General features: G+C 54.5%; 1 protein-coding gene across 2 annotated transcripts; it reads right to left on the reverse strand.

The window, feature by feature from the left end:
• Positions 1-19725: 19725 nt before the first annotated feature.
• NKD1 (NKD inhibitor of WNT signaling pathway 1) lies at positions 19726-100739 on the reverse strand. 2 transcript variants are annotated; one of them, XM_027044529.2, is made up of 10 exons: positions 100526-100739; positions 100365-100397; positions 99512-99645; positions 46074-46140; positions 32137-32243; positions 28913-29008; positions 23613-23760; positions 22993-23077; positions 21484-21611; positions 19726-20757 (listed from the first exon to the last, which is right to left on the reverse strand). In XM_027044529.2, the coding sequence occupies exons 1-10, from the start codon at positions 100548-100550 to the stop codon at positions 20168-20170; spliced, it is 1413 nt and encodes a 470-aa protein (XP_026900330.1). In that variant the 5' UTR covers positions 100551-100739; the 3' UTR covers positions 19726-20167. The 2 variants fall into 2 exon arrangements, with proteins under 2 accessions (XP_026900330.1, XP_026900331.1); XM_027044530.2 differs by lacking the exons at positions 100365-100397; positions 100526-100739 and adding an exon at positions 97084-97203 and having other exon boundaries at positions 99512-99636.
• Between the last annotated feature and the right edge of the window lie 1494 nt (positions 100740-102233).

Raw genomic sequence — 102233 nt, forward strand, 5'->3', positions numbered from 1 at the left:
TTAAAGACCCAGGCTGCGGGCGAATCCTCCTTAGCAATCCTCAGACAAGCAAGTCTGGAGGCTGGAAATCATGTTTCTGCTTTGAAAACTGCCACTGACTGCCTTTCCCACCTTCTGCTCAGCAAATCTTCACAGGCCGTGTTTTAAATACTCTTTCTCCTTTTGCTGTGATCAAAGGACTTGCTTGTTCCCCTGATAGGTGACAAAAGATGTCAGAAAGACTAATGAGAGAATGTGGTTGCCGCCCCCTTCCTTCCTCCGGGAAGAAGGAGGATCACAGGGCAGAGCGTCTTGGGCTGGGTGGCTTTAGGATTTAAGCAGGGGAGAGATAAGGGTAGTGGCTGGGGCAGGGGTGAAGGAGGGGGTCTCAGGCAGGCTGATAATTTGGCGCCTGTGGTTGACATCAGTTGAGTGGGCCTCCCAGCATGCATTTCCCCTTCTGCTGGGCAGAGCATCCCAATTTTGCTTTCGAATAATCACCTTTTCCTCCACCATCATCTGGTTTACTAGGTGTAGCTCTGGGCCCAGCTATGGGCTGTGCATGTGACTCAGACCTGGCCCGGTGGAATCTTATATTCTTTTGGCCATGGTGATTGGTTTTGAGATCGGTACGTGAGCCAATCAGAACCACAGAGAAGGAATCTTGGGGGCCTCCAAATGGACCCAGTGCTAGAAGAGAGGACAGCACTTCTGACTAATCCAGGCTCATTGCACACCAGAATGGAAGAGTCCCTGTTGGAGGGCACAGGTTCAGATGGGGAAACGGAGGCTCACTCCAATGGGGTACCACACAGAGAGTTCCTAGGATAAGTCGCACCTCTGGGGTTGTCTCTGCCTGGGTATCTTCCCACCCAAGAGACAGCCTAGAAATGGATCAAAAGCCCTCATAGCCCTGTGACTCCTGCAACCGATATCACTCTCCCTGAACTTAACAGTCCCATTTTATAGGCTCAGGGACTGAGGCAGAAGGGACAAGGAACACGTGATATTCCTACTCCCATCTCCTTATTTTGACACACTTCACCTTGCAGCCAGGAGAGAGGGAGACTGAGCACTGACAACATTGATTGTGCTCCTGGATCCAGCCATGCCTGGCCCTAGAGCTAGCTCTTGGATCTTTCGAGAGCCAATATCTTCCTTCAAGATTTCTTTCAGGATTTTTCACTTGAAACCAAAAGAATGCTGATTATATAGCTGCATTCGAGTTTCTGAGGGGCCACGTGTCATGGGACAAAGCAAACAACCATACCCAGTCATCCCCCAGAGGTCAGGAAGATCCGTCATAGAAAGCGCAAGCATTCCATGGACCTCCTCAGTTATCTAGGTGGGTGAGAGCTCCTGGAAGCCATGGGAGTGAAGGTTGGCAATGTGGAAACAGGGTAGAAACCAGCATGCATAGAACGGACACAAATGCCAGGGCAAAATGCCCCTGGGAGAGGGCCTGGTCTTCCAGGAACAGGGCCATAGATGCCCCAGACCAATGGTTCTCAAAGTGTGGTCTCTGGACCAGCAGCTTCAGGGGCACGTGGGAACTTGTCAGAAATGCATATTCTCAGGCTCTGCCTCAGACTTACTGCATCAGAACCTGGATGGAGGGCCAGCGATCTGTGATTTCACAAGCCTTCCAGGTGATTCTGATGCTGAATAAAATTTGAACACCACTGGTTTAGACATTTAAGTAAGTTAAGTATACTCGGTGAGGAGAGTACAGTATTTACTCTTAAGCGATGTGAGGAGCCCAGAGCCTGGATAGATATCAATCATTATCTATTGATATTTTCTGTTCACAAGTGTCTCGGGGACTTCAGGAGCTACAGAGGCTGGTACAGTGATCTCCATGCCTCTTCCATGGGCCCACACCAGGCAAGAGAGCCAGGCAAGAGGCGGGCAGAGGTTGACCAGGTGACCTTTACCCTGACAAGCGAGGTTCCCATGCCGGCCAGATCCCTGACTGCAGCCCTGCCCTGGACTCAAGTTCAGTAACTCTGCCCCAAGGTAGTCAGTATAAGGCTGTGTTATGCGGCAGTAATAAACTTATCTGACATCTCCGTGGCTTCCCGGCTGTCACGAAGTCCAGAGCAAGTCGGGTGACTTTCCAGGACAACACGATGTCTCAGCAGACCAGGCCGCTTTGCTCTTGTGGCTCTGCTGTCTCAGTACAAGCCTTCAGGGGCAGAAAGAACTGGAAAGACAAGCAAAGGCTCTTAACACTTCCACCCAAGTCGCTCCCATGTGTAGTCCATTGGCCAAAACTAATCTTGTGGCCCCAAGAAACTTCGAGGGGGCTGGGACCCAGGGGAAGCACGTAGAGTGTTGGTGATCGATGGAAGTCTCTCCTGCCTACCTGCCAAATACCCATGGCAGATGTCCACTCTGCCCCCTCCAGTGGGATCCCTTGTTTCCTCCAAACACCGACTAAGGATTGACAGAGGTAGACACTGTGCCTGGAGTGGGCAGACATGAGCAGGACAGACATGGTCCCAGTCCTTCGGGGGCTCATGGACGGAGGGTGGCATGGTGGAAGAACAGGCAGATCCTCCTGAATGTTCTCCAGAACCCCCTCCTTCCTGACTCACCAACTAAGTTTTGTCAGCTTTCAACCCTTGATTGAGGCTCAGTTTTGCCATCTATGCAATGGGGATAATAAGAAACAGAAATCATCCAACAGCAGTGAGAAGAGTGAGTCTGAGATTGGTGGGTGCTCACAGCTCTGGGCAGGGGGGCCAGGATTCGGATGCCATCCATCTGATTCTCGTCTTCGAGTCCCCTAAGTGGTTCTTCCTCTTCCTCCCGGGGTCAGCAGCCCCTACAGTTTCTCTCAACGTTTTAAGCTTTCTATAAGAATGAGGGGATCTGACAGCCCACCTCCCTGCCACAGCCAAGGGTAATCGGGCCCGGCCTCCAGCCAACCCGGTCCCCTGAAGACAGCTTGAGCCAGCCCAGCCTGATCTCTGAGGCATCCGTGGAACTGGCTCCCAGCTCAGGTCATTCCAGGAGGGCCCAAGCGACTGTCCTGCCACCCAGGACGAGGACAGGGCCAGCTCCACGCCCCCCCCCCCCACCCCTCCACCGCCCTTTCTCCAGACGTAGATGTAGTTGAAAAGCGTACCACGGGACCAGCAAGGCCACCACGGCCACCATTAGAAACCTGAACCCGAGTCGCTGATTAAAACCAGGAGGGGGTTTTAATCAGCTGGGGCCATATGCTATTTAACTGAAGATGAAAGTACCAATGATAAGCATCATCTCGGAAAGGATGTCGTTAAAGGAAGAGCAGAACAGCGAGTGGCATCTTTTATCATTATAGCAGCCCCTCGCAAAGCTCTCGTTAGGGGCTTTGAGGACCATCTGGGCCCTGTCTTTATTATGCAGCACCTACGGCGTCATTGTGTTTGACGATGGCTCCCCAAGCCCACGCCACGTTAAACTTCTAAATATACAATTAATGCCTATTAATTATAGTTTTCAAACCAGCAAAATGATCCTTCATTAACTTAATCGCCTCTTCTATTTTATCAGGAAATTGTATTCTCGCTTTCCATAATCCTTGCATCTGAAGCGCGCCCCCCACCCCCCCAACGTTGGCGGGTTGGCACAGGATACTTGGCCGTTTATGGGAAGGCCTGCCTGTCTTCTGGCCGTCTGGACAGCCCCCACCCCCTCCCCACCACCCACCCCACCTTCCGCCATGATATAGGAAGCCACTGCGGGCTTCCAGAGAATTCCACTGGGTTGTCTGAGGACACCAAGAACAGTGGTGGAAGTGAGCCCGGGACGGCTGGTCAAGCTGGACCCAGGGTCTGGACTGGATTTAAATCAGTGGGGGCTGGGGGGAGGGGGCGGAGGCGGGGGAGAGAGAGCTTCGGCTTCCTCATCTGTAAAATGGACATGATAGAACATCTGCCCCCCAAAGTTGTCATGAGGATTAAATGAGCAGCGCTTGGCCTCCAGGGGGATTTTGGCACCGCGGCATCTCAGAAGGCCCAGAGCAAGGAGCAGGCTGCTTTCTCACCCCAGCTCCGTGGCCTCCCAAGCTCATCTAGACTCTGCTGAAACCCTATCCCAGCTTTCTATAAATTTGAAGCGTCTTTACACTTGTCCCTCTCTGCTCAGCTTTATTTCCACAGCATTATTTTGAGCTCTGGCGCCTCCTCTCACTTGTGCCTTGAAGTAGTTTGCAGCCAAGCAGGGAGGACAAGTAGCTGTGATATGATGTGCGGGGAGCCTAGGAGGGGCATCTGTTCCAGCCTTGGGGAGGTCTTCCTGGAGGAGCTGGTCTTCTTGAAGGGCAGAGGCAGCGCAGAGCCACGGCCACCTGCTATTTCAGCCCGGCTGCCAGCACGGACCCACCTGGCCCCAGCACAATTGCATCCCATGCTGTGCTTTGTCGTCCTGCAAGTTCCCCGGGGCCTTCTCCAGGCCCACAGGGGCCTGCCTGTGAGCACACAGCCTGCAAGGGGGGGAGGCGTCAGCACCCCCCCGAGAAGCAGCCCCAAGACGCGGGCCTGGGGGCTGGGAGTGGTGAACCCGTGCTCCGACCTTTCATCCTGTAGGTGGATGCTCTGGGCGTGCTCTCGACGCATCCTCATGTCGGCTTGTCACCTCCCAGCTCATTCTCCTGCCTCCTCACGCCTCTTGCTGCCATCATTCTGCCCAAACAGCAATTTGCCCTCAAGCCTGTGTCTCGGGTTCCTCGGGGAACGCAGGCTAAGAACCAGGGCGAGTACAGGCTCAACAGGGTGAGTAGCAGCCGCTTCGGGGAGCGGAGGGGTCGGTCGTTCGAGGACCACCATGCAGTGGGGCATGGTGGAGAGGGGAGTCAGGGTGTGAGGGAAAGTGAGGCAGGAAGTGGGCAGGGGCACCTCGCTGAGGCCTGGTCTGCTGGGCCGGGAGTTAGTTGGACCCTTGTCCAACCTTCACCTGGGTGGGTGAAGCTGGAAGTGGCCTGGTCAGACTCCACTGGAAGAAGCACTTTCCGTCCGCATTTTGGGGACGAACAGGAGAAGGCTGTAAGAGGAGCTGACCAGGCCAGGGGACAGCTGACAGGGCTCTCCGTCCGGCTCAGTGGCTCCGGGATGGAGGCACTTGGGTAGAGGTGACCTCTCTTTAGGATGCAGAACCGGGTTAGGGGTGAGGGAGAAGGAGTTGAGCAGGCCCAGGCTGCTGGCTTGGGTCACTTGATGGATTGCATTGCCCTTTACTAAGCTTGAAACTCAAGTTTTGGGGTAGGATGGTGAGTTCGTTTGGGGGCGTGTAGTCGGAGGCCCTTCTTAACAGTCTAGAGATGGTCAATCAAGGCCATGGCAGTGGATGAGATCGCAGGAAGTGAGGCCATGCAGAAGAAGTGGGACGAGGACCAAGTCCAGCTCAATGCCGTCTTTTAAAAAAACTTTTTATTTTGGGAGTGGTGGGAATCCAGGCCAGGGGCTACTGTAGAGCAAGCAGGAAGTGGAGACAGAACACTGGTGTGTTGGGAACAACCAAACGGGGCTGTGGGAAGGACAGGCGTAGGACAGAAGGAGGTGGCAGTTTTTGTGGCTTCTGAGGCCGAACCCTTCTGGGTCCACAACGAGGCCCGGGGAAAGCAGAGAGAAAAACGAGGTCTTTGGGAAGACGGTGGGGGGGTTACAAAATGTTGGGAGGGGTCCGGGAGAGTGCTGAACCCGCCCCCCCCCCCCCCCCCAGGATGCTGGTAGAGTCAGACATCTCTTGGAGCAAACCCAGGTGCCTCCGAAACCACCCCAACTCTTTCACATTCTCGCGGCCATTGTGACACCTGTCCCAAACTTCCAACGTTTGCCCATGGGTCCCCAGGAGAGTGTCCAACCCCCTTCTTTCTTCCTTGGAGACCCTCTGCGATCACCTGGCGTGGATTAGGGAACCCCAAGGAACAGACGATGCCAGCGCTGGCCCTGAGTCCCCCGTGGGAAGCATTTCTGTGGCTGCCAGTCCATTTCCCAACTGCAGGCACCAGGGAGTCTCTGAGGAGGGTCTCCCTGGACGCCAGAGCTTGCTGGGCCTGTGGGCGGGAGCAGCTGGCTAATGGCTGACAGCAACGGGGGCATAAATGCCCCGGCTCCCTTGCCGTGCGGGTGCATCACCCTGAGGGTGTTCTACGTGGGCTCCTGGGCTTCCAGGCAGGAGTAAGCCCCGACCCGCCATGCTGCATGACTTCCCCAGTCTCACTTCCGCACTGCCCTACTGGCATTTCCCAGGATTCCCTCAGAATAAACGACTTGATCTCAGGATTTTCTTCTGCGAAAAGCCAAGCAACTGGAGTGCCCATGCTGAGCAGCTGCCAGGTACTGTATGGCTGGTACTCGGTGACATCCTCCGGGACCCAGGCCTGCCTCTCTAGGTGCTCTGCGGTCCTCCCGTGCCAAACAAGATGGCTGCCGCCATGACGTCTCACAAGCCCGTCCACAGACTTCTTTTCAGGTCCCATTGGCCAGCACAGGGTCACATGACGTTTCCTGACCAATCCCTGGCACAGGGGACGGCTTTGCCAAGATGGCCTAGACAAATGATAAAATTAACACAGAAAGCCCGCCACTTCTATGAAAATGCAGAAAAAGAAGGAGAAAGAAAGAAGAGGCAGCAAGAGGGAGAAGAAAAGAAGAAGAAAAGAACAAAAAGAAGCAAAATTTGTAATGCCCAAAGAACAATTGTATAAGCTCAGATCTTCGTATTTGGTTATGTTATAAATATTAAAATATGGAAGAGTGAAAAGACGGAGTGGATTCTTCTTTTGGTTGATCCTGCCTGTCATTCATTCATTGATTCATTCAATCATTCACTCCTACAACAAGCGTGTATTGAGTGTTTACTCTGCCCCTACCCTCACGGAGCTCACGGGCTACTTGCTGGGCGTGGAGGTGGGAAGACAGGAGACGCACAGAGGACGGACTGTGTCAAGGACTGGGTGGCAGAGGCATGACCTGGGATCCCCTGATTCAGCTGTTTCCTCACCTAGTGTGCACCTGCTCCCATCCCAGCCGCCCAGGATCATGCCTGCCCTACACAGCCACTCTCCTCCAGGAAGCCTTTCCGGATAGTCCCAGGCCTCCAGGATCTACCCTGTCCCTGAGCCCCCTTGGACCTTGGATGGACCAGGCGCTGGGCTGACACTGCCTTGGCCGTCTCTGAAGGGTCCTTATGTCCGTTTGTCCTGTCCTCCCCATTAAGGGTGAGGGCTCCAAGAGGGAGGGGGCCGTGCCCCCAGAGCTGACCCACAGCCTAGGGTAACTCGCCCTGCCCAGGCCTAGCCCCCACACCTGCTTCTGGGCTCCGCCTCTCCCTGTCTCTCCCATCAATTTCTTATTTCATAAAAATCAATTTCTGTCCCGTTTTTGCCATGTACGTAAAAGACTGTGGCATCAATTAGCCTTCGTTCTCTCTCTCTTTCCCCCTCTCTTTTTCTTCCCCGTCTTTTTTGGAAACCTCTTTGTAGGGAAAATCTCATATTTCAGCAATTTGCATTATCCACACACTCAGCTTTGAAGTTCTAAGTTATGGTAAGAAAAGGACCCACTTATCTGCCCATAAAAAATGTTCAAAGCTTATAAATTCCCTGAAACAGATGTACATTATCATTGGATTTGCCTTTCTTTTTGCTAGAGCATGCCTAATAGAGTTTCGGCCGCCCCCTGGCCCCCTTCCCCCGCCCCCGTTAGCATCTTGTCTCCACAGAAGCCCGCTCCCCACTGGGCCAGACTGACTTCAAAGGTCCCAGGCTGTCTGTTAGAAGCAAAGCACAAAGTGGGAACATAGGGGCTTTTTAAATCCCCCGCGTTTAAGTCAATATCATGCCTCCGTTCTTCCCCCTCTTCTGGCGGAGGGACATGAGTCAGTCGTTCCTTTTCTGCCTTCAGGAGCGCCAATTCAGCAATTACCAGAGAGAGGAAACGGAGGCCTCTTTCTCTCTCGGCCCCTGTCTTTGCCCTCTTGTTCTTTCCAACTTCACTTTCTGTTCCTTCCCCTACTTAAGAAGATGTTCAACAGCAGAGAAGGTACCACTGACCCCCGGTGTGGGCAAACAAGTGGAGCCTTAGCACTTTTGTGGGTAAGAGCGACACAAGCGACGTCTATCTGGCAGGCTGCCGTTGTGTCCTATGAGGAAAGCCTCCTCTCCTGCCTACTGTTCACAGTCTCCACCAAGTGGCCAGAGGGTCACACACCCTAACCGCCTTTCCCACCTCCGACCTTCTAACTTCTTAATGTGTCCTCATAGTAATGAGGAAGCTCTCCACCAGGACTCCCAGGTCATGCCCATCCTGGGCCTCCTCTTTACAATCTGTGTTCAGCCTCCCTGGCTTCCATCAGTTCATCCAATGGCCCACCCTCTCTCCTGCCCCAGGGCCTTTGCACAAGCTTTCCTCGAACTTTTCACCTGGCTATATCCTTCCTATCTTTGAGGTCTCCACCTGAATGTGGCTTCCTGGAGAGGCCCTCTCCAACCCTGGTCTCAATCGTGTCCCCTCTGTTATTTCTTCACACGTCCCCCCAGAAATTATCACAGTTGATAACAGTGTCATTTTTATGACTGTTATTCCCTTTCTAAAATGAAAGCTCTGTGAAGGTAGGGAGAGGGGATGTCTATTTTATTTGGTGCTGAGCAAAGCTCCTGGCACATAGTAGTTGATCAGTAAATATTTGAGAGTACAGATGGAGAGGAATTTGGGACAGGTGTGGTCCAGGCCAGGTGGGTCTGAGAGAAACCTCTCGGAACAGTGAGTACCCAGTGTGGATCACCCTTTCCTCTGACCAGGCTCGATTCGAGCAGCTCCCTGTCATCAGGGAGTAGTCAGCCCTCAGAGACAGACTGGCAGCAAGTAAACCACACAGCACGACCGACCGACCGAGGGAGGTACTTGAATGCCAAATTCTCCACAATGAAGGAAGGAAGGAAAGAAGGATGGAGGGAGGGAAAAAAAGGTCACAGGGACCACATTGGAATGTTCCAGCTAGGAATTTCTGAACAAATAACAATCAGATGCTGCTTTTAGAGGATACAGTCAGAGGAAATGAAATCAGGTGACGGTGGCCACCTGGGGAGGATCTGGCCAGGGGACAGAGCCACTCAAAGTCACCCGGGTGCCGCATGCCTGGGCTATACTGGGAGCCCACAGGCCAAGCCCAGTGGTGTTACCTCTCTCTTCCCAGTCACCCAGAGCATCCTCAGTACATTCCAGGTTTTCAGCCTGTCCAAACGCTGCTACCCCTCCCTGAGGGCAGGACCAACAAGTTAAAGAACCCAAGCACAACTTTGTGGGAGGGGAGGCTCCTTGCCCACCAGTCTTTATAAATGAATGGATCCACAGAGACCCGTGGGACACCAGAGCAGGCCCTGTGCTATCGCCCAGGCTGGGTGGGGAGGCCAGGAAGGCACTGTCTTCCAGTTGCTCGGCAGAGATTTAACAAGCACCTATCTTTGCGGGGCCTTGGGATTACAAAACAATCTTCGGGGAGCAAGAGAGCGCTTTGGTGAAAACATGTTAGCTGAATAATCGGAGGCACAAACAAGCCTCATACAGCCAATTCTGATGATTCCGAGTCTTTACTTATGAATTTGCCTACCCTCTAAACTTACTTGTAACCTCCAAATCAATACTCACGGTGCTTTCACAGTCAATCAGAGTCATGTGCCAAGCGGTAAAAAATTTCAGCTGCTTAGATGTGCATGTTTCCAGCTGACGTCAAACAAGGCCATGCTCTGCCTTCGCGTTTCCCGCTCTTATACTACCAACAAGCGTCCTTTTTGCAGTCGATTTAGTGTCACACTTTTGTACTCTTGCGCCTTGTATTGGTGACTTAGCCGTTTAAAATGATCCTCAATCATGATCTCAATGGTTCATGCGTTCGAACCCCGCATCAGGCTCCATGCTGACAGTGCAGAGCCTGCTTGGGATTCCCTCTCTCTCCCTCTATTTCAGAGTAAATAACAAATAAAGTTTTAAAAAATAATTAAAAAAACAAAAATAAAATACCACATGTGGTACTGACGTGCTGTCCCGTGTGTCCGGGCACCAGAAGGCTCTTATGTGCCTTATAGAGAAAATGCACGTTAGATTACCTTCGTTCAGGCATGAGTTACACTGCCATTGGCCTTGAGTTCAAATGATAATGACCCAACATTATATAGAGAATCAGGTGTCTTTCAACGGACACACACACAAAACAAGGTTATGTATTGATTGCTGGACAAACGTATTGCAAGCCCGGGCTCACAGGAACCTAACCCTGTATTTCACCTAGGAGCAATGGTTTGGTATCTGCTGATTCGGGGTCAGCGATGACTTTCCAGAACATAACAAGACTCAAGTGGGCGGTCAGGGCGCCGTCTTGCCGCAGCTGGGGCCTCAGGCTTGTCCCACCTGCTAAAGCTTGCCTTCACTCACATTCGCCCAGACTTGGCTGAGGATGACGGTAGAGGAGAGGGTAGGACTGGTCTTTGCTCATCTTTGCCAGAGTCCGAAGGCTCCTGGAAAGGGAGAGTCAAGTGACTAACAGCTGGCCCCCCGCTCAGGTGTCACTCTGTGTTTAACCCTGCCACACATCAACTGTGACCTTGGTAAGTCATTTCACTCAACACACAGTTGCCTTGTTAGTTTCCTCACAAGGCTGGCCTAAGGATGCCAGCAAATGCAGACTGAGCATACAGCAGGTGCTCCATAAATGACCGAGATGGTGATTTAGACTCCCCAGTGATCCTGCAGCTCAGGGCCTGAGTCCAGGGGCTGAACGAGATGTCCCTCAGGACTACACCCCCTTTCCCATAAGCCCTGCAGGACCAGATCTCATAACAGCAGCTGTCATTTCTTAAAGGCCTACTCTGTGCCGGGCTCTGAGCTGAGCCCTTCACATCCACTGGATCATTTACTCTGATCCTTACAATGCCCCCAGTGAAGCAGGTCCTCTGATTGGCCCCATTTTACAGAGAAGGAAACTGAGGCCCGGATAAGTTGGACCGCTGGTCCCACAATGGTCTCGCTGGTCACACAGCTCAGAAGTAGCAGACCCAGGTCTCAGTTAGGGTTTGCCTGACCTCAAAGTCCCTACCAGCTGAGCTGAGCCCCCACGCCCTCATTTGGGGGCCTGGCTACTGGACCTCCTCACCACTTCAAACTTCACCCACCAAACCAGATGTCATACACAGAGGCTCTGGAGCCACATCCTCCCAGATCTGCAGATGGGAGAGGGCCAGACTCCCAACCTGAACAGTGAGAAGCAGCCCAGGGAGGCGGGAGTCACGGCCGATGCCAGGCCTGGACAGGGCCGGGCTGGGCTTCCCTATGTGTCCACCCTGAGAACCCTTCCTCCTCGGCAGCCTTTCTGCTGTCCTTCCAAGAAAGCTGGGGCGTGTGGGGATTTGTTCACGGAATTTAAGGTGTAAGAATCTCCTCTTGTATTTCTCAGCTTGCTTACATCTCCGAAGACCTTGGAGCTAAAGTAAAGCAGATCTCATCAGGCCCCCTCGGCAGAAAGGCAAACTGAGCCTCTGAGAGGTGAAGTCACTGACCCATGGTCAGCTCAAAGGAGCCCAGCTAGATGGAATCAACCAGAGTCTTTTGAGTTGGGGCTCTTTCCACCCACTTTGCCTCTTTAAGCAGTGACGGGCAGGGTCTCACATGGGCTGGCACCGTCTGCTAAGGGCCCCCAGCCAACCCTGCCTCACTTAAAGAAGGAATGGGGCCATGTGCTGAGGGAGGACTTCTAGAACTGGCCCCAAAGATCTCCCCCGTGAAAATCCTCCCATGCCTGAAATACCCCCATTAGCATCTGAAACGCTGCCTGAGCAGACCCAGGTTTTACTGGCATAGCTGACTCCCCCCAAAGGAGCTTGAGCATCTTCGGGGTCATGGACTGGGATTCCACGGCGGCAAGCCGAGGAAGGCACACGTGCCCCAGGTTGACAGGGCACCAGGACGACCAGAGAGCATGCGTGCCAGACGTCCCCATCTGAAGGGGCGTCCCCATAGTTCCTGGGGATTGCTGCCCCGTTGGGAATGTGGGCCTGGTGGAATCCCATTTTTTGATCTTTACGAGAAAAGCTAAAAATCCAGATATTCAGGTGAAACCTTCGGATTTGGGAAATTAATTCAAAATCTGTGAAAGCCCAGGTGGGTCAAACATGACATCCTGGTGGGCCACCGTGGGTATAGCCTGAGGGATCAGACGGTAGAGGAGGAGGACCCAGGAGGCTCCGAGGAGGCAGGGTATGGGAAGGGTGGGAGAGGCCCTCACCACCCCTCCAACATACACCCGGAGGCACAGCGGATGGCTGACTGCTGGACAGGCAGTGACAGGCCTCAAACAGTCTGGCTGTGGCTGAGCTGGGCCAGCCCAAGCAGGATCACCACAACGGCCCCTGCAGAGTCACTGGCCCGCGACTGAGGCCTTGGAAACCCTCTCCCCAGATATCACAGATGCCAGCCTAGCCCCATGCCCCCCAGCAGGCAGTGCAGGCCGAAGACCGGAAAGGGGGCCTCGGAGCCGGTCTGGACTCAGCTTTGGGAACAAGTGGCAATTTGGCCTGCACACGCCTCCTCCGGACTCAGTTCTCTTACCTTTAAACTGGGGGCAGTCTCCCACCCAACAACAGCTGGTTGTTCACGAACCCCACGAACCTTCAGCCAAATCTGCACCGGTTTCCGATGGGGAGGGGGGGATACCAATGCAGTGAGGGGGTTTTCGTTTCAAATAAGGCTAAATTTTGTCCTTTCTTTTTAAAAACTGTTTCTTTGAACAGTAAAAGACCGCGGCTTTCTTTTCTGTTTGGTTTGGTTTTGTTTTACGGTCGTATTTAGCGAAATGAGAAGTTGGTGACGCTGTGTTGCTTTCCCAGACTTTTATTCGAACTGTTACGGCTTTGTAAAACTCCACAGTCGAGCACTCACCGGCAGGAGAATGCCGTGAACCCTCCGGTCAATAAAGGCCGTGAAATCCCCAGTCCCCTCCTTCCGCCTTCCGTTTCCTTTTCCTGCTATCTTTTCCTTTTAGTGACCACCTACTTTGTGCCTGCTCCAGGAACCGGCAGTACAGAGGTCCCCGCCTGGAGAGATGTCCCAGCCTAGGAGGATGCCAGTAAACCCAGCAAAATGCTGACACACACTGCTGCCCGCCCCTTTGTCTGGGCACCAGCTAAGCTGGCGACAAGAAGCGAGGCCTTGCTGTTGTAGAAAAAAAAGTCAGCTTCGACGGACTCATCCAGAATTTTGCGATGAGAAATATCTAGAAAAGTGTTACTTCAGTGGAGCAGGAAGTCAAAGCTCCGGATGAGGGCAGGGAGTTGGCGATGGTAATCCTTTTGTAGCGCCCACAGTCCCCAAAGGCCTTCATCTGGCTCAGCCTGTCCCTCTGAGATCTGAGCGGTGGCCCAGGGGGTCCGGGACTGCTCTCCTCCTCCAGTGCATCCTCAGACATTGGCAGTTACTTCGTGGCTGGATAAGCCTCCCTGGTCCTTCTTCTAGATCTCTGATGCCCCTCTGTGCATGCCTCTTCCGTCCAGACTTGGGGGATCAGGAAGGGTCCGAGGGGCCAGCGCGCAGTGGCCCCCAGTGTAGACCCGAGTAGGGGCGGGGCGGGGCACCATAAGCTTGCCGGTAACCAAGCCTGGGTCTATAGTACTGCAAAGACCGTCAGCCGGGGGTTGCACCACGCCTCTATTCCCCAAGGCTGGCTTTGACCAAGGACACGAGTGCCTCCCCCAGGGAGCAAGGGCCCCCAAACAAAGTGGGAGGATTGAGAAAAGGCCATTTGCATCTCTATATAAAGAGCCAAGAGAGGAAGGAGAACGTGTGGTCCACACGCCAGGGGGCTCTGTGGACCCATCCTGGTTGAAAGACACACCTGGGAATCTCACTACATCTGGCTGCTTTGGGTGCCTGTGGTTTAACCGAGGGAGGGGCGGTGGGTTACTGAGGGCCCAGGCGGCTGGGCAGCTGGGAAAAGAACTCGGTCTGCATCCAGAGGGCCGTGACTGAATTATCCGGTTTTGTCCTCTGGTGCGGTCATGGCCACCTGCTCCAACATCATGAGGCTTTCTGGAGGCTCTTCATGGTAAAGGCGTCTGGGGAGCTGTCTCTGCCTCATTTACACCTTAGCGCACAAACTCCTTAAGGTAGGCCCACCACGGTTCCACCCCGCTTGTGCCAAGGCACAGGCCGCTGGGCTTCTCACACTGTGGCCTGTGGGCCCACCTGTAACACCACTCCCTGGGGTAGGAGCTCGTTAACAGCACCGATGATGTCTGCCACCCCCGACCCACATAATCTCACTCTCCAGGGGTATCTGCGTTTAACATGCTCCCTGGGAGATTCTTATGACCCCTGACGTTAGGTATTTCCTTCGAAGGGGCCTTCTGAGGTCATCTGGGGAAAATGCAAGGCTCAGAGCCCTCGCCCTGGCTGCACTGGAAGTCACCTGAGAGCTCCAAACACCTTGATGCCTGGCCACACCCCCATCCGGGCGAATCAGCACCATCAGAGGTGGGCCCAGGAAGTGGCATTTTAAAAAAATCTCCCCGGGTGATTCTGAAGCACTCGGGGTGAGACTTACAGGTTGCGAACATTCGACCCTGCCTTCCCCACCCCCACCCCAGCAAGCTAGGCTATGCCAGAGTCACATCTGGAGCATCTCAGGTCAAGATAGAGATCCTCTTGTTTCCACCAGGCTCACGGGCTGAATGCGCCAGGATTCCTCCCCTTTGTGGGGAGAAGGTGGAGGGAAAGGAAGCCCGCGGGACGGTCAGCGGGAGATGGAAAATCTAGGCCAGGCTCTGTGTGTCATTTCCTCCGCAGGGTCACCTTCTTCTTCTTCTTCTTCTTTTTTTTTTTTTTTTTAAGTTTATCCATCTGTTTTTGAGAGAGAGCTTGTGCACGTGTAGGGGAAGGGCCGAGAGAGGAGAGAATCCCAAGCCGGCTCTGCACTGTCAGCCCGGAGCCCGATGCAAGGCTCGAACCCATGGACCATGAGACCAGGACCTGAGCGCAACCCGCCCCCCAGGGTCGCTAGAAAATGGGTCTCACACTCATCCGCCTTCTCATGCTAAAGAAAGAAAGATGCTGAGCATGGAAAGCCTTTTGCAGAGACATACAATAATCAGTAAAATCATTCAAGGCCACAAGCCCCTGAGAAGAGGGGTCGGGTTCACAGGTCTGCTGGTTTGGGAGAAGAGGACAAGACCAAAAACCAGATCAGAGCCCCCCACAAGGGTGTAATGACACTTTAATGATAGGGAAAGGGTGCCCTCCCCACGGCTTTTCAGGAGCACTTGACTGTGGGTGCCACCGTACTGACTCTGCAAAACACAGCCATGTGCGCACCGAGAAGGGGTGGAGCCGGGCTGCGCCCACGGGACTTGGGGGGCAAAGGTGGGGCTGGGAAGGTGGAGGCTGAGGCTGGGGCTGGACCGGACAAGGGCAAGGATGCTGTGGGGGTCTTTTGGAGCGTGCCTCCCCCAGGTACTTCTGCTGGCTGAAGCCCCGCCTTCGATGAGGAGGTGAAGGCGAGGGGGGCTGGGGGGGGGGTCACAGTCTGCTTAGGCGGATCACATCTCAGGGGTCCCCTTTCATTCCCGAGAGTGCTGACGTGCCTCACAGAAGCTGGGGTCATTAGCGGCGGCGGCTGACAGGAACCGTACTTGAGGTGCAGGCAGCCTGGCCCTCCTCCTGCCGCCTCCAAGGCTGCCTTCCCTCCGGCTCTGTAATGATTTGACATCTAAACGCTGAGAACAACGAGGGGGAAGCAAAAGAAACCGCTCCCGGCTGTTTCCTTTGCCAAAAAGTGTAATTGGCACTGCTGGGCGGGAAATGCACAAGCCCCCCCAGGCTCCCCAACCCCCCCCCCGCCCCGTGCTCCCCAGGAGATGAGAGGGGGGCCCCGGCAGCTGCGAGCCTCACCCCGGCTGCCTGCCCGACACACCAGACTGTCCTCAGGGCCCAGGGACAGACGAGCAGAAACGCGGCAGCCTAGCCACTGGCCAGTGCTTTTGCGCACGCGCGCAAGAGTCCTGCGCAAAGAGTCCCCCCGCAAAGCCGAGTCCTGTCCTCGCCCCGCCCCCCCCCCCCCCAACTTCTCCAGGTGCCAGGGGAGCTCAGAGCTCAGGAACCTGGGGAAGCACAACAGCTCCTCTGCAAAGGATGTCAGGAGACTTGCAAACAAGACAAAACTCACCCACACCAGCCTGCAGGAACATGTGCTCAGAGCCTCACCAAGAAGTACGTTGACCCCTTGCAGTTTCCTAGTTGTTTTTCCCTCCCTCCTTTCTCCCTTCCTCCCTCCCTCCTCTTCCTCTATCTTCTTCCTCCACTTCTAATTATTTGGTACACCTTCTCTCAGAGGTCATTTATAATCCACCCACATCGAAATCACACATGCTCCTGAACTCGGCACTTCTGTGTTGGTCCTGTGGCCCTTGCTTCTGCTGGCGGGCACCGGGTCGAGCTGGGCACAAGAACCCTGAGTGCCGGGATGAGAGATCCACAGGCACGGTAGGGGGGATGGGACAAGTCCCTGTCAGGGCCTCTGAGAACAGAAGGCTGAGCAGCTGTCAGAGCGAAGGGGTCCGAGCTCTATAAACGCTGGGGGGAAGCTCTCCAAATACATTAGGTCACAGAGAAAAGTGCCTGAGTATGAATACTATGTTACTCCTTGGGTAAAAATAAAAGAGTGGGGGCGGGAAGGGGATTAAGCAGCAATGGCAGTGTTTTCTTTCTTAAAAATAGATCTGAAATAAATATTGTAATCTGTCAGCATTTGTAAGATCTGGGTGGTAAGTTTGCAGTTACTGTTACACAGTTTTCTGTTTCAAATCTTGTTTGAAATATTGAATAAAATAACAAAACGGGGCAGGGGAGAGAGGAATGGGAGGAACACAGAGGATTTTTAGGGCCGTGAAAATACTCTGTATGACATTAGAATGATGGATATGTGATTACACATTTGTCCGAATGCACAGAATGTCCAACACCAAAGAGTGACCCCCCCACCCCCGCAAGGCAAACTATGGACTTTGGGGTCATTACAGTGTGTCCCCGTAGGTCCATCCTTGGTAAAAAAAAAAAAAATGTTACCCTTCCAGTGACAGATGTCGATTATGGGGGAGGCCGTGCATGCATGAGGTAAGCAGTATATGGGAAATCTCTGAACCTTCCCGTCAATTTTGTTGTAAGCCTCAAAGTCCTCCGAAACAAGTAAAGTCTTTTCAAAAAAAAAAAAAAAAAAAAAAACAAAACTTAAGTGGAGAGATATCTTCTATAAATGCATTTATTCTTGTAAATAATGGCAGCTAACATTTTCATAGTGCTCCCATGGGCCGGGCATATGTTAACTCACTGAATTCTCCCAACAACCCTGTGGGGTAGGTCTCTTATAATCCCCCTGTATAAAGAGGAAACTGAGGCTTGAGAAGTAAGGTGTACGACTTGGAACACAACGCTAAGGAACTCAGAACTTGAACCCAGGCAGTCTGGCCCCAACGTCTATGCTCTCAACCACCAGGCTTCACTCAACAGCCCGGGAAGGTAGACTCAGGGATGCTGAAGGGAAGTGTACTTTTTACCGAACAGCATTTTGAACTATTCGAATCTTTAACATGTGCACCTGTCACGATTTTTCAAAATGGTATTTTAAATAAATCCCAGTCACTAAGAAATAGAATCCTGACAGGCGTGGGGCTCGGAGAGATGGAATGGGACGTCTTCTCAGAGGCTGAGGAAATGCTCTAAAGCCACCGCAGAGATACTCCCTGTGTGGACACAATTCCTGCTTCTCTTCCATGTTGCAGCAGTTCTGGTCCTGGGGCCCCATCAGTGTCTGCCTGCTTAGCACCCTTCCTCTCCTTCCTTCTGGCACAGACCCCGCCCCCTTGCTGCAGGTTGGACATGTGACCCCAGGTGGGCCACGGGGATCGGCCCAGGAATCAGTTCCGGCTCTAAGCCCGGCCAATCAGCAGCCTGCCCTGGGCTTCCCGGGGCAGAAGATGCTTTTCCACGTGGTAATGGGGCTCAGAGGGCCAGCAGCCCCCTCCCGGTGACCCAGTGGTGGAAGTATGAACCCAGAGAGGGAGGGCTTCATTCAAACCCTAGCTCCTCTCCTCTCCAAGCCAGCTGCTTCCCTGCCTTCCCTGCTTTGGTTACATTCCCGCTGAGTTGGATGCTAATAGAAACCCACAACTCAAAACAAGGGAAGCCCTGACCCAGTGGTTAAGCACTCCAGTGGTTAAAGGGATCACGGGGGGGGGGGGGGGGGGGGGGCGGGGGGGGGGGACGGGGAGACTGGAATCCCAGCTCTGCCACCTGCTGTGTGATCTCAAGCAAGTTAGTTAACCTCTCTGAGCCTGATGTGCTCCCCCAGCTCACTATCAAAACCAACTCCTTACCAGCCACATTAAACCAAAACCAGAGGCCCTGGAAGAGGGGGTGCCAGCTGGCAACCAAGCAGCAGAAAGGCAGGCAGCTGGCCACTCCTTTTTTTGTGTCCCTCCACTCACTGTCTGCCCTGAATGTCCATGTAACCCTCAGTAACACCTCTCTGGCCCCACGGCTCCCAGTGGCTTCAGTCAATGGGGTCTCGATAGGATGCAGGGCAGGAAGGAGTGAAGCCAGGATATCCATCATATTTCTCTGTAGGGTCCCCACAGGCTGGCTGCATCCCAGAGTGAGGGTCCCTCACGGCTCCTTCAGGGGGCCCCCCCAGCCCCACCCCTCTGCTGCTGAGGATGACGCCCCCCCTCTCTGCTCCACTGCAGGGGCAGGAGCCACCCCACACATTGCTAGCCCCCAATCCTGCACTCTTTCGAAACGGAGGCTCTGCCCACAGTTCATAAATATTCCCTCAAATTACCCAACGTGAGTGTGTGTCATCTGTTTTTCATGGGACCCCGACTAGTTGCCAGTGGTCCTTTTCCTAGTCTCTCCGGGCCCTTATCAGATAAAATCCTGCTCTGTGGAGGACACTACTCCAGGGTCCCAGCTCCGGCCACTGTCCTCATTTCCCTCCAAGCTTCTAGACTCCAGCAAGCCTCTCCCAATCTGCCAGACCCCAAACCCCAAAAAAGGACCCGCCAATGAGAAGCAAGTGACCATTCGCAGCTGATGGAGAGTGGTCCGAACAGGAGGCACACAGGGTCACATCTGGGGTCAGGAAATGTCTAGAGAAGTAAGCCACTGATCTCTGCACACCAGAACAGGTACCTGAGAGTGTATATTTATCGAAAGATACATAGAAATGGACAGATGGCACCTGGGTGTAGATACAGGAGCTCTGATGGAGAACCGTGTAGGAACGTGTGTATTTGCCAGCGGCAGAACACGAGGTCTCTACATCTTCGGCCACAACCAACAACACACAAGCGCCTGATCTTGGAAAACCACAGTTGTTTCTGTGGTTGGGTTCCCTCTCCAGAGGTTTCCAAAATGAGAAGGCTGGTTTTGGGGGCAGTCTTTAAATATGTGTGTGTATCTTTCTAAAGAAGAGAGAAAAGCGGAAGGGAGGACCAGAAGCGTATTTTCCTGTTGTGCATGGCAGAGAAGAGGGGACCGGTTCTGGGCAAGGACGTGATCCCACTGGAAAGGCGTGAAAGAGAACGCCAGAAAGGACAGCTAGGGTTCCTAGGTTGGGACGTAAAAAACCACGACAGCCAGGAAGGTCACGCGTCTGCAGTCCGCTGAAATCCCTTGTAGCACGTTACAATCAGTTAAGGGCAAAACAAAATCAGAATGATACTAAGAGGTAGCAGCTGTTTATCTTCTCGGAGATTTCGAGGGTCTCTGGAAGCGGGCCAGGTAAGGGCGTTCTCCTGGAAGAGACTGGGGTAGGGCACCGTTCTGGCCGGGGGCTCCCCCAGAGCTGGGACGGGCGTGGGCCAGCCTGCGTGGAAACCGCCGCACGGGAGCCCGCGCGAGCCTCCGCCGGTCGACAGGCCAATTCCAAACCCAGAGTCATTTCTCGGGTAAAGTTATGCAGTCCTCACAACATATAAATAAAAGTTTAGTTCTGTGTTTCCATAGATCTTCTACATGGAGGCTAGCTGAATATTAGTGGAGTAACAATAATTATTAATAACAATAATCATCATCATAACAATAATTAATAGAATAATAATGCCTGGGCGGGCAGGGGGAGGGGGGTCCTTCATATGGCAGGGCGGGGCTTCCTGGGGAGGGGTCTATGTCTGGTAAAAGTGGTGGTAATGGTGGTGGTGTTCGTGGTGGTGGTGATGTTCGTGTCTCTGCACCGCCTGGCCGGCCGGGCTCTCGTACACCACCACAGCGGGCAGGTCCCTCACGCGGTCCCGCCCCACGACACTGCCGCCCACGGCCAGCGGCACCTGCGGCCCCCGGCACCCCTGCTGGCTCTCCTTGGCTCGGTGCTTGTGCTTCTTGTGCCCGAGGGGTGCCAGAGTGGGGAGGAGGGCCGGGCTGGCGGCCAGCTGGGCGGCCGGGGACACCGCGGGGACGGCGGGGCCCAGAGGGGGCTTGCTTCTTGCCCCTCTGGCCACATGGCCCGCACCCACGCTCTTGCCCTGGGCCTTGGGGGACCTCACAAAGTGCTTGCTCCCATCTTGGGTGCCCCGGAGCCGCTGCTGGACCTCCGAGACCTTGGCGAATGGGGCGTCAAGGAAGTGGAAGGAGCCCGGGTCCGCGCCTTGGGGCTTTCGGTGTGGGACGTGGATGGCTTCTGGCTCATGGGAGCGAGACCGAGTGGGGTTGGAGGTGCGGGGGGGCAGCTCTGACTTCTGGGCCACTGACGGGGAGCCTAGGAACCAATTTAACAGATATTTCATGAGCACCTACTGTGTGCGGGTGCCGCACTGTGCCCCCAAAACCACGCCCACGCCCAGTGCTCCCGGAACACTAACTGTTCTGACAGCTCCTCTCGCCCCGCCCCCCCCCCCCCCCCCCCAGCCCCGACTGCTCCTCGCTGCCTTGGAGGAACCTCTCTGGAACGGAACTTTGCCATCTGCTAAACGGAAAAAACTGCTTCTTCGTCGGGTCCTTAAAAAGAATTCATTCCCCTTCCAGGAGACGGACGAGAAAGAGAGACAGAGACCCTGCTACGAGTCCGAGGTCATGGGAACACGAAGGAAATTCAGGCATCTTCCTTCACTTACAGAGGTGATCGACACGGGAATTACACGTGGGAGGAAGGGGAGAAGGGGTGGGGGCGTGAAATGAAGTGGGCCGCCTCTTCATTTGTTTCAGCAAGGCGTCAACACATGTCAACGGCTGAGGAAGACAGAGCAATGGCAAAGGGCCTGGGGTAGGGGCACAGAACTACTGTGTTCATTGCATTGTAGGCCCCAAGATGCTCTTTGATTTTGTTCAGCTTTGTGCACGTGTTAGTCTTTTAAGTGTTTTTAATGTCATCTCCTCCCAGAGGACTCTGTAACCCGTCCAATCAAAGCTGTACCTGCCCCCAGCCCAGGGGCATGATGAATGCCCCCCACCCCACCCCACCCTGCAGGTGTAGGAGCTCCCTTACCAGGCCCGAACTGGGATGTGTAGTTCTCTATCCCGGCGAGATCTAAGTAGTGGTTTCTCCTCTCAATGTTCTCGTCCACGCAATGGTGGTCGCAACCAGACTGCTCCAGACGGCTGTCCCCCTGGAACCTATGACAAAGAAGCAAGTGAGTGGGTGGGCAGCAGCCCCGCCCCCCCCCCTACCTGGGGAGCCACCAGGAGGAATCCTTCTGAACTTTCCATGCATTTCCGTCTGGGTCTTGGGAAGGGGGGTGAGGGGAAGGGAGTGGTCATCTCGGCAATCTGTGTCTCTATTTCCTTCCCTGACGGCGGAGATAAGACCTCTTCTGGCCTCCCTGGGCCTTCTGGGAGGACCAGATAGGTATCTGCTTTGAACAGATCCAAAGTAAAGGTGAGAGGTTACTGGTCAAAGCTTCAGGATGCCCCAAAGTCAGGCTTCAAACCATGTGTGCCCATTGCAGACAAGAGGCCTAACGCCTCTTAGGGCTGGAGCCCCAGAGGGTGTGGACGGAAGCTCCCAAGCCATTGCCGCAGAGGGTGGCAGGCTCTGTACCCTGCCCCAAAGCCCAGAATGGGCCTTACCAGTGTGTGCGTGTGTAAGAAAGGGGGTGGGGACAGAGGTGCCCCCAGAGGCCACATTTCTCCCACTGCGGGAGCCTGGGTTCCCTGCCTCTCCCCTCCAAGGCTCTCTGATCTGCCAGCCCCACCTCCCTCACCCTCCCCACTCCCCAGCACAGCTAGCCTGCATGCCCAGATGCCTGGATTCCCAGCCCCCTCCCCACAACAAGCCTCGGCCCCTGCTTGGACTGCCTTCTCTCTCTTCCCTCTGGGCTCCTGCTTCTCACATTCCGGCCACTTCCTTTCCATTTCACAACAGGTACAGACACCCCGCCCCTGCCTTTCTGGGCCACTGAGGCCTCCTCTCGCCTCCTATACTGCCTGCCGTTCCTCTCTTCTCTTCCCTTACCTCCCTGCAGTTAACAAAATAACAACAGGCGGAAGAGAACTGTGGCCTTACGGTTTCTTAGCCATGATTCTGAAACCCAAAAAGCCTGAAGACCGACACTGCTCATGACCTGTCAGGCGGCCACGCTGCTCTAAACGGATGTGACGGTGGCCGTAGCCTTTGCATCACTTCATGCGGACAGTCCCGCGGCTCCGTGCGGAAATGTCAGTGCGCTAAATCCCAAGGTGCTGCCCAGACACCACACAGAATACGTAACTACGCCGAGAACACCTTGTCTCAAAGCTGGCGAATGCCGAATGCCAAAACATCTCGAGCCCAAAGCGTTTGGGACAAAGGAATGCGGACCTATATTTAGTTATTTTTAAAACCTCAGCTTGATTTGTGAGCCTGTCCTCTGAAGTCGCCGCCCCCCCCCCCCGCCCTGAAGAGAACACAGTCGGGAGCCCCCCCCCCCGCCCCCCGCCGCTCAGGCGGCACCCAGCTGGCACTCCACGTGTGCTCAGGTGCGCTGGGCTGCCGTCCGCCCTCCCGCAACCGGTGTACCTGAGCGGGGCTCGCTGCTGCTTCTCCCAGCTGCGCAGCTCCTCGGCGGGCTTGGTCTCCGCTCTGGGCCTCGTGCTCTGCAGGTCTGAGCCCCGCCCGAGAAAGAGCCGGGTGAGCGGTTCGCTCTTGCGTCCGCCAGCTTCCTGGCTCTGCTGGGGTTTTCTAAGCTCCCTGGCATGCAGCCCTTGACAAGTGGCCCACGGCAGCTCGCCGTGGCTCTGTGGAAGGGGTTCGCCAAGCCAGGACCAGACAGGGGGGTCTCGCGGCTACTTGTCCCCTTACCGTCTCCCCGGCTAGACTCCCCTCCTCCCCAGGCTCCTCAGCTGACATTCAAGGCCATGCCCTGCCCAGGCTCATCACAACACAAGCCCTCACTGTAGCTGCAGCTATGCCCACGCGCCCCTCCAGGGCTTTGCCTCCACAGGGCCCCCCACCTGTGATCCCTTCCCTATCCAGATCCTGCTCTTTCAAGGACCCGCTCAAATCCCGCCTGTCCACAGAGTCGCTCCCAGTGGAAACCCCCAGGACTCGCTCCCGCTCCTCCCAGGCAGGGGTGTGATCCTTCCAAGAGCTTGCAGTGGACTGGCCCCTGTGGCCCGGGCGGCCCTCCAACCCCTCACCAGGGTGATTGAGAAGGATGCCCTTCTTGCCCTGGCTTCCATCGGGGGCCACGGTGAGTTTCACCCGCAGGGTCTTGCTCGACGTCGGGGAGTGGTTGACGGAGGAATCAACCACCTCGTAGATGGTGTGCAGCAGGCTGGTGATGTCCTGCAGGGGAGCGAAGCAGAAAGGCACCCGGGGCTTCAGTCTCAGTGTCTCGACAACCCAGGAATCAGAGGGCCCGGTGAAGCCCCCCCCGGCTCCCCCAAAGTCAAGACGAAGGCACAAACTTGCACGTGAGAGGTTCATTTGAGAAGGGGTCCTAGGACACAGAAGCAAGGGGGCAGCAAACAGTGGACGCCCCGAACGAGCAGGTATGGCCGTGGCCAACCAGGCTCAGTCCACTTGGGCCCTCGGAAAGACTGTGTGGAACCCACCTCGGCAAACTCCCGTCCCTCGGTGGTTGAGAGTTGCCCCCCCCACCACCACCCCCACCCCAGGGATGCTCTAGCCCCTGGGCTTCCGGGCTGTCTTGCAAAGACTGAGCCGGCTCCCGGGCACCAGAGAAAGGTCTTATGGCGGGCACTGTCCACCACAGCAGCAGGTCAACCTAGAAGCAGGTCAGCGATCTTGCTGGGAACAAAGGCACCCACAGCACCTGCTTCAGGTCTGGTGAGCTCCTTCTGAATGCAAATGGAAAAGCAGATGTGTCCCTAAAGATGAAATACCCTGGGAGAACTTGAGCAAATCTCATCTTGTCTCTGGGCCTCAAGCTGTCCCCTCAGCCAGAACACTGGTGTCCAACCCATGCTCCGAGAAACATCTCAGACGCTTCTGACCGGCGAATGCAGGGATAAACGGGGCCTCCCTTTGTTCTGGGCATCCGCTAAGGTCGTTTGTCTGAGGTGGGGCTTCCGGCTTTACATGATGTAGGAAACCTCTGGAAGAGATGTCCGCTCTCTATAGGTCAGGCCCACAGAAGGCCGGTTATCTGCCCTGCGGCTCTTCGTAAACACAGACGGGCTCAGCCGTCGCTTCATTCCGTACCCATCAACGGTGCCTCCCACTCACCACAGCTGACTTGCCCTGTGGCCATGCGAGCTGAGTGAGGGTCACCCCGGAGGTCCAGAATCTCCTGCTAAATCTTCGGACTCTTTGATACTGGATAATTCTCATTTAGTTTTTCTCAGCTCCCCACCTCCCCACCTCCCCAGCCCCTGGCGACCACCATTCTACCCTCCGTCTCTAAGACAAGCCATTCCGGGTGATCGCACGGTATTTGCCTTTTTGTGACTGGCCTTGTCATTTTAGCGGAAAGTCCTGGAGGTGCGCCCACGTTGCAGCACGTGTTAGAACGTCCTTCCTTCTTAAGGCTGAATAATGCTGCGTTGTGTGGATGCGTCTATCCGTTCATCTGTGGACGGACCCTTGGGTGGCTTCTGCCTTTTGGCTGTTGTGAAGAACGCTGCTGTGAACACGGTGCGCAAGGATCTCCTCGAGACCCTGCTTTTGGGTGTGTACTCACAAGTAGAATGGCCGGGTCCCGTGGCGATTCTGCGTGTCGTTGTTCGAGGAGCCCCCATGCTGTTTCCCAACTCCAAGCAGTTACATCGTCTCACACCCCCACCGACAGCACACGGGGTTGATCGTGCCCCTTCCTCAGCGACACTTGCTCTTTTCAGTTTGGGGTTTGTTTTCAAACTTTTTTAATGGTTTTTTTTAATGTTTATTTATTTTTGAGAGAGAGGGAGAGAGAGAAGAGAGAGAGGCAGAGGAGCCGAAGCAGGCTCTGTGCTGACAGCAGAGAGCCCGACGCGGGGCTCCGACCCACGAACCGTGAGATCACGACCTGAACCGAAGTTGGACGCTCAACCGACTGAGCCACCCAGGCACCCCGTTTTTGATGTAATCAACGTATCTATTTTTACTTTCATTGCCTGCAATAACTTAATTTTTTTTTTATGTTTCTTTTTGAGAGAGAGAGTGTGTGTGTGTGAGCAGGGGAGGGGCAGAGACAAGTGTGGGACAGAGGATCTGAAGCCAGCTCTCCGTTGACAGCAGCGAGCCCAACACGGAGCTCGAACAAATGAACCGTGAGACCATGACCTGAGCCGAAGTCGGACGCTCAACCGACGGAGCCATCCAGGCTGATAACTTAATTTTTAACAAAACCTGGGGGGCTGGGCTGGAACATCTGTGGAAGCGGCCAATTTGAGACCCAGTCTTGCTGGCCTGCTCAGCAATCCCACCTCCTCTGGTGAGGCCCACAGGGGACTCCTCCTTTCTTCCCTAGGGCTGCTCTGCACAGCCACGTTTGCCCCCTCCCTCTTACCATCTTAGGAAGCCCAAGAAGGAGGCGTCAAATCCCCATTTTACAGAGGAGGAAAGTGACGCCCTCCAACATCATCCCCCCCGAGCGTCATCCCAAGCCAGGGGGCCCAGGGATTCGGGCTCTAGGAACCGGCACGCTCTGGCAATCCCCGCTGAAAAATCAACTCTTGCCTGCATGGGGCCCAGCACACAGAAATAGGTGCCTGCGAATATTTATTGCCCAAACGAACAGGCGCTTTCTTCCGAGTTGGGAAGCTGGCCCAGACGCCGGCTCCGGGCTGCAGCCGCGGTGAGGAAGGAGCCCCTCTGCCCTCGCACACAGAAGCACGCACGCAGACAGCCGGAGAGTATGGAGGGGACCGGTATTTATAGCCAGGTTTGAGAAGTGGCCTTGGGGCTAAAAATAGACCAAGGGAAACACTAGGCTGGTTTCTCCCTGGACCGGAAGCCAACCTCCTCGCTCCTCAGCAGAAGGAAGACACGATCCGGCGATGCCTTCTCCAGGCCGGGCGGGAGCACCTTCCTTGGAAACCCTCGCTTCCCTGCTCTTCCTCTGGTTGCCAAGGGTAAAGGAAGGCAAGACGCACAATCAGACAGCAGTGTCTGCGAGCAGGTTCCTGTGAGGCCTCCAAGGTTGGGGGGCCGGGGCGGGGGGAGGCGACCCTTTTACGGTCAGCACGTGAGGCCCCTCGGCATTTCCGAACCGGAAAGGAATGAAGAAGGCAGCGACCAGAGGCAGCATGGCCTTCACCACTGCACATGTCAGAAGAGAGGGCAATGCTGCCACACCCCTGAGAAGCCCGGCCTGGCTGCCTGCGTGGCCTTAACAAACAGCTCGGGGCCTCCGCAACTCAGCTCGCCTGACCAGGTTTCCAGATTGCAGTGTGTCCCCCTGTGAAGATAATTACACCACGGCTGCCATATTCCCAAACAGGATGGGGAAGAACGGTGGCTCTGACTCTGGAAAAACCATAACCCCTCACACAAAGAACCACAGCTGGAGGGGACGGGGGTTCACCTGGACCTTCCCCAGCCTCCACGAGCAAGGTGTCCAGCCAGGAAGGGTTTTCGCTGCTTCCCAAGTACCCAGGCCCCTCTCGGGGGCCTTGCCTGCCCACGATCCCCTAATAACAGCCCCTTGATTTTATTTCATGAGCCAAACGCACGTTCACCTTCAGTCTGTGTGGCTCATGTATCACATAACTTCCCCTGGGCTCCAGAAGGAGCACCTGACCCAGAATAGGCCATCTGAAACATCACAAACCCATGGCAAAAACGACCGGGTCAGGGCCACTCGTGCGAGGCAATCGGAGCCTGTGAAATTCAGTTCTGGAACTTCCACATGGTGGGGTGGGGGGGTCGCTGAGAGTCTCAGATAGAGAGTAAAATGTCAGCCACCACCTTGCTACTGGCCAGGGGAAAGGCTGCCAGACATTGAAGGAACACAGAGGAAACAGAGCCGCGAGGACAGCTAGTCCTGACAACACTGAGCCTCTGGATCCAGCCGTGCCTGAAGTCCGTGCCCTGGACCACATTGCAGTTACATGAACCAATATATTCCTTTATTATTATTTTTTTTAACCTATAGCAGTTTGCTGGGATTCTGTCACGTATGTCCCAAGGAGTCCTGAATTATTAAAAGTCACTCATGGCTTCTTCCCCCTGTTCTAACGTTCCTTAAGCCCCGGCTGAGGAAGAGACGCCCTTTTTTCCAGCCAGGCCTCCCCTCTGGCAGCTTCTCCTGCACCACCCACAGAAAAGAAAACCCCTAGCCCTGCACCAGGTAGGGACACAAGACAGCAAAGCTTCTCTGGGCACACCCCTGATGCCCTGGCGAGCCAGAGGCGGCCAGCCATGCTAATCTCGGACCCCTCTGCAGACCTGTCTGAAAACCAGAGCTTCCTGAGGAGGGAGACGATGTCACAGAGGAACAGTAGGAAAAGAAATAAGGAGGCAAAAGGGGGGATGCCAAGGTCCAGGGTAAAAGGGGGGCAGGGACTGCAAGAATTCAGACCAGGTCATGCTCTTGCTTAAACTAACCCACCAGTGGCCTCCCTCAGCACCAGGGCTCAAAGCCAGGGCCTGCCCTGCCAGCTCCGGCCGCAGCCATGTCTCCTGGTGAACCCACCGGTCTCCGCCGGTTCCTTAAACACCCGGAGCACTCCTGCTGGGTCCAAGCCCGGGACTCTGTCCCCACGGGGAGGCCTCCCTAGACACACTGGTCCCTCTCTGTCACACTGTTTACTTCCTTCACTGAACACGTCACAGCCTACGGTTACCCTGTGATTGCTTGGGATCTGCCTCCTGAAGCAGCTGCCAGAGCCACAGGCTAGGAACTCTGTCTGCACTGCCCCCCTGACCTTGTCCTCACACCTAGGGCACAGTGGATGCACACAGTGGGTGCTCAATATTCAGACGGAGGCGTGGGAGAAGGGTGAGAGGCACACAGGGAGGAGAGAGGCGTGGCAGGAAGGCTGAGGGGAGAGACACAGGTGTTCGGAGGGAGTCGGGTGGGACACGGCCGTGCACAGAGCCGCTGACACAGCCCTCGGGGCTGGGGGTGCTCGTTCCTGTGTGGGCGCAGGGAGGCCCCACCTGGCCTCTGTGTGCCCCCCCTGGCCCCAGCTCCCAGGCAGACCGGCTGAGGTGGGAGGTGGCCTGGGGTGGTCCCAGCTCTGGGACTACAGACGGGAGGAGGCAGGACCTCAGGCACCTGCCTCCTGACCTTCCCCTTCTCTAGTGGGGGCAGTGCCTGGCCTGAGTCCCAGGGAGCCGGCCGCCCCTTCCTGTCACCTCTGCCCACTCACCAGGCAGCTCTGGGACATTCCTCCAGGTCTCCCTGGAGCTCCAGCGGCCCTGCTCCCCTCCCCACGTCCCACCACTGCCCGTCAGGCTGCCCGTGGGGGCAGGACCGGCCTTAGGAGAAGGAGAAGGGGCAGGAGTGTTCAAGGGCATGGCCAGTGGCCCCCTGCCTGCCACGTGCACTCACCTCGCGCGTGACCTTGCCATTATTGTCAAAGTCGTACAGGGTAAAGGTCCACTCCTGCCGGCTGTCCTCTTCCACAGACACGTCACATTGTAGCTCCTGGGCATGAACAGACAACACACGGGCGTGGCCGGAGCGCCCAGGGGCCAGGTTCTGGGGCTGCCACCTCCCTGCTGCTCTCCCCAGACCTTGTGTGAAGGAAGAGCAAAATGACCGAGACGTGAGGGGTCAGAGGGGAGGCCAGGCTGGGCACCGGAGGTCTGGCCCAGGGAGGCATGCCCACAGGGGTGCCAGACCGCATCTGGGCCTTTGGAGGCAAAGGAAACACCAGGGGTGTGAGTCAGGGGTGTGAGACGAGGCTTCTTTGTGGCCTCAGGGAAACTAAACCTGGACCAAGGGACAGAAGTTACTGGAAGACACAGGGCCCAGTAATGAGAGGCTATGGCAGGACTCCCAGGGTGGACACCTGACCCGGAAGGCAGGAGAGGGTGAGCATTAAAAGGTAAAGCTCCAGGTCAGCCCCAGATGCCAGCCAGTGCTTAGCCCTCCACAACGGTGTGACCCAGGGCATGGCTTCTCTGTGCCTCAGTTTCCCCTCATATAAATCATGGAAAAGGACAGTACTGTTCTCCTAAGGCTGTTGGGAGCATGAAGTGCCCCGCCCCACATCCCTCAGCTTTCCCCTGCAGCCATGGTGGACAGTTCCCCGACCTCCCACCCCAAGCATCCAGCTTCTGTGTCTGAGTCCCGGCTGCCCCGGCGGGGATCCACCCATCAACCCACTGGCATTGGCTTCCCTCCATTCCTGCTCCCTGGGATCACCTCCCAAGTCCTTGCCTCAGGGTCCACCGTGATGGAACTGGAAAAGCGTGGAACTGCTTGGCACATAGAGAAGTCCAATTAGTGGTAGTAGCTGCTGTGATCTTTGCTGCAGTGCTAACATGGGATTTACGTAATGTTAACAATGACTTCATTATCATCGCTCACATAGCCCAGCGTGTCTCACCACAGGGACCTGAGCTGGGAGGTGGTAAGCTTGGTCACTGGCAGCACATATACAGGGGCCAGTGGAACACCACATAGAAAGTTCTAGAAAGGTGGGCTATTTTGGAAAAGAGAGTCACGACGTTCCATAAAAACAAGCGACGATGCTCCCAGACCACTCTGTGCCACGTCTTGCCTCCGCTCCCCTCTCCTTTTGCAGGAAGACAGGCTCGGCACCCCCAGAGAGGGGTGGCACCTGGCCTCTGAATGCAGGCAGGAATGTGCCCACACATGGCGTCCCTGCCCCCAGCCTCTGCAGCTCGAAGCCAGTTCCCTCCAGCAGTCCTCGGGCGGCCCACGCTGAGTTCAAAGTCGGCCTTCCCTCAGTTGTGACATGCCCGTCTGATACCTGCCAAGTGGCCACTCTGCTCTGCAAGGCACCGTTTCATGTAGCACAGCACTTGCCCTGCACACACACACACACACACACACACACACACACACACACACGCGCGCGCGCGCACACGCACACACACACACAGCGGTTACCCGATTCCTTCTCCCTGGCCCTTGTGCTCAGCCCCGAAGACAGCTCAGGGCTGAGTAACTATCCCTACCCCCCCCTCCCTCAAGCTCTGTCATGTGCATTTTTTTGTCCTCGTGCCCCCACTACTGGGACTTCTCAGGTGAATCCTCCTCATGGGCCCTGGCTGAGTCCCAGGCAGTCGACCCGGCCCTTTCCAGAAACAGGCCTCCAGGGAAGCGAGACATCAGAAGCCTGCCCTCTGAGCTGCCGACCACCCCAGAAGACACTAGGGACGCCGGTGGGCCCCAGGGCGGAAGCTGGCAACCTCAGCTCCCCGACCAGGTTGTGCTCACCCGCCTCAGCTCCTGCGTTCGGGGCCCGCTGTGACCTGTCTTTCACCTTCTCTCGTGTCATCCCCCCGAGTCCCCACCGTCACCGCTCAGCACAATGCAGCTTGTTATTCCCACACAACGTGTGGCACCGGCAGGCCTCTGGGCCTTTGGTCCTGCTATTCCCTCGGCCTCAAGTGCTCTCCTTACCCCAAAGGCTCCGTGTCATGACCTCTCGCAACTCCTACTCCTGCACTCAGAGGCTCCACTCAGACGCCTGTCCTCTCCGACCCGTGCTTGCAGCCACCGCTGCGCAAAAAGTCTGTCACACCGCATCCCTCCAGCCTGACTCAGGTGACCACCCCCTCCGCGTGCTCCTAGGTCCCCATCACATCGCCGGCTGTGCAGTTCCTGGGTCTGTCCCCTGTGAGGGCAGGAGCCCTGTCCAGTTCACTGCTGGGTCCCCTGGTAACCAGCAGCTGTCAATCAAGCTTGGCCGGAAGGAAGAAGGAAAGTGCTTCTGTGAGACTGGGACACCCTTTTAAGCACGTTAGATGCATTAACTCACCATACTTACTAATACCCCGATAAGGTGGATACTGCTCCTACCCCCATTTCATAGGTGAGGCCAGTGAGGCAGTGGCAGAGCTAGGAAGGGAACCCTAGCCTCCTGGTTCCAGAGCTATATGTGGTCTCGTGGAGGAAAGTAGAGAAGGAAGAAGGGAGGGGGAAAGGAGGGCAGAGAGAAGCTTCCGGAAAGCGCCGTGCCGATAAGCCTGGGTTTTGCTCTCCAAGCACCTGGCCCTGCTCGGTGCAAAGAAGGAGCTTAATACCCTGTTTGGGATGGGGCAGGACAGACAGACTGCAAGCTCTGGGAGGGCGTGTTCCTTGTGCTGTTCACCACACAGGGAAACTGAGTCCCAGATAGGGTCAGGGACCTGCCTAAGCCCTCCTGCCCCCTGGGCACCAGCCCATGATGAGAACAGGCCCCAGGAGTTGGACAGGAATTGTTTCTCTCACTGGTGAGGAAATCTGAGGCCCAGAGAGGGAGGCGGTCACCTCGTACAGTAATGGCTGCACCCCCGTCTGTGCTCGCGTCCTTCCCGCGGACCACCGGGCCACAGCCCAGCGGGGGCCTCTGGCCACCACCCCACGCTGCACGGCTAGGGGCCAGGGCCGAGTGGGGTGGCAGCGGGGAGTCCTCAGGGCCTGTGCTGAGCTGGGGCGGCCCCAGACGTGGCAGGACAAACCTCCCACAGAGGACCGCTGTTCACACAGGAGGTGAAGGGCCTTCACATCTGGAAGGGCCGCAGCCTCCCTCCTTGAAAAGTACCACTGAGAGGAGAAAACCCTTCCCTCCAGAGTCCGCGCCAGGAAAGGAAACTTACTTCAAATTTCAGCTGCTTCTTGGGACCCGGGCAAGATTCACTCGCCTTCTCCCTCCTCTTCTCGTCTCCACTGGCCAGCCCGTCTGTCTTCTCGGGAGGAAGGGCCACTGCGGGGACGGCAGGGGAAAAAGTATGAGGACAGTCCCCAGCAGGGCCGTGGGGCCCCCGTACCCACCGCGGCTTTGTTCTGGGGACCGTGTGCAGGACCGCCAGGGTGCCGGGCCCCTCCTGTCCCGCCGGTGTGGAGGCCAAATGACTTTGTGCTCTCTGGGCTCTGATAACATCCAGGGCTGCCCGAGGGCAGACCGCTCCCAGGATGCATCTGTGCCAGCCTCTCAGATCACCCAGTGGGCCTCTCAGACCTCCATCCCCTGCCCCAACGTTACAGCTCAGAGAAGCAGCCTGCAGCCGGCCAGGGCAGTGCCAGACCACAGAGGGGGGTCGCAGACCAGGGCCGCTTTCCACACAGTCCTGCTGCCTTCCCTGCTGACATCCGGGCCTCCTCAAAGACGCCGCCTGCCTGTGCCCAGCACACCGGTGCGTGGTCAGGAGGAGTGAGGGAAACGGGGAGCGCGGTGCCTCTCTCAGCCAGTCCGGGGAGGTTAGTCTCTGCTTGGGCCCGGATCCTTCCGACACTATGTGTGACCCAGGGCGGGTCACAGAACTTGTCCAGACGTCTCAACTAGTCTCCCCTGCTGTAACACGGGGATCATAACAGTCCCCTCCCCAGAGGATCCCTGTGTGGACTGAATGAGCTATGACTGTGAAAGGCCAAGGGCCTAGGGCCAGCACACAGGGTCCTAGTGATTAGTAGTGATGGAGGAATGATGTCCCCCCTGCCCCCCCGCCCCGACTCAATCTCTTGGGAATCAGCACAGCTGTTAGCTAAGTTTTCTCAAAACTGAGGCTTCTGGAATACAAAAGGACACAGAAGCATCCTATCAAACACAGGCAGCCTGGGATGGGGAGCAGGACAGGGAGGGAGGAGCTGACGATAAGGACGCTCGGGTCACCAGTCCAGACAGGCGGGGACAGGAAGGCCGTGGCGGCAACCGACTGACCTGGCCCCATCCATAGCTCCCCTCCCGCCTGGGCCTGAGCGCCCCCTTCTTTCTGTTCACTCCGGGCACACCCAGAGAGACGCGGGGAGCCCCCCGGCCCGCGATGCCCCCACAGCAAGGCAACCATTCTCTAGGGCTGTCAGGGCAACCATTCCCCAGTTGCAGTCGCAGACCCCAGCTCCCTTCTGGTGCTTTCACAGAATGCAGCCAAGGAGGACATAGGGAGCACTTGATGGGGGGAAGGCGACCAACGCTGGCTGCTTCTGATATACTGGGTAAGACCAGGCCCTGCCCTCCCTGCTCCTCCAAAAGCAGAGACCGCAATGGCCAGGAGGTGTGCCACTCCAGTGTGACCCGAGCCCCGGGACAGTCAAGTGGGCAACCAGCCAGTGACCCGAGGACAGCCAAGCACACAGCCTAGGCCACCCTGACTCCCCCGTACTGGCGACCCGCTGGGCCAGAGCAGCCGCCACCATGGAACCAGACAGGGTACAAGGCAGAGTCGCGTCTACGAGGCGACAAATAAGTAGGCACTGCTGTCACCTCTATTTAAAAGAAGGCAAAGAGGTCGAGAGGCTTGTCTGAGCGAGTCGGGGGGCTGGGTCTCTCTCCATGCCCAGCCGTCTGCTCTAGGAGCCCCCCAGCACCTCTAGGGGGTGCCAGTGAGCTCGGCGGGAGTGTCCTGGTTGTGAGGACCGATGTCCTGGGTCCATATCCTGACCCTGCAGCTGACTGGCCTGGGCAACTTTGGGGTAAGGCGCTGGACTTTTCCGGATCTCAGTCTCCTCGTATGTTAAATGGGGATGAGATGGTTTCTTCCCCACAGAGTTATGGGGAGGAGGGGGACACGGTGAGAAAAGTGCCTACTTAGCACGGCAGCTTACGGGCGATAGGTGCTCAGTAAACACCGGCTTTTGCAAATGATGGAGATGACCCATGAGCCCTGCGGATAGCCCGGATCCCAGTGCCCCCCCTCAGCCCAAAACCGCCCCACTGGAGAAACCATGGTGCTCTCCTGACCTGCAACATCTTCTTTTCAGCCCCCCTGCAGGGCGGGGAGAAGAAAGAGAAACAAAGGCCAGCCCCATCTTCAAAGCTGCAGCTCCCTCCACAGAGGTCCCGGCTGGAGATGTAAGCCAGCCAAGCTTATCGAAGCCAAACTTCAAGTTCAAAGAGAAGTTATCAGAAAACCACCTTCAGGTTCAACATTGCCTTTCAAGTTCCACTTGATAAAACCCAAAGAAAAGAAACCTCTGTCCCTGCTCTCTCCTTTTCTGGAGCACCCCCCACCCCCACATACAGGCCCTCCTCCCTTCCCCTCCCCTCCTCTCTCCTCACCCGGGGCGGGGGAGGGGGGGGTGTGTGGGAAAAAACGTCCCCTCCACCGCTCACCCTCTTTATGTGTCTTCTCTAAGGACAAACGTGGTCTGGATTGCCTTCTCTTCACCAGGGGGTCCCTCATCCCATCCCAGCTCAGAAAACCACCCGGACACCCATGGGGCTGGCCACTGACAGGCGGGGGGAGACTGGGAGCCACCCTGCCCCAGAGCCCTGGGGGCCGGGAACAAGGACAGTAAGCACCCTTTGTCCCCACCAAAGGCCCTTCACCTGGTCACTGTCCCCTGCCCAATGGCCACAGGCGGTACCAGAGAGCTGGTCAGAAAGCCTGGCGGACCCCAGTGTCAGAAGGAGGGACTAGAACTCCTGTGAGTTCTACACCCACATGTGAACCCTCTCGAACCAAACAGCATCAACTAGCCCCCGGCCCCACCTGCCGTGTGCAGAACAAACCGCCCTCTATCCATCAACCCCGAGGCTCACGGGCAGGCACAGCAAGGGTAAAGGGTGCTCACCTCGGGCTGCCCAGGTCCCAGCAACCAGCAAAGAGAATGGCATTTTTGTCAAGATGGACTTTGGCTCCAGATTTCGAGCCCTTTCTCTGTCTCTTACTCCTGTTCAGCCCAGCGGATTCCCCCCCCCAGAGATGATCTTTTGGGGGGCACAATTTCAGAGGCACTCGGATCACTCTTTAATCATTCACAGTAACAGCTAATTTCAAAGAAGAAAGGAGGGCTGGAGGAGAGGTAGGAGAAGGAAGGAAAGGGATAGACTAAGGAGGAAAGCAAAGCCTTCAAGTTCAAAGACTCGTATTCCGGGTTTATATTCTGGGCTCACAGTGTCTGTGAAGTACCTTTGGATGAGAGAGCAGGACGCCCTGGGAGCCAAACCCACCCAACGCCTATTTTTGTAAATAAAGTTTGAGTGGCGCACAGACACGCTCATGTGCACCGTGTGTGGGTGCTTCACTCTACAACGCAAAGTTCAGGAGTCACGACAGAGACCGTACGGCCCATAAAGCCCAAAAGATGTACTCTCCCGGCCCTTTATAGGAAAGACTGCGGGGGCACCTGGGCGGCTCAATCGGTTAAGTGTCTGACTCTTGACTTCAGCTCAGGTCACAATCCCACAGTTCGTGAGACCAAGCCCTGTGTCAGGCTCTGTGCTGACAACGAGAAGCCTGCTTGAGATTCTCTCTCTCCCTCTCTCTCTCTGCCTCCCCCTCAACAATCAATCAATAATCTTTTTTTAAAAAAAGAAAAGATGGTGAACTGTACTTAGGTAAATGCAGCCCTCCCTCCCCGTTAGGGTACCCTGATAAGCAGGGTGCAGGCTGGATTTCACCTGCTGGTCACCTGCTTAACTGGAAACTCTTGTGCAGTACACAACCTGCCCAACCATACACAGCAGGCATGGAAGAGAGAAAATGTCAACTCTGCTTTCTTAAAACCAACTCTCAGCTCAGATGAGTCTGGGGGGCAGTGTGTAAGCTCCTTCTCCTCGGAAACTACTCCCTGTCCTTCCTCACACCATGGCTGCGAGGAGCCTGCTGGCTGTGTTTACCAGATGATGGCTCTCTCCCACATTAGCTCCCAACCTGGCATCTCTCCACCCCCAGCAACTGCCAGATTAAATGCATTACTTGACCATCTTCACCCGGCTCCCTTTGATGTTCCCTTCTCAAGCTTCAAAATACCTTTTGGAGGGAGATCAGACAGCATTAAACAGAATTACTAATTAATTAAGCAAAGTTAAATTTTAAACACTGTTTGTTGTGTTAGCCAAAAGCCTGAACAGAACAGACTTTTTTCCTCCACTGAGATCAAAGACAGTCTCTTCCCTGTCCCTCCCCCAGTTTAAAAAGAAGAGGGGGCTGGGGAGGAAGAGAGGGAAAGAAGAGAGTGCAGGGGAGCGTCAGTAAGCAAGGAAAGACCCAAGTGGGGGCGATCTTTGGGGGTGGCCGTGGGGTCTAGACTCCCAGCCCTCACCCTGCGCCCCCAGTCCCAATGGGAGGCATCAACAGCTCATTTGGGACTGCATGCTGGGAGAGCCACGGTCACTTTCTCAAGACTGTTTAGCCTGGCAAATAGCAGTGACCCAGGGAGCCGGATGGCACAGCCCACCCAGCCAGAGCTGCTGACAGCCGGCGCCACCCAAACAGTGTGAGACTCAGGCTGTGAAATAAAACAGACCCGCCCTCCCACAGCCCCACCCTCCCTGGCACCCAGGTGGGACCAGCACCTCAGCGTTCTTCCCCAAGGGGCCTGGGCTCATCTGAGAAGCAGGTTGTGTACTGCACAACTCTAGGGGACTCCATTCACAGGCTGGACCCCAGATGCCTGTGTAGTGCTGGTGACAGTTTTCAGACAGACGGCAGAAAGGTGTCTTGAGGGGGGCTCCTTTCTCCAATTTGCACAAATGCATTTGTTACGCACAGAGCACAGTCTGTCCCCACCTGGACTAGCCCTTCATTCTGCACAATCTGATCTGGGGTCTCTTGACAGCTTCACAGGAGCCTGCCACATGCTGGCAGGCAGACTGCAGGTCTCGTGGGAGCCAGGGTCCTGCTGGCTAGTGCCCCTGGGATGCCCAGAGCACACAACACGTACCACCCATGCACAGGGCAACCATCCCACCCCAGTGTGCTCAACTGCACCAAATCCCATAGGCAGACACAAGGAAGCCTGCCTAACAAACACGCCATAAATTCTGGCCTGATTGAGACTAGGAACCGGAGTGAGGAAGGGGGTGGTTGAAAGAGGTAGGTTCTGATCCTGAATCCCATACTTAGGCTAAAATCCCAACCCTGGATGATATCAGCAAATGCCAGCTTGCTTTAACACAATCCAGAAAGGCCTGGTTGATAATAAACTTTGGAAGTAGGGGACAAGTCTGAAACACAGTTATGACTACATCAACCCCACCAAAGACCAGAAATCACTAACACTCAAAGGCATGGCTCTCTTAGCCCGGTTACCTGCCACGTTCTTCCCAGTTGATACGATGTAAAGATTTAACGCAAGCCAGCGCTTCCTTGCCGGAGGTTGGACCCCCGCCCTGATGTCCCCACAGGCCTTTCCCAATTGTCCATGTACAGATTATCTGCTGCAAATATTTTAGTCTCAGGGTGGCTCGCCAGGATGTTTCTGACTCTCCAGCCCTCCGCCAGCAGCTGCGAGAGGGAATGCAGAGGAATTTTAATATTAGCCTATGCCAAATATAATTAGGCGCGTAAATCTGTTGCCAGTAAAAAGAGAAAGGTATCATATGTACATTCCAGGCCAAATGGTTTCTTGTGTTATCTGCACGAGGCTCTCCTCAGGGAGCAAGGATCCCAGAGACACACAAATCTGTCTGTCAACGAGCGCAGCCGCGGGCTGGTGGAGTTAGTGGGTGTGCGCGTTACTCCATCAGGGCCTCTAAGTAACACCAGGCAGGATAGGTTACTGTTTGCATCTTACCAAAGAGGAAACTAAACTCAAAAAGCAAAGTGGATCAAGCCATTTCCCTGCCGAGATCGATCTGCCCGCCGCTGTCTCTCAGCCCTGTCTCCCCACGGAATCGCTTTCCAGTTTTTGACCCAGCCGTGCTCTCACACTGTTATCCCTGCCAAGAACGCCTGTCCTGGCTCTCCAGCTCCTGCTCACCCTTCAGGTCCTCAGCTTAGGCCTTCCAACCTGGGAGATGGTGCCTGCATACCCCCCGGGGGCTAGGTTAGGGTTCCTTGCTCAGTGACACTCTCTCACACCGCCGTTATCATTACTCAGTTCATCCTAGCTTCTCGCTGTGGCCCCAGAATACGGTACAGTGCCTGTCGCACCACATCAGGTCCGCCAACACCATCATCACCATCAAAACGACGGTAAGTGGCAGCACCAGGATTTGAACCCAGAAGGGATAGAAACAGAAGAACTAAAAGCCTGGTTTCCTGACTCCCCAACCACTGGTCTCTCCACTCTGTCACACAATCGTTGACACCTGTTCCTGCCTGTCTCACAACCATGCTCCTCCTTCTGAGCATCTGGGTTTCCTCCGGTGGCCGCCCCCCTCCCATCCCAATCCACTTGGTTTACAGAGGGCTGATTCGACTCCAGCTTCAGGGGTGCACCCAGCACCCAGACCCGACATGGTATATTTCATCCCGGTGGCCACTGTGGCCGCTCTTTGGTCAGTATAACGGGAGAGTTCGTCCTGAAGCCAATGGAGTGAAAGCTTGTGGGCCCCTCACTTGCGTGGGACAGGCCCTAAGCAATGTGTTCACATGCTCACTTGGTTTTCTGACACTTTCCAATTAGGCATTTTAACCCCAGTCAGCTACGACCCCTGTCTCTTCCCATTCTGACTTCTGTACATCCTCTTGTGTCACACAGTTGGGGTGAACACAGGCATTTCTGGAATCGAGCTAAGGGAGGGCTGAGTTGGAGATACAGGTATTTAGGTTTAACAGGACACATATATAATCTGGTTCAAAGTTATAAAAGGATCATACAAAAAAATAAATCCATAAAAGAATCATGTGTTTCTTTTCTTAAAGAAGGCCCGCAAGCCGGATTAAGTTCGGGTCCCACAAAACCTGGATCCACCTGTGCCAGCAAAGTGAGAATCACACTTTTGCAAGACGTAGTGAGACTTGGGGGCTCTCTTTCACCTGTGATGGCTGAGTTCATAGAATGTGAGCACCTAGAGCTGGGTAGCCATCCTTCCCACCTTAGCAGGACAGACCGACAAAGGGGCGGAGGGCACCGGTGACGGAGAGGGAGGGAGAGAGGACGGGAGGAAGGCAGCGAGAGTATGTGCGTGTTGGATGACACGGTTTGAGCTCCCAGATCCAGCTGGCCCTTTTTGGGCAAGAGCCACCCTAGAATTTTTCAATATCGTGAGCCAAAGCTTCAGCAAATTTGGGCTGAATGTCGAAAGAAGCCAAAGAATCCTGACTTAACTATCCATCACTCTGAGCCCCTGCTTGTCAGGAAAAACCACCACCAAAACAGGAATTGACATGATGAGTATTCTCCAAGGTGGCTTCTGGCACTTTCCACCAGCGGGTGTCTACCCCTTCCTGAGACCAGAAATGCCAGCCAGGGTGTTTTTCTTCACAATCCTGCCTCCCCAGGGTGCGCTTTACCGTAGGGAGAATTTCTTTAAGGACCGGTTGTGACTAAGGGGAAAGAGGAGAGGAAACAAGAAAACAAAGGGAACAACCCTTCCCAACAAATAGCATTCTGGCCTTTTCCCTCATCAGAGCATAAGGTTGATGGCCACTCTGCTCTGAGGTTTGTATAGGCTTGAGACGAAACATCTGTTCAGGGAGGGAGGGGGGGAAGCCGGGAGAGGGAGCAGGAAAGAGAAAAAAGCCTTTTGGGGCTAAAAATACCATGTCCCTTCCACTCTCCCTCGGTCCCCGCCCAAGTTAAAACATGTGATGAAATCCAACTTTTAGAATCTAACCCCGAGCTACTTGAAACTACTAAAGCCTCTTCGGTATCTGACACAAGTCAGAATTTCCACTGTTCCAGCTGAGCTTTTATGAAGAACAGACTTGAGAGAAGCTGCTGTCACCGCCGACACCGGGCTTCTGGGGGGACTGCCGCGGAGTGGAGTCGGGCCTCGCTGACACTCGCAGGAGCACAGGCTCTGAACTGAGACACGGCAGCCAGCGGGGTGTGGCCCGCCTGCCCTCCGTCGCGGGGGGGCCCCCGCTGCTCACCAGTCGTGTCTTCTTCGTCTTGGGCTTCCAGGGAACCACCGGCCAGCCCCGCCAATTGACCGGCCCTGCCAGGGAGTGGTGCGGAGCCGCCTGTGGTGACGTCCTTAGAAGTCCCCTCCCTCCCTCCCTCTCTTTCTCCCCCCAGCTGCTCCCTGACCTCCAGACTCAGTGTCCAACTGCCTACTTGGCCTCTCTACCTGGATGTCCAACAGCCATCTTGAACCCAATGTGCCCCCAACAAAAAGCCTCCACTGTCACCCGCCTAAGCCCCCACGTCAGAAGCGGCACCACCACTGCCTTCCGTCATTAAGCCGGACGTCGAGGGCGAACCCGGGATCCCTTCTTTCCTTCACCGACCTCCCCTCTCTCACCTCTACCCCCAGGGCCACCCACTGCCCTCCAGCCCCCCAGCCCCGATGCGGGGTGACGTCATCACCTCTCACCCGCACTACTGTGACCGTGCCCCATCTCCATGGCCTCCTTCCTCCCCACACGCGGCCCATCACGCTTTCCAGAAGGATCTTGTTAAAACGGATGCCAGGAGCTGGCACTCGCCTATGCCTTCTCTTCAAAGGCAGCGTAAAACCCAAGCGTGTGGTCCCACCCCTGCCCGCTGGCCCACCCTTGTGGCTCCTCCTACCACATAGGCCTCCCTTTTGTTCTTCCCTAAACCACAAGTTCCTTCCACCTTGGGGTTCTGCTTGCTCCTCCTGGCTGCTCTCCCTTCACATCCTCCCAAGGCTGGTCCTTCCTCAGCTGAGATGTCACTTCCTCCGAGAGGCCTTGCCACAATCTACCCCTCACGGCGTTTTACCACTACCAGAAATTTGCACGGCCGTTCTCTGGATTATTCAGTCACTACCTGCCTCCCTCAGGCGAGCACCCTGCCAGTAAGGCCCACCTACCTGGTTCATGGTCGAGCACCCAGGACTCAGCAGGGCCCCACGCCTGCAGGCGATGCTCAGCTAAATACTCCCTGAATGAGCAAGAGTCAGAGGCCTGAGCTCCATTCCCAGTCTGCTGTGTTACCTTAGACGGCTCACGTCCCCTCTCTGGGCCTCAGCTCGCCAACTACAAATGAAGGGGGCTAGAGGCCTTCCCAGGGCTCCTCGGGTCTGTGAGTGGTTGACACATCACACCTAGGGGCCGAGACAGCCGGACCTGGGCCGCAAGAGGGAGTACAGAGGACCTCCCTGGGTGGCCCGAGGGAGGGGACTGTCTGACTTCATGCTGTTGACTTCATTCTTCCAGTGAGTATTTATTGAGCACTTATAGCATGCCAGACTCTATGTCAGGCGCTGGGAGAAGAAGGAGACATTCAGAGATGCTAATAGGATTAAAGAAACTTTCAAAATAGGTCTTCTTTGATCTGGACTGGTAAATAATTATAAACACCAGTTGGCTCCCCTTCAAGAAAAGACCCATAAAACAATAAGACTCATGACAGCTCACAGACACCGGGCACTCACTCCGCACCAGGGCCGTTCTCTGGGATTACATAAATGACTTCACGGTCTTCACGGGAGCCCTGAGGAGGAAGTGCTAATGATTACCCACCCCGACAAGGAAAATGCAGAACAGAGAAGTGAAGGGATTCACCCCAGGTCACCCAGTGAGTTGTGGTTTAAAGCCCGGCTGCTCTGGGGCCCGACTTGCAAATTCCCAAAAGGTCCAAATAAAGATAGGAAGGTACTTCCCCTGGGTTCCGAGGGGGTGGGGGTGAGACAAACTTCGGGGCCCATCCAGAGACAGGCAGGTCCTAAGCTCACAGTGGGGCCACTCAGACCCCAGGGCCTCAATCCCAACACCACGGCCGTGCTGGGCAGGACTAGCTACTCTACCACAGCCTCAGGCTGGGGAAGTGGGGATCCCATAGACCCCGTCAGGCCAGACCCAGGCTGCGCAGAGGGAGGCCGCCCCCCCCTCCCCCCCCCCGCAGCCCTGGGTCCTGGAGGGAGGACCTGGGCCCCCAAAGGGAGGGGCCTCCTGACTTCACTCATCCTGAGGGTTCCTTGATGGGCGTTCTGTGAAGTCAGCTCTCCACAGATGCCAGGCAGGTTGTTCTTTGCCTGCTTTCATCCCCAAGTGGAGGTCAGAAGACAGGAAACAGACTTGGTGTTAGGGTCAGTGGGCAGATACTAGAGGGGGAGGGGCAGAAGTGAGTCAAGGCACGGGGAGGGAGGGGGACAGCCCCAGGTGGAAGGGAGAGAGGGGACCTAGAGAGGAAGCTGCATCCTATGCCGAGTGGAGAGGACACCCCCAAACACAGCTCTTCCGGGGGCCATTCAGGGTGACACAGGTCAGCCAAACAAGGGTGGCACCCGTTTGCACCTCAGGCCACAAGCCACAGGCTGCCACCGCCTGTCCTACGGCCCAGCCGGGGAGGTGGGGAAGCCAGGTGGGTACTGGAGTGACGAGTGGGGCTGGCCGCCCATGCTCAGACCCCAGCCGGGCCAGCAGAGGGAGGGTCCCCCTCTCCCCTTCTCCCCTGGAAAGCCAGCCTCGTGTCGCCCCTGCCACGCCCAGCCAGCTCTCCTGGCTTGGGACTTTTGATGTTTACTTTGTTCTCTCCACAGTTCAAAAGGAGCTCGGAAGCCTCGCACCAAGCCCAGACTTAATCTGCCGTCCCCGCGAGCTCCCAGCTGGCCAGTTAAGGCGGTTAAGATGCTGGATTAGGGCCGGCTTTACATAACAACGCAGGAGCTAAAGCTGTCCTCTCCTGGGATGGCTAAAAGACTTCTTTTTATCTTCACGCCTCAGATGGCCTTTTTTCTCCCTTAAACAGCCCTCCAGCCCGCCAAGAGGCAATGAACTTGGCCAACAGGAAGACAAAGGAGAGAGTCAGGATTCCGCGCGCTCTCCCTTGGCCGGGTAGCACAGAGGGACGCCCCCAGGCCAGGTGGATGCTTCTGGGGGCTCAGCAGCACCTGCTCTTACTGTGGCCACGTCCCCCCATTCTGGGGGGTGCGGCCTCAGGCCTCTGCACCGAGGGCGACTGTGGCACCACAGGCAGTCACGGGCCCAGCATCCTCCCAAGGAGTCCCAGGGCCACGCGGGCAGCCCAGGCGCACACCAGAGTAGTCTCGTTCTTAACTGCTTCATCTACGCAGTGCTCTCGCTTTTTAATGCTGTGGTTCATCTCTCAATTCATCCTCCTTGTGAAAGTTTGAACATTCATCACTATCGTCCTCTTTGTGCACACTTTCTGATTTTAGTATCCTTCTCCCACGCCCAAGAGGAGCTACTGTCTTTGTGTGTTGAGGCCTCCAGCCACCCCGTGATATGCACGCGGTACACACGCATATGTGCAAGGAAATATGGAGTGCTGTGTCGTGCCCTTTTTTACATAAAACATACTGTGACATGCTGCATCTTTCTGCAACCTGATGTGTTTTGTATTTTCTGCTTCTGCGTCAGCTTTGGCTTGAAGAAAGAGGCCGAAAAGCTTGACCGCCAACAACTTAGTCCGACCCCTAGTTGGGAAACTGAGGCAGGAGAGTGGCCTGAGCCCCCTCCCTCATCAGTGGTGGCACCAATGTGCCTAGACATCATCAGTAATGGGCAAGGTGCCCAGGCTGCCCTTCAAGGCCAGGAATGCAGCTGGGGCAGGGGGTGGGGGGGGGGCATGGGGTCAGACTGAATGATGCCAACCTCACACCCTTTCCCCCAACGGGAGCTGGGACCCCCTGGCACCTCATATTCATCCCCCATCCATCAACCAATGTTTGTAAGTGTCGCCCTCCCCGTGTCTCAGGGGTTCGTTCTCCCTGCAAGGAGCCCACAGCCTCCGTGCACCCACAGAGTCCGGTTCCACATCCTCACTCATCATGTTACAGAGGGCAAGGGGGGCCCAGAGCTGGAGGGACCTGGCCACAATCCACAGCAGGTCGCTACCAGAGCTGAGAGGGGAGCCAGGGCCAACGTTCCTTCTACTTCATTATAACAGCACGCATGCTCTGAATGCAGACATCAGAGGGAAGTGGATTCCATAGGCGGGCCATTTCATGTCTGATTGAAGGCAAAGACACCTCACTTGAAATCAGTTACATGATTTCAAACTGAGCCTCAATGGACAGAGAACTGCCTTGTTTTGAGCAGTAACTAGAGGCTCAACAAATGATGGATAGAAAGACAGAGAGCTGATGATTGGAGGATGATGGTTCCGTGGATGAAGGGATGATTGAATCCATCCATGGGTGGAGGATGGATTATGGGTGGCTGAGTGATAACAAAGAGCTGGCTGGCTGGTGGGTGGGTGACAGGAGAGTAGAGAGGAGAATGAAAAGGCGATGGATGGATGGATGGATGGATGGATGGATGGATGGGGCGTGACCAGTGGGTGGGTGAGTGACAGGGGAACGAAGGGACAGACAGATGAGTGGTGGTTGGATGGGTAGTGAATGGGCGATGGATGGAACAGGTGGAGGGATAGATGAACAAGAGAATGAACTTGCTAATGAGTTATGGTGCGAATGAGCAAATGAACACCTAACAGGAATGAGGGCTGATGCCCATGTAATCAATGTCCGGGATCAGCTCAGTCCCTAAGGGCTTACACGCTGCACACCCTTATCTGACTCCCCAGATCTCTCGGCACCAACTCCTGACATCTCTCTCCATGGAGCCAAAGATGACAGCTGAGGCTTGAGGGGAGCCAGGGCATGACAGAATCAGAGCTGCAGAGCCCCTGCGTGCAGCCACCAGGTCTTCAAGCAAGCACGCTCAAGGGAAACACCCCCAAGCCTTCACAAAGCCTTCCATCCATGGGACTCCCCACCTTTGGTTCAGGACCCGCTCATATTTGAGTCTGATAGATACCTGGGTCCCAGCCTGCCTCCAGCTCCTGGGCAACTGAGTGGATCTCTTAAAACAGTGCTTCTCAAAGTGCACAAATCACCTGGGGAGTCTCTTACAGTATAGATTGGATGCAGCAGGCCTGGGGCTGAGCAGGGGGACCCTATGCTTATGACAACTGTCAAGCTGGATGTGGCCACAGTCCTCAGGCCTGGCCCAGGCTCCCCTTGAGAAACGCTTGGCACTGTCTGCTCTCCTCTCAAGGCTCTACAGGGGCCCAAGGCCTAGATCCCCCTAAGACCCTCAGCTCTCGTACCAGTTGCCTGTCCTCACCTCAACAGCGAGGCCCCTACCATCCTAAGGCTTCCCCAGTGCAGTGATTCTCTTCTCGGATTCTGAGCGTAAAACGGAAATGCTATCCCGCTTCGCAAATGCTTTCCAATCAATGCCACCTATGCTCGCATCAACTCAGGGAGTCCAGCAGGGAGAAGGCTCTCATTCCTGTTCTGTAAGCGTGGAAACTAAGGCTCAGAAAGGTGGCGTGCCTTGCCCAAAGTCAAGTCGGTGCTCCAGTGTCCGCCTCCTTTCCACAACAGGTGCTTCCCCTTGAACAAAGACAGGAGTGAGCAGAGAGCGGCCAGTGGGGCGCCATTTGTATGTGCTCCAGCTGAGCGATGTGAATGACAAATGGGGAAATAGATCAGCTACGTGCCGAACACAGTTTGAGGGGCCAATGAGCTGCTACTGTGATCACCCCCCAATGGGAAAGCTGAGCTCCAACAACCTGTCCAAGGCCCCACAGCCAATACAGAGCAGAGCCAGGATGTGAGCCTCGGGAGCCTGGCTCCACTCTGGGCTCGGACCTGTGAAGGGCGATATTCCCTTCTTGCCTCTCACCCCCACTCACCCCCACTGACAGGGTCCAGTCCTCCGCCTGGTCTGCAGATTTCCAGGGCACACAGGGCACACGGTAGACTAGATGGCCCCTTCCCCATCTCACTGCACCCTGGGAAGAAGAGAGCAATGGATTCCAGTACCTTCTAGCCGAAAGCCTTCCTCTTCCTCCTCACTGAGCGTTTCTCTGAAAATTTCACCCACGAGCTCCTAGAGGAAGACAAAGCAGGGACATTAAGCAAGAATTGGACAGAGTCAGGTAGGAGCCCGGTGTTGGGACGTCATGAACGTGTGCCCAGCTGGTCACAAGGAAGCGGGGATCCTGCTCTAATTCTTCCAATGGGAATTTAGGTCAACTGAGGTGGATCCTATCACACTTGAAAAGTGAATTATCACCATGCTTTTCAGGAAGTAACTTTTTCTCAGCTCACTATAAAATACCAAACCCGACCACACTTCTCCCTCAGAAAGGAAGTTCCACCCTCCACCCTGGAAAAAGACAGAGACAAGATGAGAAAATGTCTCTCATCTACCCCTTGGAGCCAACTCGACTCCAGCAAGCCGCCCCGGTGGGTCCCGAGAAGGGATCTCAGTTTGAACGATTCTCCAGCAGAGGGTCCCGAGCGGGCCGTCTCCATGGGTTTACAAAGAGGGCCTGGAGTGCCCAAGGGGAGGTCTCTACTACCCTTAACACAAACCCCAACTCTTCAGCATCACATTCAGAAACCTTCATGCTTTGGCTCGGGCTGATCTCCAGACAGGCCTGCCACATCTCCCCCGTGCACACACCTGCCAGAAACCAGCCTGATCCTGGCACATGCCTTGCCTGGTGGCATCCTTGAGGATGCCTGGCGGCTTATCCCATATGGCAGAGTTGGTACCAACCAGCCTGCTCAGGCTGTCATTCAGATGTGGTCAGGTTGGCCAGGGGACTTTGGTTGGTCCACAGGCTGGGAAACTTCTGGGATGTCGACAAAGGTACGACCTATCTCACCCCACCCCTGCAGGATGACTCTAGATACGGAAGAAGCAGGGCCGGCATTTGCCAGACTGTCTTCTGCATTTTTTGGTATTCTGCCCGTAAGAGTTCTGTGCTCTAAAAAGATTGTTCTGAAGTTTCGCGAGATCCCGTACTGAAGAATTTACGACGGTAATGGACACTGTGAGTATCCAAGTAGTGACTGAGGCTACGTTCCCCAATTCTCCTCCTATTTAGACCATGGAGATTTGTTTTACACAAGCATCACATGGGATTCGTGTTCCGAGGAACCCACTTTGGGAAATGCTCCTCTTCTGGGGGAGAGACAAGGTTTGAGAAGTTATACCGCCTTATCTCTTTAGATGCCACAACAATGCTACGGCAGCATTTCTCGAACCACAAAATGACAAGCAATAAAAAAGCCCAAACTCAGCAGCTGTCACCAACTTCTCTTTTTGAAAAAAAAAATGGGGGGGGCAAAGAGAAAAAAAAATGAGAACGTACCCTTCTTGTTGAAAACTCAGAAGGAAAAAAAAAATCCTGCACCTCAGATCCTTAACAGAAAAATCAGGGCTTGCTTTGATTAACCAAACAAAAATAATGCTTTGTATATCTGATCTTATCAACTGGACACAGCTGGAGCTAAGTCTCTTCTTTTCTTTTCTTTTCTTTTCTTTTTTTTTTAAAGGATCAACAGCTGACATTTTATGGATCAGGGCCGGTGTTCTCTCGCTCTCCTTTCAGATCGTTCGGGGGCGTCACACACTTTCCTACGGGTTGTGAAAATGTGGCCACTCAGACTCCCGGGGTCCCACTGACTTCAAAACCAGGCTGCTTGATTCCTGGAGAGAGGATGGCTTCTCCCTCCTCCTCCGCCAATTATCATAATCACCGAACACTTCCCGGGCTTGTAAACTGGCTGTTTGTGTTAACGGCGCTGGAGTTGACAGGGAAGCAGGGAGCTGGTGACAGGGAAGGGACGCACTCAGGTGGCATCATTAGACGGCTGGGACGCTCCGGCAGCCAATTAGAGCCCATCTTTCATGCCAGAGGAAGACGGATGCCATCTCCCCATAAAGGAGCACTTCCTCACAGGAGCAGCTGACGGTCTTCAAGGGAGTCAACAGCCCGCTTCACGCTCGGCTCTTCTGGAAAGCGGGGGGCTCAGTGCTGACCTTGGCCCACCACCCTGACCGCTGCAGGCAAGGCAGACAGGACCTGCCAGACCCATACTTTTGAGCGCACGTGTCTTCTTATTGGCAGACTTGGAGGAGTTTAAAGACTCCGTCACTCCCAACAAAGCAGCCGTCTGGAACCCCGATAACGATGCCTCACAGTGTGTATCATGCACTCTGAGAACTGTCTGCTGTGAGGACGAAGCTCTCTGACACAGTAAAGACACATCTCTGCATATTAAAGCAGGCTTCTGGCAAGCTCCGGGGTCGGCCTCTTCCTGCTAAACCTTACCCTGCTCTGTATAACCCTGTGAGAGCTCCTTTGCACCACGGTCCACTGACATACTGTGCAGTTACAGATGCTCGACATTGGCAAACGTTCATTTCATCCGCTGAGCCAGGCGGCCCGGGGCCAGTGCCATGCAGTGTCTGTGGTCTTCAAGCTTTGAATCGCTAAGCTAGAGGCAATGCAGTGTGGGGCCAGACACAGGATCACGTCCTGGCTCCCTTGCCTCGCTCGCCCTTGGACCGGGCTGGCATTGCCCAGCCACTGCCTTCTTGGGACCTCAGTCTATTTCCCTGTAAAATGGGCACAATGATGAACCACAGCAACGATAGGACAGCTGACCTTCTCGCACGTCTCCTAAGTGCCAGGCACCGTGCGAGGCACCTTATGAGTATATCATCTCCCTCAATCTTTGCCACGGCTCCGCGCTTTCTATCTCTCAAGGAATAAACGCTCATAAAAATGATCTGCAATTTGTAAACTCAGAGTTATAACTGTTATTATTATTTTTTCTACGAAGAAAGCACCCTCAACCCTCCAGGGACATAGGAGACAGGACATAATGGTAATGACAGCCACTTGCATCATTTACCAAGTGCTCCTGGTGTACGAGGCACTGACTGACAGACTCCTCACAAGAACCTCCAGAGAATGGGGTTCCCAACAGCCCTGGATTTAAGTGAGGAGGCCCCAAGGGGCCAGGCGAGTGGCTCTGGATCATCAGCTAAGATTGGAGCCATGCCTGGCTTGGGCTTGTGCAGTGGAATCAGGGCTCCTGTGGGCATGGGGACGGAGGCAGCCAAGAGTCTGGGCACTTGCCAGGGACCACGGATCACACTTAAAGAAGTGTAAGAAAAACAGGCTGGCTAGTGGCTCCGTGGGTGGTGGACAAGTACTCCTGTTTGTCCTGTGCGACTAGAAGGGCCCACGGCTCCTCCCCGCCAGGTCTGGGACTTGGCAGGGCCCTGGCCGGGAGGCCCGCCTGCGAGGTTTGGGGCCAGGCCCTCAGGACCACCCTTCAGGAAGGCGCTCAGACCCCTCGACGGCCACGAGCCCCGCTGGGAGCCCCAGTGCAGCAGGTGCAAGGCACAGTACTGGAATGGGTCAGACCCTGGTTCAAATCCCAGCTCTGCTTCACACAAGATGCATCATTTGGGTGAGGGAAATTTCTCGGCCTCCCCACGTGTACACAGGGATGATAGCACTCATGATGCCTCAGGGCGGGTTGTGAGGGTTAAGTAAGCCACGGCAGGTAAAGTGTTTAACGTTACACCTGATACGATTGAGGCTCATGAGACCGGTAGTTATTGTTTCCTACTTCTTCTTCTACTCTGATTGTCAAATGGCTACCAGAACTTTGCTCAGAGAAGCTCAAAGTCTCACCAGACCCAACGTGCCCTCAAAGACACTGGGAAACACCCTCCTACCCGGCATACTGTTTTTAACGCTTCGCATTTAATCCTCAGGGCAATCCTTTGAGCTAGTACCATTATTGTCCCCACTTCGCAGATGAGAAAACTGAGGCACAGAGAGGTTAAGTGACTTGCCTAAGGTCACACAGCTAGTCAGTGTCAGAGCCAGGATGGAAGGCAGGCTGCCTGGCTCCAGAGCCCACACCCTTCACTGCCCCCCCTGTAAGAAGCCCCATCCCAAGTATGGGGCTTGGGATGCAGTGACTTCCCTTCACTGCTGCTTTGTCTACTCGGCCATCATTCTGGCCCCTGGTCCCAGGCCCTTTCTCCCCTGATCCTCAGGACAGTCGGCCTCAGACGAGGCTCTAAGTTCTGATCAAAGGCCTCTCTGGACCCCCAGGCCTCCTGTCGCACCCAGCCTGATGCCAGGCTGCCCCCTGCTCAGCGGTCAGGCTTGGTGGCCTTTCAGGCCACAGGACCCAGAGCCCCCTCCCTCCCACGTCCCAGCACCGCTGTTCCTCTGCCCCACGCTGGGCCCCAGGAAGAGAGGCCAGCTCCTCCGGGTGCTAAGTGCAGCCAACACCAACCCAGAGTCCAGAATTGCAGGCATGAGGCCTTATAAGGCCTCCGGGGACGGGAAACCACATCAAAGCAGGGCTTGGGAGCGGGCTGGAGTTCGGTTAGGGTTTTTCCTCTTTGTCTTTGAGACTCATACTCCTGAGCTTAATATCTTCCCCCACCGCCTGCCCCGGCAGTCCTTTGCCAATCTTTCTGTTCTCTAAGAGCTAACAGATGTTGGTGCCACGGGTTTCAAAGAAAACTCCTGGTGCCCACAGAACACGGCACAACTTATAGATTCCAAGAATGCACAGGGTTGGGACATGCCGGGGGAAGAGAAGGGTGGGGGGCACGACCCAGCCACCCAGTAACCCTTAGATCCAAGTAGTCCGCCCTGGAGCTGCCCCAGGAAATTTCTGGCAAGCTCCCTCTTCCCAGCACACCGTACAGACGCAGCCCGGCCAGGCGTGCCTGGGGAACCAGCACCGCCGCGGGCAGGCAGGCCGTCCAGGGCAGGGATGCTCCGTCCCCGGAACCCGGCCGAACCTGGGAGCCCGGGCCCCTGCCGGCCCACCCTCAGCAGCTGAGTGGCCGCAGAAGCCTTGCTTAACCACTCCGGCTCCCACTTTGCTCTTCTGTAAAATGGGGATTTAGATGTAAAGAAAGTCAACGAGAAAAGGGAGACAAAATGCACGTAGCGGGATACACTACACATGAGCTTTTCTTCTCCTTCTGTAGTGCCCTTCTTTTGCCACGTGCTTGGAACATCCTCACATCTTATTCCTGCAAAAACCTAACGTCCAGTGGTTCAACGCCCCAGGGTCCACCCCCGGATGACATTCTCATGAGAGCAGCAAGGAGGCACGTTTAAGTTCAGTAGTGTTAAGGGTATAATGCTACCTGTACATCTAAGAAAATACCAGACCCAACGTCCACGTATCCCCATGGTTACCCCCAGGAGGGAGGGACAAGAGAGATGGAGAGTGAGAAACTTCAACTTTCTCAGGAGCAGTCTAATTTCTGAGACGAGTATATTAATGTATCACTTGCACCACTAAAATCTAATTTAATAAAACCCCACACGATAACCCACTTTACAAGAAGGACCTGGGGCTCAGCCAGGAAATTAAGGAACTGGTCCAAGGTCACTTAAGGAGAGAAAGTGGCAGAGCTGGGGTTAGAACCCTCCCGGCCCCGGGCCCCTTGTCTCTAGAATGGGGTGGGGGTGGGGGTGCAGGATGATGCTCATGGTCCCCTTGAGAAGAGATCTTCTGGGGCTCCAGTCCCCCTACCCAGCAGGAATCAGGAGTGGAAGGAAAGCCACGGCCATCCACTTTCGGGGCCTCAATGTCCCCATCTCCAACGTGCACTTTAACCTGTGGACCTTTGTTACTTCTGTCCCTGAGAGTCACTCTACCCACCAGAATGGCAGGTCAAAACTTCGGGAATTCCCCACTCCACCCCAACCTAGGCACCATGCAACCCAGGGCTGAAAGGTAGGCAACGTGCAAACCAGGGCTGAAAGGTAACCACTGGTGAAGAGCCAGGGGTGGGAAGGTTCCTGGGGCCCCGGCTCCAGTGACAGGCCAGGAGGGACTGGGGGTTCCCTCCTCCCCGACGATGGGAGGGAAACAGACTTATTCCTCCTGGACATCAGCAGAACCTAGACCTGACAGCTGCTTCCAGAAAGACACAGCACCTCTTCTCAAACAAATGACATGTGGGGCAGAGCCCTCCGACATTCCCCTGAGGACAATGCAGCCCCCCCATGGCCATGTAGCCCCCATTGGGGGCTCCGGGCTCCACCTGCCCAGCACCTGTCCCCCAGCTAAGCAAATTCAGAGTCCTCCCCCTGGGGATGCTTCTCACAGCGGCTGGCGGGAAAGAAGTCTTCTCCGGTGCCAAGGCTGTGTATAATCTCATCTCCAGCTGCTTGCGACAGCGTACCCCAGAAGCGAACTCACAAAGGGACAGAGAGAGAGACCAGTGCCCAGGGGAGGGCACTTGGTCCAAGGCCCTAGGCCAAGTCGTTTCTAGAAGTCAGCTCCCCAAGGGCAGGCAGCTGGGTCTAGAACAGTGCCTGATATATAGTAAACAGCAAGTATCCGTGGGATGAACCTTGGGGCCAGATACACCCTCGCCTGTGCTTCCTGGGGACAGTTACAGAAGCCACTGAGCTGCCCTCGTCGCTTACGGCAATTCACGGTGGGCTTCTGCTGCTTTGCCATTGAAAGCTGTGACCCCCAGAGCCTTCAGAACCACATTACAGCCCCCCTAAAATCAGAGCCCAAGATCCCGGCCAAGCTTGGAGGCCAGAGGGAGGAAGCTGCTGCCACCTGCTAAGCAGGGGGGCACCTCCACGGGTACCCCCAGCTGGAGAAGGGCAGGGAGGCTGAGCAGAAGTGGCCTGCCTCAATTCCCAGAGCTGGCCTGCATGTCTGGCCTACAAGGACCAGGCCTTCAAGACTCTGAAGATGTGCAGCGGTAATTAAAATTCCTTGGATTTCTCCCCGACTGTTTTTATCTGCTCAAGATATAATCCCTCTGTTCCCATTGGCACATCCCAGCCTCTGCCCCCCACATCCCAGGGACTCCAGCCTGAGCCGGCTTTCTGGACTTGAGGGAACACTTATCAGGAAGGTGGATGGTGGTGGGCAGGGGCTGGGATGGCAGAGCCGAGCAGGAAGGACTTCCCACCCGGGGCCTGGCCCTGGGGCCACCACATCCCTTCTTCCACTGAGCCTCAGGCCCTAGACCCTACAGGGTGCAAATAACCTCCGAAGATGGCTTTGCCCAGTCCCATGTCCTGGAGACACAGCTGGCCATAGGCGGCAACGGGCCAGCAAGGTCCACTTCCTGGGCTGTCACCCCAGCAAGCTGCCGGCCTCCACCTGCCGTCATCCCAAATGCCCCCAGAACTGGGTCCCACCTGGGCGACCAAGAGTACTTCAAGTTTTTCTTTAAATTGGCCCTCTCTCTCTCTCTCTCTCCCTCTCTCTCTCTCTCTTTAAAACCTAGTCTTACCAATAAGATCCGTGAAATCGTGGGTGTGATGTCCGAGTTATGGTCGGGGTCGTCAAAAATAGAATCCACGTGAAACAAATGCAGAACCATGAAAATACAAGCCGTCCGCCGACCTGTCTCAAGCCCCATCCCCCCAGCAGAACGCAGATCACACCTGGGGAACTACAAGGTTTCAAGAGCCCAGAGCTGAAGTCCTCTGCCCCCTCCCCCACCCCCAGTGATCAGGCTGGTTTCCTGGACAGGTGGGAGGGGGTGGGGTGGGGGGGGAAGAGACACCACATGAGACAAGCACCAGACGAGGACAGAAGCAGGAATGCTCTCACGGCCCAGCGGCTGCTCCTCCCGCCCGGGACAGGCCCTCCTCTAGAGCGGGTGTCCGGGGACCATGAATCCTAGGCACAGATTAAAATAACTGATGCCAAGAGAAGACAGCAGAGCTTGGCATCACCCAGGACCTGCCTTGATCTCCAGTCTTTGGGACTTCAGAGCTCTCAGGAGGAGGTGGCCCAACGCGAGGCAGACTGTCCGGGGCTGGGCGGGACGTGGGGCCTCAAGGGTCTGCTGACGGGATGGGAATTTTCCTACTAGATGGCAGTTCAAAGGAGTTTCTACAGTGGAAACCAGGATCCGATGGGCCTGTCAGGGCGTGGGAGTAACTGAGGTCACGAACATAAAGGACTCAATGATAATAATTACCAGCATTTCTTTCGCAAGCGCCTGACGTGTGCCAAGAGGTCTGTTCTGCCAGCACATCAGGGGCCTCGCTAACCGCGCCCAACAGCCCTGAGAGCCGGGTGCCATTGTTACCCCCTGCGGCCAGGAGGTTGGAGAAGTCAAGTGACTCACAGGAGGGTCCGACTTGAGCCCTGGCCCCTCTGTTTTATACCGTGTGACCTCATACAAACGATTTCCCCGTCGGTGCCTCGGTTTCTCCATCTGAACAGGGAAGTGACAGCAGCCGCCCAGCAGGACCACTTACAAGGGGAGAGGAGACTGCGTGTGTAAAGGGCCCGGCACACCCACCGGGTGGCCAGCGTGCCATCACGCAGCTGTTCCCTCTCTGCTCTCAGGGGCCCCTGTCCTTCACTCCCCACCCTCCCATCCTCTTGTCTACCCCCCACCGCCTTCAGGGAGGCCCCACAGCTGATCAAAGCCGGACCCGGGAGCACCTCAGCCACCCACGGGCCTCCAGCTCCAGCCGGCGACTGACACTCAGCGCTTCTCAGTCTCTGCCCCCCTCCACCCCCCGCCCGGCCCACGGCCAGCCACGCTGCTGACCCTGCTACGCCACGGAGCTGCCCGCCACTGGCCTGCCACACCACGCAGCCGAGCGCTGATAACAGGAGAGGCCGAGGGGGCTGTGGGGCGCCTCGGATCGCTGAGCAGCTGGGGCAATCTCTGCCAGCGGCTCCTGGCCCTGGGACAGGGCCCGGGTCTGCTGCCAGGGGCCAGCGGGTGCGCCCTGCTGAGCAGGGTGGCCGCGAGCCAGGCTGCTGGTGACTGACAGCGCTGTCATCTGTCGCCCGGGAAAGCGGCGCCCCCATAGACGGGGGTCACCTTGTTGCGGGAAAGGATGTGCACCCCGCCCGGGGCAGAGGTCGGCCCGGCCAGGAGCCCTGTGTGGCCTGGGGACCTGGGGAAGCGTGTTTCTCTCAGCCTCAGGAGTGAGGGGCTTTGGCTTCTCGTTTCTCCTCTCTTGGACACGTGCACATGCATGGACACACTCAGGCCACCCCGTCTGCCCTAAAGCTCTTGCAGAAGCTGTCGTTCTGCCCCTCCGATGTCTGCCCCTGCCAGGCCTCCCTCTCCTGCCACACCCCTGCTCCCAGGGCCTCTCCCCAGGCCCCTCACAGGCTGGACGCCACCTTGGGGTCTCCCGACCCCTGCCTGGGCTGTTTCTGCGGTCTGGGGAGCCCTCTACCCTCAACTGCTGACTGCCCGCTCGTGAAGTCCTGTGCCCGGGGCCCCAACCAGCATGACTGCTGACCCCCAACCTCCCCGCCATGTCACTCTTGGGCAGAATCAAGGGTCACACGTCTGGTCTCCCCGAGGACTCAGTTCATTTGGAATCTTAACTGTTTATGTGCCACCAGATCTGTGCCTGTCAGTCTCCAAGTCCGTACCTATAAAATGGGCCTGTGACACAGACGTGCCTAGAATGTCCCATAAGAAGGCGGACATGGAAGAACGGAAGGGTTAGCGGCACTGCTCGGGAACCCAGGCTCCCAGGGTCCCAGGCGCCGGCCGGTGGGAGAGCAGGTGAGGACCGCCGAGGGGTCAATCCTGTTGTGCTCTGAAACAAAAGAGGCATATTCTCCAGAACACTTCTGGAAGGGCACGCTATGCTTTGCATGTAACAGTGGCTACCCTTGGGGAGCAGGCATGGGCAGCCGGGGAGCCGTCCCCTTCAGTTGCCCAGCTTTCTGGACTCTCTGGGTTTGTCCTGTCTCTCCCCCGCTCCCATCCCCTCCCCTCCTCTTTCTCTCTTTTTTAACCAAGAACGCGCAATAGTCTTATACTCAAAAGACACTGAGCTTTCCAAAGCTGTTGCACTAAAGGGAACGATGTGGCTTCACCGCCCGCTCCACACTCACCAAGCTGTTCCACAGGCATCTCCGACTTCCCGCGTCCAAACGGACTCCCGCCGGCCTCCCTGATTTCCTCCCTGTACCCAACCAGGGCAGCACCCTCCTTCCTGTTCTTCAGGCCAGCAGCGCAGGGGTCAGCCTGCCGCTGCCCTTTCAACCCTTCCGCCAAGTCCCTACAACATCCTGCCGGCTCTGCCTCCAAAATGTACCTCGAACCCAACGCGCCCTCACCTCCTCCACACCCAAGGCGCACGCCAAGCCAGGGAGAAGGTCACCCTCTCTCACTGGGACGATGGCCACCATTTCTTAGTCTCTGCCCTTCCCCCTCCATTCTCCAAAGTCCTCCCAATGCCCTACAAAGCCCCACCCAGCCTGTCTGCCCCATCATCTACCTGACCTGCTGTTACTCCCTTTCATGCATTCTGCCCCAGCCACCCTCACCTCCTTGCTGCAGACCTGTCGGGCACACTCCCACCTCAGGACCTTTGTACATGCCGTTCCCACCGCCTGAAACTCTTTTCCCACATATCCTCTCCTCCTCCCCTCCTTCAGGTTTTGGCTCACCTCATCACCTGGGTGAGGTCTCCCAAACCCCTCTGTTTAAATGGCAGCCCCCACCCCACCCGCCGCCGCCTTCCCTCACCCCTTCTCTGCCTTAGTTTCCTCTGGGGCACTTGTCACCATCTGGCGTACCAAGTACTGCCCGACAGAGGAGGCGCTCCACGAATATGTGTCAAACAACTAAATGCGGTTCTGAGTTTACGGACCCAGAAAAACATTCCCTGCATTTTCCTGAGAGAGACAAGCAGTCGCCACAGAGTGGAGAGAATACGATCGCATCCACGAAGATTATCCGCATGCGTTTTCCAGGCACCGCGGTCACACAGGCGCATTTGGAAAGAGCGGCAGCAAAACGGTCCCAGAGGTTGGGCCTGGGCGCTGGATGCAACATTGTCCAATTGCTTGCTGTGAACGTGCACGACTACTTCTACAATCAGAAATGACGGGAAGCGTTTTGAAGAAGACACACGCAAGCAAACAGAACTGGGGGCCCACGGCGGTTCGAGAAGGATTCGCAAACAGAAGTCTGCCGCCAGGTGGTGTGGTCTGAAACTTTCTAGTGAAACGGGTGGTTTCCAGATCCCATCTGGGAGGGAAGCAGGAGTACCAGGCCTCTCTGCACCCCAGATCCCACAGCCCCGTCCCACGGCCCCACCACGTGCACAGCCCACGAAGAGAACCCTCCAGGAACCCGACTGTTTCCCAGTGCTCTTGGCTGTGGGTGCGTAGGAAGCCGGGGGCGCTGGCAAGACCCTTCTTTGTGGTCATGTAATGCAGACAGGCTTTGATTCCAGAAATGGCAAGAGGCCAGCTGAGCATATAAAACTGGGCTGTCGCTGGGAGCGGGGGAGGGCAGCTCTCTCTCTCCCAACCCCAACGGCTGCACATCAAATTCTACTATTTCCATTCTCAGGCAAGCCAAAATCTTTTTTTTTTTTTTAAGGGGGGGAGGGGTTGTAGGAATCCGAAAGGTGGCTGCCTGCTCCTATGGGTCATACCAGGGACCCCTGCCGCCACAGTGGTCCCACCAGAAGCCCAGGGAAGCCTAGGAGGTGCTAAGCCTTGGCTGGCATCCAAGTTCTAAGGATGCACTTCGACCTGGGGACAAGAGGGCATTCACAGCAGTGACTGTGTCCATCGCACCTTGTCCCACTGCGGTCCCGGGTCGTCTGACTCACCCTGTACCCTAAGAGGTCAAGAGGGAGCACTCACCCCCTTATAGACGAGAAGGCTTTTAGGCTGTGAAAGGGGAGGCAGGAACACGCAGTACAGTCGGGAGGAACCAAGACCCCCGAGAGGAAGGCCAGGGCTCCTGACACACGACATCTGGCGTGTTCCTGGACGCAGAGGAAGAGTGGCCTGCAGACGTGTACAGGCAGCCCCTCAGACCGCAGGCATCCGGGCCACACCCGAGCCCTCGTGCAGGGGTTCTGACCTGAGGGAAGGTCCACACCCCCTGAAGACTGGCCCCCCCAGGAAAATGCCACACAAACAAAACTGCACGCTGAACCTTTCTGCGAACATTTCAGGTTAAGAACCTCTCAGAGGACACATGGGGAAACTCGGGCCTCAAAAGGAGATAGCGCTTGCCCCCAGTCGCAAAGCGTGGCACAGCCACAATCAGGATCCAGAACACTCAAAGCGGGCCGCAAGAGCCAACAAAAGTCAGTCCCCCCCACAGGGGCCAGAAATAAAAAGCAGAGCCCCTCCACTCCACCAGAAGGCAGGGAGCGGGTGCCCCGGGTCAGCAAGTGCAGACTCAGACCGGTGTCCCCACAGGCAGGGTTCTATGGCTCATGCAGTTTGGGGAGGATCCCAGGTTCCTCACTGTGGGATTTCTCAAACGTTGCAGCCGATTCGCATCGGGAGCCCCTTGAAGTGCTCGCAGTGCACAGGTTTCTCCAACTTCCCGAGACCCTTTGACTATGGCCCCTATTTCGATCCCTTGCCATTTCCGCATGCTACCCACACCCACCTTCAGGAGGCTTTCCCCACCGGCGGCCCACCCCTGGGAGGCGTCTTCAGAGGACTTCAGAGAACTGCCCCCCCTCCCCCCGCCGCAATCCCGCCCTCCGCCAGGTGGCCCTGAGCCCCGCTTCCTCACCTCCAGTGCGGGCCAACTCTGAGCCAGAAGTTACCTTCCAGAGCTCCTTGCAGGATAAGGCTCAGACCAAGATTTTTCCTGAAATTGCACATAGCTTGCCTTCCCTTTGCCGTGCTTTCTCCCCTTCCTTCCTGATCTGCCCTGGGAGAACATCCTCCGTGAATCACTTGCACATGATCCTTGTCTCAGGCTCTGCTTCTGTGGTACCTGATGGCTCTTCACTGAACTACCAGTTGATTGGAGGAATCTGGACACGTTTGGTGAATTCACAGGGAGCAGACAGGCCGACCAGCAGGCTGGTTAGTCTCAGACAAAGGGATCACCCCACAGCCAGTCCAGCAACATGAGGAGCCAGGCGTCCCATGCCGGGACTCAGGTCTCACTGGCAGACAGAAACAGACATTTTCTCCCACCCACCACTCACCCCACCCCCATGTCAATATACACCTCTCTCCATCTCTGGGGCCTAACTCAAGTACAGGGAGCCCTTCCTGAGCACTTCATCCTCCAGGGACCTTCTCTCACTGAATGTCCATAGCTCTTGGGGCTGGATTCACAGATGTACCTTCAGGAGAAATCCAAGGCTGAAGGAAAGCTTTTTATCCCTCTCTTTGTCTCCGTAGTGAGCACCTGTGATTTGGACAAACAACTCCCCACCCCATCCCCCCAACATCCATTTCTCCTTCTTCTGGTAACACCTTGATTTTCCCTGGAGAGCCACCCCTCCACAGGCTTGCCAGACTTCACAAATAAAAACACAGGACACTCAAATCTGAATCTCAGATGCACTCATGCAGCATTTGGGATATACTTATGGAAAAAAATGTTGTTTATCTGAAATTCATAAAACTAGCTGTTCTATATATTACCTAGAAATCCTAGCCCTCCACCACTTTCACTCATGAGGTATGGACAGGGTTGATTTGTCCCCCTAACCAGAAGGGTGGGCACATGTTCCAGGCCCGATCAGTGAGAACTCTGCACATCCCTGGTCATAGCGATTGGTCAAGGCCAGACACATGACCCGAGCTTGGGTCAAAGCGATGCTTCTCTTCGACAGCTTCTCTTTTTCTGCTGACATTAATGAGATGTGAGGGTGGGAATCTGACCCTGAAGAAAACATTTTACCTCTTTACAGAGAGATTCTGTCTAAGAAAGAAGCCAACACAAAAGAAAACAGAACCAGGAGGTGAAATCATGGAAAATGGGTCCTGACAACACTGTCTGAGTGCCTGGATCAAACTATGCCTGAAGCTAGTCCTCTCCCTCGACTTTTCAATTACATGAACCACTAAATCACCCCTTTTTACTTAGACCAGTTTGAGCTTGTTTTCTGTCACAGGCCCCTGAATGAGTGCTGCTCAATCCGGCCTCCTCTGACGCCATCCACCAACCCTGGCACGATGCTGTGTGGAGTCACGCTCAGCAAATATTTCAGTTGCTTGTGTCTCTAACTTTACACTTTACTGTGGCAGGTGGCATGGGATTATGGGAAAGCCTGGGCTTTCAAGTCAGACAGGCCCTGATCCCATCCCAGCTCCGTCCCATTCCAGGGCCTTGCCCTACTTCCTCGAGCCTCTGGGACCCTCAGTTTCCTCGTCTGTGAAACGAGGATACTACTAACTCTGTGTCTATAGCCATACAATTTTCTGCCCAAACCAGGTCACTTTTGAGAGTGAATGGGGGAGCTATTAATAACCAGGCCAGGACAACAGGAGTGACTAGGAGTGTCATGGGTAAATGGGTCGGCAGTAGCCCTACCTACAACTGACCTTGCCCACCTGCACCCACCCCCGTGGTCAATGCCTTCCACCCTGTCTCCCCATCACTGCCCTCTGCCCAGGCCACTCCCACTATTCTCTCCACCTAGGTGCCACCTCGTTCCTTCTCTTCCAGCTCAGCTTTAATGTTCCCTCCTGGAGAAGCCAGCCCAGGACCCCCCAGACTCGGCATGGCCCCGCACTCTGTGTCCCCCCCCCCCCACCACCTGGGATGCCCTCATTGCAGCCCTCGGCGCTCTGTACAACTACTTGTGGATCGCCAGTCTCCCCACAAGGCTAGACAAGCGCATGGAGGACAGGGACCCCACATTTCCTCACTCCTGAAGGCCCTACCGACCTGGCACAGTGCCTGGAAGGCGTAAAACATAAGCCAAAAAAGTAAACAGCTAACTCTCCTTTTGCCTCCTGTCTGCAGGTCTCGTGTTTCTTCCGTGTGTCGACGGGACCATCGTGGGTGAGATGGCCAGCAGGGACGAACGGGGCTGTGAATCACGGAGCAGGGAGGGCAGGGGGCAGGGGGCAGGGGTGCGACCCGCCCCCTGGCAGGCCAGGACACGCTGATAATGTTCTCAGAGCCGAGGGCTCTGGGGACCACAGCCCTGGGAGGCCCCGCCCAGCCCAGCGGCCCGCAGGCGGTGACGGCGGCAATGTGCTGGCCCTACGACAGTTTTCATTGATCAGGGGCCAGTGTGGACTGGACCTGGGCCGGCTGCCTGTTCCAGAATCCAGCCCTGGCTCCTGCTCAAAACACAGGCCCGGCGTCTCCCTGCAGCCTCAGCCAGCTGTCCTCAGCGGCGGCCAAGTCGCTGCCCAGAATGCAAATTGGGCAGGTGCAAAGGGCCTCTCCAACCCGAAACTGAGGCCATGACATCCCACACACAGCCCGGGTTGTTCTACTCGTGAGCAGACAGCGTCCCCTTGGGTTGCCGGGCCCCCGCCCACACAGCTCTCCCGGCCTACCCCGGGGCGGCCTCGCCCGCCTCATTTCTTGGTTCGGCCGGGCTCCTAGGCTGAGGTCAGCTACCTGGAAAATGTTTTGCCGACTAGCTCCTTGGCTCACACCCTAATCCGGATGGCACACTACTTCTTTATTTCCACGGGATCCCTCCCCTGCTCTGCAGCCTTCAGTGGCTCCCTCTTTCCAACCAACTCAGGTCCCTGTTGTTTTGCCCTACTTTCCCAGTCCTGCTCACCGGGACACAAACGGTTATGGCAGGAAAAAAAACGCTGGCCTGGGAACATCATATTCTGCCTCAGTTTCCCCACTTGCATAAAGAGAGGAGTCAAGAGGGTGTCTCCAAAGGCTTTCCTGCTACAGCAGGCCATGATTCCATGGCCTCATGGTAGGGTCAATTCAGCGAGGCCCGGACCTCCATCCTTCCTCTGCTCTTTTTAGGCCGCTTCATAGGACCGTCACCACTCACAAAGCCACCAGGCAGGTCAGTCTCTCAGGACTGTCTGTCTCAGGAGCAAAGGAAAGATTTATGAGATTTGAACATGTCCGTCAATCAGATTCTGGATCAGTCTCACAGGTCGGTCTCTCAGCCCCAACACCCTGCTCCAGGAGTGCTGCGGTGACCCCAGACAGAAAGTGATGTGTGGCTCGAAGACTGAGAAACAGCAGACACAAACCTGCATTAAACACCCCAGGAGGGACCCCAGCAGCCTCAGCTTGACAATGTGCATCTCCAAAAATAATGACTAGCGGGCTAATTTTACAATAGGTTGAGTCCTAATGGCCGTGAGCTCATAACTGCACCACAAGGAGCCTGAAGCATCGCTGAGTGGGGTGGGGCCCAGCTTCTGCCCCAGACCACCTGGTTCTGTCACCTTCCAGCTGGTAACTCCTCTGTGCCTCAGTTTCCTCCTTTGTATTGCAGGGAAATGATATTATCAACCTCCTGGAGTTGCTGTGATGATTAAAGCAATATTTGCAAAGCACTTAGTGCCTGGCTTATCAGAAGCCCCACATAAATGTTTGCTTCATAAATAAAAATAAACACAGAAGGATTCATATGGGAGACGAGAAGTTGAGCCCAAGAGTCCTGGAAAGGACTGGGCCTCTTCCGAGGCTGCACTGGACCTCTCATGCCAAAGGCGGATATTCTACTGGGCCAGTGGAATGAGCTGGGAGTGCTGGCCACCCAGGACTTCCGTACGGAGCATGCTGGACCTCAGAAACACAAACCCAAACAAAAACAAAACCCCCTGAGTTTCTTGTAGGCAGCACATAATCCGGTTATTTTCTTAAATCCATTTAGCCACTCTGGGTCTTTTGATTGGGGAATTTAATCCATTTGCCTTTAATTCTTGACAGGGAAGGATTCACTAGTGCCATTTTTTTCATTGTCGTCTGTTAATTCTTATAGCTCTTCTGTCCATCTTTCCCCTTCTTGCTGTCTTCCTCTGTGTTTTGTGATTTTTTTTGGACTGACGTGCTTTGATTTCTTTCTGTTTCTCTTTTGTACCATTTTAAAATTTTCTCTGTGATTGCCATGGGGCTTACATAAAGTATCTCATAGTCCCAACAGTGTAGTTTGAGCTGCTAACAGCTTGAGTTCAATTTCATGAAGAAATTCAACACCTACTTCTCCCTCCCAGCCAAACTTTAGGTGACTGTTGTCACAATTTACATCTATTTACACAAATTACACCTATTTACATCTATTGTCTATCTATTAACACATTTTTATAGCTATTTTTCATATTTTTGTGTTATAACTTTCATAGAACTCAAAATGATTTACCCACTGCCATTACAGTATTCTGTATTTGTACATTTTTACTAAGGAGTTTTATACTTTCTTATGCTATTGCATTGCTATTGAATGCAACTTGAAGAACTCCTCTTCCGTGTTCCTATAAGGCAGGTCTGGTGTCCCCCCGATCCCAGCTATTGTTTGTTTGGGAAAGACTTTATCTCTCTTTCATTTCTAAAGGACAATTTTGCTGGGTATAGTAATCTTGGTTGGCAGTTTTCTTTTCTGAGCACTTTATTTTATTTTATTTTTTTCTTCTTTTTTTAGAGAGAGAGCATGTGTGAGTAGGGGAAATGGGCAGAAGAAAAGAGAGAGAGAATCTTAAGCAAGCTCTATGCTCAGCGCAGAGCCCAACGTGGGGCTAGATCCCAGGATCATGACCTGAAGAGTCCGACGCTCAACTAACTGAGCCACCCAGGCACGCCATCTTCTTTGAGCATTTTAAATATATGAGGATACCGAAGATATATTAGCACTCCCATTTTCACTGCAACACTATGCACAATAGCCAACATATAGAAACAACCTAAATTTCCATCAATAAATGAATGGATAAAGAAAACATAGTATACACATACAATAGAATATTATTCAGCCTTAAAAAGGAAGGAAATTCTGCAATATCCAGCAACATGGATGAATCTCGAGGACATGATGCTATGTGAAATAAGCCAGTCACAGAAGGACAAATACTGCATGATTCCCCTTACGTGAGGTATCTAAAATGGGCAAATTCATGGACTCGAAGAGCAGAATGGTGGTTGCCAGGGGCTGGGGGAAGAAGTTATAGGAAGTTGCCATTCAACTGGCATAAAGTGTCAGTTAAGTCAGTGAATTAGCCTACAGATCTGTTGTACAACATTGGATCAATAGTCAACAATATTGTACTGTACGCTTGAAATTTTGTTAAGGCGGGGGGCAGTGGGGGAAGGCGCCTGGGTGGCCCAGTCAGGTAAGCGTCTGACTTCAGCTCAGGTCATGATCTCACGGTTCGTGGGTTTGAGCCCCATGTCGGGCTCTGTGCTGACAGCTCAGAGCTGGAGCCTGCTTCGGATCCTGTGTCTCCCTCTCTCTCTGCCCCTACCATAAGTGGGGCATAAGTGCTCTGTCTCTCTCTCTCTCTAAACTAAATAAACGTTAAAAAAATTTTTTTTAATTTGTTAAGAAAGTATACCTTATATTAACTGTTCTTACCACAATAAAATAAAAATAAAAAGATTTTTTTTAAGTTTAAATAAGTAAGAAAACCTAGGAGGACGACATAGTCTTAAAAAGCTCTATGATGCCACAAGTGAAGTTTAACACTTAAAAAAGATGTCAAGAGGGGCGCCTGCGTGGTTCAGTTGGTTGAGCATCCAACTCTCGATTTGGGCTCAGGCAATGACCTCAGGGTTGCAGGATCAAGACCCGCGTCGAGCTCCACGCTGAGCAGAGATTCCCCCCCCCTTTCCGTCTCTGCCCCTCTCCCCACTTGTGCTCACTCTCTCGCTCTCTCTCTCTCTTTCTCTAATTAAAAAAAAGTCAAGAAAGTTGATTAGTTGTTCTGTCTGGCTAATTGTTTCAAGGGAATTCATTTCCATATTCTCTATACTTTTGTATATGATGGAAATTTTCTGCAGTAAATACTTTTCTAAGTAGTGGGGGGAGGGGGGAAGGCAGCTTAGCTGGAAGAACAAGAGCTTGACTTTGAATCATCTTGGCAAAAGCCGCCAGACCCAAGACTCACCAGGAATAAGCTAGTCAACAATCAAGATCCTGTGATGTCAGGTTCTGGGAAATGCTAGATTTCACCACAATGAGATCACAACATAACAGGAGGACACCAAACATTGTGCGGCACCATGGGCCAGACACTCTCCGAAGCACTTTGCGTTTATGAGCTCATTTCATGGTGACAACCACTACGAGGTAGACGTTGGTATTTTCCCCGTTCTACAGATGAGGAAACTGAGGCACAAAGCAGTTAAGAAATGTGACCAAGTGGCTAAGAAATGGCAGCGCTGGGATTCAAACCCAAGCCACCTGGTGCCCCAGGCTGTGCTAGATCTAACCACCAGGCTGGACTGCCACTTCCTTTCGGCCCAGAGCAGATCAAAGTCCAGAAGAGTCAGATAAGGCACCAAGAAACACAGGTTAAAGTTACAGTACCACCACAGCTTTGGAAGGAGTTGAATGGTATGTGCACTGATAAGTTGATAACCAATGTATCTGCTGTTAGGGGATCTGGTCTGCCATCCTAAAGTTGTATTCTCTGTCCCACTTGTTTATGGGAATTCAACTTGAAATCAGCATTTAAAGCTTAAAGAAAAATCGGTTTCTCTATTATGGAAGTTGAATGAACTGAGCAGTGAAACTGCAAAGAGGTGTAGGTGGTCCTCTCCGTGTGCGGAAGTTACCAGGACGTTCTGGAATCCCATTAGCATCAGGGCACCGACCCATCACCCACACCAGGCTGCTTCACTCATGACCCGCCTGAGCCGGCCACCCCTGTCATGAGGAGCTCCGCTCTACGGGACCCTGAGAAACTCCCTTCACTGACTAGCTTTGGCTAGTCAGACGATACGTCCCAGGTTCAGGAGCAGAGAGAATTCCAGAGGCGAGGAACGTCCCTCAAAGATCCTCAGGTTCCTTCAGATCCATGAAGGATAAATGCAAACCACAGGACAATTTTTCCATAAATCACTGGTTCAGACTGGAAGCCAGAGGACAAAGGTTACCTTGTTATCCAACATGGTACTTTCCCCCCCTCTAAGTAATACAACGTTAGGTTGCATTACTGCAAGTATTGCATCTATATCACAGGAGGTGATGATTCCGGCATCACTGGAAGAGGGTATCTAGTTTTCCTACCTGGAAAACGAAGTTGCATTCATAAAGAAGACGTGACTACACTAGCCTTGCTATTCAAAGAGTGGGCTGAGGGCCAGCAGTCTCCACACAGTCTGGGAAGTTGTCAGGCAGAGTCTCGGGCCTCGCCTGACCTACTAAATCAGAATCTGCACACTTACATGAAATCCACATAATTCATATACGCATTCAAGTTTGAGAAGGCTTGGTCTGGGGACGACCAGAAAGATGACTGCATAATTAGAGCCGATATTTATTTACTCAGCAAGCCCTGTATAAGTACTTTATATGCACAAACTCATTTACCACGGCCAAGAAGTCTAAGGTAAGGACTCTGACTATTTTATATTAAGACAAAATCTCGCAGACTGTAAGACGTAGACTCAGACTCAGAGACGCTAAGTAACTTACTCCAGGGCACACAGCTTCAGAGCAGTAGAACTGATAACACAATGGGAGAGGTTAAGAACTCAAGGAGCAGCTGAGGGCTCTAGATGACCTGTGAGAGATGGTGGGAGAGGCCAGCTTCCTGCCTTCACACCCTTCAGCAGACGAAGAAGGCCAATTCTGGGTGTCTCCTGAAGGCAGAGCAGGACTCACAGCCGGGAGGGCCGAGAGTCTCCATCCTTCCGGGAGCTGAAGCCTTCCAACAAAGAAAGAGGCGACTCAGGATAATGTGCTCCCTGTCACAGGAGGTAGTCAAGTGGAGGCTGGGTGGCCTTCTGTATGGGATGTACTGGAGAGGATTCCTACTTTATGAAGGAGTCAGGCTTGACAGGTGGGAACTTCCTCTTTAATCCCAGGGTTCAAGGCAGACCAGAATGTCCCCCTTTCCCACCAAGGGCTGGGTGTAGATAACAGTGGCCCCTGGGAGACTGAGAAGTCTCTGGCTTTAAGAGTCTGAACAGAGGATACGGCCTATTTTTAACCCTCCGGCCCAAAGATCTCCATCCTGGATCCGACGTGTGGCATGGGTGGTCCTCAGAGAGTAAGTAGAACTAACTGACCCCTGGCTGGGGATGGGTGGGGAGGCGGGCAGACACCCCTCACTCCCTCTGAAGCAAGGAGATACCTCTGTGGCTCCGTGACCCGAGCTTTGGCAAACAGGAAAAAACCCTTGAAGAAGATCCTTATTTGTTCACCCATGGCCCAACGCCTTGGCTAACCAGACTACTCACAAGCGTCTTCAAGTAACTGCAATTTGTACCCAGCTTGTCACGGAACAGAGTGAAAATGGAAAACTCTGATGGGGACCTGTCTCCTAAAATGTCAGGCCATGGAAATCTTTTCTGAGGCACACAGCATGGCCGAGGGTCAGAGCCTGCCCACTGGAGTTGAAATCCCAGGTCCACCCATGAACTGACCACACCGTGCCTCGGATCCTTGTCTGGAACATGCAGAGAGTAACAGCACCTAACTCCGGACACATACCTAGAACTGCACCAGGCACACAGCGAGCACATCCGATGAATAAACACAAGAAGCGGACAGAAACGTCCTTGTAACTCCAAAGAAGGGCCAGCTTTACTGGCTACGTTCATTAAGTAGCACAAAGACTCAATGCAATAACGAGCCTAGCGCCCCTGGCATGTCCGTGGCAGACGGAAGTCTCTCGAGAAATGGTAGTTGTTATCACTGGTGATCCTGCTGCTATCATTTTTATTACTTTAACCAGATTCTAGCTGGAGAGAAGAGAAGAAAATCAGCACGGGCCACACTGTGCAGCCCTGGGAGGGGGGGAGGGGCGGTGCTGAGGCACGGAGCAAGGCTGAAGAGGGCAGCGCTGGGGAGGAGGGGAAGGCACCGCCTGGGCAGAAGCTTGGCGGCTGGATCTTGGAGGCAGCTAGGCCTCTGGAGAGCCAGCTCCACAAGCCTCAGAAGTCAGGCCAGCTTTCGGTTCCTGGCATTCCGGCCCCAAGTCCCCAGTCGGGCCTGCTGCCCAGGGCGCTCGGATTCTTCCAGGGCCCGGGATGTGCTTCCAAGGCAGCCTCATCCCCGACTCAGACCCAGCATTCCTTGGCTGGCGGGGACCACGTCTCCACGAGGCTGACAGAGCCCAGCTGCTGGGACACTTTCTCCTACACTCCCACCAAGGCCCCGTCCAGCCCCTGAGTGGACCGAACTGGAATTGCCAGTGTCCCCAGGCCCTGTGCCAGCCACATGTGTGGTACAGTGAGGGGCTGTGGCCGCCCCTCTTGGTCCCCCTGGTGCCTGAGTGGTGGCAGGCACTGCGTGGTCAAAATCTGAATCTAATGACAGGTTTCCCCTGGAACAAAATGCCAGAACAGGCCAAGTTTTGAGGAAAAAGAAACAAAGGAAAGCAGCATATCCTGAATCTGGGAGCCTCCTCGATTCTTATGCGGGGGGGGGGGGGGGGGGGGGAAGGTGGCTGGGGAAAATGCCACGGCCTGGGCCCCCCAGCAGATCACTTCATCAGGAGGCTCTGTGCAGTCAGCCTGGGCACCCTTGTTCCTGATGTCTGGGACTTGCTACCATCTACAGACGACAGCCTGGAGCCTTCAGGGACACAGGTGCTACAGGAGAGGCTCTGGGGTGTCACAAGGCCCTCCTGCCCAGAGTTAGGGAAAGATGGGCTCAGCAGGCACCATCCTAGATAGAACCGACCCCTAGTTTATCCTCAGAGGCCAAAGAAGAGAAACCAATCAGCCCCAGTAGCTACCAATTGCCATGTGCCTGTGACACAGGGTCACTTATAAGTTGGCAGATAATTGTAATCATTGCTGGCATTTACCCTGTGCCAGACATTGTGCCACAGGCTTTACATGTATCTTCTTTTTAAACCCTCGCAACATTCCTTTTATTATTATGCCCATTCTACAGATGAGAAAACCAAGACACAGGCTGAGTAATGACTAAATCACCTATTTGGAGAGTAGCAGCTCTGGGACCTGTGGGCAGGAAAAAAGATCCCTCAGCCCAGGTGCATCGAGCCGATGTACTAACGGTCCCGATTTGTCCACCCTTCCCTTCAACCCACAACCCTTCGGTGGTGTCCTCCCACACCGAATCCGGGCTTAGCCGTGTGACTTGCTTTGGCCAATGGGACTGCAGCAACGTGACGCAAGCAGAGACTTGATAAGGCACTTGGGAACTCCACTTCCTGCCTTAGACCTCTGTCCCTACGACGCGATGTGCCCGGGCTCACTTGCTGGAGGAATGCGAAATACTCGGGAAGGAGAGTCACCTTGTCCCAGTCCATTCTTTTCCAGACCAGGCAGCTGCCAGTTGACCTGTCAACTGTCCTCAGAAGCATGAGCAAGCCCTACCCAGCTCAGCCCAGCCTAGCCCAGACCAATGAAACTGCTACAACCAAAGCATACTTGCATGAGGAGTAACTCACGGTTAAGTCACTAAGTCATAGGGTGGTTTGTTACACGGCAAGAGCTAACCATATACATACAGTTATTTATATACATGCTTACGTGTATACTTATACATAGCACATAGTTATGCGTTAAAACACACACACACATACACATATATATATACACTACCTCACTGCCCAATCTCTCTCTTTTTCTTAATGTTTATTTATTTTGAGAGAGAAAGAAAAAGAGAGAGAGCACGAGCAGGGGAGGGGCAGAGAGAGAGGGAGAAGGAGAGAGAGAAGCCCAAGCAGGTTCCGCACCACCAGTGCAAAACCTGATGCAGGGCTCGATCCCACGAACCATGAGCTTACGACCTGAGTCGGAAATCAAGACGCTTAACCGACTGAGCCACCCAGGCTCCCCTGCCCATTCTCTTTTGACATAGGAAATAAACCTCAGGAGAGGCACAGGGTGAACAGTGATACTATTTTGAGTGAGAAACACATTAAATCAAGGGGTTTCCTTTAAATGAGGGATTCTCAAAGGGTTTCTGTATTTAGAGGCGGCTTTGAATCCTACAACTCTTGACAAGACCCGTGAAGGGATCGAGCCACGTCTGCCATCATGACCCTGGTCACTGCGCCATACCTGTGTGCTGTGTCCCCCAAGCAAAACCACTTACTGTCCTGCCCTTCTCTCTCCCACACTTACGAGGCAGTGCTCTACCAGGATACCAGGAGACACATCATCTTTCTTCCATGCAAGCCGACACGAAGCTACCCGTCCGTTTTGATTTTCTGCTGTTGTGGAGCAAACCACCCCCAAACTTGGTGGCTTAAAACCACCGCCATCTAATGTCTCACGATGCTGTGGATTGACTGGGCTCAGCCGGGCAGCTCTGCTCGTTGGCCCCGAATGTCTCGTGTGGCTGCCAGAGGCCGGAGCTTCCACGGAGCTGCCAGTGCGGTCATTGAGGGCACGTCTGGGCTGGAAACCCCAAAAGTTGTGCCCCAGACGTGGCTCTGGGATAAACAGCAAGGTGAAAGCAGCGGCCTTGGGACCGCAGAATCCCTGCTGGGTCACCAGGAGGCCCAGAGGCCCCTTCCAGACTGAACGTGTGACATGACTAGCGAGGGCCACTGTTCCTGTTTCCTGCACATACCCAGGGATGTCCGGGAGGTGTGAGGCCACCATACTGTTTGCAAAGACCTCGGTCTGGAATTGAGCCCCTGCAAGAGCCAGTCTCCCTTGGGCCCTGGGTGGGGAGGTTCTCTCCCAGGACAAAAAAGAATTGCATCTTGGCAAGGGCTCTAGGTAGAGGCCTGAGGGACTGCTATAGGGAGGGCAGCCCGGGGGGAGCCCTTAACCGTTTAACTAAAATCACATTCAAGGCATAATTAGCAGACAGCTCCAAATTCATGATCTGAGGCCCATCGGCTCTAATGGACTAATTAGTTAAGACATCCTTGGGCAGGCAACACACTCTGGCCTTCTCACAAACAGCCCAGGGAGCTCCACAGATCAAGGCTGGCATCTGGTCCCGGAGCTGCCTTACTATGGCCGGGCAAAGAGACAAATGCGTCATCGGGCAAGAAATACACCTTACAGCACACGCGGCTCAGTGAGATCAACCGGGTGATCTCCCCACACCCGACTCCACCCTCCCCAGATCCCACTCGTCGAGCCCTCGTGGACTCACGGTGACTAAGAGCTGTTGCAAAATAGCCCGACGTCATCCTGGAGCAGAAAACAACCACCAGCTCTGTGGAAGCCCACAAAAGACCCAGAGCTACAAACCGACCACAGGGACTGGGCAGTAGCCATTCAGACAGCTCTTCACTCCAAGTTGCCTCTAAGCAAGTGGCAGGGGCCCCACACAGCAAGGAGGACTCAAAATCTCGGTAGGGAGTTGGCAGAAGACCAAAAGCAAAGCTTGTATCCTTGGGAGGCCCTCCGTGCGTCCAGCGTAAGAGCAGGTACATGCGGGGGATACGCAGTACGCAAGGCTGGGTGAACGTAAGAGACCTCACTTAACAGTGTGAGAGCACTCAAACCCGACCACTCTGCTTCCCAAAGGGCTCCTGGCCAGAGGAGATGGGGAAGCGGGCCACCAACCTGAAAGGACACCAGGTTATATTAAAACCCCATTTTGAGATCCGTCATGTGCCTCGGCACAATAAAGGCACTGAGAATTCCCGCAGCAAAGAAACTTATTAATTGGTTATTAGATCTACTGTTTCCCAAACCTATTTGAGCATAGCATCTTTTACCCCCACAGAATTCCCAGCGGGATACTGCAGTGAGGAAATACTGTCCTATTGGAAGCAGTACTGGGGCTAGGTTATTTAAATGAATGAAGTGGGCCATGTTTAATATTCACATAGGAAACATATAGAACCTTTCATCACCAGGAAGCAATACGTTGTCATTTTTCTGAGAACCATCTTGGTTCATCTTCCCCCCTCCATCTTTGATAGCAACTTTTTTTCTTTGCAAGCACTAGAAAAACTGATTAAAGAGAAACCTATGTGTATGAGAAAACACGGGCAAGAGCCATGATGAGGGGCCACAGAGAGAGAAACAGGGTTGGCGGGTGCCACGGGGCTCTGGGAGGCGTATACCATGTCCAAAGGCACAGCCACACTCAGCTCCAGCTCAACGGTACCAGGTTAAGAAGCTGATGCTAGTATTACCAGCTTTTCCAATTTTCAAGAACTCCGAAATCTGGGCTTGTAAATGAAAACCTCCATTTGTAAGCCATTGATCCATTTGTTTTCTAATTGAGCCGGTCAAGCAAAATATTCCCAGGGACAAGATTCAGGCCACCCAGTTGCAATCTCTGCCAAAAGGAAGGGAGTCAAACATTAACCAAACTGGTGTCGGCAGGCAGAACTGTGGGATGAGAGCACTCTTGCTATCTCGGGTGCTGTGTCTTACATTCACCCAGCACGGGTACTATGTTTCCTGTGTGGACCTGTGCTTACATCAGACGTACCGAGGGCCTCCCGAAATTGCAGGCTTTGCCTTTGCAAAGGCTCCACCCCAAGCAAGAGGCCCCGTCCTCTGCGTGGGCTCGCCCTGGTTACACACAGGAAGGGGTGAGCTGTGAGCTGGCACACAATGAGAGGCCAAGGCCACCAAGAGAGACCTGGGGATGCCTGGGTGGCTCAGTCAGTTGAGTGTCCAACTCTTGATTTCAGCTCAGGTCATGATCCCAGGGTTGTGGGATCAAGCCCCATGTCAGGCTCCATGAGTGTGGAGCCTGCTTGAGATACTCTTTTTCTCTCTCTCTCTCTCTCCTCCCCTTCCCTGCCTGTGTGTGTGCTCTCTCTCTGTCTCTGTGAAAGAAAGAAAGAAAGAAAGAAAGAAAGGAAGGAAGGAAGGAAGGAAGGAAGGAAGGAAGGAAGGAAGGAAGGAAGGAAGACCCATCGTGGTGCCATAACACTCAGGTCTGTTTTTAAAAATACGCTATGTTCTCAAGCCAAAAGTAAAAACAGAAAACCAACTTGGAGAGACCAACAAAGGAGTGGCCCATGGGACAGATTGAAGGCACGTGTGTGTAGCAGGTTCGACTACATGGCGAGGGACTCAGTAGACCCTCGGAGTGGCCCGTGTCATGGGCAGCCAGGGTTTTATTTGAGTACGTGTTGACTTCATTCTCACAGATGAGGCCCATGGACAGACTTTAACGTCTCCAGGGTGACCTAGTAACACATGCATCCCCAGAGACACTTGATCAGATGAGGCATCATGAAAACCATGACCCAGTCACAGCCTAGTCCTGTACCCCAACAGGATCCCCGGCTGCCCAGGACCACAGGCCTGCAGAAAGGCCTCCTGGGCATCCTCAGAACCATGAGGAATGGTTCTCAGAATCCGACCACCAGCCACAGCAGTGCAAGAAGTGCATGCAGGGTGGCCATCCAATCGGAACCTGGGTGTGACCCTCCTAGCAACGCACCAGCAGCCCTCCAGGGGACATGCCACTCCACGTGGACACAGGGGCAGAAGCTCCCGGAACATGGAGCTAGACGTGGCCAGCAGAGGAAATCCACAGAAAAGGAGGCCCAGGCACCGAGAGACCCTGCAAAGGATACAAGGGTGCGAGCGGGGGCTGGAGAGACAGACACCTGCCCCCAAAGTGTCATGCTCCCCTTCCACGGTGTGGGCTTGTCACTGGGAGGTGGCTGGCCGGACAGAACTATATTTCCCAGCACCCACTGTATTGGGGCAGGGCCATGTGATTTCATGCCATGGGCCATCTCACAGTCAGGGATCTTAAGGAGTGGGTAGTTTTTTTTTCGTTCTTTCATGAATGAAAGAATTCACGCCAGAATTTTGCCAGCTAGAAGCGAAGGATTTGGAGAGCCTGAGCTATGAGACGGAAAGAGCCTGGGCCACTAAATCACTGCCCGGGCAAGAGTCACCTTCCAAACAAGATACCTGGCACATGCACGATAAATAAAATCCTAGCACAATGAGCCACCCCAACGTCAGAGTCTATTTGCTACAACAACTAGGGTCACCCCATCTAAAATGGGAGAGGAAAGAAAAAAATGCCATGGGTCAAGAAAACAGGTCCTCACCAGAGTGAGCAGCTCAAGGCAACGACCAAAGCAGAAAAAATTCGCCTTAAGTCAGATCAGCTACCACCTCCTACATGCAGCCCACCTGAATGCCCCCAGATAGAGGTGAACTTTGAGACCGTTGGGTGCTCAGTTATGCCTACCACCTTGATCAAGAGTGACTTGGGGCGCCTGGGTGGCTCAGTCAGTTGAGCATCCGACTTCAGCTCAGGTCATGATCTCGCGGTCTGTGAGTTCAAGCCCCGCTTCGGGCTCTGTGCTGACAGCTCAGAGTCTGGATCCTGCTTCAGATTCTGTGTGTGTCTCTCTCTCTCTGCCGCTCCCCTGCTCAGGCTCTGTCTCTCTCACTCTCAAAAATAAATAAACGTTTAAAAAATTTTTTTCAATGACTTATGAGAACTTATTTTGAAAAAAAAAAAGTTACCTACCGAGTGTATTCTGCCTACTCAACAACCTGCCAGAAAGGCATTCCCTATGTCCACTGACAAGCGAGGGCCACAGGATGAAGAGATTCAGGGACTGGTCCAGGGTCACACAGCAGGGAGAGGCGGACTGGGTGTTGATTTAAGCTCCTGTTTTTTCCACCACCCCCTCCTGCTCTGGAATAGTTCACACCTTTTCCCACGAATCCCTCTCTGCACCTCCCACTACACTGGGCTCTTCCTGAAGCGGGTGCTGACGCTGTCCCTCCCACAGCTCAGGGTGCCCCTCTGGGGACCCCTTAACACGAATTGCAGGGAGTCACACGCCAACCAGCAGCCTCTCTCAGGCCGACTTCCAGTGTCTCAAACTGAGCTCTCCAATCCAGCCCTGTCCACAAAAGACACCCAGAAGCATGATGACGGACGGACAGGCACCGCTTCCGCTCCAGACCACCACTTGATCGCAGGAATTTAGCTGTGGATCGATGAGCATATTAATCACTAGTTACTGGCATTGAAACCAGGAATCGCTACCACTGAGGGGTCTGCATCTTCGCTGCCTGAGGAAGAAGGGGGGAAGGAGGGGCCGAACACCTTCAGGGGTAGCTGCTCCTGTACATTCTGTTCTGAGGCTTGCCTAGTGGTCATTCCACACGCCAAGCACCCATCTGTCTGGGGACCCAGGCAGGGCCCCGGGAGGAGGGAGGCACACCAGCATCCAGTCCCAACTCTGAACAAAAGATCAAAAGATGGGAATAAGCTGTGAAGCCAGCAACCAATCTCAGGAACTCAGAACCTTCTAGAAGCCAGGAGTGGAGTTGGCGGGCTTTGCAGATGCTGCCCCATAGCAGGGTTTGTCAGCCTTGGTGCTGCGGGGGCCAGATAATTTTGTCGTGCGGCTGTCCCGTGCACTGTTCGATATCTACCAGCACCCCTGGCCTCTACTCACCAGATGCCCCCCGCCCTCCCCCCACCCCCCGCCCGGTCTGACAACCAAGAATGTCCGCAGACCTTGCCAAACGCCTCTGCCCCCACTGGATGCCCCGCTCTAACTGGTGTAACACGTGGTGACCACACCAAAATTCAGTCCTCTCATATCTGGACTTTTAAGTGAGATGTCCTGATTTTTAGATTTTGGCAACTAATTAAAATAATTGTTTTATGCTATGAGAGCCAAAAAAAACATGTGTGCGGGGCTCCAGCCGAGCTTCTGCTAAGTCCAGATGGAAGATGAGAAAGGACACAACCCCCTTCCCAACACCAGAGCCCCGGGGCTCCCTAAAAGCCAAACTCGGACCCCGCAGCCCTCAGGAAGGAGCCCTCAGACGTGAGACCCATACCACTGAGGCAGAGGTGGATCCAGAATCTGACTTCTTTCTCGGGGAACACTGTCACGACACCACTGGCTTGTCAAATGCCCCCTCCCAGCAATGCAGGCCGGCAAACCCATCCGTCCCCAGAAACCCAGAGCGGATTCCCTTTGCAGGAGAGCTGACTTTCCTCACCAACATCCCACCCACCCCCACACTTCACCCCTTCTCCCCAAAATACAATTACCCTCCTGCTGATGCTCTTACAGCTGGGGCCCTGAGCAGTTCTGGTCTGTGAAGCAAATACCTGTGAACCGCCTGCCTATAAAAACAGCCGGCCTCTGGGCACTGGTGAATGTTTCAGTGCCAACGTTTCCCCCAGAGGACTGGTCGCACATCTTCTAGCCCCTAGTTAAAGAACTTGTTCTGAGCAAGGTTCCTTTACTTCTAGCAAAAATCTGGGTTACTAGGGGGAGGGCAGTGGAGAATCTAATAAATCTTAGAATATACTTCTTGGCTAAAGGAGAAAAAAAAAAAAAGCCTACTTACTGGTGTCATGAAACACCTTTCCTGCTCTCTGAAGAGAGCAGGGTTCAGAAGTTACTATTGTATTCAAGCTGTATTAAATCAAGCTGTGAGCGGCACCAGGGTTATGCTTTTAAAGAATGCCCTGAGCCAATTCTGATGTTTAAAGGGAAAGGGAAAAGTTTCCAAGGCTTCCATAAATTCCGAAGAGAGGAAGTTTCAAACTTGGGTGTTCACAGTCCATGGCCCCCACATGGAAACAGCTTGGTTTCATGTATTTGGTTTTACTGTTCAAACTTGAGGGTCTTTTAACTTGTTATTTTTACAGGGCTCAGAAGAAAAGGGAGAGGGAGGCATCTGCTCACCAAGTGCCAAAGAAAAGCCCAGAGCCTCCCTCAGAGGGCCTCTGCCTGAGGCAGCGGTGAGTAGGGGTGTGGGGAGGGGACCCCCTGGCTCCTGGCACACCCTTAGCACAGCCCCTCCTGCCCGCTGGAGGCCAGGCCTGCAAGGCCAGCCGCTAATTAACTCCGACAAGATCAATTCAGGCCAGAGCGTGAGTGGAGAGCAGGCAGGACAGTCATTTGGCCGTGGCTGGGCTTCGGCCGCCCGCAGGCAGCAGGAGGAACAAAATGGAGACTTTCCAAAAACAAGAGGAGGCCCAGCCAAGAGCCGAGGAATCCTAAATTTAGTCCCTGGGGGGAGACGGCTGTGTCTGCTCAGCCAGGGCACCAGTGAGGCCCAGCATCTCTCGGAAATGTCAATGAAACCAAACAGGCCCTCCCAGGCCACCTCAGCCCCAAGCCCTGACTCCAAGGAGCTCCCCCTCAGTCAGGAGGGGTGACTCACACACACCTGGTTCCCCACGGCCGGTCCCGCTCTCCAAGTGCTGTCTACCCAGGAGGTGGTCAAGGCAAGTGGAGTGTTCCCATTTGACAGGCAGGAACACTGAGTCCTAAGAGAGGCAGTGACGAGGCACAACAGCCCGGAGTTTGGATCCGATACCGAGCTTCATTTTGGATACTGACCTGGAAGAAGGCCCCTTGTCACTCCGAACCTCAGTTTTACCATCTAGAACATGAAAGTGAGAGTGCCTACGTCAAGTAAAATTTAGACATCCGTTATGTACCGATATGCACGTATCATACATACGCACACGTGTGTGTGTGTGTTTTAAAAAGAGACTCCTGGGCTGCACCCCAGACATATATAGTCAACAGCTGTCGCTCGTGCGGCCAGGCACCCCTCCCCCAGCTGTGCCAACAACACCCTGATATTCCTTGGGCCGCTGCCCCTCCCCCTTTCAGACCCTGTGGCTGATCAGAGCCTGACCTGTTTCCACAGGGGTCCTCAAACACCTACTGAGTAAGACTTGCCGGGGGTTGAACCCAGAAGTTATTTACTTGTTGAATTTCCCCAGGTTAGTCTGATGCACACAGGGCCAGCTGCCAGAAAAACCCCAGAGGGCTCAGAGGCGACGTTCAGAGAGGGTGTTATTTCCCCCCCCCCCCCCCCCCCCAGGAAACTGCACATCTGCAAGGGGTCTCGGATTCCAAAGGGCCGTCAGGACAGGACCCTCTCCTAGACCTGAGCCAAGATGAGCTTCCATAGGGCAGAGAGCAGACAGAATGCCGATCTGACCCCAGAAACACCTGCTGGCCCTTCCCCCAACAGCATCCGCCTTCGAGCTGCACGGCAAGGATGGATGCCCAGAGTCTCCAAACTGGGCCTCCCCTTGTCCCCTTGGGCATCACCCTTCCGCCCTAGGCCAGGATGTCCACCCAGCCACAGGGCAATTTCGGCATTAGGAAGTCTCCATAGCAACCCTCCAGCTGGAGTAACTAATGAGTCACCTGGTGACCAGACCGGGTGCTGGGGGACCATGGAGGGACGGGGACAGGGTGATGCTGAGTGTGTAGGGGTGAGGGTTTTCCCGCTAGGACGAAAATACCAAAGACCTTTCCATGGGTGAAAGAAATTTCTAGAAAGACGTTTCCTTCTGCTGTTTCCTTCTCCCTCGCAAAAAGCGATCTTTAAAGGAATATTTATTAGTCATAACAAAAGGAGCTTTTACTGAGCACCTTGCCTATGCCAGGCACAGACACATCTGTGTCCCTCAACTGTGATTTCACGTGCAAGATCTTCACTGAACTCATACACCCTGGTGAGCAGACACAACTGGTAGTCCCATTTTACAGACAGGGAGACTGAGGCCCCAGAAGGATCAGGAAAGCTGCCTCAGGCCACATAACTGGTAGGAAGCAGACCCAGGATTCAAATTCCTCTGAACCCCAGAGCCCATTCTTTGTACCCTCTTCCACACAGCCCATCGGCACCCCTTCTAACCTCGGTGTTCACTGGGCGGGCCAGAGACCGGCTCTGGATCCGCTTCTGCCTGACTCAGGGTTCGCTCAAGCCCCAACACCACGCTGCCTCTAAGCTGTGAAGCAGCAGCATGATGGTGGTAGTGAGCGCCCATTTTTATGGATGCACTCGTTGGCACAGAGGATGTCTCTTTTTCCCGGGGTGCCGCGGTCGACCCCCCGAGCCCCAGCCTGGCTACAGCACAAAGGAAGGGGGTGGGGCACGTGACCTGTAACAGCCAGCCTTCCAGCCAGCCCAAAGTAACATATGGGGTCAAAGAAGAAGCACCAGTTACTTCCAAAAAATATCCAAGATGGGAACAAGTTAGAAGTGACTGAGTCCAGCTACCCCTCTCCACTACTTACAGACGGGGTAGTTAAAGCCCAGCAGGGAAGGACTGTGTCCAAAGTACACAGCAAAGCAATTCCATTCTGCAAGTATTAATGGGTGCCTACGATGTGTCAGGCGCTGTGCTGGGCCTAGAGCTGCAGGGATTGGGAGTAACTGCCCTGGACACCACACAGCTGATGTTCCTGCAGGAGGTGAGCAGAAACTCAATCATCACGTGAATAGATCGCTAATGACCAATGGTGATAAGCACCCCAAGAAGTGGAAGGAGCTGGGTGCCATGAGAAGGAGCAGCCGTGAGGAAGGAAACTCATTTCGAGTGGGGCCTCAGGGGAGGCTGCTCTGCGGCAGTGATGTGAAAATTGAGTCCTAAATGGTAAGGAAGGAAGAAGACCCAGGCAAACTGTATCGGGAAGAACATCTCAAGTAGAGGGGCCAGCATGGGCAAAGGCCCTGAGGTCAGAGTGTGATGGGTGTGTTCCAAAAGGACCAGAGTGGCTGAGACCGAGGGAGTGAGGGGAAGGCAGTAGGAGGCAAGGAGGGGGAAAGGGGCAAATGGTACTTAGTCTTGTCCACTATGGGAAGGATGTGACATTCTTCTAAAGGCTTCAGGCAGGCGTGGTAGGGATTTAAGGAGGGGCATGATTCTGTAAAATCCCAATGTGTACTGGCTGAAATACAGAAGGTAACATCACGGGCTGTTGGAACCTTCCAGGTGAGATCTGAGTGTGGCCTCGACCAGACCGGGATAGTAGCGAGCAGCAAATCTGAGATGCATTTAAGTCACAGAATTGACAAAAGTGACCATCTGTCAGCTATGCAGTGTGGAGCTGAGAGAAAGAGTTGGGAATGACCTCCAGCTTCCAAATGGAGCAGCAGGTGAATGGAGGGCCAGTGGTGGGTTTCCCAGGAAGATGAAGGGAGCCAGTTTGGACAGGTTATGTTCGGTGTGTGAGTGGCATGGGGTGGGGGGGGGGGGGTCAAGCAGTGGGTACCCAAGATCTCCAGACCACCTGAGACTCCCAAGGCCCCCACTCACCCCCCAAGGCCATCATGTGCGGGAAGCCCGGGGCATCTAGCAGGGAGAGCGGCCAATAGGTCTCCCCCACCCCCACCGTGCTGCTGACCGGTCCCTCTCACCACCTCCTCGCACAGAAGGCAGAGCCTTGGCATCTGTGTCTCTCAACTGTGATTTCAGAAGACGGAATTTGGTTTTACTATGGAAAGGCAGCGGTCCCCAGGCCAGGGTCCATGTCACTAACAATTTCCAAGGCCTTGAAAGGGAATTTTAATCCAATTGTCGGTGTCAGTGGTCAGCCCCTCTTACCCCTCCACATTCCTCCCGGCTCTCCCTTTGCAGGTGGCCCCAGGGAGAAGATGTCCAGCACTGCCCCGGCCTGGCCCTGACAGCTGGACACCCGCCTGCCCAGGAGAGGCGGCCATGAGCCTCTGCCACAAGCCCGGCAAAGGTCACTGATGAACAGCCCCCAGTGTGAATCCCCCAGTGCCCGGCACGGTGTTGATATGGCTGGGGGTGGGAGTGACCAGCGCTCAAATACCCCCCAAGCCACATGCTGCGCTCAGTGCAAAGCGCTGTGCATATGTTAAGGTCTGCCCAGCAACACATTTCCAGATGGAAAAACAGGAGAACAGACATTATGGTCACTCTGTAAGTTCTAGAAGGAGAAATCCCGCCGCACCCCACGCCCCTGCCCTCGGTTCGGCCTCCAGAAGCCTCGCTTATCACATATGAGTAAGAATTAATAATAACTTCCCTATTTATTGGGTACTGAGCAAAGGGCTTCACATTTAATCTACACAACAGCTCTGTGGGGTAAGTACCATCTCTCCTCCCATTTTACAGATGAGGAAACAGAGGCACAGAGAGGTTAAGGAACTCACCCTAGGTCACACAGCTAATAAGAGGCAGAGCCAGCATGTGACTCAGGTCTGGCTGTCCCTGTAGCAAGGTTTCTCAGGCTTCATTATCTGCCCCCTGCCCCATACAGAGCCTACTTAAGACTTTTTTTCCTAATCACTTGAAATTTTAATACCATAAATATACTGTGTAACTATTTATGTAGATCTATATGTATATTTGTGCTTCATACCTATAAAGAGTATCAAGTTTTTGCCCCCACCCCAAGAACCAAGTTTTGCCTACTTGGAGGCAATATCATCAAGAATGGTCTAGAATCTAGACCAATGCTGCTTGATAGGAATCAAACGCAAGCCATATATATAATATATATGTATATATATTATATATATAATATATATGTATATATATTATATATATATATATACACACACATACATATATGTATATATATAGTTTTAAATTTTTCTAGTAGCCACATTAAAGAAAAAGAAACCGATGAAATTAATTTTAATGATGAAATTTCATCAGGGCGCCTGGGTGGCTCAGTTGGTTGGGTGTCCAACTTCGGCTCAGGTCATGATCTCGCAGTTCGTGGGTTCGAGTCCTGCGTCGGGCTCTGTGCTGACATCTCAGAGTCTGGAGCCTGCTTCGGATTCTGTGTCTCCCTGTCTCTCTGCCCTTCCCCCACTCATGCTCTGTCTCTCTCTCTCCCTCAAAAATAAACATTAAAAAATATTTTTTAAATAATGAAATTTCATCAATGTAGCTAAAATATTGTCATTTCAAAGTATTATCATTATATGTAATCAATGTAAAAATTGTTGACAAATTCTACATCCTTTGTTATTATACTAAGCCTTTGAAATCTGCTAAGCATTCGCAATCCAGCCCAGCCATATCTCACATTCTCAATAACCGTGTGGAGCTTGCGGTTACCACAGTGGACAGAGTTCTAATCACCCTGCTAAAGCAATATTGTTTCCCTTGAGAGGCAGGGATTCTGGGCGCTCAGATGCCTCAGCGCGTAGCCCGTGCGCGGGGCATTGTATAAAAAGGGTCCGGGTCCAATCATCCGGCCGTGGAAAAGCACCCGCTGCCCAACCCACGGGCCATAATGCCAGCGGAATCCAGCTTCCCAAAATATTTACCAGAAGGCACTGGGCACCAGGCTCCATTCTGTAAACTTGGATGCCATTCCAAAGCTGAAGCGATACATCTCCTGGAGAACAAGATAAACTCTCCCTCACATTCTAAATACTGAAAGGGAGGTGAGGAAGAGAACGAAATAAATCAACCGTCGCCAACCGCCCAACTTAAAAGGGATTTTGGTCAGAAGCAAGAAGGGGGCAAGGATGCTGTCTCCTTATCAGGCACATGGCAGCTCCAGGCACAAACACAACTTCTGACAGGCATTCTTCTTCTATACCAAGGGGGGAAGGGGAGAACCAAGTCTTAGTCCGCGGAGGTCGAACCCATCCTCCTCGGGTCCAACCAAGCCAGTATCTTTTCCCCTGATTTCCGGGAGAGAACAGTCCCTTCCGTGAACTGAAATCCTGACCAGCTCCAGGAATGAGGCCCGTAAGTCTCCAACCGGCTGGGGTGGCCCAGATTTCAGACGCCTCACTGCGGGCGTTATCAGACCAGAAGTCTTCGGGACTCAGGAAACACGCCCGCTGTACTGGACAGCACCAGTCAAAGAAGCGGCAGGGTGAGATGGTTCTGGAATGTGGGTGGAAGGCCAGTCTCCCTGCCTCCAGTAATCACTGCGGACGCTACGGATTGAGTAAATGAGTAAATGCCGGACGTGGGTCCTCTCGCTTTATCCTCCCGGGCCCGAGTGCTGGATAACTGGGGAGGCCCCACGTTACGCCTGGAAAAAGGACACTCCGATCGCTGTGGACCCAGAGTCACACACCTGATAAATGGCAGACGGCTCTGACCCGGGCGTGCGTTCTTGCCAGCCGGGGGTCTCACACACTGGCGCGCCACCCCGCCTTCTTCCCCTCTCTGCCTCGCGCCCCCAGGCCAAAGCCCACCTCTGCCACATCCCTTCCCTGCTCTGTGACCTTAGGCTTCCTTCCATCTGTGTAACAAAGCCCCCAAACACCAGGGGAGGGGTGAGAGAAGGTGGGTGCTTGCCCAGCAGCACCCCTCCCCGCCCCGGACCCCCATCTGGTGTCACCCACTCCCGATTCCAGAAATGCAGCCCAGCCTCTCCAAGGGCCCATCCAAGAAGCGGGCCTCCTAGCACAATATTTTCCTCCCACGGAACGTGAGAATAAAGGGCTCTTTGCTTGTCTCCTGAAATAACCAGCTCTCACCATAAAGCAATCTTCTGCCCAGTAAAAATATTTCTGTAAAACTTGGTAACTCTATCTGCGGTTCCTTTTCTGAAAGTCAAAAATCTTGGAGAGTGAAACATGGCAGCGGCAGACTTTACGACAGGCTCGTGAAGTCATGTCTACCCAGACCTTCCCTCCTTAATACTGTGATTAATTTGCTGTTAACCACAGGGACTTTGTGTCTTAATACTCTCAAAGCAAAGCACCAGTTCGCATTTCTGCAGAACAATACCCGCCAGCCCAGACCTGGTGTTCAGCCAGGCAGGCGGTGGAGCCACGGTCCGGGGCGCTGCTGAGATCAGAGAACTCCTTCAAGTCCCGTAATGCACAGCTAAGCCGTCACCTGCGGCCTGACCTTGGCGGGCAGGAGACACAGTTTTTGAAATAAGCGAGGGGTGTCCTGAGATTAGAATGTAACGGCACTCACAGCGAACCCAAACCAGCCGCAAGACACCTGGATGAGTCACGAGGCCTCCTAGGCCTTAGTTTTCCCAAACAGAAACAGAGGTGATCGGCCCCCAGCGACTCCTCAGCAGAGATGTTCTCTCTGAACCTCTTCATCCACCAAACAGCAACCAAGCCCCTTCCAGCTCTTGTGCTGGACCCCCGAGAGACGGAGTGGGGCTTCCCGGGAATCTTCCAGAACCTACCAGCAGCTCTGGCAGCCTTACTGGGTTGGAGAGCATGGTTACAGAGGGCTTACTGCAAGCCAAGCCTTAAGTTGCTACGTGCATTATTTCATTTCATCCTCAAAACGACTCCAAGAGGTGGGCGCTTTTATCCCCCTCTCATTTTACAGGTGAGAAAATTAAGACCCAACATCAATATGGTCACCACAGCTGCCTATGAACCCAGATCCAAAACCCAGATCCAAAGCTCTGTGGTCCCTGGAATTAGGAGAAGACCCACGTAAGATAAAAAGTACATAAGTAATGAGGTTAAAAACAAAAAAGCCATACAAACTTAGGCAGAGAGTCTTAACTGGGAGGTTATGGGTGCCCTGAAATTGGAATTAAAGGTGTAGAAGAGCATTTCTGTGAAGCGAATGACACCATCAGATTTAGTAGACTCTCAAAAGGGTCTCTCGAAAGAGAAGCTAGGGGTTTGAAAGAAAGGCCCGTGTGGGCTGCATGGAGGAGGTGGCAAACTACCAGGGCCCAGGAGCAGCTCTCCCCAGATAGGCAGCTAATTGTCGTCTGCTCTGTCCCCACCCACGCTCGCCAGCTGCTGACAGGAGCAGCAATCAGTGAGTTTTACTCCCGGGACCAGGCGGTGCACAGATGTTGTTGGTTTCGCCCATCCAGTGTGCTTTTTCCTTACAGGTGCACCAGTGAGGCGCCCACCACCGCCCCCCCCCCCCCGCCCTTGAGGTTTGGGGCTGATCCCAGCCCCCACTCCAGGATGACCTCGTGACCCAGGACCATCAGAGGCAGAGGCATGGTTCTGTGATAGGCTTGTGAGCCAAGTCAAAACAATGGGAGCCCAGCTTGGGCTTTAGCCGAAACATTCTCTTCCAGCCTGGAACAGCAGCCCGGAGCACTGGATGCCAAACTGCCACCACCTGGGGAGAGTCTGCCTGAGAACAAAGCCGAGCCCAAGAAAAGCAGAGCAAGGCACAGACCACAGACCCGGGACAGAGTTGGAGCTCTCTGGAGTTGGAGTTGGAGTTAACACAGGCCAATAACACGCCTGTGTACGAAACAGTGGAGTGGGTTTAAAACCCAAGGGATCCTGACTAAGCCACCCCAAGAAAGGTTATACTGACTTAACCACAACAACCCCCTGCCCCACCCCTGAAGCTGCTGTCCCCCTGAATTTTGAAAATATTAGCCCAGGGGAGAAACTCTGGCTTTGCCAGAAAAATGGTAGTCACACCTGGAAATCACATCGGGTGTGTATGTCGAGGCAGAGGTGTGTGTACAGAAGCGAAGCTGCAGAAATGCACAAAGCCCATAAGCAACCTAGCTGCCCAACGATAGAGAATCAGTGCAACAAATTATGGTCCATCCTTAGAATGGAAGGCTTGAGAGCCATGAGGAGCAGTAAGATTAAATGTACTGATAAGGACTGATTTCAAGATACACTGTTAACAAAGCAAGATTACCGACAGGCAACTGAAGTTAAAACAAAGTCTCCTCTAACACTTTTTCATGATTTCCCACCTTAACTCCATTTTCCAATCAACCTACAAACACCAGTGCTTCCCAGTCCTGTTGGCCAAGAGGGCTTGTGCTATCTGCAAGGGAAAAGGGTGCATCCACACAGAGTGAGGCGAGAAGCTCCTCGAGGAACCGGAACCAGATGCCTGGAGAGAGGGCGCTGGCAGGACAGTGGTGGAGATGGCAAGGAGGCTTCCTTTTTATTACATAACTTTCACTACTACTTTGAATTTCTTTCTTTCTTTTCTTTTCGTTTTACACTGCTTCATTTACGAAAAGGAAAAAGATAAGGACCCTCTCTGAGGGGCAGGGGAGACGTGAGCAGAGGCTCTCTTCAAGGGCTCAGAGCAGCACGGCTCTGTGCAAGGAGGTGTGGACCGGACCCTAACTCCTGGCCCTCTGGGGCCGTGCACTCCCTGACCAAGCCGTGAGCCCGTCTGAGCCTCATCCACCTGGCAGACGCTTCTGGAGCAAAAGGCCCTGAGACACGGTGCCGGGCCACGCAAAACCTGCCCCGTAGACTCTGCAGTCTGGCTTTAGTTTCCTCCGTTCTGGAAACATTAAATGCCTGACAAATGACTGCGAGGAAGGCTTTGCAGACCATAAGGCTCTGGCCCTGCCTCCTGGAGAAAAAATGGCCCCTCTTGGCACCTGCCCCAGGAGTGGGTTTTGCCTCCCAGCTCCGCACACCAGAGCCAAGCAGGCAAGTCCTTGCCTAAGAGCCCCGGAAGCAAGATGTCAAGAAGGCCCTTGCAGATTAAGAAGGCCAGGAAGCCCTGATCTGTGACACCAGGAGAAGATGCTCCAACCCACCCACCTGGAAGGACCCCACGATCTCTCCCATCCCCCACGCAGCAGTGGCCAAGCAGTGGCCCTCCGATGCAGAAGGAAGCCATGCCTCCAAGGAGCAGGGTCTGGAAAGACCCCAAGAAGGGTTTCCGCAGAGCAGCGCTTTCTGGGGGCAGAGCTCTTTCCACCACCACCTGCTGCAAATAACCCCTTTGACCCTCCCCCCTTAGGATGGGGTCAGCCTGATGTGCTGGAGCACAGGATTTTCTCCATTGGTCCAGAGCTGCGCTGTCCATGAGGAAGCTGCTAGCCTTATGTGGCTATTTACATTTACATTTAAATTAATTCCAATACGATATAGTTAAAATTCCGTTCCTTAGTCACAGAAGCCACATCCCCAGTGCTCAACGGCCACAGGTGGCTAATGATTCCTCTGTGCAGACACAGAGTATCACCATCATCACAGAAAGTTCTACCGGACGGCATTAGTCTTGAGGTCCTTTTAACATCTCCTTCCTTCCAGTTATAAATCGAGGGTCCTGGCAGGTCTTGAAAGGCCAGGTATCATAACTGCCAGTAAAGCTCTAAGCCCACGTATAGGTTTACAGAGCCACAGCCGTGCGGAAATGCACAGAGAGAAACAGAACCATTGACTGAGCTCGTCAGGAGTCAGGGACTGTGCCCCCTTCTCCACCCCTCCAGCCCTCCAGATGGGCAGTGCCCTCCCCGCCTCAGCCCTCCCCCTTCAGCCCTTCCCCAGCTGCCCTTCCTACAGGGTCCAGCCAGGACAGGTGTCGGCCAATATAGAGAGGCTTGGATTCAGAGAGCATCCAGGGGGAGGGAGACCCAAGTTCTCCGCATCTCAGACCGCACACGGGAGGTTCTGATGCAGATGGTCCTCGACTGTGCCCTGCGCCCTTCCCAACCCCACATCCCCCCCTCCCCCCACCATCTTCCCTCTCCACCCTCTCCAGCAAAGCTTCTCCACAGAGTTCCCGCACATGTGATCCGTTTCTCATCTCTCATTCTCTTCTAAAATGTATTGGCTTTTTGAAAAATACAAAAGTAGCCCATGCTCATTGGACCAAAAAAAAAAAAAAAAATCAAACAAAGTAGAAACGTATAACGTGAAAAGTGAAATTCCTTCTCTCCTCACCACCCCCCACCACCCCAATCCTTAGGGAAGCAGCCTTTGGCAGTGTATCCCTCCAGATCCTTCTCTGTGCACCTGTAAACAGACAGACACAGGCCTGAATAGATTTTTGCATCCCGCAAAAACGGGACCCCGTTATACTTATGTTTTGCTCTTGCTTTGCTCATTCAGGAGCCTTTCAGGGCCTCCTTCCCGTCAGCCCACTGCCCACCCTAACTCACCCTGGTTTTACCAGTTGCAGAGAAATCCGTGACCCAGCTACCCCATGGTCTGTTGTTAGCCTGTCTCCTGGTGATGGATATCTGAGTCATTACACATTTTTCACTCTTGCAAATAACGCAACCCAGGATGTTCTCACGAGTATGTGCTCGGCTCACGTTCAAGGCTTCCCCAGTCCCCTCATGACCCAGGCCTGTCCTGCCTCTGCTGTCATTCTGCCAAGACAAACTCCCGCCACACCCGGCTGTGAGCAGCAGGTTCCTAAGTCCAATGGACACCTTGAAGTCCTTTTTCCTACTCAGCCACTGGGCAGTTTCTCTCCAGAAGACACATCCTCTCTGCAAGACTACCTTCGTGGCCCCCAAGAAATCCCACCTCCCAGTATTTTTGCCCCTTCCCCTAAACCTGGGCTAAACCTGTGACCTGCTTTAACAAGGAGAACGTGGGGTCACTAGTTCCGGGCCCAAACCTTCAGAAGGCCTGGCAGTTCCCACTTCTGTACTCCCGGGAAGGCCGCCACCATGTAGGGAGGCAGATTACCCTGGGACCGCCATGCTCTGAGGGAGCCCAAGCTAACCACGTGGTGAGGCCACGTGGAAGGGAGCTAAGGCCCCGGACATAGGACCCAAGTGGAATTCTTGGCCCCTTGCTGCTTGAGCCACCCCAACTATGCCACGTGGAGCCACAGACAAGCTGCCCTTGCCTGGTCCATCCCAAAGTGCATAATGTTAAGCAAATCGTACAACACAGTACTCTGTCCAGACCCTAAAGATTCAGCCACGTGTTCCTGCAGGATGCAGCTGCTGCTCAGAGGTTGGTTTCTCAGGAGGAGGACGTGGGGGCCCGCAAAGGATGCCTCGTTCTCTTCATGCCCTAAGCAAAGGGAGTAGGTGGGCAAGAGAGCACCCCTGGCAATCCTGGGAGAATCTGTTGTGACCAGAAAGTCAGCAAACCGAAAGACCCTGAAGCTGAGACAGAAAACTTTGGTGCAGAGAGGTTGGGGAACTTGCCCAAGGTCACACATTTAGTAAGAAGCTGGCCTAGGGTATCCAGGCTCAGAATCTGTACCAGTGACCAAACATCAGTGTCTCCTAACACCTCAACCCACAGTAAGAATTACATTTTAGAATGGGCCTCCCTATATATGGATTTGAGTATAGATGTGTATGTAGATATACAGAGACCTAGATTGATCTAGCTATCCATCTATTATCAATAGACATGAATATCCATGCCTACAAACTAAACACAAAGTTACACAAAGCAGTATTTCCTCTCACTTTGGTCATTGTTCTCTCTGGTTTTTATTCTATTTTTTTTTTTTAATGCTGGTCACTAAATTGATTTCATGAACCACGAAGGGGATTATCACATACAGCTTAAGGGGGAAAAAAAAATCTCCTCTATAACGATTTAAGGCAGTTCTAAAACCAGACTAACCTGAATTTGAATCTTGCTGGAGCAAGATTCCACTTCCACACCGAGTGACTTTGGGCAAGGAGGGAGACTCCTTTCGAGCCTCAGTTTTTCCAGCAGTAAAATGGGGACGATCCCAGTACCTGCCTTACAATGGCGCTGTGAGAACTGAGTGGTAAGAACAGCGCCTGGCTCAGGGCCTGATCTACAGCAGATGGTTCAGCATGGGGTGCAGAATATGCTGAGCACTTAGGAGCCCCACTGAGGCTACAGCCACAGAACACTGAAAACGGAGGCATGTGCCAAGACCAACCGAGGCACCAGGCTCTTTGGAATTTCCAGGGCAAAGGAACAAGAAGGGAGTCCCCAGTGCCCACTGAAAGGGCAACTTCATTCCTGGTCTGTAGTTTTCTTACATCCTCTTTTTGCTTTTGAAGTCGCTCTAGATCACTGCGGGGGGAGAAGGGTAAAATAACAGAGTTTAGGTCAAAAACTGCCCTGTAACCGGGCTCCCTCGAGAAGCCAGGTGTAGACTGGCCGTGGCATCCCTCAGCAGCACCCCCAGACCCACTCAGGGGAGCTGCTGGAAGCCAAAGCCTCTGTGTGAGGGGCCTGCCAGCATGCGTAGCCTTCTGGAATTAGAAAAACATCCTTGGGCCTGAGTCCACTTGGGAGGCTCCGGTCTTCCCCAGCCCTTACCTGTGGCCTGAAGGCAACAGGGGCCCTTTATGCTCTGCCCTAGCCTCTCCAGGGCCCCAGAGCAGTACTCGAGGCCGGGGGCCCCGGGCAGCACACAGCAGGCCAGCCAATCAGCTCCAGAGGCTTCTCCCCTACCTCCCATCCAGCCAGAAAGGCGAGATCAACAAAAAAATAAAATCAGGGCGCCTGGGTGGCTCAGTCAGTTAAGCGTCCGACTCTTGGTTTCGGCTCAGGTCACGATCTCACGGTTGGTGAGTTCGAGCCCCACACTGGGCTCCGTGCTGACAGTGCAGAGCCTGCTTGAGAGTCTCTCTCTCTCTCCCTCTCACGCTATACCCCTCCCCCACTTATTGGCCCACCACGGCCTGCTCTTTTCCGCATCACGTGCAGTGCACACGCGGGCGATCATCAGCAAGTGACACCGGAAAGCTGTAAGAGAAGAGACACCTGCTTTCCTCTCCCTGATTTGCCAAGAGGAACCAACTCATCTCGCTCTTAGAACAACTCCATGAGCTAGGAGCCAGGACTCTCCCCATCCCACGGATGTAAAAACTGAGGACCAGAGACGAGCCACCCGGCTGGGGAGACACGCAGCTAGGACTCGGACCCAGAGAGTCTGATTCCGAAAGTCATACCTCCGACACCTATTCTGCGCACACGCCGGGCCTCAGCACAAAGGGGCCCGAACCGGACGGCGGGTCTAACGGAGGTCAGGAAAACCAAGGCAAGCTTGAAATATGGACTAGAGCTGTCCACCAAGCGGCCCAAACCACATCTCTCTGTGCTCACCCCCACCTGCTCCTCCCAGAGCGTTCGGCCAAACTGAAACCTACTGTCCCCGACTCCCCAGCACCCAGCCTTCGCTTGGGCTGCGCTCTCTGATCAGACGCAGCCCGAATCCAGCTCTGCAAGGCTGGACCCAGGACTTCCATTTGCTGAGCCCACCTCTCACCTGCACCATACGGGGGAACAACACGTGCAAAAGCTGCATGTAAAGCCTAAGACCTGTGCGTATATGCTATCACCAGGAACACACTTGTACCCCACGGACGTCTCATCTCACAGGCCAGGGCGCAACAGGCCAAGTCTAGCTGCCCGGGCCCGCCCAAAGAAACTATTTTCTAAAAACGGTATTCGGTTGATGATAATCTCTTTAAATCAGAATGATTTCACATAAAAAGCCGGACAGCTGGAGGGCACCTGGGTGGCTCGGTCGGTTAAGCACCCGACTCTTGACCTCAGCTCAGGTCGCGATCTCACGGTTCCTGAGTCTGAGCCCCACATCAGGCTCTGTGCTGACAGCGCGGCGCCTGTTTGGGATTCTCTGCCCCCCTCTCTCTCTGCCTCTCCCCTGCTTACGCTTGCTCTCCCTCCCTCTCTCTCTCTCTCTCTCTCAAAATAGATAAATAAACTTAAAAAAAAAGCCCAGATGGCTGGATTCTCTTCATGATCAGAAGGCAGGGCCAGGGCCACATTCCCACACCTTGGTCAGCAGGCTGGAGCTGAGGGGTGCTGCCCCCTTGAGACAGGACGGGTGCCCCTCAGGGGCCACCAGCCCCCACCCCTCCCGCTGGTCTCCACCCAGCCTGCTGCGCTCATTAATATGACTTCTCTTCCCTTTTCAACTCTGACCCCTGCCCTCAGCCTCAAAATCCTTCAGAGCCCTCCTCACATGCCACCTCCTTCAAAAAGTCCTCCCCAAATCTCCAAAGCCCGGTGCCTCTTGATGGCCTTATAACTTGTACTGAGCACTTACTTACGTGCCAGGCAGTTAGAACCATTTTGCAGTTTGAGTCCCCACAAAAGCACCCTGTGGAGCAGGTACCTTCACCATCCCCGCTTTACAGATGAGGGAACTGAGGCCTGGAGTTGATTCTTCTATTGCTATCCCCAGCCCCGTCCATTCCCTGCCCTCCTCGACGCTGCTCTGTGCCCCCAGGAAGCCGACCCCCTTCGACCAGTTTGCTGAAGCGTCCTGCTCTCCTACTCCTGGTCCTCCAGCTGCTGGTGGCCTCCTCAAGGGCCCCCTGGATATCCTCTGAGAACCAAGTGTCATGCCTGAACCAATGCAGACATTCCAGAATCTCTCACTGAGCCCAGAAGATACAGTCACTTGACTCCTCTTTACCCTCCACGGTATTTTTACAACCGAGAACCGGTCTCCACATTCCTTCTTCCCCTGCATGAGCACTCCCCCACTTCTGTCCCGCTGGCCCCTCACTTAGGGCCCGCCACTTGCCTCCCCTCTAGACAAGCACTGAGGTCCATAACGTGTTTGAGAAGGCCCCCGGGCCCAGAAGGTGATCCCTCCTCAGCCAAATGAACCGCGATCAGCATCTCAAATGAACCGCCCTCTAGACTCCAAGGCTTTCTCACTCGCTGCTGGCCCATCTAGCAGACATTCTTACAACTATTACACGGCCCTTCCCCTTGCCTTGCTCTCCACCACCCCTTCCGCGATTCACCTCTGGGCCTAAATCACAGCTCCTCCAAGGCCACCTCTTACCCAAGGCCAGTTGGCGCTCCCTGCTCCAGACTCTCAGAGCCCCCAGAGTGTCCTCCAACACTCCGCTAACATTGTCTCCATTGTGCAGTATCCACCTTCCCAAACTATGAACCCATCTTACATGGGTACCGATGCAAAATCCAGAGGAAAATATCAGCAGGTCCAATGCAGCAACATTTTAAAACAGCAGTGTCTCATGACGAAGAAAGATGGAGTTTAGGGATGCAAAGGAAGTTGAACACGAGGAAGTCTAGTGATGTAAATCACGCATCTGAATCATCTATCACATTAGCAAAGGATGAGAACGCCCCAAGAGCACTTGACAAAGTTCAATCATTATTCCCGGTTTCAAAAATATTAGCAAGCCAGGAGTTAAAAAAAGCTTTCTGAACTCGATACGCAGCAAACAGTTATTAAACAGTAAAGGGGATTCTAACCAATGCAATAAGATAAGAAAAACGGACGGGAGGCAAAGACGAACGTTTAGTTCCGCTAAACTCGAGGTTAGGTGAGGCGGGAACCGAGCCTTATGCTTCCTAGTTTCCACGACACCGTAAGCACACTCGAACACCTAGGGAATGAACGGCCACCCAGATTCACTCTGATCCCGAATCCATGTTCTCAAAGCACCCAGTACTCCTCCTGTGAGGTACGAATCACAACTTCAATTGTGTCATTTGTTTTTAAAACTATTTTCCTTTTCCTACTGGAGTATATACAGTCCGTGAACCAAGTACCAGCTCTACTGGCAGAGCAAATGTATACCTGGCCTAAAATAGGTACTCAACATCTAAGGCATAGATGCAGGACCGACTTGAATAAAATGCATTCATAGTATGCATGCTAAATAATAATAAATAATTTTATCCTACTTCTCAGCTGGAAAACCTGAGGCCTGGAGGAGGGAGGGGAGGCCACACCACTGCGAAGCCCCCTCCCACCACCCCCCAGGACCCCTGGGTCCTCTGAAAGGCAGCAGCCACACACAAGGCCACGCACACAGGGCGCCACCCACGTGGCTCCACACGTATGGAAAGTGAAGCCCAGACCAATTCCTTGGAGCCCTCTAAACAAACTCACACCCGGGGCACACCCGGGTAGGCAGAGCCGCCTTTCTGGGGCCAGGGATGACCCACGGAGGGACCTGAGCTTTTCCTCGCAAAGCCCTGTGACTGCTGCCCACATGGATAAAGGGCCCCCTCTGCTTCCCCGCGAAGTTATCAAAGAATTACTTATGTCTCTGGAAGTGCTTGTTTGGAAAAGGTTCTCCACCCCACCTGGGCTTGGCAGGAGGGGGCAGCATCGTCAGGCCTGCCCTTCGGGGAGTGATCAGGCTTTTCCTCCAGACCCTGAAGGCTCTAGGCCATTCTTCATGCGGAGAGTCTGAAGCCAGCCCTAAAGAGGCAGGCAGCCTCCCAGGATAAACGGAGCCCGGTGACATCAAAGATTCCAGATTAAACAACTGAGGCCTTCAGCTCTCTCTGGCGTTTCTTCCAGGATATTCTGGGCTCCTGCCTCAGTTCTCCCTCAGATGGAATGGCAGATATTTTGTTTGTGAGAGTCTGAATTTTTTCCTACCTCGGGGAGAGGAGGAGAGGGCGGAGGAGAGGGGAGGGGAGGGGGAGAGAGAGAGCGAGAGCAAGAGAAAGAATGTCTGTGAGAGACAAGAGCCACAAAAAGAACATGTGTGAGTGAAAAAGAAAAGGGAAGTCAGGGAGGCAGCCGGAAGCGCCTGCTTTGGAATCCAACAAGCGACCTAAAAATTCCAAAAGTTTCTAAATCGAAGCACACTGGGAACTCACAGCCAGCAAGTGAGACTATAAGCACCCCCCAAGCTAGTACTTGCGGGGGGGGGGGGGGGGGGCGGGGGGCGGTGCCTGGCTCACCAGAGGTAGCAGATCTCTTCTTGGCCAGGGCACTGGCCCCTTGACCACAGGGTTCCTCGGCACTCCCTTTCCTCAGACACATCTGGTAAACCAAGGCAAGGGACCCTCTACCCTCAGGCACAGGCTCACAACCGTTCTCTGGGATTGGCTTGTCCCTGGCTCTTGTCCCCTAGCCCGTGGGGTGCCTCTCTCTGCCTTGAGCAGCCAATCCAATCCCACCCCTCAGGTCCCCTCTATCCCCCCACAACTGGGCTTCTGGCCCTACAGGCGCCCCTCCTCTCCCCTCAGGGTAGCAGGGGCAATGAATCCATCCAAACAGGCAGAGTAAAGCCCCCAAGTCCCCACGTCCATGACGATCCACATTAATCACATCTAAGGGGCAAGCTAATGGCTGGCGGGGGGCACACTGACTACCCACCCGGTTCCACCCCACATACCTGTCCAGGGGGGCAGGTGGCTCAAACATGCCAAGAGCCATTCACGCACAGGGCTCTTCAGAAAGACTGAGCACCAGGAGAGATCTGTAGTCCCCACAGGCTGCGAGCCCCTTGGGGTCCACCATCCCAACCCAAACACCACCCAGTTCTCAGGGACAGTAGCAAGCCCGGGGCCTCGGTCGGCTACTCCTCGCGCAAAAACCAACCTGCCGCTCCCACACCCTCTTCCTCACGGCCTTTCCGGTCTCTGCTCGAATGTCACTCACACAGCTTCTCCCAAGGCCTGCTGCCTGTTAATTTGGCTGTTTATGTGTGGATTCTTTTTGTCTCCTCTCTTAGACTAGAAGCCACAGGAGGACAGGTGCCACATCTCTTTTCTGTGCCACTATGTCCTCGATGCCTGGTACAGCTAGGGAGTTAATAATAACAATTCATTATTAATCATAATTAATAGCTGACGTCCTGAAAGAGGGGCTCTTCCTGAATTCAAGGAAACAGAACACGCACCGGCCTGGCCCAGGGGAACTTTCTTCTCAAAGAAGAAGAGTTTTGAAGGCAGGATGAGACGCTTCTCGAAGTCTCCCAGAGACCACATCACAGAGATTCGTTTAAGCCTTCAGAGTATGACACCCTCGCCCACCCCCGGCACCACCCTGAGGGACCCAAGCCCTACTGGAAACCAGAAGCCCCCCCCCAGCATCCTGCCCAGTTCAGACTTCCCCACTCTCTCCTCCCTGCTCCCCAGGGGTAAAGAAAGCTGCCAGGTGGGGCTCTGAAGTCCCGGGTGCCACGGACAGAGGAGACCCTCCATCGAGAACCCAAAGATGCCAGCAAGTGGAGGCCCAGAGGCCTCCACCAGCCTCAAAGCAAATCATCTTTTAATTCTGAAACACCAAATATTTAATTTATGCTTTACCTCAAATGTCAAGTGTACCTCCCGGCACATAGCTTTGAAACCACGTAAGGAGGCCTAACGCTTTCCATATGGTGAAGACATGGGGCCTTTTAATTGTGCCAACTGGTATCATTCAAGGGTAATTCCCCTGGAATCCGGCAACTCGGGCAGCAGCTGGGCCAGGAGCCAGCCTCCAACCCCATCACCCATCCGCACACGTCCCCGCGGGCTCCAGCCCGGCCTGCACCCTCCCAGTCGTCCCCCAATATCAAAATGCGCTAGGTGCCCCCTAATCAAATTACCAGCCCTCCTGGCAGCCACCTTCGATCCAGAGGCAGGCCGACCGGCACCACGGCTCTCAGCCGGTTTCTTCAGGCAGTTTTGCCATAAAAGAACAAAAGGGCCAAATGGGGGGCGGGTGGGGAGGGGACCGCCTTAAATCTGGTCATCCACACTCACGTATGCTCTCGCATGTACACGCCGCGGGAGCAGATTCTGCTTCTCCAGGTGTTTTCCTATCAGGCTCTCTGGGTCCATTAAGCTGTTCCTTCCACCTACCGAGCTTTTTTACTTCGCTCATTATATTATATTACATTTTCCAGACCCAGTAGTTCCAATTGGTTCTCTTTTGTAACCGCCTGTTGTAGCTTCATGTTTCACTATCCTTCTTTATCTCTTTGAGGTTATGCTTATGTAAATTTCTAATTGGTTAGCACATTGTTGTCTGGCATATAAACTGTTCGCTTTGTTGTTCTTCACTCGTAACGTGGACACCTCCTATTTCTCATCGCTTTTCTCCTCTGAGCTCCAGTTTCCTTGAAGTTTGTCATGTACCCACAGGAAGAGCAGAAGCCCTGGCCTTAGCCTGTGTCCCTCCACGTGCTTCTATACGGTATGGCCGGGCAGGGGAGGTGGGAAACCTCTGGATTTGTTATCTGGGCTCCCGTCCCCACCCCCACCGGTGCCTCCGCAAACCTCCCGGTGCCTTTCTCCCTTTTGAGCTCTTTGAGGAGTCATCTGCCATAACCCTGCCAGGGATGGGAATGTTATTATACCCATTTTGCAGATGAGCTTAGGTAAAATGGCTTATACAAGGTGACCAGCTCTGGTGGCAGAGCTTGACCTCATTTATTTTTGTATTCAGGAGGTCAGGCTTAGGTTGGTGCCAGCGAGGTCACCCTCTCATATCCCAGGACCTTGCATGCAACCGGGACCCACCCTGAACATTTACTAAGCTACTCAGACCCGGTCAGGGAGGAAGACGGCAAGCAGGGGCCCCTTCCGCCTGCCCCACAGCCTGCCTCTTCCCAAAGTACTCAGCAGCGGGTCAGCATGCCATCTCTCTGGACATGAAGCGTGGCGCCCTCGGGGCAGATGGTCCAGCACAGGGCTTTACCACACGTGGCCTCTGTGGTCTAGACAGTGCTCCAGAAAGGGAGAAAGACAGAGTTCACACAAGCTGGCTGGCAACTTTATAGGGTTATAAGGAGGAGTAAGATAATGTAAGCAAAGTACTTGACATACACGTGGTACTTAATAATTAGTTCTCATCGCAATAATAATAATGCTACTTGGATGAACCACTAATATGTTTCCAGCCACTCTGGTGAAAGGCCATGTGAAGGAGTGAAGACAGAGGCCACCACCAAGCCGGGCCTGGAGCTGGCGGGGGGACCTCTGACAGCCCCTGGAATCCGGCAGACTCTGGAGCCCACACCCTACCTCCCGCTGCGCTAACGGAAGAACCCTTTCTGTGCCACTGGGAATCATGGGAATTAAACTGGACAGAAGGTTGCTCACTGCTGTCTGACTTACCATTTCTCGGTGTTTCCCAAACTCTGAGCATCCTGTTTCCACAGTCACGACTTTGACCGCTTGTACTTAATATTTTTCCCGGAATCAACTTTCACCGCTCTCTTTCAATTTAGCTTCATCCTAAGCGATGATATCCGTGAAATCGGGGGTTTGATGTCCTAGTTACTACCTTTCCTGGGAAAAGCAGCGCTTCACTATTAAGATAACAAACATTCCTCGAGGCACCACCTGAAATCATTGCACAGGCCCCCACCATGCAGGCCTACACGTTTGGGCTTACCCTGACCTCTCCCAGGGTGGGCTCCCCAGCCCCCACTCTGCAGATGCGGTGGCTGGGCCAGGGACTGGTAGGAACGCAGGTGTCCGGACCCTAGTCACCAAGCATAACTCCCAAAGAAGCAGAGGCTTCCTCCCCTTAATATCCTGGATGGCGGGGCCCACCCTCCGCCACCACTAACACATGTCACGCTGATGGCTCTGTGTCTCACATCTTCAAAAGTGCTTTGAACAAACATTAATGACCCCTCAGTGTTTCTGCGAGAGAGGGGGGCGAGGAAGGGAGGGGGCAAGCACCACCCCCACGCTGTCCTCAGCTGGGGGAAGAAACCAGGCAACAAAATTCCGTGACTTCACCAAAGCCACAGACTTAAGCTGGGGCCCCCTCCCCACCCTCCCTCATTTCCCCCAATGGCAACTTTTACTGGCTCACATTCCTCTTGCTGGGAACACTACTATTTAATTAAAAACGACAGACTTTTGTTTTCCTCTCCTTCCTTCCTCCTCCCTCCCATCCTCCAGGACTGGATGCCAAGGAGACCCACCAAAAACATGCGGGTAACATTTGTTATGGCTTTGAAGATAAAAGTCAATTGAAGTAAGCCCTCGCTGTATTTCAAGTTTCCCCTAAAGCATGGAGCAAGCTGCCTGGCAGTTGAGGAAAGGAAAAAAAAAAAAGGTGGGGGGGGGGGGGACTGCAAATAAATGTCATTCTGCAGGAATACTTTGTAAAAATAAACAGGCTGAAAAAACCCAAAACTTGATTAATGGAAATCCTCTCAGTTGGCCTCTGTCTCGAGCTACAAATGCATTTGTTCATAGGGCTAAATCGGATCATTTTCACTGGGCTTTAAATAAGTAAGTAGATCAAAAACTATAAACGCTGGGGGAAGAAAGGGAAGTTTGTGGCTCTGTTTCTCAAGGGCCCCAACCGCAGTGCCCCCCACCCACCAAGTTTTGACCTTTCCTAGGGGAGAGCAGCTCCAATTCCAGCCCAGCCAACAGATGAAGGAAAATGGTGAAGAGAAAGCCCCCAGCTAAAGCGAGCCACCAGAGGAGGAGGCGGGGGCTTCTCCCAGACCCAGAGGTTACTTCATACAAGAAGTATGACAAGAGTCGACTTTATCCACAGGCTCACCTCCCAACACCGGCCCCCTGCGACGGGGCTGCTGCAAAGAGCCCAGGTGCCACCGCCCGGAAACACACGCACACCTCCAAAGACTCCCCAGGCCCCTCCCTAGCCCATGGATGAGACCAAAGAACTAACCAGACCTGAGACTCAGTCTGTTCCCCCTCTAAGTTAAAAAAAAAAAAAAAAAAAAAATTAAATGTCACATCAAAAAGTTGATTGATCCTTTGATCCTTGGCTTGTTCGAGTTCCACGCAGACCATCTGAAAGCCCCGTGCAGAGTTCCAGAGCTCACAGGACATCTGTGAACACCAGTCCCAGGCCAGGAGCTGGGGCCTGACTCACTCGCTCCCCTGTCACGACTACTGCTCCCCCAGGAACAACTCCAGCCTCGGGGACCTACTGGGGCAAGGCCCGGGCTGCAGTGGAATGAGACCCTCTCTCTCCCTGTGGGCCAAATGACGGGGTCTCAGTGCCCCCCAAACCTACCTACCAGGTCTCAGTGCCCCCCAAACTCTGCTACCCAGATCACAGCCCTTTCTACTGGGGGTTCCTGGGCAGATGGTACTGATGAACGCCACAGACACTTGGAACACATTTGGAGGCCACCACAGTCCTGCCCTCCACCCAGACACCCCTCCTTCATGCCTTCCCTGTCTTATTAGCCACCCCCCTCCAGATCCACCTTTGAATGCTGGCGCAGAAACAAGGCAAGAAGTCAGAGCAGGCCCCCAAATCCCTCCAGCGCAGACAAGATTCCCCACAGACTGGACCTGTACCACCTCATCACCTAGGACCTTCCTCCCAAACAGCCCTCTTTCCCCAGCTGGGCAGGAGACTGCATCACCTGTGCCACCTCTAAGGTTCCCCAAGACATGGGGGTACAGGGTCATGTTAGGGGGGCAGGGGCAGCTGAGAAGGGGCTTCTGGACTTAAGCTGTGCCAAGAGGGTGCTAAAAGTTGGGGTGGGTGGGTAAGGAGGCCCGTCTCTGAGGCTGAAAGGAGGGTAGGAGGGGATCGTACCCGGGTTCCTCTGCCAACGGTGCCCGCCGCCCGCAGCTGTCTGGGCCCAGAACTGCCGCCGGGGCAGCGCTGCCTCCCGATCCACTCCTCGATGCCTTTCCGAGCCCAGGCGGCGCTCACGGCGAAGCTGTCACCTGGGGCGGGGAAGACACGAAGCCCCCTGAGTCTGGCCCCTGGGCGAAAAGTTACCCGAGAGACCAGGGTGAGCGGGCGCGGCAGAGGCAGCGGGGGCCAGGAGGGAGTTGAGAGCCGGGACACAATCCGAGAAAGGGACGCAGGTAATCAGGAGAAAAGGGGTCCAGCGAAGCCCCAGGAGCAGGGACCTAACGGGGTGCGCGAAGGGGGAGCAGCACCCCGGAGGAAGGGTCTGAGGGTCAGAAGAGCGAGCGCCGGAGGCCGCGACTGCGGAGGAGAGGGGTGAGGATCAGAAGATGGGTGCAATGAACACGGGATGAGGGGAAGAGGGAAACGGAGGGTGAGGAGAGGGAAGCAGCGCGCGCAAGAGCCCAGATCTCGGGGGAAGGGGTTGAGGGCCGGAAAGAGAGGGGGCAGAATCTTGGGGGAAGGGGCTTAGGAGTCTGAAGAGGGGGCGCAGTGAGCGCGGAGGGCGGGGACGGCGAGAGGAGGGCTTGGGGGTCAGAAGAGAGAGCACAGGACGGAGAGGAGCGGGTGGATGGAACAGAAAAGGGGGGGGGGGCAAGAAGGCTGCTCCCGGAGCGGGTCTGTGGAACTGGTGGCCGGAGTAGGGGGTGGGGGTGGCCCTGGTAATAAGATCCCGCGAGCTAGGCCATTCCGCCGCCGTCCGCGGTGCTTCCCCGTCCATCCCCCCGGTCGGTGCCCCGCGCGCCCCTACCTTCCGGGCTCTCCCTGCGCTTGCACACGGCGGCTGCAGGCACATCGCGCGCGGCGGCGGTGGCGGCGGGAGCCGGAAAGAAAGGAGAGGCAGAGAGTTAGCAATCGCGGGGGCGAGGACGGCCGGGGCCAGGGGGCCGGCGCGCGGGCGGGGACACTGACCCGGCTTGGAGTGAAGTTTCCCCATGCTGGGGGCGCGGCGGGCGGGGGCGTCCCTAAGCCATGCGCCCGGTCCGCGGGGCCGGCGGCTCGCCGCGCCTCGCCTCGCCTCGCTCTCCTCCTGGAGAAACCCTGAGCCGAGCGGAGCCCGAGGCGGCGCCGGGACGCGCTCTTGCCGCCGTCGCCGCGGCCCGACTGACGCCCGGGCGCGCCGAGCCCCCAGCCCGCCGCCGCGGCCCGCACCTCCCCGCGCGCCCATTGGCCGGGCGCGGCGCATCAAAGGCGAGGCGGGCCGCGGAGGGGGCGGGCGGGGGACGGGCGGGGGGCGGGGCTGCGGGACAGGGCGGGGCCAGGCGCCGCCGGGCGGACACAGCGCCCCCCTCCAGGCTGCGGTCTTCAGCCCCGCGCGGGGAGCTGGAGGGCCGTGGGGGCCGGGGGGCCAGGGGGCGAGGGGGCGAGGAGGTCGGGACCCGGGACCGGAGAAGCGAGGACTCGGGACCGGAGTAGGGGGCGGGCCTCTGGCCAGCAGGCGTATTGGGACAGACACCCTCTTGGGTCCTGCCTTCTCCAGAACCACCGCTCCACTAACGGTGCTGCGCCTTCCCTCCGCTCTATTTTTCCTGGAGGAGGGCAGGGCAGGACTCGGCGGCTCCAATTTACGGGTGATGAAACTGAGGTCGGAAAAGGAGACGCTGCTGGGGCGCTAAGGGTCTGCTGCGAGCCTGCTTCGCGGCCCCTTCCCAGTCTTCCCACGACCTGACTTTTGCAGAAAGGATTCGCTTATTACCCATGTCTCCCCCTCCCTCCGCCCCTCTGTAAGTTTTGATTTGGGAGTCCAAGAGGAGCCCCACCGCGCCTGAGCCTACTGTGAGCCCGGCCCACTCCTGGCGGCTACAAGTGTCCGAAAGCCACGAGTTGCCAGCCAGTCACTCGGATGTCTCATACCGGTGCCCGTGGGTGCCCTCCTGGCTGGGGTCGAGGCGCGCTGCCAGCTGCGCGGCCCGGAAGGGGGTAACCGCTGGGCCTTTGATCTTCCTTGGTTTCCGCTCCCCGCTGCAGTTCGCCAGACCCATGGGCTTGTTTGTTTTGTCTGGGGAAGTTTCTGCGGAGGGGAGGGAGACATCAAGGGGTTCCACCCCACCTTTGTGGCTGTCAGGGAGAATGCCTGCTCCACTGGGGACACGGTGGGCCTGTCAAGTTGGGCCTGGTACCCGTCAGCCTGGGCATGGGGAAAGAAAACCCTGTGAGAAGAGTGAGAAGACCGGCTCTGGCCCCGGGACTGAGTTCTCTGCGTGAGCCTCAGTTTTCAGGTCTGTAAAATGGAGGCTCAAGTCTGCCCTTTTTGCCAACTCCTTAAAGCGGCATTGCCAAGAAAGCTAATGTGAGCAACATGTGTAAAGCTAAATTTTCTAGTAGCCGCATGTTTTTTAAGTAAAAAGAAACAGGGATTAAGAGTAGCGCATTATCGTGAAGAGCACTGAGTTACGTGTAGAATTGTTGACTCCTATATACACCTGAAACTAATATAGCACTGTATGTTAATTATACTAGAAGAAAAAATTAAAATAAAAGTAGTTTTTTTTAATTCTTTTAATGTTTATTTATTTTTGGCAGAGAGAGAGAGACAGAGCATGAGCAGAGGAGGGGCAGAGAGAGAGGGAGACACAGAATCCAAAGCAGGCTCCAGGCTCCGAGCGGTCAGCACAGAGCC

The sequence above is a fragment of the Acinonyx jubatus genome, chromosome E2 (assembly GCF_027475565.1).
Source record: "Acinonyx jubatus isolate Ajub_Pintada_27869175 chromosome E2, VMU_Ajub_asm_v1.0, whole genome shotgun sequence".
NCBI classification, from domain to species: domain Eukaryota; kingdom Metazoa; phylum Chordata; class Mammalia; order Carnivora; family Felidae; genus Acinonyx; species Acinonyx jubatus.

What these genes read in the sequence shown, in the direction of transcription:
- NKD1 (XM_027044529.2), bottom strand. Translation starts at nt 100,550, where the DNA reads ATGGGGAAACTTCACTCCAAGCCGG. An exon ending in GAAACTTCACTCCAAGCCGG is followed by an intron (nt 100,398 to 100,525) that starts GTCAGTGTCCCC and finishes ATGTGCCTGCAG; the next exon opens with CCGCCGTGTGCAAGCGCAGG. An exon ending in AGAAGCAGCTGAAATTTGAA is followed by an intron (nt 29,009 to 32,136) that starts GTAAGTTTCCTT and finishes GTTCATGCCCAG; the next exon opens with GAGCTACAATGTGACGTGTC.